The sequence below is a fragment of the Calonectris borealis genome, chromosome 1, assembly GCF_964195595.1.
Source record: "Calonectris borealis chromosome 1, bCalBor7.hap1.2, whole genome shotgun sequence".
Classification (NCBI taxonomy): Eukaryota; Metazoa; Chordata; class Aves; order Procellariiformes; family Procellariidae; genus Calonectris; species Calonectris borealis.
Genome location: NC_134312.1, coordinates 65,264,803 through 65,408,981, shown reverse-complemented (window position 1 = coordinate 65,408,981; position 144,179 = coordinate 65,264,803). Strand labels below are relative to the sequence as shown.

The 144,179-nt window shown below is 42.1% G+C and overlaps 1 protein-coding gene across 1 annotated transcript; it reads right to left on the bottom strand.

Moving 5' to 3' along the window:
- Positions 1 to 53,744: 53,744 nt before the first annotated feature.
- Positions 53,745 to 136,290, bottom strand: PTN (pleiotrophin). Its single transcript, XM_075158221.1, has 5 exons — positions 135,910 to 136,290; positions 78,652 to 78,761; positions 76,969 to 77,142; positions 75,698 to 75,859; positions 53,745 to 60,721 (listed from the first exon to the last, which is right to left on the bottom strand). The coding sequence occupies exons 2-5, from the start codon at positions 78,758 to 78,760 to the stop codon at positions 60,669 to 60,671; spliced, it is 498 nt and encodes a 165-aa protein (XP_075014322.1). The 5' UTR covers position 78,761; positions 135,910 to 136,290; the 3' UTR covers positions 53,745 to 60,668.
- Between the last annotated feature and the right edge of the window lie 7,889 nt (positions 136,291 to 144,179).

Sequence of the window (144,179 nt, the reverse complement as noted above, 5' to 3'; positions counted from 1 at the left end):
GCAGTCAGGGAGCCATTTACTAGCGAAAATATCTCTCAGGCATGTGCTTGCAACAGATCTGTCTCCACATTGATCTCAAGTCCTGTCCAAACCTTGTTCTCCCACATTGCTGGCTTGTCTGAGGGTGGCCAAGCACAGAGTGTCGGGGATGGCTACACGGGGCAATGCACTGGAATCGGTCCTGCTTGGGCAACACCTGAAGAAACTGCACATAACAGAGCTACAAATACCTATTGGTGACAAAGCCAGCTGAGCACTGCTACTCAAACACCTCGTTGTAAATTTGCAGAGGGCAGGGAGAAGCTGGGATTTATGCACAGCCTTGAGCAGAGGACATCAAAGAGGTGCACCATACTAAAACAAACATAAGCAGATTTCCATAGCACTTCACACAGGACAGAAATAACTGTATTTTTTGTTCTGGGCATGCTTGTGTCATACTCCAAAGCAGACAATCAGCATGATTATGTTTTTTATGAACACTTAGGTAAGTGTTACTCTAATACCTTGGACCCTACAAATGGGAACTATTTATAAAAGGGAGGAATATATATTTTAAAAGATAAATGCTAAAATATGTGTTAATCCCTGGGCAGACACAGTTCAGAGTGGAAAGGGTTGAAACATGAAAGTCAGTGGTGTTTGCGAAGAACTATGAAGCCACAGCAAGAAATGAAGATGAGGCATGTCACGCTTCATCTCTCAAAAGTAGGGCATCATCCCAGGGGCAATGTAGGAACACAATTTTCTCTAGAACGGGATCCTTATTTAAATGGGTTGAAGGCCTCTTTGGATACAGTTGTTTCTGCCTATACTGATGATAGGGAGAGCCAGGGGGACTAGCTCAGAAGACCTTCTTTTGAACAGCTACAGTCAAATGAGATTCTTCCCAGCCCAGGTGTGCACAGCCCCAGGGTTTCAGTCTTTGTTAGATTTTATAGATGCAGCTGTAACAATAATTATAGTAGCTGGTATTATGCTGGGGAAAAAATTACTGCGTAATGATTAATTAGTTGGTTGTGCTCACAGTCAGAGTCACAATCTCAGATGTACTCCTTCTGACATGGGTTGTGCAAGGGATGAGATAAAAGGTAGAGATGGGAGGAAAGGAGACAAATCTATTATACAAAGTTGCAAACACGAAAACAAAATTAATTGGTTCTTGTGCCTTTGCTCTGCATCCAGGAGTGTCTTTAGTCTACATCCCTCTGGGAGAACATTTGGTTCTTATAACAGCTACTGCTGATGCTGTCATGTCCAGTTTTGCGTGTCCTTGAATGCAGCAGAGCCACCTTTGAGGTAAGTTTCCCAAGGGTGTAGGAGAACACTCTTCTTCACCTGCTCTGATTGCAGTGGTCATGGCTGGCATGGAGCTGCCCTCCTCATCTCCCACAAAGGCTCTTCATGTGAAGTGAGCAAAGAAATATGCTCCGGTCCTTGGTGCTCCAGCTTGGTGCAACACAAGCTGGAAAGGGCAGAGCAGCACTGCTCTGCTAACACTGTCTGGCATCCCCATCACGTTAGCTCTTCTCCGTCACTCCATATTAACATGCATCTTACCGAACGTGCTAGGAAAGTCACTTTGCAATAACATTACTGTACATGAATGCTAACCTGAAATGAGAGGAGCCTTACAAAGGAAACTGCTAATCTGATTGCAAAGGCCTAATGTGACAAAGCCCCAAAGGGCAAGGAAGGGACAGGCAGTAGTTTCCATGCACTTTTTCCATTTCCATCCTCCCCTCCCTCTCCTACTTTGCATTTTGTCCAGAAGGGACAAAAAAAATAATAGATTTGGATTCAATTCCATACAAGCCACTGCTCTTCCTGTTTTGCTAGACGCTTAGGTTGTGACGGTGATGGATAAGCAATGAATATAATGAATAAAAAAAAAATCCACCCTTTGTTGTTCATTTGCCAGGAGAAGCCCTGAGATTCTGGTTTAAAGTAATTTCAGCTGCACAGCCTATCTCCTGCTGTATTACCTTTTGCTTACTGTTCAAAGTTACCTCCTCCAAGGGGCTTATTCTCCATTAAGTTATGGGTCTAATCATGAAACAGTAATTCCTCAGGGGCCCAGATAGTGCTGATTATCTTCTAATGAGATAAAGTATTTCTCATCTCTAGGTCACTGCCTTGAAATCATCTCTAGCTCCTCAGTAGCTAAAAGTGATCACAATCTGTTGATGACAAAATATGTTAATGGTAGTGGTGGCTACTACTTCCCCAAAGCAAAGCACTTGAAGGAAGAACCTAGATGAAAACGTAGAACTTAGGTAGGGAGGGCTATAATTTTTATCTTTAATTTCTACTGTTTTTCATCAGGTCAGCAGCTCATCTGAAACCAATTCAAAACTAACCTTCAACTCAGAGCAAATATGAGCCCTTATATTTGTCAGGAAATTATATTAGACTGAAAATTATTTTTTTTGCACTACCATACCTGTAGCGACATAAGCATGAGAAAAGCAATTTAAAACTAGAAATGAAAAATTCAGTAAAAATGAAAAATTCCTTTAATACAATTCCATCATTTATTCATTGCTTTTTGTATATATTTCTATATGGTGTTACAATAAATCAGTGGAAGTCATGCACCATATAACATATGATTTTGAAAACAGATTTTTTTCACAATTTCTCATTTCATAGGAAGTTGTAGAAACAAGTTTTTGTTCCAAGCCTAAACAAATCAAAACAGAATAATAATTTCCTAATTTTCCATTAATTGGAAAACTATATTTCAATGTCTCTAATATTTGCATGTCTTCTTCATATACATATACACAGACGTATGTACCGCTGAAAATATTTTTCAGTCTCATTGAAAAAGCTGAAGACCAGGATGTTGACATGCTGGACATTATAAAAAAGCAGGCACAGAAGCTGAAGTATAAATAACTACCGTCTCCTTAGCACAAATATTTATTTCAAGATTTCTATTATAATTTGTATTCAATGTAATTGTTCAGTAACTATGGTTTGAGCAGACCAAGAAAGAAATCTGCTATTTTAAACCTTAGGAAAACACTAAAAAACAATACTTTTTTCCCAGTCTAGAGCACGGATGTTTGCTGTCCCATTTTTGTTTTGTTTCTCAATGGGGAGAAGGTGGCTCAGCACCAACACACAGCCCATTCTTTATGCCTGGTGCAAACGTGCCTCTCCAGACACCTGGGACCGATGGAGCCCTGTAAGGATTTATGCCAGCTGAGCAAGGGCAAGAAGGACCCTTGTAAGGCAAGAAGGGAGCTCTCCTCTCTCTGCACAGCCTGGGTGCCAAATTCCCTGCACCCCTCTATTTCAGGAGCGCAGCTCTGTGTATTGATCAGCACAATACAGCTGTCCACCCACGTGGTTATTAATGGATAATAAACAGCTCAAGCATCCACAAACAGCATTTTTCTTAGCAAGCACCAGCCTGGAATCAATTAGATAACAAAAAGGGCTCTAAGAAGTGCCATCAATTGCAAAAGTTATTACACTCTCAGGATGTTTCACTGAAAACTCCCACACAAAGCAATTAGATGTCAGCTGCTGCTGTGTCTTAATCAGGAGGTTTCAGCATGGCCACAGAACCCCTCGCGGGCACTGTCTTGTGCGGAGCAGCAGTCCTGCGCGGAGCCATTGGCTCCCCAGGTCCCTCCTTGTGTAGCAACCTGCTTTGACTACTGTGTGGTCTTCAAGAGTGAGAGAGAACAGCCTGAAAGGAGCATGGAGAACAAAGCACAGAAAAAAATGATCTACAGCTGGCTTCCAGTAAGGAGCGAACTCTGCTTGCTGGCCAGAAAGCCCCAAATTGTTGTGGACCTTCCAAGGGAGGTATGAGGAAACATGTGGTATCCCATTTTCATTGCTTCATTTAACAGCTTACTGTTGGTGTATGTGAAAAAGGCAAGGGTACTGAAACACAGAGCAAATTCACCTGATTTTAAGGCCAGTGCAAAAGAGAGCTAGATAGATATAACATTTATGTTCAGGAAAAAGCAAGACAAGGTTTCTTTTCCTGGTTGTTTTCCTTAGTAATAAACAAGTCATTTTAAGTAGTCTCAGCTATGTTCTATAGTGTAAAGCAACTTCCATTCTGGCTTTATCACATTTCTCATACTGAGACTGTAATGGGCAAAGCAGAAAGGAAAGGTGATTGACTTCAGGTCACTAATCCACAGCAAGGGGGAAAAAGTGAGCAAGCATCTTCAGCAGAAGTCAGCAACACTGAACGGGTCTCATTTCCCCTGTGCCCACACTTCTGACATAAGAAACAAATAATCCAGAAGTTTCAGCAAGAATTATAATATAGGAAGACAACAAAACATACCCAACATACCCATACCTTTTGCCATAAGAACAGAGAAGCAGCCATACAAAATGACAGAGAAAAATATTCTACTTAAAGGAGCTAAGAAGAACTTACATGGTAGCTGAGCAAGGACTTCGAGTACGCAAGTATTGGGCACGGGCTCCCTGCACTGTAATAGGACGGCAGGGAGAGGGCTAAGTAGAGGACTGGTAAAACATCCCTAGTGCCTAAATACTTGCAGCTGCATTGCCAGAGCTGCCTCTGCCTGCTGAGTGCTGACCAGAGAGGCTCTCGGTTCATCCCCAAGCTCTGCTGGGATTCAAAAACTCATAAACAAATATTCCTCTGCCTGTCTGGCCTGAGGTAATACACATTCTCGGAGCAAACCTGCCAGCTGGGCTCTGCTGCCCACACTGCCAACAGGGCAGCACAACCCACCTTTAGCAGTCCTCCCCCACGGCCACGGCACTTGGGCAGAACATGCCAGCCTGGGCTCCCATGTCCCTGGAGTGATCCAGGACAGTGTCTCCCAGCCACGCTCCACACTGGCAGGGAGACCTGGCTGTCAGCAGTGTCTCCTCATATCTCCTGGCTGAACTTTTCCTACTTTTCAAGAACTACTTAAGTTAGTCTGGAGCAAAAGAATGACTTCTTACCCACTGGATACTTGGTGTTAGGATACTCAGCTGGGGCAGCAGATACCTGTGGATGCCTAGATATCAGCTGGGCCAACTACCAACGCTGACTTTTCCCCTTTTTTTGTCAGTGCTCCAACCACAATGTTAGGTGGTCACTCTGTTTAGCCCAATAAGCAGAAGAGTTTTAGCTGGATCAGTTGCTTTTACAGATTCAAATGGAAGATGGATGCTTGAATCTTCTTGGACGTGACAGGCAGGGATGTGAACCAAGGTTTTCTAGAGCTAGGCAAGCATTCCTGGGCCACTAAAGTACTGCTTCAAGTCTGAGAAACAGGCAGCAAGCTGGGGAAAAGTTGCATCTAGGAATACAAAATAGAAGAAAGTGTTCAATTTTATCAAGCCCTCTTTTTTTCCTTACTGCCTCCGGTTAACAGAAAAAAAAGCAGCTCCTTCCCAGCAAGCCAGCTTTCAGGCCTTCCTCTCCAAGGCACCCAGCTCCTTGCAAAGGGAGCTTTTCAGGGCCCTGTCATTGAAGGGAAGCATACCAAAAGGTCTGGCATTACAGTGCCCAGCTCCTTATGTGGCTCTGAGTTTATTAATGGGGTAGATGGATGTTTTGAAGGTCTGCATCTGAACACATCCCAGAAGGTCCATTCCTATCCGTGACATATATTGGGAGCAATTCAAACCCAACAGAATAACTACAGCAGTAGCCTAGAAAAAAGTGACGTTTTCTTTCAGTGCTCTGAGAAGGCAATATATTCCTCATGACACATTCATCATTACAAATGTGTCTGCAGCTGAAGATGATTGTTGCCTGCTGTTTAATCAGAGGGAAATGCATTGCAATGATAAATCATTCCCGTGGAGGAGTTTCACAGGCGTCTCTCCCAGCTGGGGACCCCAGGCTGCCACCCAGGATGCTCCGCCACCTGTCTGATGCTTCAGGCTCTTCAAATCAGGATCCAAAGGGGTTTCTTCTCTCCAGCCCTAGAAGAGGGATGTTTCATATGCAGCTCTGTAATCTGATTTGCCAGTCGGCCACAAACACAAAGTAGGCTAATAAGAATTACACACAGAAACAGGCCTGGTAGCTGGGATGACGAATCAACTCAGGTTTCATCGCTCGGCATTATTTTTTGAATTAAAATTAAGCTCTTGATCTCATCCAACCCTCCCCAGCCCTGCCACCCTTCCTCTTTCCTCTCTTCCCATCCCTCAGCTTTCATCTCAAGGAAAGACCTAGTGGCAACTCTTTGCCTTGTGCTGAGGAGCACAGGCTTCTCGAGTTATGGAGATGTCAGTGGTGATGCTCTCACTGTGCAAGAGGCTGCATTTGAACATGAACTCGCTTCCTTGTAGGCAGCAATCTTCCTCGAATACTAAGTTTCAGGGGTTATGAGACCCCTGTTCATCTTTAGAACTATCTGAAATGGGATGCCAAAACAAATGGAGGTGGATTCTGAACCCTTTTTCTCTTCTGAAGTCACAGCATGCAAATTTTTGAAAATAATGAGATTAGGTGATTACTACAGTCTTCCAGCTGAGATGTTTTTTAGATGGCACTATTTATTTTAGAAATAAAACAACAGTTCAGGCAGAGACTCAGATAATCCAAAGCATGTACTGAACCTTCCTTGAAACTTAATCCATTTGCAAGCTTCTCATTTTACACTAAGTGAGGGAACGTTCAAAAGAAATGTATTTTTAACAGTGCTTTAAATTCACCACACAGTAAGAAAGCATGAGGGATGCCATTCCAGAATGCCATCTCTCTGTTTTTAGGTACACCCCCTCTCCATATTCCTGGGACCTTTACTCATCTATGGCATGCTTAGTAGAAAATGGAGAAAATGTCGTTTTGAAAACAAATCATCATACATTTATGGTTAAAATCTTCTCATAATCTTTCTCTTTCGTCTCTGGGGAAAGTTGCATGGGTACATCTCTGCGTATCCTTTGGAACTCTCCTATAAAATCTCAGTGAAAAAGGAATGAAATTGGGCAGAATAATCTATTTCTTGTGCAGAAATCATCACTGATACTGATGAGATTTGGCATTAGTGTTCTCTTGTAGCCAGCTATAACCCTATCCAGCAGTGAGGTGATCTGATACTAATTTGCCTCCGTCAGCTATTTATCCGTCTTTATCACAGCAGTTTGCTACTTTTTATTAAGCATAACTAGTGAACATCCATATAAACAAGAATCTACAATTTTTTTCTATCATCTGTCTACAACTAAGACTGCTAGCAAATCTTCAAGGGAGAAAGCTGGCATGTAAGCCCAGGGCCTGCGTGCCCTTCAGTACGGGGAAAAGTACTAGAGAGCAAGTTCAGATTCTTTTCTCAAAATCCTGCCATTTGAGGTCAGATGACAAGGTACAGACTCTTTCAGTGCTGGAATGAAAAATACATATTTGAGTCAAGCAAAGCTATTTGTCTAAAGTTTCTCAAAAATTATACCTGGGAAAGAAGAAAGCCAAAGCTTTAGAATGAATAATTGAAATATTTTCATGAAAATGTCAAAAGAAAGCAATATTTTTGAAAAAACACCTAAATTGTATTATATTAAGTGGAAAATTTAAGGAAAGGAATGGAAAAACAAGCTTTGTTTAATTTAAATAGATTTTGACAGGTTGTCTAGTGAGAAATCATTTTGTTTGACCTAATATTTTTTATTATTATCATTCACAGTAACTTATGAGACAGAAAAAATAATTGCAAAACTTTATCTAGAAAAGATCAATATGATCACCTAGTCTGACCTTCTGCATAAGACAGACCATGGGATACCATCAAGTGATTCCTACAGCAAGTTCAGAAATTCCATTTGAATTAAAACTTATTTTATAGAAAAACTTTCTGCTGAACCTTGAGACAGTTTTAAAATAATCTTGGTTTAATGACAGCAGTTGCTGGCAGATATAATCCATTTCTCTAAAAGGTGCTTCAGTGATTGATTATTTTTATCTTAAACATTTACCATTGATTTCTGTTCTGAATTTGAGTAGCTTTAACTTCCAGCCATGAGAGACTTTTTGCAGGTTTTTTTGCCTTCAGAAGGTTAAAATGTTGTCTCCTAGTAAATCTGTTCCTCTTATAGGTACTTACCTACTGTGAATAGGCACCATTTACTTTTAAAGATAAACTAAAAAGACTGAATGTCATGAGTTTTTGTAGTAAAGAAGATTTTCCAGGACTCCAGTATTTCTCGAGCTCTTTTCTAGACATTTCAGTTTGCCAATATGCTTTTTAAAATATGAAATGGAGCTGATTGCGAATACTTTTTTATTTGAAACACCTTTTCTCACTGAAAGCCAAAGCTTTCCATGGAAACATAATGATTTACAGGAGATTTCTGAACTGCCTCAGAATTAGACCAACAATGAAAATATTTTCCAGGGATATGGCTGACACACGTTCAAGTCATCCCAGTTCAAAGCAGGGATCTTGAATCTTTAACTCCTGTAATCCGAGGGATTGACCTAATCACTAAAACAGCAGTGCTCTACATTGATTTTCTCCGGTTGGAGTTATTGCAGTTTTTGTAACTCACTGAAGCTCAGTGGACCCAAACTGAGAAAACAGTAGTTCATAATGTGCTGTAAAAGACCTCTCCCGGCACCACTCCTGGCACGAAAATCTCAGGTTCAGATCCTTGATCCAAAGCCAGCAAAGCAGAAAACCGTAAAGCTTGAGCCGTGACCCAGTAGGAAGCACCACCATGCTGGGTGTCCCTTTGAGAGGTTGTCCAAAAGCGTAAACCTGCCCAAGCCCTGCTGCAGCACTCCCGCGGGATGTGAGCTCTGCAGTGGCAGGGAAAGGAGCCTGCTGCGGCTTGGGACTGTCAAGGAGGCTCAAATGTACCAGGTGCCAAGATGTACCCAGGCTCCAAGGCACCCTGTGGGGGACTCAGTCCAGCCTCTTGAATTTAAGTCCATAGTGTCCCAGGGGAGTGGTACCACAGGCTAGCTTGACTTTCTTTGTGCTCTCTAGCTTTCACACAACAAAAGTCGAACAATTTCGGTTTGCAGATCTAAAAATAATGACTATGTCTTGAAACACCCTGCAAAATGGAATTCCTGCTTTCCAGATAATCTTGGTTTAAATACAAAAGTGTACGGTCTTGCTGCATATGGTGGTAACAGCATCTCTGCTTCTGATTGATCTTTATTTAGACAATCAAGGACTGCATAGGCTCTTGTCTTGCTACTACATCATCCTTAGAGCTCATGTTGCAATGATTTTCCACTCTGATCCTTCAGTCCGTTATCTCAGTCATGCTTTTTAAAAGACAACCTTCATCATATAAATATGCCCTATAATTCTCATTCCTAGATGAATAACCTTGCATTCAGCTGTATTAAAAAAAGATGTTTGTTGTTCAGCTGAGCCCCCTATGCTGTCATCAACATACAGCTTTGGAAAGTTTCCATACATCTCATCCTTCCAGCGGGAGACAAGATTTCCACAGCAGATGTGACTGAGGAACTGAGCAAAGGGAAAGGGATCAGAACAAAGAGAATGAAAACAGGAAAGCTAGGGAGATTTGCCCTTACTTGCATAAAGAAAGGCTACTCCGAAAACTGCAGTGATAAGGTTTCTAGTCCTTAATCACCCACTAGCTATCTTTCCCATCCAGGAAAATCAGGCCTCTGAGAAATGTGGAGCATCCCACACCTTCTAGAATCCTCTCTGACCCTGGAAATTGGCATTAATAACGTTCATCCCTCCTGCTGCTTCGGTCCCTCATACAGGCAATCAGTTTTGAAAGCTAGTCATGCCCTTCTCCCTCTCTCCGTGACAAGAAATAAAAAGCAGTCCAGATGGGAGATTTTGTATGTCTGTGTGGGGGTCTGTCTGTGTTTTCCCAAAATACCGATATAATTACTGGGCCTCAGGCAAAGAGAAAGAGAGACAGAGAAAGAATGTGTGCTTAAAGGCACCCAGCTTCACAACTCAACTAGGTGCTGCACAACTCTTCCAGGTAAAGGCACTATTCGGTTCTGAATTGTTGCATGCCCAAAACCACATGGGAGCCAGGCTCTTATTTTTTTGAAGCACAGGGTGGCATTTAATGTTTGGGGGGGGGCGGTTAATAGCTATCCAACTTGTGCTGTGTATTTTAGTACTTGTTCCAGCCTCCTAATACAGAGCAGCTTTCCCAGAAGAATGGTAGGAGCTAGTGAAGTGACTGTCTCTGTCCCAGGCAAAACGGGTGTGCAAAGGAGTCTTTTCTGTTTGGCCTGTGCTTTATGAAACTCTATTCCCAACTCCCTCTACGGAAAGCGAGGCTTTTCAAAGATGTGCACGAGCACTCTTGTAGGGCTGTGCTTTGTATGTGCGAGTTTGCCAGCGGAGTTTGTCTTTTCAATATACTCACATATCGTTGATTATTTGTAATTCATCAACTTGAACGAACTTGTCTCATAGGTGTCTGTTTTTCCTTTTTATCTCAGGATGAACACAAGGGATTTATTCACCCCAGCTTTTTTCCCAAGACAACTAACTCCATCTTCTCAAGAGAGTGATCCCTGAAGCCTTTAGTGTGCTGTTGAGGCTCCCAAATTATCCCTCTATTTCCAAAGACAATAACTTTCTGTCTTTTTTTGATTTGTAGACACCAAAAAAGTTTTTCTTGGAAATGCAGCCTCCTGCAAAGCTCATTTTTGCCAACTAGCAATAAGCTTTCTTTTCTCCTCTACCTTTCATTCAACTCCCCAAAGCCAATGGACTTCCAGAGCCCACAGAGCACAACCTGAAGGAGCAGGGTGTATCCCTGCATGGAAAAGCATAGTGTGGGTAAACAAGACAATGTGTTCAATATATGCAAGTGTTGTGACTACAAGTTAATCCAGGCTCTTCCAGTCTCTGTTGGTAAAACTGTTCCATTGAAAACATTGAAACACGTTCCTGGTTAGTTATACAGTCCAAATTTCAAAATTATGATCTCTGGGAAAATTTTTTTAAATCCCACAATTAAAAAATTTCTATCCAAAACTTCCCAACACTCTCACTTTTTAACTATAATGAAAGCCCAGTCTGTTGGTTTTTAAGGTTTCTAAATACAAGCCAATAAAATTTCCAGGGAAAACAGACAGCTTTTATGACAGCAATGTTTGAGGAAGAGAGCTAACATACCCATAAAATTATATTTCAACAGGAAGATTCTTATTAACTGTAATTGCATGTTTTAAAAAGTATAATATGTTCTTGGTCCACAAACCACTGTATGTGTAAAAGGAAAACACAGAGAGCTGCATCAAAGAGCTGAGGCAGTGGTCAAAGGGAGGGCCTTTAATACAATGCCTGTAAAAGACACCTAGACAGCTCGTGTGAAACAAGATTAGCTCCCTATCACCCATTTCCCAAACCCTCCTCTGAACTTCCAGGCCCAGCAGCGAGGTGGCACAGGCTGCGGCTGTTGTCGCACAGCCACACAGGCACAACGTTATTTCACACTAGGAAAACAATGAGTGTCACAGTAGATTAACATAAACCCTTTTTCTTTTCCAGAGTGGGGAATTTCTTGATTACCATAAGCTGCAACCTCATTAAAATATCACAAGGAAAAACGTATTTCTGACATTTCCAGTGCTTTCGTTTTTTAATTCACTCATCCTCACCAGGAGCAGTTATCGAGAGTGTGGGAGGACAACTCCTGTTAACCAGAATCAGCCTTCAAGGGCAAACAGCTCTGATCCAGGTTCTTGAGGAAGGGGGAGAGACAATCCCCAAATGAAGTAAATCTTCAAAGGGTAGCATGAAGACTATACTGGGCGAAAGCAAAATGTGTCCCCCCCTCAAGTTTAACATCCCTTTTTTCCTCGGTTTTCAGCTTCTAAACAAGGTAAGAATATAAAATGAGTTCTTTTTCTTTTTTACCGAGGTATTACTTTTGGATTCCATTGGGCCACACTTCACAAACAAACCCCAAAATTGGTATTGACAATGCTGCAGAAAACGAACAGTGTTAGGGTGAATACCAAATATGGGTAAAATACTGGTAACCCTGTGAAAGGTGAGATAGCAACAGAACAGTGGAAACAGTCACATAGAGCTACTAGCTTACCAGTTTGCAGTTGTTATGATTCCTGTGGAGAACGGCACTGGAAGAGCATCTGATTCATCTCCAGCTGAGGTGAACCAAAGAACTCCCGTTCACTTCAAACTGCTTGTTTCAAGCTTTCACAGAAAACAGAGGGTGGCTTAGGGAGAAATGAGATGGATTTTTAGTAGGAATATGAGTACAGGTCTCCCTCCATTTAAAGCAACTCTTGGCTGCTGTTTCTAAGCATTATATAAATTATTGGGCAGACTGAGCTAAGGAGGGGGGTGGAATCCAGCCTAGCAGTAGTTCATTTCCTCCAGCAATGCTCTCCTGCTCACTAGAATATGTGGGACTAGATTAATATCAAACAGGAATTGCCTTTTGAGAAAATACCTGAAGCTTTACCACTATTTTCCTTCTGCACTGGATTGAAAGCCAGACCTCTTTGAGATATTCGGTAAAATCAGAGAGATTGTGCTCAAAGCTCAGAGCAGGATGGAGAGTGCCCAAGTTCAGGTCCCTGCTGCTCTGGAATTTGCTTCGTCCCAAGCACAAGCCCCCCACAGCAAGCTATAACATCAGTCCCCATGGGGTTATCCACTTGCCAATGCTGTACATTCCTTGCACATGCAACAAATAAGTTTTGATTACAAGAGAACATGAACCAGACAGGTTCTGTTGCTCTCACATGTTGACATTAGCTGAGAATCAAGAGAGTTCAAGCAACCCACTCCAAGCAACAGTAGGGATTAAAAGAATTTTTTGTTTGAAACTGCAATGCAATGACTAAATAAGTAAATAGTATTTCATACATATCCTGTCACACAGAGATATAAAGGATATGCAGCCAACAATTACACTTGTAAAGGAAAATGAAAAGTGCATAAGATATGAAGGACTATACAAATCAAATGTAGGGTCATTTCAAAAGAAATTACCTTACTAAGGCAGGAAATCTTACCCAAATTACCTAAATTCATTAGCTAAACTCACAGAGGTATTTTTAAAGTATCAATAGATAAGAACTTTTACATGAGCACAGGCTTAATAGAAGGAGAGCATCTTCTCCATGATGGTCTTTCTTTCAGTTTAGACATTGACATAACATCATCTCATTATATACCTTATATACGGTGGTCAAATATTACAATACTGCTTTATCTTAATCTAAATAAGTTATAAATTAAGTTTATCAGCTGCTTTGTGATCAGACCAACCTCTTCTGACCTGTGTCTCTAAAGTTTCCCAGTTATCTGACTTCCTAATATACTAACTTAAACTGGCATGAGCTGCCTCTATTGTTACTTATTTATGCAAAATTACTATCCCCATTTTTATCTTGTTCCATCCCTAATGGTTTCAATATACTATTTCCTACACTGCCTTATGCAAAATCTTACACTTAGACCTACCAAAAGACTTAGGATTGAATGATAGCTCAGCTAAAGCACATGTGCACTTGGACCAGAAGTCCATTCAGCCTGGTGTGCCATCTTGGCAAATCTGCAGTATCCTACAAAAAAAAAAAAAAGTTATTTCTGTTATGGAAGGAATATCTTGAGTAACATTTATTCCTAGAAATTTGCAAATTATTAAAATAATGTTCTCTATTCTGCTCTAATGAGGCTTTGAATTTTTAAGCAAAAGAAAAACAGAAAGAAATAGCACAAACTTTTTAAAACTAATTACTAACTTAATGAATGCTTCGAATCCAGCAGCTAGGACATTTCACTTTGAATTAGTTAGCACAAATGATCCAAGACATGTCCCCTCTAGGATCCCTTGGGGCTTTTATTGTCCTAACTACACAATCAAAGAACAAAACCGGGTGCCTCCAAGTCATCTAAAAATCATTTCAGGGACAACGTGTGATTTTGCTCTTCATGCAGAGTGCACCGCTGCATTAATTGTGAATGGAAATTTATGCGTATTCGAATCCCAAATAGCCGACAGGCTTTGGCTGGCTTTTCTTTGGTCCCTTCCATTAAGCAATCATGAAAATTTCAGCAGCTCAGTTTTGCGTAAGAAGTCAGCTCTTTATTGATTAATGAACTGATAGTGAATCACCAAGGTACTTGTTACCCCTCTGAAGAGAACATGCCCGTACATCATCATGGGCTAGATCTCAGTTAATTCAGTGCAAGGGCAGAGAAGGGTCCAAGTTCCAGTTTTCTTTAGCACACAGAACAAGGACTCATTTCCTTGAAAAAAAGGAGTTGCTCACCTCTGTTTTGCACTCAACTTGCACTTAAGTCTGAATTAGGTAGATGTAATTACTGCCATGTCTAAACACGGTCCTTTTTGTGTCCCTTTTGAACTGCTGTAAACAAATGATGCTTCAAGACAAAACATTAAGCCCAAAGAGATTTTACTGGCATGGGAGCATGGGACTATTAATCCCAGGGTCGTCAGTCGTGCCCTACATTGGGCACCAAAAAGGACTGTTGTGTGTTAACCCCGGCTGGCAGCTCAACCCCACACAGCCGCTCACTCAATCCCCCAGTGGGATGGGGGAGAAAATCAGAAGGGTAAAAGTGAGAAAACTTGTGGGTTGAGATAAAGACAGTTTAATAGGTAAAGCAAAAGTTGCACACACAAGCAGACCAAAATAAAGAATTCATTCACTATTTCCCATCGGCAGGCAGATGTTTAGTTATTTCCAGGAAAGCAGGGCTCCATCACACATACCAGTTATTTGGGAAGACAAACACCATAACTTCGAATGTCTCCCTTCCTTCTTCTTCCCCCAGCTTTTATTGCAGAGCACAACATCATATGTTATGGAATATCCCTTTGGTCAGTTGGGGTCACCTGTCCCAGCTGTGTCCCCTCCCAACTTCTTCTGCACCCCCATTCTGCTCACTGGCCGGGCAGCATGAGAAGCAGAAAAGGCCTTGATGCTGTCCCTATGTTCTCAATACTGTTTTCATCACAAATCCAAAATTTAGCATGGTACAAGCTATTATGAAGAAAATTAACTATCTCTATATTTTTTCAAGCCAACTAACTTAACTGGAACATAGAGGAATAGAAACTCAGATTCAAAGGTTTAATTTTATGTTCTGGATCCCAGGCATGGTGTTTGATTCTGCCTCACCTTGCATTTTCTCTTTACACCTGTGAGATGGAGATTGAGAAACTGAGATTATAAACATGAACTATTTTCCATTGGAAACACAGGCATGTCTTAGGAAAGCATTGTGAGCAGATGGCTTTCTGAAGCCAAGCACCGTGTGGGTGTGAGCTGCGCAAATTACCTTCCACAATTCCTTCATATCAGCCCTCTCCATTTTCAGCTGCCCCACTACAAGCCAGAAACCGACGGAGGGGCTGGGCTGGCTGGTCACGCTTCAACTCATCTACTCTGTCAACACTGAGGCTGATGTAATTGATAATTCCTTTGCAGATTTTAACGAGGAAGATTAAAACCACCACCACCACCTCCTCCCTACCTTTCTTTTTTCCTTGACTGGTGGTATCAGGGAGAAATTGAATATTGTTCTTTACATGTGGAGAGTCCTAGGCAACAGAGGAGAGCAAAATAAAGTCTAGCAAAATAAATGCACTTATACTCATGGGTCTTAAAGAATTGATCATAGCTTATTACAGGATCGAGCAAAATCTAATGAAACTTCAAGAGGATTTTAGAAAACAATCACCATGCTGTTACTTTGTGGATAGTCTCAAAAATATGGGGTTAGCAGAGAAGGCACTTGAAAAGAAAATAAAAGATCTCTTTTAAATTGAGGGCATTACATGTCATGAAGCTAGTAGGAGTATTTTACTCCCACCAAGTGCAGGAAGAACGGGAAACAGATTTTCCCTGATAAACAACCCTGGTCCTCAAGCAAGTGAGATAATTACAGCTGCACTTGTCTTGGGGATGGCATGTGCCACAGGGGAAAACAAAGAGATCCAAAAGTCCCAGCTCATTTCCACCTCTCTTCTACATTCCTGGAGATCATAAATTACAGGAACTTACTGGGAAAGGGCTTGCTAAACTCTTCCTCACTTTCCCTCTCTCTTTAGGGAATTGCCGAGTCCATATAATGCAATAACTCCCCTTTTAATCGCTGTCAAGGTTGATAAGTTGCCCCTAATACTGACATGATAAATGTATGAGGCTAACGCTTTGCTAATTGTTCTTCCCTGTGTGGATATTAAGTTCTGAAGGTGAGAAAGTAATAAGCTTTTGTACATTTATGCTTACAGTAGAACAGAAAAACCTTTGCTTCATCTTACATGCACTTGGGGGTATGTGCACATGTGCCAACATATATTGTGTACGTATGCATAGATGTGGACACAGGCTGATGCCTGTGTAAATGTGTGAGTGTGCAATCTCTTCTTGTGGCTTACTTTTCCAGCAGAATATCTGGTGGCATCTGATAGTTTATGTATGTTTATTTGTTGTGCACTAAAACTTTCAGTCATACATAGTCCTTCAAAGGCTCCCATGGCCCTGTCGGGGGTTTTTTTTGCAGGCAAACAATTGCTGCTCATAGGAATGCTGCAAGGGAAAGTGAGAGTTTGTTTCCAGTGTCAGTTTATCTGCAATAAAACCGCATTCACTGCCTCACCAGAGAAATAGATCAGGAACTTGTAGCTACTCTACAGGTTATTTGAAATAGGTCAGTGACATGTTGACAAATGAACTGTATTCATTCTTGCCTACTGCTAGAGCTGCAGGGAACTTCAACTTCCTTGAGAGATGCAGGAAATAACAAGGTGGAATTATTTGAGAATTATCAGGTAAAAACTTGCAATGTGCCCAAAATTCCTCTTTATCTTCACAGTCTCCTTGCATCACCTCTGAATTACGCCAATTCCCCACCAATTTAGAGAAGAATTTTCTTAGGCGGAAACTAGAGATCAGCAGGTACCACTCCATAAGGATACAACGAGGATGACATTTGAGAAGCATCTTTGACTGTTACAGTCTTTCCTCACCAGTGCTGCAATACAGCTCTTCCAGGAAGTAGATTTCCAAAGACAGAGACAGACAGACGTCTTTTAAGATGTTGTGACACATCCCTCAATAACTGTTAAGTGCACTTTCAGTGTAATGGTATGCCATGATGCCTTGTAAAAGATTGCAATCGGTGAGTGCAACAATTGTGCCAAGACTAATTAAGGGAATTTATGATATCAGAAATTTGAAGTCAATGCAGAGATTAATTTAAACTAGAAGAGTTCTAAAAAAAAGCTAGACTGATATAGATGATGGATAGCTAGTTTTTGCTCTCTTTCTCTCTTACAGTTTCTTGCTCTTTCTTTCTCCTTCTGTGCCTTAGTTAAACTCTAGTTCAAATCACTGAAAAATATGTTTATTCAATGGAATACTCAAAATATTCTCTTGAATTTCTTGGTAATTCAAATTCTTCACCTTTTGGGGGGGAGGAAAAAGTTGTAGGTGGGTGAGAAAAAAGAACGAATATATGTGGCCACTAATTTATTGATGCAGCACATCAGAGATGGAAATATTCACAGTGAATTTTTGCTTTTCTCCACAATATTGAAAATTTGAAAAACAAACAAAACACAAACCCAGCAATAATTTCTAGCAAAAGCAAATTTTCCACCTCCCTGAGAAAGGCCATCTGGGGAGGCAAAAATAATGTAATGTGAATATGTGTCCTGCTTTCTTTTCACTAAAGGAGACATTACATAAAACAGCATCATCATTGGTTTAGTCATAGCATTTTTCATTCTGAGATTTCAGAACATTGCCAGTATTTATTTTTCCACTGGGCTCATCCTCAAGCTCTTTCTGAATATGCATAAATAAATTCCTGCCATATATATTCACTTTTAACAGCAACAGTTTAATCGTTCTGGTCATAAGAGCCCATAAATTAACATTAACAAAGAAGTTACGCTTTCATTGTGATCGTTCCTCAAACAAAAATACTCCAAACATTCAAGAAAACTGGCTCAGGCAAAGCTTTGGGGTATAGGGAAGAACAGAGGGATTTCATGGATCCATCTGAGCTCTCAAACACAAAAAGCCAAATTTTAGACCATCCTGGATGCACTTTGCAGTAATTTAAAAGCAAGAAACTTCTCTGCAGTCCACAGAAGAATTCATGTATCAGCAAAGGGGTTGTGTGCCTCTTTGCTCACAGGCAGAACAGGGAAGAGCTGGTTGCAGGGTAATGGCTCTTATCCTTAAACTGCAGCAGGACCAACACTATGGATTTTGCACCATTTCAGTTTGTTGCTGGTGTCAGGAAGAGAATTTGAAGCTATTTAACACTGCACTTTCCTTCCTAGACCTTGCTCTGCTTGCAGCCTAGCCCTTACTTCCCTCAACAGTTGCTTTATCTAGAGAACAGAGGAACGAAGCACTTCCCCAAAGCTGAAACAGCAGCAGAAGTATTCCCTTATCCTTTAAATAAGATGTGTGTGCTGCTGTTGTCTGTGCCTGTGATTTGCTCAGATGGGAGCTGCCAAGGCTTCCAGCATGGTGAACATCAAGAGGCATCCATCACCCAATATACCTAACAGGGTGGGATAGCCCTTGCCTACGGCTTTCTGGCTCTCTCATCTACTCTTCTGGCTTGCAGCTAAACAGCTGCATGAGGAAATGAAGACAAACATTTTCCCACTTTTTCCCCACAAATCGGTAATTATAATTTCTTTTTAGTGCACAGTTACTGAGAAAAAAAATTGAGTTAAAACAAAGCCAGTAATCAATGAAAAAGTCTTGAACAAAAATAAGTGACTGATTCTTCAGTAAGCAGAGCCTCACAGATACACCTATAAATAATCCCAGGCTACCACTGTGGCAGTGTAGTCTGGCCAACAGCACAACACAGATCATGCGACTTTCAGGAGTGAATTATTTCTATTTGGACAAGTGTGTCCTCTATGGAAGAATGACCATTTTTAATGTCACAGTTTTCAAGAATGGAGAATCCATCACAACTCAGTCGAAATTCTTCCAGGCTTAACTACATCCATGGTTTAAAATGTGCTTCACATTTTAAGGAATTGTCTCTTGGGAATGTCATTTGAAATGTTCAGGTTTCTAGATGGCTTCAAGTTCAGAAAAAATCCAAATAAGCTTTCTGCAGGACAGAACATATTGCTTTCCTAGAATACTTTTTATTTATTATTTTCTTTTTTAAATGTTTGAAAAATATAATTCTCAAACTGACACATCTGCCTGACCTTCAGTCTATCTGTTTGAGGTGTCTTGTGGAAGCACATATAGTCCTTTAGTCTTTGCACCACTTGGCACTGATAACGACATATGTATGCTGGCTAACACTTCCCTGAAGCAACCTGGAGCCATGGGAATGTTTACCTCACTGGTCAGGCTTCCTGTAGAAGCTTATTCTTCTTGCAATAAGGCACCTACTCTTGTTTGACCCTGCATTTGATATCAAGATAATAGTTGCTATGGATGGCACAAGCTCAGCATAATTTTCCTTCACTAGAAGCTCAAATGCAGTCAAAGGAGGAGATGGGTTCAGAGAAGGCAAGATCCAATTTAATTGCAAATATCTACAAAATTAGTAAGAGATAAATTGGTTTATGATTTATGAATAAAAAAGAGCTAAGATTTCAATTTCTAGTGTGGCCCTTGATCCTACTGTCTGGCACAGACATACACTTTTGCACTCCTTATGTAGGTGATAAGTTAATGTAACACAAAGCCAGCCTTACCCATCTATTTCAGAAGGAACTAGCATATCTACATATTTTACATTCACATATGCTGTAACAAGTATACTAAATTTAATCAATGGTAATACTTCTGTTGAATTATCTATTCACTGAAAAATGTGAATCAACAACTACTACACTTTTTATGTATTTCAGATAAAATTTAAAAAAAAGACAATTATTATTTTCATATTTTACTTTCCAAACTAAGGAAAAAATCCCACATTTTTTCCATTGCAAGTTGTTTTTCTTCAGTTTAAGGCTTATGCCTTCAAAAATCCCTTTGATGGGAAGTTTTGGCATGTTTCTTCACCAAATACAAAGAAGTCTTTTTTTTTCAATATGAAAAAAATGTGGAAAATATAATTTTTTTGTAAATATCTTAAATACAAAAGAAATAGCTTCAGCTGTGGCAAGGCTGAATAGCCTTAGCTTTTGCAAGACAATTGCACTAATTAGACTTATCTTTCCCAACACCTTCTAATACTAAAAAATTGACCTATGCCAGTGATCCAAACCCCAGGGTATTGACACCATACAGCTCCAAAGAGATAAGAGAACCAACTGGTTGTTGCTGAGCTCTGGTTCAGCAGAGGATCTTGTGAAAAAGTGTCTCCAGCTCAAGTGTAGCTGAGTGCTGAGATTTTTGCCTGGGGAGGGTAGGAGACCAGTGTCATGCGGGATCCAGAGCAATTCACTTCCTTTGAGCAAAATGACAACTGATGCTTCTCTAAATCTTTGTCCCTGTCAGCCCAAGGCCTGGAGACAAGATGCAGTCACTGTACTCTTCTTTACAGAAGAGGAAAAATGGTTATCTCCGTGCAAAGTACTAGAAATTGTTTGGAAACCCTTCCAAATAGGAAATTTTTGCAAGTACAGCGAATTCAGTGCAAATCAAACTGATGCTTTTCCTCTGCCACCTCCCACTGTCATTGACAACGTTATTAATGACAATGAAATCATCCATCACAGATGCTGTATTGCTTTAAACCCTCAGAGCTAAAATGCTACACCATGTACTTACAACATTTTTACATCACCAACCTCGTTTACATCACTCTTAATGGCACAGCACAGGGCATTTCTCCACACACCCACAAGTCAGGCAGGAAGCTCACAGGGGTATTTGCCCACTGTCATCCTTTACATAAAGCGAGTGCAAAATGTTAGCAAATGGTAGAGTGGTGACTACAAATGACTACAAATAGCCAGTACTTATGCACTAGAAACTTATGCACTAGAAGGCTTCACCAGGGGTCATGTTAAAGGCATGATTCTAAGAGAAAATATAGCATACTCTTGAGACAGTTTCCAAATGGACCTAATTAACATCTTAAGATGTTAAGCGCGCCGAAGCCCAGTGTTGCCCAAATCATGCCTCATTTTCTGAACCGTCCTCTTATACTCTTCTATAGTCTTTAGGTAAACTGTCAAAGCTCCTTGTACAGTTGAATGTCATCACAAGATTACCCTTACATAAAGGAATCCTCCAAAGGATAAAATAGTCACAGTATAACTCAAGACTGGACTAAAGTTTTATTTCATCTCCTAAGAGACTGCTTCTTTCATTGTTTTTTTCTCAGTAAATATAATTGGCTCTTTTTCTTCCCTAAATGAGATATTTTCTTTGCATCGTGACTCTTGCAAGTGTGAAAGTTAATCTCTGTCCTTCTTTCCTGCCTTCATTCATTCATTTCTTCAAATCATAGGCCACCTTCAGTGTTGATTAAATCTAGAGGATTTTAGGACAATACAGAACAAGGATATGACTTTGAAAGTATGAAAGGTTTATCACTATAGTCTGTGTGCTATAAGATGCTAAAAGGGCACAAATGCCTAAGACTGTGACAGTTTACACATAAGACAATTCATAATAAATTATAGCCTGTTTCTAAGGATGAAGTCATTTAGCTCAGCTGGCTGTGAGTTTAAAAATAATTCTAAATAAAAAATAAACTAACATACTGTACAGCCAAAACAGAAATTGTGTAGGGAACAAAATAGGACCACATTGCCTGCAATTCCAGCAACTTTCTGAATTGCCTTGAGGTTACTTTTTTCTAAAGGACACCAATTCACTTTTTTTTTCTTTTTGGAAGTGAAATCAGTTCTCTTTGACTGAAGTTTCTTGTCTTCCCTCCTTACTTTTCCCTAGTCTTGCAACAGCATGGAAATGCATTGCTACTAGACAGCCATGCAAAAACTGTGCTGAAGAGCGTGTGCCAAGAGGCAGAGGAGGTATTTCCCTCTATTGGGAGTGCTGTGCCGGAGCCAGGTACGCAGGCATGAGGAGTCAGCACTGCTGACCGATGAGGTGAATGGGCAGAGCTGGGACACACAGACAGCACTTTTGGCAGCATGGGAATGTAGCTGGAAGATCTCTGATTCTCTGGCAAAAAACGTGGACCAGCCTATGGGCCTGCACCATTGCAAAGGATTTATCCCCCCTTCTAAACAGACTAAATCAAATCCTGAAAGAGAGAAATGATCTTAAAGAAAGTGAACCTCTGTTCCCTAAAAGCAAGACTTAGTAAAACCAACAAGACTTATAAAACCAAACCAAGCCTCTACACAAAATTCTGTAAGGTTGTATTAATAAATAATATTTGTATTGATTTAGCCAAAGTCTACATTAGTAGCTATAAATTGTCAAAAGCAGCTTCATAAATTTTCTGTTGACCTGGGTTTAGCAAGCTTGCCAATAGTTCTGATGCATTTGCTCTTTGTAGGTATAAGCATAAAGCATCTGTTATCTATAGGCGAAAATGACAGGGACCTTTGCTGCACTGGTGCTCTAATCAGCCCATGCAAGCCAGGTAGAAGAGCATACAGTTATTATTTGACCAGTGTTGGAGAGCAAAGGACTTCTTAGAATATTCTAGAATATTCTATTCTAATATGCCAGAGGGTTTTTCAGGGTCGCCACGCTTCTAGGAATGAAATGCACAGTGACAAATCAAATTACTCTGTGTCTGTTTTATCACTTCACTTGAACGACAAGAAGATATTTCTTTTGAAGCATGGCTGTAATAAAATGGAAATGTTAACAAATATGAAACAACAAAGTAAGCTATTGCAATGCTACTTTGCAATATATGTGCTTCTTCAGCATCTCGGTTAGCTTTCACCTTAGTTTCTCCTGTTCTCCTGTGCTAAACTAGAATATCTCCATCCGTCAAAATACAGTCTCTCTTGTTTTTGTGGTCTTTGCTGCCTCCTTCTCTCTTGCCCTTAGAACAAGGGGAGAGCACAGAGCTCCTTCTTCATTAATACCAAGTTCACAGTATTCCTGCTAGAGTCATTCCTCCTTTTCTTTCTGTTAGTATCACATAAAGGCTAACATCAAAAAGGTAAAATTGGGAAAGAGGAATCCAATCCACATCTATACTATTAATTTCTGAGTGGTTACTCTCCCAGGCACGATGATTTCCTAACATACAGTTCTTATATTTTCCTAAGCTTCCATTAATTGGACTTTCTTATTCTGGCGCACATGTAAAAATAGATTCTGACATCTTTACTGTGTAAGTAACTCCATTACTGACACTGGCTCAGAGTAAGTTAACTGTTAGTGTGAGTAAGAGTATCACAGGTGTAATTTATTGCTGGTAGAAATGCTAAAATATAGATCTTTGGATAAGAATTTTTTTGAATGAAGGTGGAGTGATAGAAAGACCACACTGGAAAGAGGGGAGAGAGCACTTTGTGCAGGCAAATGTTGGCTTAAGAAAGGTGTGCCATTACAGCACTTCTGCAAATAGCAGAGAGACACAAGGAGGGTGAGCCCACAGATTTCCCATCTGGAGGAGTATCTCCTTCCCTACTTTTGTCTTTGGACGTGGCGCTCCTCAGGCGAAGGTTGGTCTGGAATATTTCCTTGAACCTTCCAATTTGACCCTGCAAAGTCATGTCCAGGTGGGGATTATTACTTTCCTGTTACGACTGTATAAGACACCACAGTCATCAGACCAGCAATTCAGATTTCAGAGATTTCAGATCTCCATGAAGAAGAAGAACATAAACAAACCTCATTAAAGCCTTAGTGTCTCCTTCTGAAAGGCTGATACCTCAGGGATCAAGGACCCCACCAGGACATGGCCTCATGGTTCCAAAACAATAGGATTTCCAGTTTGGAAAGCCCCTATTTGTCCACATGGTACCTCAATGGATAACTGCATGTATTTATTCTGCCCCAGCGGTGACACAAGCGCGGTGACACAGCCTTTCTGTGTTTGCCAAACCTCTAATGTCAACGATGGCTTCCATTAGCTATGGAAAGGTTACTATCACTAATCCTACTAATAACAGCAACTTGCTAGGCCTCAGTTGCTTAATAGACTCACAAAATGCATACAGCTAGTGATTTCCTCCATTCGCTGTCAAAGCTGAGGTCAAAAATAATCTCAAGAGACCCCAAACTTGGCCTTTTCAAAATTTTATGCTTGTCAAATTTTAGTCCAGAAGATGAATTATCAATGCAAGCACTGGGAGAGCAACACTTTGACGTGTGCAATGCCTCAGACTGATTCAGATATGCAGACGTTTGTGTGTCAGCAGAATCAGAAGGATGATCTGTCAGTCATGCTCCCAACAGCCGCGTCTAGCTCCCATCCAAAACGGACCCATTACCATTAGCATATCCCTGAATTCATTCTTCACTTTCTATGAGTGAGAGCAATCAGGCAAACGGTAAAGTAATGCCATCCGTATTGCCTCCCACTCCCCTACAATTAGCTTTCCTTTTAAAAGCCTGCTACTGGCTATATTCACTGTGGGAAAGAACTGCGAATTGTGCAGGAAACCTATTTCCCCTCAGGGAAGGAGTGGGCCATAATTTTATTCCTTAACATTATAAATTATGCTTTTCTTTGCTTTAAAGGTTAGAAAATGCAGTGAAGATTAATAACATCACTGTTATTAATTATGACCCACCACAACACAAGTTTCCACAATAAGGAGGGAGTATTCTCAGTGGGAGACTGAGAATGCTGGTGAAGAGAAATGACTTAGGAAATGGCCATGCCTGAGTCAACTGACAGAAAGCAATTAGAGCTTCTCTCCAGCACTTAGAAAACTGGTAGTTTACTACTAGTATACTACAATAGTATAATTGTCTCATTGTACTTTTTGAAATAAACCAGTCAGACAATGCACAGAAAACGTAACTATGATACCTTGTGTCAAACTGGAGTCACAAATCCTGCAGTACAAAATGGTAGCAAAGAAATATAGCAAGACTGAGGGCAGCAAGAAGACCCTGACGTGAGTAGCAGATTAGATAGCTAGACTGGCAGACGACCTGTAAATAATGATGCAACCGTACTTAACATAGCATATGAAAATATTTCACTTTATGAACCTACCCTTGGGTGTTACATATTCTTTTTACTTTGTGCATGTACATGCATGAAGGAAGAGACAAAGATAATTTATGAACAGGCTGCACACACAGTCCATGTGATACAAGCAACACACCTGCAGTGGAGATAGAATATAATTTCCAAAAAGAGTTAGACGCTGGATCTGAAAAGAACTTTAGGTCCTAGAGCACTGAGTACTGAGCATCATAGATACCTACAGGGAGAGGCTGTTGGGTGCTGCAGATCCTTCTACAGTTCACAGACAATCTGGAACCCACAAGGCATATTTTGAGTGTATATTCACAGAGCTGGCCAAATAAGGAATGCAAATTAAGGGGTTATGCCATCAGGTTTTTTTGGCAGGTCAGTGGCATCTGCCCTGTAAAGTCAGAAGGTGAGTACAGGCTTTAACCTGGAAAAGGTGGTGGTCAAACCAAAATCCCTTTCCTTACTACAACCACTTTCTGTCCATGCTCAACCAGAAAGAAAGAAGAAAAAAAAGTAAAGGAAAAAAAATATTACTCAGTTTACAGCCACTGCAGTATCATCTCAGTGTATCCTTTGTGGTTTGTGGCATTTAATTATGTTTCTGGGGCTTTGAAGGTCATTTTTTTCAACAATAATGCAATTAAATTAAATTTTATAATTCTACTGACTGATCTGTGCTTCTTGTATTTTAGATTTTCTGCAAAGTTTTTGGGTCAAAATAAAAATGCATTTTTTGTCACGAGTTGAAATAAGTGACATTAAATACTATCTGGAACTGGAGACCAGTGATTTTCAAATAACATTAAATAGGAAACTGTTTAATATCAATTGTTATTAAATTGGCACATTAGCATTAAATTAATGCTAAATAGCATAGACAAACTTTTCCACTAAGCAAGCCAATATTAAGTGTATTCAATCCTTTACAGTATGCACTATTCAGTCTCAGGATTCCTCAGCTGAAAGATGCTTCTTGATAAATAGGCATTTATCCCATTTACGCCCCTTTAGCTATCAGCTCCATCTGATCTCCATTATAAATATTCACTGGATAAGACATTCCTGTAAATTTTGCTGTGCATTAATTCTATGGCTTCTGCCAACTCATTGTCCTTTTCTTTGAACCTTTTCTTTGAGCTTCATCTCACACGTACTGTTAACCATTTTTTGCTGTTCCACAGGATGAATTCATAATGTTTGATGTTTCTCCAATTTAAATGAGGGCCAGCTGCTGATATCAATAAAACAGTACTGCACAGGGAAGAAACAAATGCAGAAAAAGGCTTGATATTGTTAAAAAGACAACCAGTCCCGTAACATATGCCTCACTTATTGGAGCTGGCAGCTTCTGAGATTCAGGAATCATTTTTAAAAATGAGCACTGTGTGAAGTCATATCAGGATATTTGTTCACTGGAAAACCTTGCTACTGGCTGAATAATAAATAGATGTTGAGTTGCACGGGGGGGAGGGTCCATGCCATGAGTTCTACTCAAATGGAAAACCTAAGAGGACTATATGTGCTGGACCATATCTGAAACCTACATGTTCAGATCGTCTTGATGAGAGAGTACCAGATTCCTGTGTACTTCTGAGATTCTGAAGCTCCCCTGAAACCTTGTTTGTTTGGATACAGGTTGAAATCTGAATTATTCATAATCAAAGAAGCCTTGGGTTTTTTTAGTCACCAGATGGGCCTTATGCCATAGAGTGGACAAGACCCCTTGGATCTCTGAGTCCCATCTCCTGTTCTCACAGAAATCATGTTCTTAAACTTCTTGAACAAATTTATCAATCTAACTTAAAAGTTAGCATGGGAGTCTCTCAAAAGAAGCAGCTATGTCTGGCATCTTGAGTTTGGAATTGAAGTATCTTCCCAGAAGGGAACCAAAGACATAGGTAGTGTATTAATGAAATCACAGTATAAATATACTTTTATTTTAAAAGGAACTTTTCATTTTTCTCATCTAAAAATGGGGAGTTCAATAGTCTAAAATGTATTTTTCAGTGAGTTTGAAAGCCTCAGCCTGCATGTTCTCATATACATGAGCTGGTTTAGTCGGAATAAGAAGCAATTCTTGCAGTCTGCAAACATTTAGTCTTACTGAATTGTCTTCAGAGAGAAAACAAAATAGCATTATACAGGAATTTTGTGCAAAACAGCTTGTCCTTTGTTTGTGAAGTGGCAGCATGTTAGAAAACTGGTGCGACAGTTTGATGGGTTTCCATGGAAACTGCTAGACTTGAATGCATGGGTGCACAAGCAAGCTTGCCAGGTGCCCGTTATTGGTTTGGAGGAAGGAAAAATAACATTTCCATGACAGCTATAGATTAGCTGAGCAAGTCTCTTTCTAAAGTGATGTACTTGCAAAAATAGATAAGCACCGACCAGACTAAAATTTGTTTGCACTTTCTGCAGCACGCTGCGTAATTTGATCTCCCCTTGAAAATGTCCATATTGCAGTTTCTGCCCATTGACTGTTTTACCCAAGATACTATGGTCTGCTGCAAGGTAATTTTCTGGAAAAAAATCATAACACAGCAGGTAGGATGAAGAAACCAAAATTGGAATGGAAGAGTTATTCCCTCAAAGAGAACCACACAAGCATTTTGGACACTAGTGAGGTATGTAATAGAATGAACCACAAATAGGGCTTATTTGATAATTCTTTACATTCACTACATTTGTCTGCTGGGCTATTTTTAAAAATCTGAACATAACCAGGCCCTCAGCTAGTGTAAATCACTACACTTGTCTGCTGGACTATTTTTTAAAAATCCGAATATAACCAGGCCCTGAGCTAGTGTAAATCGCCATTCTTTGATGAAATCAGTGTAATACTGAAATTTTCTCTAAACTGGAGATTTAACACAGTATTCTTCAATGGGCAGATATCGATTAGGAACAAGGGACAGGCTGAATTGTACCTGATGCCTCATGTATGCTTTCTCAGTGTGAGTCTGTTGTCGTCTTCATTAACTCTTTGAGTACAACTGACATTTGAATAAGCAATGCAAATACCAGAACGTCACGGTCACACCAAGTGAGAAAGGAAGGGAAAGTTCAGGAGGTAATGAGGTTTAGACCTCTGAAAAACTGTATAGGAATATGATTAGGGTAACTGCTCCTGATTGCAGACTGATTTACTTTGGGATTCAACAGATAAGAAGTCTTTTCAGAGGCCACTTTAAAAATGCTAGGGGTATGTGAACAAAATCTCACAGAAGTCAATTCACCAGTTTCAGCTGACAAGGAATTCAGTTTTATGCACTGGGAAATACTCAGGGAGGAGAAAAATGGGCTGTACAGAAGACATGCATAGGAGGAATTACAGAGATCGTGAAGAACCTGGCCTAAGTGCAAGGGTAGAAACTCAGATGTTTCATTGTTTTGTCTAGGTCCATGAGTCTCTCGTACAGTTGGAAGTGAAAACTTTATCAGTGTGTAAGAATCTTCTAATACTCAGAGTTTCTGGGAAAACCAACTTTTAAACAGACTGCCTACAGGTATTTTGCTGTGGGAAACAGCAAACAACCAGTGAACCTTGTGTGTCCGCATCCGTGTAAGACGTAATTACATTCCAGGAGCTTGCTTCTCCGAAGGGAGTCTACGCCCAGGGCATTTACCAGACATGTCAAAGAAGAGAACACCGTAACTTACCCATACCAAAGAAACCTTATGAGTACTTAGATTTATTCCTATGCAAGCCAGTACAGCCTAGTAAGTCACCAAATATGAGAGGTCCATTAAGGACTCACTGAACAAAAGCTGAGGACTTTCATGAATGGACCCTCTGAGCCCTTCATTGCCCAGAAGGGCTACTCTTGCACAACTGTTAGCCCAGATGGTGAGCTCAGATTTTGGATCACTATAACTATTAATTAAAGCCTCACCTATAACAAATCCAACAGTTCAGGAACATTTTTTAATGGATCTTTAGGCATATATTTAAAATTGCTTTGTACTCCCCCTCAACTTCAGTGAAGACTATTCACTTAGATTATTCATTCCACTCAAATTCAGAAATCTGGAGGACTACCTGTATGTATTAACATGTGGTATGGATGTCTGAACTCCTAACATAGTCACTGGAGATCTAGGGCTCATTCATTTGCCCGTGTATAGGCCCATAGTGCAGTTTCAGTTATCATATGGTAACTTTCCCAACTTTCATTTGTGTGCAGAAGAGCACAAGGATTCCCTTGTGTCCTGTGTCCTGTGTCATATTTACCAGTGCAAAGATGATACTTCAGGTACCTTAAAGGAATTTCTGTTGGTTAGCTATTTACAAAAAGACAGCTAAATAAAACACTGATTCTCCTCTGATTAGAATGGGTACTTATGCACCCAACTCACATGGAGATATCTCTTTCAGATTCCTAATGTAGGTGTCTACAATATGGACCTGAATATCATCCTCACTTCCAGCCTCTCTTTCTAAACCATGGATACTTGCTTATGGGCCTTTATGCTTAGCCACACACCAAATGGTATCTCTAGTATCAAGTATTCATGTCAATAATAAGTGATTGTTTAAAAAAGCTGTATTTCACATAGCATTCTCCTAAATATATACGCACATGGCTTTATATTAATTCAGTGATACCCTTTTGAAAAGACCAGCAGCTCCACAGAGATTAACAGCAATACTCAATGGAAGCCTAAGCCCAAACATTTTTTTAAAATACTTACTTGCTGTTTCACAAATGATTCCTTTTCAAAACATATGTTGTGTCTCTCTTAAAGAGGTAGGTTACTGCATCTACTTTAAATGCTGAGCTAAACCTTTCCGAAGGGTCCAGCCATGAGTCCTTCTGAGGGGTAGCTACTGAGACACACAACTGTTGCAGATGTTGTTTCTTTCCATGCTACTTCTGTCACAGATGGGTCACTTGTGTTATAACAGTAGAGGAGGCGGCAATGAGCGTTATCACTGCACAGAGGGCAGCTGGCAGAGGTGCAAAACAGTCTCTGAGCCCCATACGTTGTCCAGTGGGCTGAAAACAGGACAATGTAACAGCTTTGGAAAAGGCACAAATTAGTGTTTTGTACACACGTCCATTATAGCATGTGGTACTTTTCCATTCTTTCGTTTGACTAAATCACAGCTTCAGGATAAAATGATGAGACAAAAAGAACCTTGTACAAATGTATTTAGTATAATGGCTGAATGAGCTGACTCTGGAGAATCTTGCATGTTCGAGCAATTTTTTCTTTCTAGTTTTTCTTGACACTAATTCTGTCTCTGGCTTCCTATAATACATAATTGATATGGAAATTAAAGCATGAGTGAAGATCAAACAAAAAGTCCCAGTACTTGAACTTTGTTATTCTTCCTTTCCTGGACGAAGTAATTTGTATTACAGTAACGCAAACTCAGTTACACTAAGCAAATATCAATGTCTGAAACCAAAGACACAATACTGGACAACAACATGCTGGCTGAAGGATTTGCAGGAGATTTTGGGGTTAATAAAACATTTAACTTTACATATTTCTGAAGCCAAAGATGAAATCAGGAAGCCTTTTAACCTCAAAGTACTATATTTTTGAAAGGAGACAAAAGACAAGAGCTGTCAGCAGGACCCCGTAACTTCCCTTCCTGTTACAGGCATGTAATGTTTATTACAGTTCTTATCTCTCTACTGATAAGAAGCCCTTATCAAATGGGAGAATCACTAACTTACCTGTTCTTAGCTGCAAATGACATCTTGCAACCCTTTCAAGCCTATCAGAAAGCATTGGTCACATAATGGGACTCGAATATAGCAAAGGGTTGTTCTACACTAGATACAACCACTATTTCCATGAAATAAGAGTACCAGAAAAGTAATGAAAAAAAATTATGAAAACAAGAAGAGAAACACAAAACTGTTCTGAAAAAGTACATTGAACTTCCCAGTGGGCATCTGAGTTTTAAGAGGTTTAAACTCACATAGCCATACACTCTTACAGATATATGTATCATCCAAATGCTGCAGTGAAATGAGAATGCCTCAACATATAATACCCGCCCCCCGCCAAGCTTTGTACAGGGTTCCTCAAAAAAGAGCTTTAGCAAAGGTTTCCACAGGGCTGAAACACGCTTTGAATTGAGGCTCTACAGTTTTCACTCATACTGACACAAGATACTGTGAAAAAATATCTTTGGCTGTGTGACAGCAAATTAATCAGTTCTATGAATAATGAATCGACGAGAGTGATAACATTCTTGTCTTTAGTGCAACAAGACAAGAATCTAATGAAGCCCTAAAGAATGTCATGTTCTTCTTGCAAGTTCTACTTTACTTTTAAAAATGCCCCACAGCTGTTTTTGGTGGATTTTGCAAGGGACAGCAAACACTCTTGCTGAAATAGTTATTGCTTCTGCAGATGTTGAAGGGGTTTCCTTCTGGGAAGGACTGCACTCATGAGGACATGGGAGCAGCTTGCGTTTTCATGGAAGTTTCACTTGGAAGACAGATATGTTATTTTGTGAACCGGTAACCTGAATATGGGACACAGATGTGCACAATGTAAAATGTATATTCAGTTTGTCTGTCTTAATTCTTCAGAGTTAGCCACAGCTGAGGTACCTCAGGAATAGCACAACCACCAGGAGCCAGCTAAGGACTTGCAAATGCTTTGATTCATCAAAGAATTATGCACATACTTTTGGACTTTAACCAAACAACAGATAGACGCAAAGGCTTAAAACAAAGCCCATACTTAAACGTTGGCATGTATTACAAGTCTTCCAGAACTGGGGCGCAAGCCAGTAAGAAAAGTTGCCCTATGTTAAACTCATCCGGGACTCATGTACTCTGCTGCAGCTTTATAACACATGAAGCACGATTTGGGAGAATAGTTTCCCCATTGTACTTGAAGATACAGTTCATTTCTCAGTAACACTTCATAACTACAGGCTGTTCAATTAAAGTTTGACTGCAACAGGATTCTTTTAGATTGGCTTACTGCATCCCTCAAATTCATTCAATAATTGGAGTGCTGGCTGGAAGGGATCTCTGGATGCCTCTGGTCCTGCCTCCCATAAGAAGCAGGGCTGTTGCCAACATTAGATCAGATCAGCTGTTGCTTTGCCTAGCTGAGTCCTGAGAACTTCCAAGGACAGAGAGTCCCTCACCTCTCTGGGTAACCTGTTCCAGTGCTGCACCACCCTCCCAGTGAAGAATTTTTTCCTAATGTCTAACCTGAACCTCCAAAGCTGCAACATGTGACTGTTGCTCCTTGTTATACCATCTGCCACTGTTGAGAAGAGCTTGTCTCAGGCACCTCTGTAGCTCCTGACCAAGTAGCTGCTGTTAGTTTGACCAATAGTTCTTCACCAAGCTAGGCTAGTCCAGCTCCCCAACCTCTCCTTCTAGGTCTGTGCTCCAGGCCCCTGATCATCCTATTAGTCCTCTACTCAACCCTCTCTAGTCTCTCCCCTTCCCTCTTGGGCTGCAGAGTCCGCAAACTGTTTGAAGTGCAGCTTCACCAGCGTCAGATTACCACCTCCCCTTGGACTGCTGACCACGCTGCTCTGACATTGCCTGCCATGCAGTTCGTGTTGTTTGCAATGAGAGTGCCCTGCTAACTCACAGCTCGGCATCCACTGGAACTCGCAGTTCAGCCAGTCTGTTCCCAGCCTGCTCTGATGCCTGGTGTTACTCCTCCCCAGGTGCAGAGCTCTGCGCTCCCCTTCCTGCACTTCATGAAGTTCGTGTTGGCCCAATACTCAAGTTTCTTTGGATTGTAACTCTGCTGTTCAGCATGTTAAGCATCCCCCCAATTTAGCATCATCTGCAAATTTGCTAAGGGTATGTTCCGTCCCCAAAGTTGAGTAATTAATGTTAATACAAGCTACAGGAATTAGTACTGATTAGATGTTATTCTGTCGTGCTCCCAAAGCTCATGTGAGAAAAATGAAATATCCCAGTCAGGATTCCTAGTTGTCAAGAAACAACCAAGTATGGAATGCCAGAGTCCGCAAAGCAGAAACATCTGCTGAATAGTTCTCGCTTCTTGCAGCACAGTGTACTCAGGATGAGTGCAAAATGAAGAGAGAAAAAGAGATGCTCAAAAAGAATTAATGAGAGCAGAACAGATAAACTGGCTAATAAAATGAGATCGAAAACAGGCAGGGTGGAGAGTATTTGCCGTTTTTATTTTGTCTACAGCATTTGTGTTCTAGCTGAGTTCTTCACTTTGAATTTATCCTCCCCAATGAACAACATACCTTTGAGGTACCTCAGAAGTAGAAACTGAAAACAAAACTTTGCAGTCTCTACTGTTTTAGCCATAGGATCCTCCATACATGTAAGGAATCAGTTTTTCTCTACCAGGAGAATATTTCCCCAGGTCAGTGAGAGCTGATGATATCATATGGGAGAAAGTGTAGTTTTCTAGGAGCCAGGCTCAATCCGCACACAGAAGAAAAAGAAAGCAAACCACCTCTTGTGCTGCACACTAATGTTTTCTTAGAGCAGCTTTCACTCTTCTTTTCTTCTCCAGAAAAGGTATCAAGCAGACTATTTTCACTTAGCACAAGGCATTGCATTTCATTAGGTTAGAAAAGATCTCCATTTTGCTTGACCCCGCCTTTCACATATCATCTTTCTTCAGGACAAGAAAGGTTCAGCGTTCAGTATCACATCATATCTGTGTTGCAGGTTGGTCATGGCAAGGAAAGGAACATTTGAGACCCACAGGAGGGCAGTTTCTTTTGATGAAATTGAGAACTTACATGTCTCCAAAAAAAAACTCATGCATTTTTTCTCCTTAAAGAGGGAAGAAAAACTTACAAAATAGGTCCCTCAAGCCTGAATGAGAACTAGGTGAGTGACCAGTTTTTCCAGGGAACATGCTCATCCTGACTCCATTCTAGACACAGCAAGCCTATTCTGTGCCAGAGTTACTCCATCAGAAGATACACTTGCATGGTTTTACCACCAAGAGGCTCCCATGCATCCCTTAACAACTCCTACAACTTAAAAATCAGTTTGCTTAACACTACATGTTAGCCTGTATCTCTGAGGGACCACTGAGGAAGGACTGTCTGTTCCTCTGGTGACATGACACTGCACCTTTTCCTACGTTTTACTGTTTGCATGGGGCCATCAACATCCACACTGCATTTGCATGCTCAAAGCAGTGGCATAGTCAGCCCTCCTTGCACTAATTAACAGTTAATCCACAAAAGTGGAACGACTACAGCCAGTTTTCTTGAGACTCTTTCTATTCAAATGATCTGGTGCATGCAGAAAAACAGTTCAATCTCTGCTCTCAGTCAAGCTGATTTAGACTCACACATACTAGTGTTATAAATCACCTGGCAATGATTTGAAGGGAAAAGCCCTTTTTTTCCTTAGAACTGTTTTTGATTGATTACCCACAACAAACCTGAGACACATTTTGTGAAACATCTCCACTCAGACCATGCTAAAAGGCCCAGCGAGCACCTGGAGAGACAAGAAGCATGAAGTGATCAAGACTGCTTTTCATTTGAAGCTTAGTGCAGACTGAGGCATGACAGTAACTTAGCTTTTTATGGTAAAATTTGGCCTTCAATACAAAGCATTGACTAGCCTAGAGCCTTACACATCCTCCATCAGAAAGAGAACTGCAAAAGCATTTTACTGAAAAGAGCAACCCCAGCAAGAAGTAGCTCTCCTCAAGGTGATGTTTTGTCCTGAAATGCTGAGTCAAGGAGAATCTGAGAAACTCTCCTTTGACCCCAGGAATACACTGCCACTTGCTTTCCCCCCATATGGTATGTCCCCGCATTTTTCTTCACCTCCTCCCTCAACCCGGTGCTAAATGGTTCAATCCTTCCTCGCAGTGAAGAACATTTACTCAGACGGGAATCACAGATGCAAGGGAGAACTCACTACCAAAAGCAGCTGTTGCAAAGGCTTGGCTCACATTTAGTTTGGATCTAGGCTCAGCTGGAAGAGCAGGGCACCTTGTGGACTCTGACTGAAGTGCATGGGGAAGTCACCTACTCCCTCTAGGCCTGTCCCTCACTAGCTGCTGTCATAGCAGGCTTCTTTCGTTTGGTTTGGCTTTTATCATCAATTTGTACAAATTATTCCTGAACTAAGTCTATACAATACATGAACTCACAGGTTCATTTCCTTGCAGGTGTGTGCTCAGCAGAGGTCGATCTACAGAAGCTGCCATCAGCTATTGTCAAATCAAAAATGAGAAATGTTATTAGTGAGAATTGTGATTCCTTTTTCCACTAGCTATGAATCAGTGCTCTACTGCTTGTTTATTGAGTTACAGAATATCGGCAAAATGATGCCATTATGCCCAAGGAACGTTCTTTCAAATTTTTTATAATGACACTGCACCCACTGTAATTGTGTAACTGCACTTCCTCTGGATTGAGACAACCTGCACTGTGGGACGTCTCACAATTTAAGAACTAAAGTGATGAGAGTGTCTCAATAGAAGACAATGGCCAGGCAGAAGGGAGCAAAAAAACATAAATTGCCTAGAGCTATTTGCTCTAGTGTGCTCTTCCTTGGTGTTCCCATCCTCATGGTACTGTATGCCTGGCCCCAAATGCCTCCTCAAAGCACCAGCTGCTCTCCCTGTCCCTGCAGTCGCTCCTGGCAGGCTCCTTTTAGCCACTGCTCCCACCGAGCCCCAGCCCCTTCCCTGAAGAGCAGCAGCCCTGGTCATCCAAGCTAAGCTCCCTCTGCCTCTGCTCAGTGCTCCCCCAGGTCGGCACCAGGAGCAGGGAGCCACTTTGCCGCAGCTCAGCACGAGGCAGCGGTTAGGGCAATCTTCCCTGAACAGAGCCTTACATTTCTCCAGACCTATGAGGTTAACACAGGAGGTTATGATTATGATCTTGAATAAAGATTAACGAGGACTATATGAAATGCAGGGCTAGCACTGAATATACTATAGACACAATATATTCAATCCCTTGAAAGACAAACCAGTGTCTAGACTGGAAGAGACCGACTTTTCCTCACCTAATTGCAACTGTCCACAACATGGACATCTAGAGATGAGCTAGGTACGTCAGGCTCACTCTGCAGCCAATGGAGAAAGCACAGGCACTTCCAGACTAGCAGTCCTCTGAACCTTTTGTGCCTCCTTTTGGATGAGGTACAGTGTACTCAAAGCCTCCCACTGCTCCTCACAGTTTGCAAAGGGGGTCCGGGGTGATGCTGCTGCGGGTCGCTATATGACATGTTATTCTTTCAGCTCAGAGCTCTGTTATTCAAAGGTGAATGGTTCAAATGGAAAGAGAGGAAAGGCTTTCTGAAGAGCCTGAACCTGTGACCTTTCTGGCATAGTCAGCTTGCAGGAGCTGGATGGCTGCCAGAAGAAACGTCCCTTGCTCTGGGAAGCTGATGGAAGAAGTGTTTCTTCCACAAGTCCTGCCCTGCCACCAGCAGCTCCAGAAGCTCTGAGCTCCTGGCAAATGCAAACCAGAGCTCAGGACCTGGGGACAAGCATACTGAATGTAAAAGAAAGGGAAAGTGATATTCATCTGGGAAGCTAAACCTGGATGAGAAGAGTTGTAACCAATGCCCCTGATGGCTGCTCATCCGGTGACATAAAGGTTGGGTAGATGTTTGTCAGAAAACTGCAAAGGATCTCTGGACCAAGATGGTTCCTGAGTTAATTCCTGCTTCCTGAAAGACAGGGTGTCTGGTATAACTTAGGAGAAAAGGAGTTCCTACAGCAGCATCTGATTAAGAAATAGGGCTTGACGACTCCTAAAGAGAAACTTGGCTCCTATCTGCCGTCTGGAAAGGTAACAACTGAGAAAAAAGACAAGGAGAGAGATATTTCTCCAGCTGTAAACTCAATTGCTGTTCCAGGTGGTGGCAGAAGAAAGTCACAATATAATCACAGAGTATTTGCATCCTTGTGTATTATGGTTATTAAATGCTACTTACAACTTGCTTCCTTCTGCAAAAACAAAAGGTGTCACAATCAAAGAGGCAAATAAGCTGAAGATTGCTTTCTGCAGATCTCACTTTTCATCATGTCTCTGCTCCCCACCTTGCTCGTGTAACCCATAAAATTTTATCTTTCTTCCTAAATACGCCAACAGTTATAATTGCACCTGGCAGGGAACTGGAGACCTGCACAAGAAAGTAACAAATCAGGAATGCCTTTCCAAATCTCTTCACTAAGAATTGTCTAAATTATATGAAAGGGTAAAGTAAGAAGAAGGCACTGTCCTGGTCTAGTGCCGTCATCATGCAGTGAATATCAGAATGACACCACTGGTGTAAAGAGGTCCAGATCTGCCGCTGAACACTGACCTACCAAACTTTCCTGCTACCAGGGTTTTGCAAATTGCGTGGCAGAAGAGAGAAGTTCCCTTCATTTCACTGACTCTGCAATGCGAGTTTTTAGACTCAAAACAATATTTTTGTCTTAGGAATATAGCAGTATCTTCTGCTGCCTCTTTTCCAAGCAGATCCAGGCAAACGATGCAGAGGAGCAGGTCAGCTGGACCCATGGCATTAACAGCTGTGAAGAAAAGAACATTATCATGTCTAATACAGTTATGGACAGATGGCCTGCTTGTAGCACAGTAATCCTTCAGTCTGTAAAATAAGCCTTAAAATAAAACATAACAAATAATGACTCAGGACCCTCTGCCTCCTTTCCGGGGCAAGTCTCATTACAGAAATAAGTTTCCACTTTTCCTGGCTGGTTAAATCAGCAGCTTTTGTTACGTTGAAACAGAAGATTTATCATCATATTTTTCTGTTCCTACATCCATTGCTTTTCTGTTGAATATGACTCCCTCCGCTCCATTTTAGCTGCCCTCCTTCAATCCCAAGGTGTCTGCGAGAGCCCCTGCAAGGCACAGTAGCTTGCAGCAAAGCCCTTACAGGAACAATTCCCCCATTCCCTCCCACCACCATTCCCCCAGCGTCTGTGAAATCTCAGCAGTTAGGACTTGTCAGGCTGCACTAGAGCTTTGCATGGCTCAGTTTGAAAGAAGCCAGACAAGGTGAAAAGGAGAGGAATTTTTTCCAGCTCCTCTCATTTTTGACAAGTTGATGGTTTTATATGGGAAAAGATAAGAACACGATGATTTAAAAAAAAAGAAGTAATAATTAGAGAGGATGAATGAGAGGGGGGTTAATCACGTGGTAGCTGAGAGGCAGTGAATCACTGCTGGCCTGTGTCATGACAGCATCTTTGGACCGTGCTAAAACGTCTTGCATTAAAACGCCCTGTGTACCCCCCCGCCCCAGCTGCTGGGTGATGTGCTGGGCACACTGGCCATTCTGAGGCAGGGCTGAGGGCAGTTTTTAGATTGCCTTTAGATCTCATTGGCTTCCCAGCAAGTGCATGCATCCGCTAGAGTTTTAAATACGACCTTCGAAGGGCAAAGCGTAAGGCACACTATGGCAGGGTGCTCTCCTAGACTGTCACAGATCCAAGTTCCTCCATGCACTCAAATCTAACAAGTCAGATCCTGAATTCCCTGTCTTCCCTGCTCCGTCTCTACGATGATTAATAATAGCACAAGCTTCTGTGTTGTCTTCTCTATCCTCACTCCTACAGTCTTTTATTTAGATTGTTGCTAATAGCTGTGGCCGCTGTTTCTCCAGCATCTTAGAAATCTTTGCAGTATCCAAAACTCACATTGTCCTTCCTATTCCTACTGTCAAATCCCTTTATTACTGCTTTTGTTGGCTGATACTGCACTGTGATTCAGTCATCTACCATTTAGTACACTCCTACACTGGTGTGGACTATAACATATCTCAGATGACCTCTAAACCATCTAGCCCAGGTACTGGCAGCAGTCTAGCTATTATAAACTGAGACACACAGTAAATTAAACCATGCAGGAGTGCAGCTGAAAAACTGCATGATTCTGTGGCCAGTCTATGAGATACCATGACTAAAAATGTCTCAGATATCCATATGATATTTGCAAAGTGCAAAGTGAATATAACCATACTTTACTGAGGAACACCACACACACACATATTTGCTCCTTCCTATGCACCTTACGTTGAAATAAAACAAAAATTCAGTACGATATTAGAGATTAAGAGCTAAAAGCATTAAATCAGAAACAGAAGATACTCATCCCTCAGCAAGTTTCGTTCGTCTGTAAAGCAAAACATGGATTTTGTGCCATGACAAATATATGGGACTAAACTCTGTGCTGAAGCGACTCTCATTTTCCTCTTCCCGTGACTTCCTGCCATGTTTTGAATTTGTGGCTTACTTCACACTAGTGTGGGGATTGTAATTTCAATGTCTTAATTTTGTGACTTCCACTCATTTAAACCCTCATCTGTGAAGTTGCATGCAACTGCACCACGAAAAGGTCCTCAAGTTGAAAATGCGGCTCTTGCACACTGCCACTCAAAGCAGCCAAGCAGCAGAATGATGGCGGCTTGAATGAAAAGCAATAGCAAAACAATAAGGATCAGCCTAGCCCTGTCAAACTGCCATGCTCAGCCAGGCTGCTGTTACCAGGGCTCTGAAAGGGCTAGCTGGAGCTGTGACTAGAAGGCAGTCCTGTCTCCCGATAAAGAAAGTGGACGTGCTGCATTTCCTTGTAATCTGTGATGCTGGATTTCCCATCTTTCATGATTCAATCCATTTTTTGTTGTAGAGAATAGAGGGTGGAGAACAGGAGGGAAAAGCACGGATAAAAAACTCTTTCATTCTTCCCTTCTTTGGACAGTCTGGTTTGGTTTATTTTATCTTGACTGTAGGAAAGGATAAAATAGCCTGCCTTAGGACTCGTGTAAACATTATTAGCAGAAAAGGTTTTGTTTGCTCTTCCCTTCATGATTGAAAGCTACAAGCTATTAACATCAGCTGTCATTTTTTAAAAGGCACAGTATCAACTAATCTCTTGACCGTGCATTTTAGATACAGCTGTACCTAACGGTTGTCACTGTTCAAAAAGCCAGACACCAACATCAGCCTGGCAAAAGAAGTGTATAAGAGTAACATTAAGCAACAAATAAAATATTGCTGAGATAACAGGACCCACACCACCCTCTTTCTTCTCTCCTCTCAGTCCGTGGAATTCATAGCATTGCTGTCAAAACACAGACTTCCTAGTTTCGTTACTTCTAAAGTATTTTCAAAATTCACTCCTTAATGACACACAGCTTTACAATAGAAAAGTCCTACAGTACTTGCTGACCCAAATATGCTCAGCTCCTGCAAGCCTGCTCAGTTCTCTTGATTCTCATGTGATGCCAGCATAAGCCACCACAAAACTGGCCCACACTGCAGCTTCCACAGCTCTGCTCTCCTCCTCACCCTCAACACGGCTCAGTGAGCAAGCTCTGACGGCGTTGGAGCTGCACGCTCTGCTGGTCCTGCACACGGAGCTCCTCCTCAAACCAAGTTCATTCACATACCTGAGGCACCGTGCGGCCTTCAGAGCTCATCTGCTGTGGGATGAGCCACCACCCCTTCTGCTCTGTTTGTCCCAGCTGGACCCAGGCTCATTTCTGTTCTCTCCCTGGTGGCACTGAGTATCCATTCCTCCCTAACGGATTCCCAATTACTCTCCCTGCTAGGACCTCTGAGCTTCACTTTTAATTGCCGCTGTGTGCTCTTTTCCAGCAAGTGGGACACAGATCTGCTTGATGCCGCTCATGATCGCTTGGCTATGAATGTTGTAAGCTCTGTTTCTGCCCCCATGTAAAAATTATATGAACCGAGCTGGAAACAGAGATACAGCATTAGAATTATTCCAGAATAATTCCACTGATAGAATATTTCTGGAGCATCACTTTGATCCCAGAATATTTTCTGTTTGACCAAAGCAGATTCTTCTGGAGCCAGTTTATGCAGATGTAAACCTCTCCTCTATTCTGGAATAGCTGTTGCACAAATGCTTTTTGCTCAATAGCTATTCTTTCAATCACCCCACGCTACCATGAGATAGAAGAAAGAGAATGAAATTCACAGCATGAGGGAATGTGGTCAGACCATTCCCAAGGGAAGCTGGATTAATGAAGAAGGCCTGCTCCAGTTTATTTTTAATTTGCTACCCTTCAGAGAAAACTTCCAAATCAGAAAGTGTTTGCTGGATGGCTTTCATTGCCTTGCTGCCAGGCTAGTAACTGATTCTACCACCTCATTAGCTAATCCACTCCAAATTAAATATGGACTGGATTCAACAGGTACATACACAGGAAGGGGTAAAGTAGATGAGTGTAATGGAAGTGTAATTGGTTTTGATATCATGTAATATCAGTAAATGCTCTGCATTAATTAGCGTTCCAGGGCAATCTGTCTGGTCTCCTACGTAACTGCCCATAGAGGATGTTAGCTTATGGAGACATATATACAGAGAAAGCTTTTTGATTATTCCCCTGGCATAAATGTCAGAATCAAATGACATTGGGATGGCAAAAGGACGTTGAACAAAACAAAATGCCTAGGATGGTAGTGTGCTTTCTTTACTTAGACTGTAAGGTAAATTTGCCCTCACTTACCTAAGGTTTTACAAGCACAATACAGTGACTTGCAGTCATATTTTTCACCTAACAGTGTCTCAGTCCTCACTGAGTATTTCAGTAAGGATGGCAGGGGACAAGACTGTATCAGAAGCAAAAATGGATTGGGAGGAACCACGTTACCTGATGGCAAGTCCCAAGCAAGAGCTTGGCCACAAATGCTGCCAGATCAGGGAGCACTGGAAGGGACAAAAGCAAGCATGAAGGTGTCCCAGCCAGAGATTGCATTGAGCAGTGACCCTGCAAAGCATTGCACCATGTACCAGAGCCCCTTTGGAAAAAAAAATACACGTCTTGTGCCTGCACAACAAGCACAGCCTGGCTGGCACCAAAATATCTTCTCTAGTCCACCTAGCAGATGATATTTTTTTAGTCTATTCCTTGTGGGGAGGAGATGATGGTTTTGCTGAGAGAGCTGGTCAGCCCTTGGGCTCCCTGCTGGAAGCCTGGGAAATCACAGCAGATTGACTTGGTGTCAGTGTGTTTGCAGAAGGAGGCCATCTCAAACGGCAGAGACAGCTAACTGCTGAAAATGTGTTTTCACAGCTATGATAGTGAGAGGGGATAAATTGATGGAGTGCACTCTGCCTTGAAAATTACATGACAATGTAAAGAATGGGAGTAATGAAAAAAAAATCAGTAATGATGTATTCAAGGCAGAAATAGGTGGAGACCGAATCATTTCACTATAAGCTAACGATGTGTATTTCAGGCAAATTCACTTGCATGATAGGCCAGCTATATTTTTTTAGCAATGACTGAAGAGAAATGCTTCAAGTTATTACTAGTCCCACTGAGCCACCTGGATTTTTCCACTTTCCCGGAAAGCTCATGTTCTCTTCAGCAATATATGGACACAGTAGTAAAATTTTATTGTTTGCTCATGGGGTCACAGTACATGCCAGCCCCTGTCAGCAATGGCTGGTTTGCATTCAGAGTATACGCCATCACTTTATAAAATCAGCACAAGTTCAAATTGTAAGTACACTACAGGAAGAAAAAAAATAGAAAAGCACATTCCCTAGGCAGAAAGACAACCTTCCAGTTTATATTTCAGAGTAGGCAAAATAACTAACTATACAGGGGTGTTCACCTGTTGCTGAAACTTCCCAGCTTACTAGAACTGAAATAAAGCATTTCATAACTGATGAAAATGAGGGCATGATGGTTCAATTCTTCTGATTGTCAGGCTCCCATGTAGCTCAGTGGAAATTTAGCCAAAAGCAAAAAGTCAGGGAGCCTCAGATAAAACCAAAAACTCTCAGTAAATCAAGTGTAAAATGTCTTCCACTAATACTAATTCAGATTATAAATGGGTTCACTCTGAATGCACAGATGCCCTTTTTCTCTTTGCTTTCTGGAAAGAATCCAGCAGTGTGGTTTGCTGGCAAAAAATAGCTCATTTACGTCAATTTGTGAATCTGAAAATGTTATAATTCCTGCCAGTGAGGCAATTCTAATAGTTTTGCAGACTCACTTAGGGACAGAGATGCAGCCCATGCCATACTGTGTGTGTCCAGCTAAAAAACAACCAACGCAGCACAAGATTTCACACAGCAAATCCCTGCAGGAAGATGCTTGCAATTAACTTCCAATAATGAATCCCTCCCATGTAGAACAGCATGTAGGAGCTGTTCAAGGACAACAGAGGTATAGAAGAGTGGAACCAAAAGAAAAAATTAAGTGAGAATTATTTGCTTATTTAAAAAATATTAGTGAACGTGGGATAAAGACAACAGCTTAAGAACACTAACACAGGGCTGATATGTGACATCTTAGGCTTTACCCAAGCCTGTGGCAAGGCTCTCCCTCATGCCCATAGGAGAGGAGGGCAGAAGACATGAAAGGGTGGCAGCAGCCCTCACCTTCGTGCTCTGCGGCAGCAGGACACACTGCCAGGCTCCCCAGGCACGTCTCTGGGCACAGGTCCCTCTGGGCTATCTGCTGTCTTTGCTCTCCTTGAGCTCCGTTTCACTCTGCTCACTGACAGCAGGCTGCTGTGGCAGAGAAACAGGAGGAAAGCTTGTTTAATAAAGGTTGCAATAAGGGACTCAATGGGCTTATAGTTAAACATTGGAAACATTACAGAAAACGTGAGGACAGACAACCAGGTAAGAGCTGAAGTCCAACTAGCTCTATGTGCTGCCTTCACATGGCCAAAATGCTTTGTGCCCTCTTCCCTTTCTCTTCTTTTGCTCCTCGACACCTTTGGTTTATCTGCTATTTTTTGCTTTTTTTTTGCCTGGTGGGGATGGTACTGCAAAGTACTTTTAGAGGTCAAGCCTCAGCCCAGCCCTAAGAATTGTCAATACAGGCAGTGGCCAGTGGTACTGGGGGATAGAATAAGGTCAGGGCAGGTAAGACAATCTCTCAACTCCTAATTCATGGCTACTGCCAACTCAACAGCTGCATCTTGGAGACTTCCTAAATTACAGGTGGCAACTTTGCATTTAGCAGGCTTGAATGGATTTTTTTTTCCTATTAATTTGTCCAATCACCTTTTGAACCTGTTTAAATTTTTAGCTATCATAACAACCTGCCAGAAACAGTTCCACAACTTAATCACACACTAAGTTTTCAAGAGAGAACCCACAAAATGCACATATAGGCTATGTAAAAATATATTTAGATATAGGCTATATATCAAAAGCTATATACGTATATATGCCTTCTATATATACATATTTATATGTTTATACATATACATACATAACCAAGTTGGTCTTAGACCATTTCAGTATGTCTCATACAGTGCAAGTCTTAGCATGTTGGCCAGCTTGTAGGACAGAAGACTCAGGTGTTCTAGGGTACTCCTACTACTCAGACATTAACCTCTGTCCTGGGTAAACCTGCTTCTCTCTGTTCCCCTTCTCACCTAGGTTTTTGTCTCCTGTTTCTATGTACACGAAAGCAGCGCCAATGATTCATGTTCCATTCCTCCACTGTGTTTTAGGTTTTTCCCCCACGCGTACCCAACAGCTTCCTTGGCTGGGGCTACTAGGGTGTGTTTCCAGCTGGCCTCCTGGTCTAGGTGGCAGCTGTATGTACTGGGCATTTTTGGAAACTAATAATAGTATTCTGTTCTAATAGTATTTTGTACATTATAAAAAAAAATAAGGCCTGCATAAACATTACATAAAACAGTTGTCTCCAGTGCATTCTCCACCTGTGCCAGATAGCAAACGGACCCTGCAGGACATCATTAACATAAACAGTTGGTAAAGAAATAAAGCAGGCTGAAAACATCAGTTGTATTTCTCTTCACCATGCCACTTCATTTCTTTACAGCCCACTCTTGGAGAGAAATGGAGAGAAAAGCTGTGCCAAATGATGCTTGTAAACACGATGCCCCTTGCAAAGTGTCCTGCCTCTGGGATGCTGCAGTTGGGTAAAGGAATGTCCAGGATCAGACCAAACTCAGGCATTTCCTAGACAGACAAGAATCATTATGAGGGAAGTTATCTGAAGTAGTGCTCAGGGCTCTTCCAGACCAGCTTTTTGGAAAAGCAACTGGTGTTAGCTCTTCATTCAGGGGCCATGTTTTCTTTCAGTTGCATGGAAAAAAATCCAGATTTCCTTCTAAAATTTTTCAACATGCAAGCAGTTAAAAGGGAGTACGGAAGGTTTTAATTTAAAGAAGTCACACAGAGAAAGCCAGTGAGTAGAGAAAAGCCTTTAGCTCCATCCCGTGACTATTCAGTATGTTTCATGGAGCAGTCTCTTCTGACGAGGTGAAGACTAGAAAGCAAATAGCTTGAAGAGGCATAACATGCTACGAGAGAGAGCAGAGTATCTGAGCAGAGATATTTCACCAAAGAACGCCGAGTTAAACTCCCTAAGCTGTTGCTATGGTATGAGCCTGGCATGCTCAAGTCTTGCTGGATGTTTACAGGGACAAATGATGCTAAGGAAGCAGAGTTTGTTTCAGTTTTTCATTCCAAGCCAAAAGGTACCTGTAATCCATTCTCTTCCCCATTAAAATCTCTTGATGCAGAGCTGTTAACTGTTTTCAACAGTAGTCTGTCTAACTTTATGAGTGGTGTTTTGCAAGCCTACCTGGCAGACTATGAAAACAAATTTCTCAGGAAAAGACGCTTTCTCTGGCAGGAGGCCAGGGTGTGCACTGCAAGCACGAGATACGTGTAGGAAGAAAACGTATCCTGTCATCTCTACAACTTGCCAGGTGAAACCTCCTCGAAACTGCGGGCCAAGCTTGCAAGTTTAGTTTTCTTTTGGCTCATTTTCTTTGTGCACTTCACTGTGAATCTGTCACCTTTCTCATCCAGTGTTTATTCAGAATTTCTCATTTTGTCCTTTCCTCACATAATTCAAGCTGACTTTCTGGGGTAGATAGCGGTTATCCCTTCTGTCACTGGGGTAGAATGACTGCAATGACCAAGCACATCTACAAATTGCTCAACTCTGTTACCACAACATGGCTGCGGTTCAATGCCTTTTTTTGCAGATAGAAAGCTGTGACTTCTAGGAATGTCAGTTTAGTACTTCCAGAATTACATCGTTGTCACTATAAAAATTCAGATTCTTACACACATTCTTTTTCCTTGTATACGTATAAAGTGTGTCTTCAGGTTTAAAGGCAGTGTTATCTTCTTCTGTACCCATTTCTGCTGGGAATTTGTGTGTGTTGTCTTTTTCCTGTCCCTTTTTCCACCTCCCACCTCCCTGAAAATCTGGACCGTCTGGTCCTGTCAAGAGATCTGCGGGACCTGTTGATTTCATAGGTCAGAGGCCAGGCCAGTTTTGCACAGCTGAGAAGGAGAAGGCTCAAATTCAGATATCTCACAGGAATGTAAGCCAAAGCCAAAATGGATGACTTTTTCTTGCACTGTGTACAAAAATATTAGCACCAAAACTACTGTGGCTGGAATACAAGAGATTGCAGGAATGATATATAGGGTATAAAGTATACATATATATATGGTGTGCTAGTCATCAGGCCTGTAACCTGAGGAAAGAAGCTCTGAAAGCCAGTGACCATGTTACTATGGTGCTCCAGGTGCATTCTCTACACTTTGGATTGTGATGACAAAATTGCATGAATAAATCTGTGAATGTAATTTGGTTTCCACTTTCCTGCTCATATGTGCACAAAGTAAGCTCTATGCCTACCACTCCTGCTATTGCCTTTAAGGATACAGCATGTTCCTCTTGTTTTCCTCAGTTCTTTCCCATCACAGTTTGAAGGCTTCAGTTGTGCTCACTGAAAAACTTCTTCCATCACTGATTGAGCCAGACCATATGCTGAAAATCAGGTGCTTTTTCCAAAACACATTACTGTGATGGAAGACGTGTTTGCTTTGTGATTTCCCATTTCCGTTTGGCTTAACCTCTCCGTCTCACCTCTCATGTTTTATATTTTAATGTGGCATTTGCTTGCAGAATGTCCACTTCACAGTTTCTGGAAAGTCTCATCTGATTTCACTCAGAAAATCTCTCCACAGGTGAAAGTGCTGTGTCAGAAAATCAAAAGCTGCACCAGCAGAGATTATAGGAGTGCATGAGAATTAGTGATAGCAGGACTAGTAATTCACACCAGAGAACCGAAACCTTTTTACCTTAGCCCATTCAAAAGTGAGCAGCCTTTAAAGACACAAAGGAAGACAAATGAAGGGCATGCTATCAGAAGGTTTGCCAAATACACAGACCTGCCCATTTCTCCCAGTAGGTCACATCCTTTGCAAACTACTGCCTGAGGTGACCTGCTCTTGCCCCAGTCAGCCCTGATCTTTACATCAAATACCGTATCACACTCAATCGACTGACTACAGAGCTTTAAATTATTGCTATTGAACAGATAATCTCTGTTCAGCTTCTTGACCACCACATCTCAGAAGTTTCAAGCACTTTTTGCACTAGTTGACAATGATCCTGGCAGCCAAATGGTCTGATTCTCTCTAGCTCAGTTCTCAGATATCTGAAAAGCAAAATGCTGGAGAAGTAAGTTTCTTTAACTTACAGAAGGGAGAGTTTTGTATCTTCAGGGGCATCTGATCCATAAAAAAACACAAGTCTGTTCTGATTTCCAGGTTTTGGCTTAGATCCTCAAAGGTATTTTTAGGGATCTAATTAAAGTCTTGCAATGTTTCAGCAGGTGATTCAGGAAAAAAATAAATACAGTGACTACAATCCTCACATCTTCAGCAGAAGAAGTTAGATCTAGGAAACAATAAACCCAGAAGTTTATCTGAGCTTCTCCCCACTCTGATGGTGCAGGCTGCTCAGGACTTTGTATTAAGGGTCCAGCTCATCTGGGCTAGTTTCTTCTTGAGGTCCAAACCCAGTATTCCTATTGGTTTGCTCTACACCTCCAGAAGAGCCCAGCCAATAGGGAATACTGATCTCGGGGACACAGGGAGAGTTAAGGCTGTCTGGACATAGTCCTGTGCTTCCACACACCTGGGGGATGGGTCCCTTAAAGCACCACAGGCTTTAGCTCCAACGGCTGGAGGCTGGAGTCCCTAGAGGCAGTAATCATCACGGCCCAGCCTACTGTATCTGCTACAGAAAAGAATAGAGGGTTGCGTTTTTATTTGCCTAGATTGCTAAAACCATCCTCAAAAACTTAAATTTCAAAGCAAGTTCAGCCTTTCCTGTCAGAGATGACATGATTTGGCCTTGGGGCAAAACCAGCACCAACTTGAAATGTGTCAGGCAGTGTGTGGTGAATTCAGCACCCCAACCCATCAGCTCTAACTCATGTGCTTAATTCGGTTTTTCTGAAGCTCCCTGACAGTAGCTGGCCCCCTGGATCAACAGCACAGCATGCCAGCCACAGCCTCAGGCCTCCTTTCTTGGACGTTCACATCTCCCACCTGGCACTGAAAGCACAGATCTAAATATGTGGGTTTGTCCTGGCAGAGGCTCCCGCGTGCCAGTCATTTGGCTTAGAGCTCTTGTCATTGCAGCCGCTGATACGGATGCAGGGGGAAGAGCGTCGGGCTGGCGAGAACTCGCCTGTGCCAAACAGAGAGCAAGCGAGGAACCGGGGTGTGAATGAGAGGGGCCTGTGGGTACTATGATAATTTTTTTTAAGTTTATGTAGCCCCTTTCAACTGAAGAATTTGGAGAGATTTTTTGGCCAGATCAGCTTTTCACAGAGAAAAGTAGTTAAGAACCCAGTTTTAGGTCTCTCAGGAGATGCTGAACGCCTTGTGGGATGAAGCCCTAAATCTGTCAACAGGCAATGCTAGATAAGGAGTGGTCCTGCAGAGCTATTCCCAAACCATCCTCATTCTCGCACCGCGGCCCCTTCCTGCGCTCGCTTGTTTCCAGGAATTACTGGCCCGCTGTTGAGAAATGCGGCTTCGCTCTGGTTCCCAGCGCGGCCATGAAAGAAGCGGGGGCATCCGCATCCACATGCGCATTCACCCGGGGACAGGAGCTTCCCCTCACACCTGCTGTGTGGTACAAAGGACCCGGAGCCCGGCGGGGGGCACGGCCCCTCGCCCGCCCGGCCTCCCTCCCTCCCTAGGCCGAGGCAAACAAGCGAACAAAAGCGGGGACTTTCTCTCCCCTCTGCCTCAGTACTCATGTCAGGGCCAAGGAGGAGGCAGCAAGCTCTCCTCTTTCACCTCTCTCCCGCTCTCCGGTCCCGCTCGGGACATGCTATGTGGGCAGCCCTCCCTCCCCTCTGACAAGAAAGATTTGCACTGGGACTTCAGATCCCATCACTCGCTGCCACAATCCACGGCCTTAGCCCGCTTGCCTTTTACATTTTTTGGCCCCTGCCATCAGAGCTGTTAAGACTGCTTACTTTTAAAATTCCTAAATACCTCTGAAGTGCTGGCCTTCAGTGTTGCAGCTTGCTGTCTTAATGGGAGGGCAAACTACCAGGCAAATCTCAGGTCAGCCTCATACACTGCATTTCCCTAAGCTCCCTCCACAGCTAGCAGGAGAGAGGCCCTTCATGACATCTTTCAGATTTGCTGAATTAGCCCTCTGCTCTGAATCGCCTTCCGAATAGACTCGCCATGCTCCATTGACTACAGAGGGAGCCTAAGGACAACCTCCGAGATTAACCTTCCACCTCGCACACTGGGGTGGTGGGCGCTTAGCACTGACAAACCGCATAAAAGTTTTTGAATCAAAGGTGTTAACTGAGAGTGTATTACTAAACTACAGTACGAAGCACAGTAAGGGCTGTTAAATTGTTGTTGTCATTGCTACTAATAACAACAGCAAATAAACTATATTTCTGGGTTTAAGACTAGAGTGTTTTTCATCTCCTTTGATGAAATTCATCTACTCCAGGGACCCGTAGCACAGATGCTGCAAAGTAGGAAGGTGGCTGCCTTTTCCATTGTTTTTTCTTCCTCTAAGAGCTTGTCGTTCTGCCTTTATTGTACCACTTTATTGTGACCCTTACGTTAAGGTTGCAGAGCACTTACTTTTTTGGGTACACACTGCACTGAAAGAAAATTTACTGGTCTTTTTATTCCCATGCTGGTAGATAGAGCAGTGGCTTATTTAGGGAGCTTTCCTGATAAGACAGCAAGTAGCAGTGATGATACACAGACCCGGTTCAAATTCAACTACTTACAAAACAGCCTTTATCACAGGGAGCGTATGTTTTGTCTTTGCGACACTCAGTTGTGCAGGCGGCTTGATGGACCCCTGTCATCAAAGGAGGACAACTGCAAAGAGAACAAATGTTGTACTTCACTCCCAGCTAAGGATAAATGGAGACCTGGTCCCGCACCCCTTGGGTTTTTGCACTGGGAGGTGTCCTGTCGAATCAGTAGGACTATCTGCAGCGCATAAAGCACAGCACTCGTGCAAATTGTTACAGGACTGGGATGTTATATATTTCAGGATTTTTATACATTATATCATGAGTCTCAAGACATTTCTTCAGGTTGAAAATGGGCCACTTCACATTCAGAATATATCCAAAATCAGGTCCTGAATTCAACATAAATCTTTTTTAGTATATCTTCAGAAGAGAAGAGGAGAAGTCTCTGGCTTTCCTTGCAGCCAGTTCCATCAACTGCTCAAGTAATCCTATTTTTAGGACTGGACTCTTCAGCACCTCAGTCTGGGTCTTTTTTTGTGTCTCTCTCGACACATGTACCTAGTTTTTTGTTGTGTTGATCTTTACATCAGGGATTCTATTCCCACCTTCCAAAATCACCTCTCCTTCTCAACATTTCTTCCCAAAACTCCCAGTCTCACAGAAGTTTGGAAACTATTTACAACAGTGACTCCACTCAATTGCAGACATCAAGGATACGTCCCTTCCCAGGTAATCACTTATTCCTCGAGCTCTGGGTCAGCAGTATGTGGCCTAAGCCCAAGCAGAGAGTGGAAGAAAGCAAGAAGGAAAGCAAGCAAGGAAGAAAGAAAAAGAAAGAGAGGGAGAAAGGGCAATAGGGATAATATTGCCCTGTGTTACGTCCCTTGGACCACTACCTCCACCATAAATGCTTTGAGGAGAAAGTGGAAGTCAGTCCATTCTTGCAGCTGGAGATTCCCTTTGCATCAAGCACATCCCCAGGCAGCCACTTCGTCAGACTGAGGCCCACTGTGCACCCCGGAGCAACACCAACTGCACTTGACTGAGGTTGAGTATCTAGATCCCATGGGCATCTGTAGTGCTATGTAACGAATAATAGAAATACAAGAATTAATGTAATAAGCTAAATTTTTTCAGACATTTTTCAGACATTCAGACATTCACCGATTACTTGGGTGCAGAACTCTTTTATTATGATCAGTAGGTTTTTGAAGTTGTATATCAGGTAAAAACCAAAACAAAATAACAGCCCGAATGTCAAAATGCAATAGTATGCAAGTTAATTATCATTGTTACCTCCAGAAACAAACATTTAGCAACTGCTAAATAGCTACCAATTAACTGAAAACATTTATCATTTTATATATATATAATTTTTCTTTTATTATTTTTTTTTTTGAAGAGGGATTCTTTCTTGTGTTCTGGTCTTGAGAGGCTTTATCTGCTGAACAGGACAAAAAATAGTTACTGACCTTTTCAGATCCAAGCTCTCATCTTTTGCTCCTGGGTAGAAATGGAAGGAAGCAGCAAATTAAAAGGACTACAGTGTAACTAAGAAAGCCGAGACTGAATAAATAGATAAAAAATATTCTTTGCCAATGGAGACAATAGTTTCAACAGTGATTGTGTAGCAATGGAGCCTTCTACAACTCAGGGTATCCAGAAGGGATGGAGATATTTTTTCTGTAAAAGACACTCTGTGTGTGTGTGTGTGTACACACGTTTGTGTGTGTGTGCATGTGTATTTATATTTAATGTCAAATCTCATTTGACCACAAGTCAAGCGTAATGATCTTTCTTACGAAATGCCCTCAGTAAACAGTGAAGATTTTATAAGAGACTTGTGTTTTACTAGAAGATTACAGGTTTTTTTCTTGCATTTGGGTTTCTCTAGAGACGATTAGCACAGGCTAAGTAAGATAAACCAAGAGAAGATCTCCGTATAGGTGACTTCCCACATCATCGTAAAAGATGACAATGGACAACGAATTGTATTATTACTTTGTGGGAATGCTTCACTTTGAATATAAAACAGTTGATTGTGCAAATTCTCTGTTCTCAGTGAAAATCAGGTGTTGTTCTCTCACCTACAAGGCAAGGGATGAAGCAAGTGTGCCTCTGTGTGCGTGCATGTGCGACTATCATGCATTTGAATATTAATTACAATTCTACCCTGTGCAAGGCCAAGAGGGATGATGAAGTACAAACAGGTTTTTAACTTCAACTGTAGTAGTGCATAGGTTGAGCTCTGGGGTCTTACAGTTCTCAAAGTGGCCTTCGCACTGCTAGTGGTTACTTTTGCACGGACATCCCACTCACCACTGGTGGTCCTCCTTGCATTCACAGACCCACTTAATGAACCGTCACTCCCAGAAGTTTGGAGCACAGAGTGATAGCAGAACTTGGGTCTCTTCTGCACCAAGTCCCCTCCATTCATATACTCCATATAGAACAAAAAGAGGCTACGTAAAGACAGAGATGGCCTTCTAAGACCCTATTCCATGAAGGCAACCCACCAGAAAAGAGCTGATCGAAAAGCTCTTTGCCAGAACTGTTTATAGCTTAGTCAGCATTTGGGGACAGAGGTGGGAAGGACAGGAGAAATCAGACCTGTGTGCCCTGCATGATGGAGTTTTGGGAAGCTAAGCATGACTTGAGACAATCCTTAAGCAACTTAGGCTTACTGACGAGATCAGGTATCTCCCATGGAAGAACAAGAGCATCTTAAAACTCTCTCATTATTCAGTAACCTAAATATGTAACTAACTGCTAAGTAGCATATTAAAAAGGAATTAAAATTTTTCTTTTGTAATTAAACAAGAGTGAGTACTTGGTCTCCTTTCAAATGATAGGATTTAGGTTGCTGAGTCCATTAGTGGTTTGAAGAGTGCACTGTCAGTTTTTCATACCTTGTAATATTTCACTTTCTTCCAAACAATTTCAGAAGCCTGTATAAATCTCCTAGTCTTGCAAACAGTGTGAAGCATCTCCCTCTTTTGGCAGTGAGTGATGGAATGGCTTGCATGGAGTAATTAATTATTCTAACATTTTAACTAATAGTTGGACACAGAAACAAAACCAGCCAAGTATTTGGAAAAGAAAGTAGATCTAGGAAAAAAGGATAATGAAAGAACAAAAAGGCAGGAGAGGAAATTAATATACAATGAGCATTACCTCAATTTCTGCATAATTCTATTTAGTCCATTAATGTAATTTAACTTCTTTGCTCTACTCTTGAGGCTTAATCATCTCTCACTGAAGACACACACTCATTAAAGTCACTGTTAAAGTAAAACAGCTGAGCATGACAGGGCTGGGAATAAGTTTTTCCCACTGCTTAGCTGATAGAGTAATTTAAAAAAAAAAAAAATCAAACTTCTCATCTATAACCCATCATTGTGTCAATATTATACAGGTTGAAATAACTGTAATATACTGAAACAAGCTGCTTTACAGAACTGATAAGTGTTAGGAATTTGGGGCAGACAGACTTCAGTATGCACAAACCAAAGAGCTGTTTTCTGCTAGAATCATTTTCTGGCAGATTTCTTTCTACAGACTAAAACTTTTTCTGAATTTACAAAGAAAAGTGTTTCTGTGACAAGCAACACCTATAGCTGATGGGAAATTAGTACAATAAAGAAAGACCACTAAGAATACTTGGAATTAATTTAAGAAACTTCAGAAGTCCCTTACAGTTTCCACAACCAAATGAGAACACCACGCTTCTGTGTATTAGTTTATTTAATTCTTTATCGCCACTAAGAGCAAGTAAATTATGTTGATACAATTGGTAAACATATACATTCGCTAGAGCCTCCCACAATCCCACAGAGCTAAGGGAAACATTAAGGGATGTTACAGGATTAATGCTTTCGTTCTACAATATGGATATATGGCTTTCATACAAGTTTAAAAAAATCGAAAAGGTAACACACTGCTAGCTTACAAAATCAATATACAAACTGAAAAAAAAAGGAAAAGGAACAGGAAAAAGAGAGTAACCCATGAGAAGATATCATATAGCACTGGTTTAATAGATATATACAGAATTAGAAATCCATTGAACACGATATTCAGGCTTCAATTTGTTATTTTGACTTTCATTCCTTCTTTCTGTTTAACACCGAAACTACAAGTACCAAGATGATTTCTGTTTTGTTTTTTCCACTTTCTTCCCGTTTTCCTCACTGAAGCTTTGAACGAAACCCTTCCATGTACTTGGTGTGACAGAAGAGAACACCACTCTGATACCAAGTCCTATCTGCCATTTCATTGGCGTGTGTTTTGCATTTTCCTTGGACACAGCTATCCTTACACTGATCTGCTGGGGAGTGGAAAGAAGCCTACCTCTTCATCCTATATAGTACTCTTGTATCATCATGTAAATAACAACACAGGACAAAAAGCTCTTTCACTTCTACTTTAGCTTGAAAGCATGGCAGCACTAGTTGTGAGACACATTTTGAGTTATGGATGCACTTTTTCATAGAGTTTTGCTTCCCCATATAGGGATATATATGCAGTATGTGTGCATGTATATTTAGAGAGCTGCTATGTCTGATGCTGACATCCTCATTAGGTGGTTTCTAGCTCCAAGCTGCAGCAGTATTGGCCTGCCTCTGCTTCAGGTCCCCCCAGCAACCACAACACACTCTGGATTATCAGAGCCGTTTCCTTCAGCTGTAAAAATCTAGATGAGCTACATAATTATAATATGGGAAGTGTAATGAATGACCTAATGAGAAAAGTTAAATAATGTCTTGTTGCCAGGTAGATTAGGGTGAGGGAATTCAAACAGTGTAATTAATTGAATGAAATTGGGTATGGGTAAGACAGCCCTGCAGAGGCTATCCATTTTCCTAACTTTACATCACAGAATTCAGGGCTAAAGCTTTTGTACAGTTTTAAACTTTGAATGACCTTCTGAAATGGGAATACTTGGGAGCCTCTGTTTTATCTCATCAGTAAATTCGTACATTGGACACATGCTTTCAGTTTTGTTGTGGGTTTTGTTTGCTATTGTGTTTTTTTAACGAAAGGAATAAGAACTGTAGGTTCAGTTTTTTCATAGGTACAATTTTTTCATAAGGAACTCACTCAAAGCCAAGCAATTTAAAGGGCAGGAGATACCTTCTGAGTTTTCAGCCATCTGGGACCCCAAGACATTCCACATTTAAATGGCAAACTGCAGAAAGGGCAAAAGGATTGCACAGCCCCACCAATGAGATAATGATAGTTGAATATAGTTGAATTTCCATGTTTTCCTTGAAATATCTCATTTCTGCTCAGGTCAGAGTGATGAGGCCACAAGGCAGGCTGCCGTTTTTGAAGAGTAGCAGAAAGGGAACATTAGGAGAATGATTAGATTTCAGCATCGTTTAGTTTTGGTCCAAAAGCACACAAGGTCTGCTGCTGCTATGAACAAGACTACCCAGACCTTCTCCAAATGCAGACACCCACGGGATGGAAGAGGCTCTCTCCATGCTCTACTTTGCTCAGGCAAGTCTTCCACTATCCCTGAAGCTCTATGCACCATGTCTCTTCCCTTTAATTTGATGGTAAAAGAGAACACAGTGGGAAAGGATGAAGCTTCTTGCCACTGTTTATCTAGCTAAGGTGTTTTTCTATTTGAGGGCAGACACACTTTCATCATTGTCTCTAATTTTCGATCAAATGTGATGCATTCCTGTCCCCTAGGAAGCCTTGCCCAAGTTGAGCTATGACAAAAGTTTTACCAGCAAGCCACCCTCCCAATGAATCCAGGGAATCTCTTTGCTCATTCTGATATTTCTTGTTCATTGTCATCTTCTGATTAACAAGTTGCTACTGTGTCTTTTAATCTTAGAAGGACACAATGAGAGGTACCTGATAGTTGGGGCTTGCTGGGGCTGTTTTGCAACAATCCAGCAAGAAATGGAGAATACAGCCTCAAGCACGAGGAAGGATCATCAATATCCACAGAAGTTTGGCTGACAGGTAGAGTGCCTTAGCAGAATTGCCAGAAAACATGCAAATACTATCAAAATTAGGGATAAGTGGAGGAAGGCAGACAACAGGTATAATCTGTCCCCACAAAGGAGAGAACACAGTCAGAGGTTCACAGAAGATGCTGTCCTAGAGAGTTTAAAAAGATTGAATATGAGATACCTACCCCCATTGACATACTGCTTCCCCTTCCTATAAAAATTTGGGAGATGTGAAAGACTACTGTGTCATGTCAAAATGGTGTACCTCACCAATATTTTGCTTTAGAAAAGTGGCAGGTTTACACTGTTAATGTTGTTACAGTTCCTAGACTAAGGGAAAGTCAGGTTGGTTTTTGTCCCACCCTCATCACTGACATTAGACTAAGGAAACTCAGATAAAGTTCCTCATATATTAAGGGATGTCATTAAACAAATGGGAATGCTACACATGGTTATCTTCAGACACTCCCTGCTAGCAGCATGGTTTGTTTCAGGGGTTTTATAGGCCTGTTTCCATAAACAGTCTCCATAAGTATTCACTTCCCCTTAGTTCATCCTAATGCTCCATTGTTTTACTCGAATTGTCCATTGCCACATGCCAAGTGGTGAAGGATATACACCAAAGTTAAAGAAATATGTTACGTTTTCTCCTATCAACATCATCATAACTTGCACTCCTAAACCAGAAAAGACAGACTCCTTTTGACATTGCCTCCTGTTGGACACGTTCTTTTGTGGTTGGAGTGCGACCCTACTTCTCTGTAACATTCTACATTTGATTAGTTTTCATTAAGGCACAAATCAAGCAAAGCATAAAAACAAATGTGCCAGCCAGTAATCCTACCTTCCCTACTCAAGGGGCATGCAAAAGAAGTTTGTATAAAACACTACTGACTTCATACCTGTTTCTTCTTGACAAAGTCTCCAATACTGTCTGTTGATATGTTTTATAATTATTAATCTTTCATTTCTTCTAATTTTTCTCCTTTGAAAAACAGTGCAGTCCGGAATGTCATTATGGAATTAGAAGATGAGAATCAGTAAGTTACAATTTAGTATCTACCTGCATGCATAACAAATGTTTTCCCTTCGTGGAGCCTTGCCCTATAGTTTTGCTGCACTTAATAATCTGTTAAATATGCCAGGCTGACAAGCAATGATTCTCTTTCAATATGGGCACTTCTGTCAGGAGACATGTCAAAGTCAGAAAATGCCCCGATCCTCAAATATTGTTTTGAATCAAGATACAGACAGGTCTAATTGCTTAGAAGCATGGCTCAGCCTACTCAGAGGAAGGGAAGGGAGCTATACCCGAATTTCCCTAAGTTTAAACTTGCTAGAATCCAGAGTCTGGATGCAGATTCATCCTTAGCTGATGTTCAGCAACCCACCTCTCTCTTTTCAAAGAGATTTGAGTGCTCAGAAAAAGGCTGTCATTTGGGGGATTTCTGTCATCTTCCCATACCCTATTATAGCTGTAGCAAATGAAGATGGAAACCACTTCTCGAGAGGGACATTTGTGAAACAAGCTTCTGCCGATTAATCTAGATAAGCAACACATTTAAGCTAAGTCATTTTCCATTGTAATAGGATAGCACCAAGAGGGTAGAACACGTAGCCACCTGAAGTAGCCACCCCCACAGCACTGTCAGACAAGCTTGCCCTCCCAAAGGAGGGAGGGTAGAAGATTAGAAAGCAAATAAGGAGAAATTTCAGAATGACTCAAGTGGAAACTGAGCAAGATAGGGTGGGAAGAGGTTTTGTTCAGATACTTGCCTCTTGCTTTCTTGATAATGTCACTAGTGAAGCAACTGCTCCTGTCAGGTACCATGTACCTCCTTTCAGAGCTGACCTGACTGACCTATTCTATTCAATCTTCCTCTGTGTTCTGCCATGAATTACTTTTATCATCTCCTTCATAGCCAGAGTTTCCACAGAATGTTTTTTGCTGGTTTCTTGGGAATTTTCTTCATTGTTTATAAACTATGACAGATACCACTCCAATTACTGTCAACAATAAGATGCCAATATAGATCCAAGCATATGTGGCTGAGTAGTACAGAGGAAGTGTCCTCTTATTTCACACCCTTTGCTACCAGGACTGCTGCGCTTTCTTCTGGTCCTAACATGGTATTTCTTTGTTTGTTTCTTTGTCTTCTGTAAACTCTCTCTATGGAGGCCCTACACCACCATAGGAACTTGACTGGCCTCCTTCAAAAACTATTAGGAATGCTCCTTTAACAAGCCAGACGGGCAGTTAATTGTAAGGGCCATAAGGTGTCAGAGGAAACACAGAGGAATTTATTTTCTTCTTACTCACAGAGGTGGAAATCAGAAGTCACATCTAAGGTTTGCTAAAGGATAGTCAAACTGTTGGTCTCAGCATCATTCCCAACCCCTGACAGCTCCCTATGAAACATGGACTAGATTAACCAGTGTAAGACAATGGTGCAACAGTGTTTGCACTCAAAGCTGAACCACCTTAAGTGCACTGATGCAGCATTTAGACAGACAAACCTTTGGTGAGTGAAAAAGCTTCTTTCTCTCTTTGCTTTCAATCAGACCTACCAATCCATTAGTTTAAGTCTGAGGCACAAGCACAGGTAGACCTGATTAGACCATGAACAAACCAAATAGCACCCAGAACCACCCAAATATCAGCCTTTATGATTTTGGATTTGGTCATTGCACATCCACCACATGTTGGGGACATTTTGAACTATACCACTGGCTCAGGTATGTCTAACAGCGTAGTCAAAATAACAAGGACATCAACACAGACTGCAAAACACACCCAAGGAGTCTGGGAAATAATTGTGTGGCTAGTCTACCTTGAGCTATGTGCAGCCTTGGCTAGCTGGCTTCAAAAGGGTGTGGGAACGTCTACAGAAGGACTTGCCTCACTGTGAGTTCAGATCAGCCATACCCTCCATGTTGAGAAAAAAGAGGGCAAGCTCTGCAATCGTTATAAATTTTTTGCATAGAAAGGAGGAGTGATGTTAGTCTGGAAAAAGACTCTCTGCTTGTCTACAAGCTAATCCCAAGAGAGCAATGACGTGATTTACTCAGATGAACACACCCTGCTGCAGCTTTGCTGAAGTCAGTGGGTACCCGCAGCAGTACAAGGGAGACTATTCCTCTTGATCAGCAGGCAAGCCTGCAGCCTACACGAACGGCAAAGCTTATTTCTTGCTGTCGAATTTTAAGATTTAGAATTTAAAAGCAATGATTTTGAAATTAATTTGGGCACTGAAATCCCTTATGTTTCATCTAAAAAGTCTGGTCTGCTGGTTGTTTAGTTTGTTAAACAACCCTTTACCTGGGGACAGACCAGCCCTTTGTCAGATCTTTTTTCTACTTTGTGACTTTTCTCAGGACTTATTATCATTTAAAATAGGTAAAATTGAAAAAACAGAAAACCTGGTTGTAATTTTTCCTTTTTTTTCCCCCTGGAGACCATTTAAAAAAAATTAAAAATCACAGAACTATTTTTATTTTGACTGAGCTTTTCCAAGGTCTTTTAACTTAGATAGAAACGGAAGAAAGTAAAAGGTACTGGTTTTATATTTCCCTTCTACTTTACTAACAATGAAACAAAAATTAATTTCATTCTGATTGGTTTCAAGTCCAACAAATTGTCCCTTTTTGGTCAAAAATATAAACCATCTCGGGCAGTTTTCAAACAGATTTCTTCTGTTACTTCCCACCAGACATACTATTTTTCAACCAGCTATAATTAAAATCAACAGGAAGATTCCCACTGATATAAAAGGGAGTTGGGTCAGGCAGAATCGCAACAATTTCAACTAGATTTTTGAGAAATGGATCTTCTCCCTTCTGGCAAAATAAACAAGAAAAAGAAAGCATTTTTCAGCTTTTATAGGCAAAACAGAGGACACTACTATCCACCAGTACTGATAGGCTAAAAAATGGAAAGTTTTGCTATCATTCCACTTGGAAAAATCATTGCTAGAAAATCTTAAAAAATTAGGAGTCTTCTATGTCCAACTGTTGAAAGTTTTCAGAATTTTTACTGCCAACATCCAAAATACGGCCAAGGATAGCAATGCTACTGGTTTTTACCTGGAGATGGTGGCATTTTGGAATGAACATTCACCACACATCCAAAAAAATTCTATACCTGTAAATACTCAACAAAATGCCCCCATCCTTTCCTTAAACAAATAATTTCATACAGTTATCCAGATGTAATAAGAACTTAAGAAACAAGTCTAGGTTTTTTCAGATATAAGGTCCCAATCTTAAATATAATTGCATCCAGCCAGACTCCTATGTTCACACAGGGCACCACTGGCTCCAGCGGAGCTCCACACAGGTTCAGCTTCTGCTTGCATGGAGCAATTACCAGATTGAGACCTATGGCAAGACTTGAAAGAAAAATATTTTTAAAACCTCTACATTGTTCAATATACAATAGACATAATTTTCTAAATGAGTTTGGAGACCTTTATTACAGGCCTCTAAAAATTGTTGTTAGGGTTATACATTAAAAAGTACTAAAGTAATAAAAAAGGATTTTTTTTTTCTGTGTTTGCTTGTTTCCTTCTATGGTACCATTAAGCTATAAATAATTTTAGGATAAAATGCCTAGGTATAAATGAAACTGTTAACTGATCTTGTTTGCTGATGTCCCTTTCTCACATTGCCCAAGTTGGCTCCATTAATCCAGCATCTTCTCTTGTTTCTTGCCTTCCTTTTTCTTCTTCTTGGATTCTGTCAAGATAACAATAACCATAAAAAATTAGCATCTAGCAGTCACTCCAATAAATTTCATCCGATAGCCCTGAAAGTTCCCCTTGTTTCCTCATAAGAACTAATTTTGCTTCCTCGTTCAGAACAAGGAAAGGGAAAAGGAAAAGAAGGAAAAAAAGGAACAAGGCACTGGGGAAGATGGAAAGGGGGGGTGCATGTCCAGTTCGGAACCCTTCCTATCTGAGTGGCTGACCCTGTTTGGCATGCAAAGCATTGTCTCAGGAACTTGCTCCGAAAATAAGAAAACAGCAGGCAGCTCCTGGAGAAACCGGGTCATGGCTCAGTGGAGAGCTGGAAGAAAGCTTTGCACACACTACCCGCACACATACCCCTCCCTTGCTTCCTTTCTATTTCATTGTTAGTCTTTGGCTTTCTCTGAATATGAGAGCAACTCCAGAGCATGGTGAGAAAGCTCACTTGTTTCTTGAGCTTCTCCATTGCCAACCCTTCCCCCTTTGTCTGGGACAAACACCTACGTGCACTTGAGAGGCAACTGAAGTTTGGCCTGGAGTCACTAGAGCACGGTCTGTCCAGCCAGCTGGTACTGATAGCACAGGGAGCATCTGCTTCTCTGATTAATTTGGGGTAAATGAGGGAAAGAAGTGCAGGTACAAGTGAAAGTTTATACATTATACTACCATCTGCGCTAACTCTCGCTGTGCTATAGGGTAGTGTGGTGTTCTAGAGGGGGAATTCACTTAGGGGCCTAAAAAATGAATACGAATTAAGAGGATTAGGTACTCTTGTATCACATCACCTTGTAATGGGGGAAATAACAACTCTCACTTGGAACGTGAATAAATCCTTGTGGATACTATCACAAAACACAGCACAACAGGCACTACAGAGAGATGAGAACTGAGTTTCTGTGTTCCTGGAACCAAAACAGCAAGCAAGCAGACCCACATTTGCCTTAACCCAGATATCACTTTCCTCCTTTAAGTCCTGCCTTTGTTTCCTCCTTCTCAAAAAACACACCCCAAAAAAAAACAAACAAAAAAACCAAAACCAAACAAACCAACAAAAACCATCTCAGGTTAAATAACAAATATCACCATGAATGAGAAGACAAGCACTTGGCCCTTAAGGTGGTACCCTTCTTCGTGAATATGATTCTTCTCTCTCTGACCAGTTTGGGTAACACAGTCAGTCATCATCAGCTCTGGTAAAACCCGCTTACTTGCATTAAAGCCAAGGGAGCTACACGGACATCTTTCAGCTATGGACAGAGCCAGGGTACCTCCAGCAGAAGGCAGACTTAGGTTATCACATTTCTCTGATGGTTGTTTTTCCTGTTTGTTAGTTTCAAAACAACATTTTTTTCTTCATCATTTTCAACAAGACAAAAATCGCTTCCAATAATCCTTTAGTCAAAGCAAAATAAAATACCTAATTCATGTTTAGTCACAAAATCTACTCTAAAAATCTCCTTCCCTTAAAAACTTTGCTTAACATTTAAAGGCATCATAATTTAAAACAAGAAGTAATTTGTTTTAGTCTGAAAATGTGAACAGGAGGTTTTTTTACTATTATTCTACTTTTTCTTCCCCACCTTTGTATGTGTGTCTGTGTTTGTTTGTGTGTGCATGCATGTGTGTTTGCATGCTTGCAGTCCAGAGCCATTCACTATTTTACAAAATGTCATTCCAAAATGTCATTTTTCATTAAGTTAATAGCAAATTTGCTTTCAGCTAAAGCTTTTTTCCCCCTACAAATTCCCCCTACTGTCTCCCCTCCTATCCTCTTTTACCCATGTCCCCCTCTTGCTCTAATTTTCCCTCTTTATCACTGACCCTCCTGGATTCTGTATTGATTGCACTCTCTCTCACACTCTCTCTTCCCCCCCAACACTGCTTTCTCTGAAAGAAACACCAGCATTTTGTCAATCAGACCAGCACTGGAATCTCTAAAATCTATTTAGACCCAGCACAAGCAGAAAGGCACTCTGCAGACTTCAACTAAATTTACTAAAAGCAAAGGAGACATATGAATGTGGGCAGACCACCAACAGGACTCTACTGAAGAGTATGTGCAGTTGACGGTAGAGGTGAAGTCACCATGAGGAGGAGGTTTTGGTCGGAAGTCGTGTGATCGCATCAAGTCCCCATCCTCGCTTGACTTGAGGTACCAGGCAACCCCCTATTTATTCATTTGCACTTGGCCGCTGTGGGCCTATATCAGCTCCTGTTAGCTCAATCCTCCCTGCTGTCTACCTTGTGGTAATCTGCATATCACCCAAACTGCCGTCTACCTTCAGAGACAAGTGATTCTGCTTCGTGCCTCAGCAGAGTAAAACCCTCATGTGTGGGATGTAATTCCTCTCACATTAAAGGTACTCACACCACCACAGCTTAATCTTTCAGACAGGTAGGCTCCATGAAATGACATGCACGCCCAGAGTTGTGGCAATATAAAAAAAGAAATAAAGAAAACTGCTCAACTATTTCCCAGTCCTTAGTCTCTTTTAAAAATCCTACCACAGACACCAATACCCAGGTACTAAGCCATGAAAATGTTGCTGTTCATACTCTCATGCACAAGTCTGTTCACAGCTACCCTCCACCTCTTTTGACTATGATCAGGCTCCAGACTATAGTATATCCATGGCTAACAAAGTATAAAGTTGCTTTAAGATGTACTTTGTTCATGTTTTTTCATTGTGATCATTCAGACCTACTGTGTCATTCAGACCTACTCTTTGCATCTGTGTCTTTCATTGTCCTCATCTCTGTTCACCCTACACTACTATTTCAACATCTATAACATGCTATCTAGTCAGCTCACACAGCCACACAGGGATCCATGTCAGCCTGATCACTTGGTCTGCTGACGCTTCCCTTCCCAGGGTACCCAGGCTTGCCTGAACGGGTCACCATGCCAGCAGGGCCAGCACTGACTATGCTCAAAAGCCCTGACCAGCTGAGAGTACAATGCCAGTTTCCTGAAAGCTCAGCAGTCCCATGCCCCAGCAGCAGCTGTAGGCATCTACCAGTTAAGTGAGGGAAAGATCCCCTGGATGCACTGTCTCCAATAATCCCATTCAGATTCCTATTCCATAAGGAAAATTATCGAAATTCAATTCAGCTTGGATGCAAGACCTTCAGTTCAGCCATTTCCTAGCAGGCCTCCTGATGTGGTCCCAGCCTGCCATCAGAAATTATAGTAACCCATCAAGCAGTGCCCACTGAAACAGCCTTTATGGTGGGGAAGCCACTAGGTTGCTCTCCACATCTCACTGGCGCTGCAAAGCACCTTGCTCTCAACGACACTCACCACTGAGCCAGAAGGCAGCAAGAAAAGCAACACGGTGAACAGGGACTGCCCTGAGCCATCTGCAAGCACCCTGGGTCAACAGCAGCCTCCCTCACTTCACCTACCTGATTAATGCAATATTTGCAAGACAGAGCCGTGGATCTGTGCATCACCTGTGCATTGGCTACAGGGAATGTGTTTGCTGCAGGCAAGTGCTACCCATAATATCAAGAGCCAGATGACCTGACCAGATGAAATCCAAGTTCACACCAGCCCACGCAGAATTTTAATCTGAATCTATGCACTGCACCATTTGCTTTAAAGCTAGGTGGTCCAGTCTTTTGGTGCTGAGCCAGACACCAGTCAGAGACATCTTTATGAGCTACCTATAGTGGAGTTCAGGGTCCAGAGGGGAAGGAACAAAGCAAAAAGCAGGATGAGAACCCTGGATTTCAGGAGAGCAGACTTTGGCCAGTTCAGGGACCTGCTCAGCCAGGCTAAGTGCCTAACTGCGACAGAATTATCCTGCAGGCCACATCTGGCTCGCGGGCCACCAACTGGAACATCTCAATATATAACTTTATGAAAGGTATGTAAATACATTTGATATTTACAGTTAAATACATTAATTTTAATCCATTATGTGCCGTATCAAAGATATTTATCCTACCAAACCAGGGTCAGCACTGAGGTGGGAGTGGGTGCTATCTCTCGCTGTCTCTCAACACTTGAGGCGAGCAGGCTGTGCAGTGGAGGGAACGGACGAGGACAGCTGTTTCCTACTGCTCCAAGTGCACTGTGTGTTAGTGCCCCAGCCACACTGTCCTTCCACCTCCGGCGTGGCTCAGCACACAGCCACACTGAGGAAAGCAGCTGCAGGACCAGGCTTCCTTCTGGACCTGGACCAGGCTTCCTTCACTTCGAGGAAATACTTAGCTTTATCATCCCTGTGCATCATAGAATCATAGAATCATTAAGGTTGGAAAGACATCTAAGATCATCGTGTCCAACCGTCAACCCAACACCACCATGCCCACTACACCATGTCCCTAAGCACCTCATCTACACATCTTTTAAATACTTCCAGGGATGATGACTCAACCACTTCCCTGGGCAGCCTGTTCCAAGGCCTGACCACTCTTTCAGTAAAGAAATTTCTCCTAATGTCCAGTCTAAACCTCCCCTGGAGCAACTTGAGGCCATTACCTCTCGTCCCATCACTTGTTACTTGGGAGAAGAGACCAACACCCACCTCGCTACAACCTCCTTTCAGGTAGTTGTAGAGCGCGATGAGGTCTCCCCTCAGCCTCCTCTTCTCCAGGCTAAACAACCCCAGTTCCCTCAGCCGCTCCTCATAAGACTTGTGCTCCAGGCCCTTCACCAGCTTCGTTGCCCTTCTCTGGACACGCTCCAGCACCTCCATGTCCTTCTTGTAGTGAGGCGCCCAAAACTGAACACAGTATGCGAGGTGCGGCCTCACCAGTGCCGAGTACAGGGGCACGATCACCTCCCTGCTCCTGCTGGCCACACTATTTCTGATACAGGCCAGGATGCCATTGGCCTTCTTGGCCACCTGGGCACACTGCTGGCTCATGTTCAGCCAGCTGTCAATCAGCACCCCCAGGTCCTTTTCCTCTGGGCAGCTTTCCAGCCACTCTTCCCCAAGTTGTGCATCCTTGCAGCACAACGGAAGTACCAGAAGAGTGAGCTACTTATGCTCCAGAATATTAATGAGGATGAGAAAACAGTCCTCAATTTTTGTGTCTGTTTTACAGCACACACCTTCCTCCTTCCCTCTTCTCCCACAGCGAGAGGCTGCCTAGCAGTGCTCTTGCTCAGATGGAGGCCAGGGCACACGCAAAGAGCAAATTCAGAATACCTGGCAGTCCCTGCAGGGCGCAGCAATCAAGCGCTGCACAGCCATGCCGCTCCTCCCTGGAACCCAGAGCACTTCCAACGAGATAAAAAACACCCACATAGCGTTGTACAAACAGCCCTGCAAGAGCGAATTGCGTCGATGCACACACACTGGATTATCTAATCATTCATCACCTGAATAACCCTATGAATAGTTGTATGCCTAAGAATTATTCACAGGATTAAAAGCTGTGTGGTCATGGATTAGCACTGGACCCACAGAAGTGGGTCCATGATGACCGGAATTCCAGTGAGGATCTCTCCGAGTAAACAAATTAATTCAATATGCAAAACCTTCTCTTTGCAATTTGGAACGGCAGCAGCCCTCCTTAAATAGTCTTCTTTATTCTGGAGCCTCATTCTTACTATGCAAGCAGCAAAGGAAAGTAATTATGTCGAACAGGAGCCACATACCATTTGAAGTCACTCTTAATGTATAAGGCACAAAAGGGAGGTAATTACATTTTAATGGAAGCCAAGCTTTGTAAGCCAAGATTTGCAGGTATTTATTTTCATTTGTTGAGAAGAAGGTAACAATTCACTTCTGGCACTGCTGAACTCCTATATATAAAAGTCAAGCAGTGTCCTCAAAAGCAATATAAATCATTCTAAATAGCAAAAGCTGTGCTGATGGAAAGTTAGAGCTAAGAATTTTAACACCAGGTGTTCAGGACACAGTTTTACCAGGAACTAGCACTCAGTCCCACGGAGTACAGAGGAAGGCAGTTGTTTTAAAAGGCTCTCTACCTCTCATTGGGGCAATTTTTCCAAAGAACCTGTTTGCTATGGTGGTGCAGGGTAATGATGCCATTGGGTGCAGGGCACTTCTGAATTTTGGGGATGAAATGCCAACCCATGTGGAAGGGAGCAGTCTTGACTTTGACGAAGCCAAGGATTTTATCCCTCGGTGAAAAAATTCTCACCCTAAAGGGCTTCACCCTCCTCTCTAGGAACAGAAACGGTACTATCTTGGGATTTCCATGATTATAGAAAGAAATCCCTTGATTTCTGAAATACCCTTTAAATACGGTATTTCTTCCGCTTCTAGAGATAAATAACCTTTCATGACCACCTAATTCCTTTTCCTCCTATTTTCCTGCCTTATATAAAGCATTTATGTATTCCAAATGAGTTTAAGAAAGAAAAACTATATTACGATAGCAATTTTGTTGCAAAATGAATTCTTCTGAAAAGCCTCTTTGAGCAACACACAGTTGTATTGGATGGAAAAAAAAGCAATATTCCACTAGCTGAACAGCAGTAGAAGGCAACTTTCCAATGAATCAATGACCTTGATGTGACTTTTACTTCATTAATATATTACAATTGATTATATCCCCTATACTTTAGCTCTGTGCTGTTTAGTGACTTTTTCTAGTTGTCTGTAAGTGTTTCTCAATTTCTCCACTCTTCCAGTCACCCCTCTCCAGCAGGTTTCGTTCTGCTACTCACTTTGCTAAATTTCCATTTTGGATAGACTTGGATTTGTTCCCAGTTGAACACAAGATGGACCCAATTCAAACCTAAAGGGTGGAGCTGCACCGTATAAGCCAGGAAGGCACGCTGCAATGTGTGTTATGAATGGGGAACAGGTAGATTTATGCCTGTAACAAACACTAACGTATCTGACAAAGAAATGGACCAAAGAGGCACTCATGGAAAATTTCACTCATTTTCTTTCTCATTGGAATTGCAAAAAATAAATGCAGGGAAAAATTAATCCAATTTATTCTAAAACCATCCACAAAGCTCTGAAACGATTTTAGATAGTCAGAAGCCATTGCTTGAACCTGACATTTGGATGTAAGACCTAAAACCGTTCACTTTTAACATCCTTACATAAAACTCATCAGGAATTACAGGAAGCTTTTTTTTAGGAGGTAATTTGTTGAAGCGAAAGATTTTCATCAGAAAGGTTTAATTTTGGTGATTTCTTTCATTCAAAAATTTAGGAGAAAAAGTTTCAAAATTGCCTACACAGAGACACACGCATTTTCTGATTTTGCTAGATGGCCTAATTGCCCCAAGACAAAGATCAGGGAAGTTTCATCTCATTTTCTTTAAGTCTGGGTCACATGCATCTAAGATGTTAGAGCCTTAAGAGTAAATATGCGGAAGATTGCAATGGATAAACTTTTCAAGTGAAGCTTGTTTTGCAGTTGTAGACTGCTGAAGGTGTCTGGCTAACTGGAAAGTCATTTCCAGAAGCAGCTCACTTTGCTCTTCTATTTGCTGCTGCTTCTCATCTGCCTCTGGTACATTTGTACTGCTGCTTCTGCAGGGTATGGACTTTCTTACTGTTCTTTGTCATGTTCAACGCTCAGCACAAGAGGGACCCAGTCCCAGCTGGCTCTTCAGCCCTCTGTCTATGCTGTACACAAGATGCCTCTTAATGCCAGCGAGACTGTGCAGGCACAGACTGACACATTCAGAGTTTACTCTCTGCATTCACATGTCTGCAGGAGACTGCTGAAAACAAAAAGTATTAATAATGCATTTGGAGTTTGGCATTTACTTGTATCCACAGAGAAGCAAATAGATCACACATTGAGGCAGTTTATATGTCAAACTGAGACCAGCAAATAGTTATTTAGCAGAAAGTTATTTGTGATTTACTGTGAATAGAGACCCCATTTTATTTAGTTAATTTTTTGAAAACCAGGCACACGCGTTTCTCCGTTGTATTTTCTGCATCTGCCCCAGATGGGATCTACACTCAGGGCAAAGGACACGGGCTTTGCTTTGATCCGTGCTCCACCCTCTGAAAAGTTGCCTGCAAAACTTTCACAGTAAGCAGAGATAGAAGAAAAGATAGAGAGATGGCGACATGGAAAATGAGATGGAGGGATAAAAAAGGGAGAAAAAAGCTTGAAAGGAAAGGAAGTGAAGAAGTAGAAAAGGAAAGGGCAGAAAGGAAGGAACAGAGCTTTCTCTCTCTTTCACTGCTGGGAACAGTAATGAGTGTAAACATTTGCTGATGGCATATCTTTTATCACAGCAAGTCCCACAGCTTCAGGCATTTTCACGGCTCAAGGGCACTGACTAATGCCAAGGAGGCTGGACTGCTCTTGCAAGCCAGGAAAGTGAGACAATGAGCATGTAACAGAATTGGCACACACAAGGCTATTTAAACTTTCACCCACAAAGGTCTGTATTAAACCCTAAAAGAAACTCCTGCAGGCACAAGAGGGTTAAACAAGAACATTTGTCACATCCAGTTTTTCATCTTTTGGAGCAGCACAGAAAAAAAAATCTGTAACACAAACCAGGGGGTGAGAAAACATGGAGGTCTAGGTTTCCCATGAAAATTCCCAACCTTTTCTTTTCAAAAACACCTGTAAAAGCTGCCGAACAATTGAAAAATACTTCTTTTTAAAAACAGTATTTCTCCTTCTCCCTCTCCTACAAGCATTTCCTGCTCCCTGGAATCAGGGCTGTGTCAATCAGATTGACATTATGTTATGATGTGACAATGCACTCAAATTATTTATCCAATCAGCACAATTTTTCAAAGGTACAAAAGCAGTCTCACGGGACACTACAGTGCAAAGCCTCCAAGAAACATAATGAAATGGAAGCAGAAAAAACAGAATTAAAACACATCCAAACTTTATTAGTTATGGGCTGCACTGCCAGCTTACTAGCTGCCTGCGGCTGGTCCATACTGTAACCATCATTGTGTTTATTTTTCTTATATGGCTTACCCTTGTTCCCACTTAAATTGAGAAAAATCTTATTTCCTCGAGTTATGGCAGCAGGAGCCAAATCACAGAGATGTGTCTCAGAGCCTAAAGCTGCCAGTGAGTTTTACTTCATCTTGAAATAACAAGCCTTGTCCTCAGACTAGCAAGGGGCACAGGGAAACACAACCAAGCACTTAGTACCCAGTCTCACCCCTCCGGACCACTGTTTCTTCTCTTGGTTTTCACATTTCTCAGCTCCATAAGGCACAAATTATTCACAGCAAAACTGCCTCTCACAGTGTTTATGCAGTGCTTAGTACAATGGCACCCTTTTTCAGCTGGGGCCTCTGGGCACTCATGCAATGCAAATAATCATGATGATAGCAACAATAATAACAGCCAGCTATGCTGTTCCCACTGGGCACCCACTGCCAGTGTCTGCCCCGCAGAGCCCAGATCGCTGTATTTCACTGCAGGCTCCTCGTCAGTGCCAGAGGCCATTCTTCAGTAAACCTGCCTCATCCTCTAGAGCAGGAGAAAAAACTCCCTATTTTGCCTTTCGGGTTTTTGTTTAACTATCACAGCTGTTTCCTAATATGAGAAAATCCCTCATTTTTATATCTAATTAGTTTGAGCAGATCCTATTATTCTGCCTCCTGTAATACTAATTATTACGCTAGCTGCATGCCTGCACGACTAATGAGTTACATTGAAGATGGGGAATTCTGAAACCTACAGAGGGAGATACAGCACGAGTGTGATGCCAACAGAGGAGACACCAGCATCTTTCAAACAAAAGAAAATCACAGTTCTAACAAGTCATTTCTTCTCCCCCTGCGTCCCCTCCAGTTACTCTTTAGAAGCAGACATTTTGTTGCTGCACAAAGGCAAAGTTGAAGGAGGGCACCCCAGAAAAAGCAGACTGCCAACATGCGAAATGGAGCGGGCCACAGGTGGTCATTTTCGTCAGTACAGCACCCAGTTTGTCTGAGCAATGAATAGCTGCTTATCAGACGTCACTGTCAGCTCCTTGCAACAGCCAGCAGCCAAGTTACCCTGCCAAAGCGCAGTCAGTCTGCCCTGGCAGTGCACTGTGAGTAAGATGTCCTCTCTGCAGGTAGAAATCAAGGCTGCCACTGTAGCGCTCAGAAAACACATGTTGTTTTCTGCTCCTGGCACCAAAGTAAGGACGGGGATATACCTGCTTATTAACAGAAGTCCAGCTCTATGTTTGGACACCAATCTCCCTAAGAAGACACAAGGTAAATCAGTGTCAAACACTGTCTTGAGTCCACTGAGATTACTAATGTCAAAACCAAAGACCCTAGATAAAGACTGTAGTTCAGACACTCACCTTGAATTAAATCGTCACATTCTGATAATTGTAATTGCAGACTAGGAAAAAAGGCGCAGCAGCTACTAGTCAGAGCATGGAGCCAAGAGTCAACAGCTCCGAGCTGAGTGCCTGGACCTGACACTGATACTGTGTAAACCTGGAAAACCATTTAGTCTTTCTGACTTTCAATTACTACTTTTCTTTAAATTGTAATTCATCAGCTCCACTGAGCGATAGGAGGATTAGCTAATTGCTACCTGTAAAGATTGCTAGATAAAAGAAACGATGTAGTACGGATTATTTATATTGCACTGAACTCTTAAGTAAAGCTTTTCAAAGGATATGAAATTATTAAAAACACAAGGAGCGTAGTTTTTCCTCCACTGCAGTAGCACGCACACCGTGCCAAACACAGGGAACTGCACCGACACCTTGCTAGACCCTCAAATGCTACACCTGATCTGCATTACAGGAAAGAGATTACAGCCATTAACAAGTCTGGTAGGTCTTGCCTTCATGTGAGAAACCTTTCCAAACACTGCGTGTTGGAGGATGGGATCTTTGGACGCCACCCGAATTATTAAAGACAACAGTAGTGTAAGCCAGTGTTAATGTTTGCCAACCTCAGTTGGAATTGTTTTCCTATGCGGCAAGGACTGAGCTGAGCCACAATAAAGTAACTCATAGATCAGATATACTGTAAATTGATACAAAGTTGGGAAGGGAGATTTATTAAAAAGAACTAAATACAGCTGGGTGAAAAAGTTATCAGAGAAAAAAGGAGCATAATTCAAAAAATGAAGGGTACATTGCAGAAAGAGCAGGCAGACTGCTTATTCTATTTAATTTTATCTTAATCAGGAGAATAAATAGCTAAAAGTACAAGAGATATGGGGAGAGAGAGAGGAAGAATGAGAGTGACGGAAAGAGTGAAAAAGAAATAAAGCTTATCAGGCAACCCAGCTCAATAAAAATAAATTCCTCCTCTCTCAGCGGTTAAAGCAAAATGTTTCCTGAATCCTGACAATACCCCATTCTTTTACTTTCTGGCGGGCTGGAACCGGAACAACCATCAATCAAGCTTGGGTGGCCGTGAAGTAGGCCAGATGGAGTATGTCGGAAGCGTTTTCTGCTCTCCAGTGCAAGTTGGCCATTAGAGCAGCCACTCGACAGAAGTGCCTGAGTCTTTCACATCTGTCAAGATAGTTTAGAGAGACCTTGAACATCCCTGGCCTTGCAGACACTGATTAGAATATGCAATTGTGTGTGCTAGAGGAGAGGTGGCTGCCTCCGCTGGGATTTTGTGATAAAAATTATCCTTTCATCCTTTCCACCCTTTGTGACAGGCTTTCTCATGACCTCATTTGTGTACTAAATACACAAACCATGGTGTCTGGGATATCACTGTCACGTTGCTGACAATCTCTCTGTCCAAATGTACAATTCAAGAACAGACGACAGTTTTCATCCTCGGTTAACTATACTTTAGCACAGCAGCCCAAGACCAAGCTATTGTCTTCCAATCTGAGAACACCTCAGCAAAGCTATGGAGAAAAGAGCTCGTCAGAAATCCAGAAAAAATTCAAATTCCTGATTCATCATCTGTTCTCCCCCTTAAATTCAATATACAGCAGAGTTTCTCTAATAATTCTCCTCTTGCAAGCAGTGAGCTCCAAAATGCCCAAGCGTCGCAGACTACAATCCATACTTAGAGTCAACTGCTCAGAAGAAAAAATACTGAGACAGAGTAATGGCTGATAAGGAAAAAATATCAGGTTTTTTTCTTTGGTTTCCAAACTAATGAGAGTGCTTCAAAAAGATTTCAAGGCTTTTCCATGAATGCTGACTAGTGATAAAACAAATCCATAAGAACACTTAGATCACCAGTTTATGAGGCAGGCATTGATTCCCAAGGTTAACGAGTATCTCCTGGTTTAATTTAGCAGAAGTTTTGCCACAGCTCATAGAAGTTGCTGGAAAACCAAAATATACTTTTTATCAGCAAATGTGCAAAATACCAGTATTTTTCAGTGCAATATTCTTGGTCAGTTTGTATCTGCTTTTGGTACTCCCAACCTATTGCTGTCAGAGATGTATTCAGTGATGCAGCTCTTGAAGCACACACCAGTCAGAAAGGTAACCGTTTAGGGGTAGAACAGACTCCTGTAATCAATAAGCCCCTCACTTACTATTCTGCTGCCAGAGCTCCCAAATGCCAAAGAGCCACTGCCCTGCCACTCCAGGCAATCACAGTAGGAATGTACGGCACTTGATCAGCATTTACAGGTCTAGCTGCACATCAATGCAGACCTTATGCAACACTATGCCTCAGAAAAAGATTGCTGCTTCCAAATAACGTATCATATGCTTTTTCTCTTGCAGTCTTAAGCCACTGATGCGAACCTATGGGTGAAAAGGGAGCCTAATAGGTACCTGCAGTCCATTCCAAGTGCTCAGACAATAATCTACATCTTACTTCTCATCTCCAAAGAATTAAATCGGGTTCCATTCTAACTACAGATTGGATACAGTTTAATTTTTCCTTTATCTAGATGTGGGTGGGGACTTACCTCCAACCTGTAATTTCCTTCACCTCGGGAAGAAAACAAATACTCTTATTTCAGCCTACATGTCAGCACTCAGATTTTTAATTCAGAAATAAAGTTCAGTAGGGCACAACATTTCACACAGTACTAATCTGCTTGACCTGATTTCTTACTCTAGTTCCTTCTACTGCTGCCAATATACTGTCCGGCGTAGCTCCTATGTAGTTACGCCCACAGATCTGCAATATGGATTTCTTATCTTTAGCTCAGGGCCCAGGCAGGCTGCAAGTGTGTGAATTCCATGCGAGCTGCTCCTACTAACACCAACAGCAGATGAACGAGCAGGTGGCATGCAGGAAGATGCCATGAGATTTCTAACACAAATCAGGAGAGCAGAATTTCTGCCCACAGTTATTATGATCACAAACCTACGTTTGTACCTATTTCTCCTTTTGCATTCCTTCAAATCAAATGAAGTCAGGTTTCCTAATTAAGTCAAACCACGTAACTATGTTTGCTGCAGTCAGTCCCAGTCCGAGTTTCAGTCTCAGCTATAACTCACTCAAACCTAGAATCATTTGAAGTTAACTCCAATCCAGTAATTTCACAAGCACTGCCTTTAAAACTGTAACTTGAAAACGACCCTGTACCACCCAACAGCACTGCTGTCACAAAACGATGCTGCACCAACGCTCCGCTTTGTCTCCCTCTCCGCTCTTCTGACAGCTATTGACAGACTATACTGACTCAGCGGGAGCAGAACAAGGCAGAGGGCTACTAGTGGCTCGAGCAGCAGAGGCATTCTGGCAGCACAATAGGAAGCTTCATTCAATAAACTCCCAAATGCCACTTAGGCATGGAAACTTAAAAAAAAACCCAAACAAAAAAAAATCCTTCCCCCCAAACTAATAAACAATAAAATCACACAGCTCAAAGCCCTTCCCGCATTCCCACCCAGTCACTTCCATCCCCAAATGAAGATGTTTATTGCTGCCAACTCAACAAAGTCAGCTGGTCTCTCAAAATCTAGTTGTATCCTTTCTACTTCACAGCTTGTCATTATCTACACAGGTTCTAGACTCAGTGCTTATCTGGTAACTCTGTGGATGGTGTGCGAGGAAGACCAGTTACAGCTGTACTGACTGCAAAGCAGATGGATTGCATGCACACACACAGAAAGCGCCTGCAGCCTCATCAGACATGTCTGGTTGCACAAGCGGTGCAGGCCACCTGCAGGTACCCCTCAGATCAATGGTGCACCACTATCCACAATGTGAAAACTGCTGGTCCAAGTTGCACCTGTCACTCCTAACCACATTTATTTTTATACTTATACAAGTATTCAAAGCCTGGAATGTGTTAAACCTAGCTGGTTTTAAGCAAACAAATGCCAGGGTAGCATAGCTTGTATAATCCACTTAAAACACATTACTTCTGTATCTCAAACAAGATCTCACAGTTTTAGCTCCCACTATAAATCATCCTACACACATAACAGCTGCTACTCCAACAAAGGAGTACATTAAAAGGCTTTAATGATTAGAAAGAAAATAAGTTTGTCTAAGGGACACCTGGAAACACAAATGCAGGGCATGTGCCTTTCTGTGTACTAGGAATTACACTCTCACTGGCATTTAAATGAGACATATACATTCCATATTCTCCTTCCTGCTATCTTTGAGTGAAGAATAAACAACCCCAAGAGCGCAAAACATCCACATACCCTCTTTTCACCATGCAGTGAGCAGAACATCCCTTGAATACTACCCGTCCAGAAGGAAAGCAGTCCCTTTTTCAACTAGTCATTATTCAATACAAAACAAACCTTATACAAAAGGCGTCTTTATTGAGAGATGTTTTTGCACGCTATTATTGGTCTGTTCCTGTCAACAGGTGAGTTATGAAAGGCAGCCGTACCCTGGAGGTCTACCGAGCATAAGCAAACTGGTAACAGTACGGGTGGTCTAAGGTTAAAATTGAAGCTCTGATCTTCAGCTCACTTCTTGTGTGTGAGCCTGCCTTGACTACACAACTCAGGAATATTGTCTGCCTGACTGCTGGGAGGTAGGAGCAGTGCAGAACTGAGGAAAGGCCATGAAAGTAGAATCTCCTGTACTATTTAGTTCCCATTGAAGCATGTAGGACATCACAAATCCAGTGATTTAAATGAACTAGTGTGCAGTTCTCAGCAGATGGAATTTACCTTGAGGTTTGGGTTTGGTAAGTTTCCCACAGGGCTTTGAGATTGTGACAGTCTTCTGGCAGTCAGCATTATGAAGGGCTCTCTTTAGGTTCCCGGTTCGAGTCTTCAAGGCAGTATTCAAGTCACATTCTCCCCAGGCCTGGAACTGGTATTTGCACTCCGCTGCAACGAGTAAATAAAAAGCAATTTAAAAACAGAATGACTGAGTGTGAAAACAAAAATGCTATGAGTCTAATAGGATATCACAGACAGCCAGTGCTTGTAGACAAAAGGATCATGCAACTGAAGAAAGGAATCCCAAGAAAAATTTAAAGATGATTTGCAGTGATAATTGCAGTGTCTCCCCACAAATGCTTTAAAATGGAATCCTCTTGCTTTTGTGTGGATATTGCATTATTGTCATATAAAGGAAAATGGATTTAACTACGAAGATACACAAGAAAAAGAAAGAAAGAAAGAAAGAAAGAAAGAAAAAGAAAGAAAGAAAGAAAGAAAAAGAAAGAAAGAGAAAGAAAGACAGACAGACAAAACAGCAGTGGGAAATGTCATTCACATTCTATATGGCTGTTCCTCCATTTGTGTGATGCCAAAGGTTACCAAATAAGGATTGAATAGTTTCAAGGACGTATGTGCAACTATGAACTTGTCAAGTCTGTAACTGCTGCACTGATTGCCTTGGTAAGGTCACAATTATGTCAAAGCCATACAAGCTGTTTACTATAAAAAAAACAAGTTTGCAAGAGTAAGCCCTGGACAGACATCTTGTCCAGGACAGATCTGATGGATCTTTCTGAACTGTTATAGATGAATCTTCTGAATGGAATAATATAGATGAAATACACTGGTCTTCATTCACTCCTTTCAATGCACACACTGGTAGTCACCCATGCTCCATGCTGCAAATCACATGTCACAAGGTCACGTAAAGCCTGTGGTAACCACCGCAGAGATTCACAGCTGGGAGAGAACATGAGACACTTACATTGCTGCCTTATATAGGGTTTTACACCACAGGAGAGCAAATTTAAACATGCTGCTGGAAGACTGAGTTTACATTAAGTAGGTTATATGGACTCTCTGCAGAGGAAGCTGCTTTACTCTGAAGAAGCTGCCTTCTGATGTCTTACGTGTTCCAGCTGTGATGAACTGGAAATAGAGAAGCAGCCCCTTCACCAAGGGGCTAAGCAGAAAACACTTCTGCTTCCAAGAAGACTTCCTGCCCCATACTTGAGTAAAAACCAAAGCAAATCCCCTGAGAGAGTGGTGCCTACCTCCGAATTGCTTCTTCCAGTTGCAGGGAATCTTACACTTCTGAGTCTTGGTGGTTTGTTTGCACTCAGCTCCAGTGCGAGTGCCCTCGCGCGTCCCCAGGCCACAGTCACCACTGGTGGGCACACAGACGCTCCACTGCCATTCCCCGCAGTCAGACTTCTTCGCCTTTTTCTCTGGACAAAGACAAGGAACCAAACCCAAGCAAGAGAAGCGGTCAGCACCCAGAGCCTACGGAGAAGTTCCCTAACCATCACGAAACAGTCTCAGCACCTGAAAGGGTGAATAAGGAAGACATTCGTAAAACAATTGCTCCAAAAGCAAAAGGTCTGGCATCCTTTTCACAGTTCTGCAGAGACAGGTCAGCCTCTGACTCCAAAGCAGGGTGGATCATTCAATTTCAGTCCCACTACCATGTCTACTAGTCCACTTAGATATTCTGGAGTGGATTCTCATCTTCAGAATGGGGAATCATCTAGAAACCTTCAGGGATCACTGGCCAAAACATGCAGGAGGGCTCACTCAGAAAGGACACTCCTCCAGTAGCTGATAGCATGCAAATATTTTCAGTTCCAAGTGAAGCACTACACACTATACAAATTAGAAATGTATGTGTTGACGTCGTGTATCAGAGGATTTGAGCACCTCCAGGGAACAGCTGTGAGATACAAACTTTTCACTTGGTATACCATGTCACATTTTATGTCAGAATATGACAAAACTCCAAAGGCAAAGAAAAAACTACATGGAGAGCTCTACTCGAAATTCTGTTAATACAGGTGGGTTTGTTGCTCAGGGGCAAAAGTAAGGATCATGATTTCATTTAAATCGTTAAACCCAAGTCTGATGAGAAAGACAGCAATGTTATCAAACCCAAGAGTTCACAAAAATAATTAGCTAGGGCCTCAAAACATCACAAGTAATTTTAAATAACCTTATATAAAATTATTTTCCTTCTATCTCTTGTATATTTACGTTCACATTTTTTCATATTTCCATACAGCCACAATGGTTAGAAACACCTTTTTTTTCAATGGGAACACTAATTCTCATAGACTCACAGGTCATATAAACTGGTGTGTAAGTAGCCTGTAAATACTAAGACCTTAAGAAAAACACCAAAAGATGTGTTCCTTAAAAAAAAGTCAAAACTGGGTTTGATAGATGTGAATTTTCCACCCCAGGCCTGTCTCTCCTATAATGAGGTCTGAGTTCATCACTGACAGAAAGCAACTACCGCTGGATGTCTGGCTGTCTCTCTGCAGCAGCGAGTTAGTTCAATTCTTTGTCGGAGGTTTTCCACATCACACAGCATTGGCGTAGCATTGTCATATACAACACTGAACGAGCGACATGATAACTGCTCCTTCATCACTCCTGTTTGCTTCTCCCTAAGGCAAGCATGAACCTATTCCCAGAGCAAATTTTAAGCTGCCTTGCAACACCCACCCTGTGATAAACTGAGGACCCCGGTCTCTGGGGCTGTCAAGCTGCCAGCTTTCATGGAAAGTACTTTCTGTTTTCCTACTTAACACAGAACAACACGTCACAGGCACAAATCCCTCCCCTGTATGTCAAAAGGTTAACAAATGACCTGAATTTCATGACAAAACCAGAAGCATTTGACATTCTCCCATGTATGCAATCTATCTCGGGGATTAACTCTAAATTACACTGGACCTTACCTGGTTTCTCTTTTTTGCCGGCCTCGGTGGTACTCACAGCTGCCAGAATGAAAACAAGTGCCAGGAGGGCAGCTGTGAACATTCGACGTTGCTGTTGTTGCTGTTGCATTCTGGGGATTAACAAGAGAGGAAAAAAAGGTTGGTTAGACTGTAAAAAGTGGGACCCTATCTAAAGTGTTGCTACAGCGTTTTCGGGAAACTCTGCTTCAGGGCCACAAGACACAAGCAGGTCAAACATAATTAGCCATTGGCAGAATGGGCAATTATCTTCATTCCAGAGAGAATACAAAGATTTTTAACAATTATTTTCCAGCCTGTGTCCCAAATCCCTGATCTACATTGCTGATGTTATGGATGAGTTTTGCCACAGGAAGTTCAGTAATTATTGCTCACCTTCTGGAAACCTGTCAGAGAATCAAGGCTCCTGATGGGCCTGGAACGTCTCTCTTCTTTCCTGACCTCTGGCTGTGATTTATTGTGTAAAACTAAACATAACATATACTTCGTGTTTCATCTTATCCGTTCATATGAAGTAGGGAATGCTACACTGTCCACCTTGCAAGGGTTAAAGTTCTTATTAGGCTTACTTGACATCTGAAAAGAGCTTCTTTCATGAAAACTTATATAGGTAATATGTCATATATTATCTTAATTGTCATTGGCATGTTGGTACTTACCTTTTCTTTCCCCTCCAATTAGTGTCTCTTCCTAATATAAACTAAGCTAATTGCCTGAAATGCAAAATAGGCACAGAGATAGGACTTGCACACACAACTAAAAGCTATCCATAGCATGCTAATGAACCCAAAATCTTGATTGGGGAAGTAAATATTCAAATATAAAAAGGTATTAAAAACATTTGCTTGGTGGTGAAGCATCAGTTACTAGCCAATCACTGAAAGTCATTCAGAGCTGGCTGACTTCCATGGCTTACACACATATTTCCCTTTCACTTTGCTATAATTTGCATTGTCTCATTTTGGCATTGTTTATCAGAAAGCAGGGCCATAACAAATACCTATGTGAAAAATACGCAACTTCCCAATTTCCCAGAGACACCTCTCTAGCAGGCGGCCAGGTACCAAGACAGTGAACTAGAGATTGCTCAGATGGAAGGTTTCTCCAGCCTTTTTCAAACCAGGGCCCATGACATTCATGTTACACCAGCCCTCCGAGGAGGTGTCAACAGTGCTAGCCACTAAGCTGGCATTAAAAACTCAAATAAACTGATACTACAGAGAGTTTACAGGCAACCTGAGCACATCTTTCTGAGCACAGCAACCTTAGGGAAAAAATAATTCTCACCATGAACAAAGAACAAAATGTATTTGAAATTTAATTTGGCACTCCTCAGTATTCCCTGCTGGCAATCTCTTGTTCAAAAGCAACATAATTGTAATTGACATGGAAAACAGGAGAAGAATCCCAAATACACAGACTTTTAAGTATTCATCTTTAATATCGTGCTAGAAGCCAGATGAGAAAATTTAATAGTTTTGTTGAAATAAAGTTCATGTGAAGATTGCAAGAGACCTGGCATTCAGACCTGGTCTGAAAGAGCTGTCATTAGCACCAGTTTGGTTTACTTCAAAGGAAAGTACCATTTCCCATCATGAAGAAAGGACCACCAGCATTTCCAGTGAACTCAAACAGCCTGGAGCTAGAGTGCACATGAGTCCTGTGTGAGCTTGGGTTTGTTTTTCCCTTTCTTCTGCTACATGTTTCCACTTAGAGCCTCTCACACTTTACAAAAAATGAAATAAATAAATAAATTAAGCAATAAAAAAAAAAAATACGCAACCTGCCTTTTTATTCAGCTTACCTCAAACAGTTGCAACGCTGTTAAGACACCAAACTTCCCCCCCCAGCCCCTTTCCCTTGCAGAAACGTCACCACCAGTAGCACTGCACCTCACCTCACATCCCATTTTCACAACCATTTATCTTCTCACTTCCTCTCTTCTCAACAACTCACCAGACTCCCTCATTGAAGGAGTATTAAGTGCTTGTGTAGAAACATATGGAAAGAGACAGATACTTCCACAAGCTCAAGACACCGTCCCAGCACGCTGTCTGGGGATCTCAGGAGCATCCTGACACCCCCATTGTCGGAACCAAGGCAGCACCAGTGGGTTTGTTGCGCAGGATGTTGCCACACGCAAGAGATGCCCGCTGTGGGCTTGGGGCTCCCTCCTGCATCCCTGCGGCCCACCCCAGGGACCTGGGATGCGGTCACACGCACCCCCACGGGCTGAGGGCAGTCACCGGGAGCCATGGATATCTGTCTTTAGGGAAGCTGCCTTATATTAAGTTGACAAAGACTCAAATTCAAATCTGATCGACATTATTTTCAGCAAAACAGGCAGGGAAAATAGCTGGGTTTTGGAGTCTGAAATGTTCCAGAAGCCCTATAAACAAAACCACATGGAGTCTTAATATAGCATGTTTCCTTAAGACTCCAAGTCTCTCTACAGCCAAAATACTTGCCAAGTTGGCTACGGCAAACACTAAACCTGCATATATATATCTATCTCTCTCCCTCTGGTAGAGAGAGAGCCAGGCTGCTTCCTGAAGTGCCTTTGCTATTAATTATCAGCAAGTGAAAAGCCATGTTGTACAGAAGGAGGCCTTGCCTCTCACCCCTCCAACACCTCGAATTTGATGTAACCGGTGCGATTACAGAAAATTGCATAATAGTTTTGCACATGATAGATCAGCAAAGGCAGGTGCTCCCACAAAATTTCAAACATCATCTACGGCCTATATACAGTACCCATTATATATTAGATATTTTTTCAGAAGGCCAGAAAATCCCACCTACCAGTAATCATTTGAGTTCAATCTTCAGTTTTCCTTGCAAATATTTCAGCTGGCCATTAAAAAGATGGATGAGGAGAAAAAGTTGTCAAACTGGATTTGTTTTTGAAAACAATATATTCCACTGGAAAAAAAAAACTTTGTCTTTTTTTTTTCCCCAAAAAAATTTGAAGGTGACCATTTTTCCTTTTCATTAGGTTCTGTGATAACATTTCCAGTTCAACCTTTGGTTTAAAGAACTGCCAAAAATGTTAATAGCAATGAAAAAACAAGTGTTTCACGACAGGCAAAATGGACTCCTCCTTGACTTTTTTTTTGTAATGAGCCTTCTATCTACACCAATGGTAACAAGTAAATCGTGTGTCATGAAGGGCAAGTGTTTCTAAAATCCTGTATGACAGCCCCTAAACAGAGCAAGGCAGCAGCATTTAAACAAATGGCAGTGACATTTACAACCAACAGGAAGACAAAAATAAAAGAGAAGGAAAGAAAAGAGACATTTGGCATGGGGGGAGCTCCAGGAAACTTCAGAAGAGAGAAAAGGTAAAGAGAAAGAAAGAGAGTTTAGAACAGTTTAAACGGTAAGCTGGAACAAGATCAGAGAAAGAGAGTGAATAATCACGAAAAGAGCACCAAAACAGGAGGGAGAGAAGACAGAAGTAGCTAATGATGGTTAAACACTAAAATAGAGAGTGTTAGGAAAACACGAAGTGTGTAAGGAGGTGAAAAGTGAAGCCCAGCTGAGATGCACCGTAGCAAGTGGCTTCTCCCAAAAAAAATTAGGCACAGGAATTATTCAGTTTTACAGTTGATTTCACAGTCAATCTCTGCTTGGGAGTGAAAAATGAAAGGAAAACTAAAAAATGGGAGGCAATCAGAAAATTAAGGAGTTCCTCCATGGGTTCAATTGCATGTTGAGCACCAGAAAGAGAACCAAGAAGCCACAGTACAGCTGCAGTTTAAAGGACCTTCTGAGCAGAGCTTGAGCGTCCCACTCCAAATCCCACACTACCCCCAACCTGATTTTACAATCGCACTCATCTCTCCTGAACCAGATTCATTAAATCATCTGTTTGCTGTGATGAGTACAGTCCACAAGTGTACCAACTGTTTTAGGAAATACCTATCCTATGGACCGCAGCTCACAAATCCCAGCTCTACCAGAGACCCAAACCAGTATCAATACAGCATAGCACATGCAGACACTTCCATTTGGGTCCAGAAGCACTACAGACGCTTTCATGCAGTGCCAGGCTTTGTCAGGCTCAAGAGAAAAATTTTACTCCCTCCAATCCAAGATGCTGCAAATGCAGCTTGCTTCCTTCATACCCAAGCTGGCAGCCCAAGGTGGCCCAGGTGTTTTCGTGCTGTGCTCTGTAGACCTTTGGATCTCTGTTAGTGCAAGGCAAGCTTGCCGGAGCAACTCTGTCTGCACTCACGCAACTAACTCAAACACAGGTTCTCCACTTCTCACGGCTGAACAAGTCTTTCCTGAACACAAGCATCCAACAAACCAATTTCAGATGAAGCTGCATCGATGAGCAAGTGTTTATTTTTCATAGCCTTACTGAAACTAGCATATGCAGCACATCCTAGCATCACATATGCCTTTTGCAGGTGGCTTTTTTGCTGTTAATAACTATTACTCACAAGCCCTTCTCTTCATCTGTTCCTTCCAAAGCAGCTGGCAAGGTCCCAGACTATAGAAGCAAGTATTTTATTATTAGTCCATACGAGTGTAATCTCCCACTCTGAACTATCAGGTTTTCTCACATGATTTAACCCGTCCGTATCCTCCAGCTCTGCCAGTATAATATGCCAAACATCAGGTGTGTTGATAATGCTGTTACTCCGCAACCCTGCACGTATTGCAATACTGTATGTATTGCCACCGCTAGTGACAGGCCATGGACTTTGTAGTGAGTTTGCAAGGCCTCAGGACTGAGGCTTGTCGAGGCTTGCTCTGCCTGAGCTTTCCTTGGCCTGTCCGCAGCTTTGTCACATTTAGTTTAGCTACAACAGCAATTTTTCTAATTGACCAGCTGGCTATGGCTAATTGATTTACTTTTCTTTGTCACTGTAGGGAGCCACCCAGGTTTTATGACTCTATTATAATAACGTACTATAGAGAAATACAGGATTGGTATCTTAGCGAAGGCCTGGAGAAGTGGAGACACGGGATGCAGTGTAGAGGAGTACAGGTATGGGAGATACGAGATGGGGCACAGGCTTGACAATGGAGACCCCCCAGCTATAAACAACTCACCCATGGTCAGATAAAGAAATGCAGACCTGAAGCTCAAAACTGGATATAAAAGTAAGAAAGAGAACACAGAAATAGTTTCCAACATACCTAAAAGGCGCCATATATAGTAAGTTTGGACCTAACATGAAGCTGCAGACCAATGAAAAAAGAAAAAGCTATAAAAGCATGAGAGCAAACATACAAGACCAACCCCAAGATGATCCTAAAGTGAGGAAGAAGAAACCATCAACATGAACATGATATTCCTCCTGGCAAAGAACTCAAGATGCCGATAAGTCACCATAACCATCCCTACCACCAACACTATAACAAAACTACCAACCTTAGGGCTAAGAGGAGCTGGGGAAGGGTCAGCGTAACATTAGGAAAAGCAATTGAATCTAAGTATATGTATAACAATTTTAATTGTGGTGGTGGTGGCGGTGTTATTGTTATTATTGACATAGAATCATAGAATCATAGAATCATTAAGATTGGAAAAGAGCTCTAAGATCATCAAGTCCAACCATCAACCCAACACCACCATACCCACTACACCATGTCCCTAAGCACCTCATCTACACGTCTTTTAAATACTTCCAGGGATGGTGACTCAACCACGTCCCTGGGCAGCCTGTTCCAAGGCTTGACCACTCTTCAGTAAAGAAATTTTTCCTAATATCCAATTTAAACCTCCCTTGTGCAACTTGAGGCCATTTCCTCTCGTCCTATCGCTTGTTACTTGGCAGAAGAGACCAACACCCACCTCGCTACAACCTCCTTTCAGGTAGTTGTAGAGCACGATGAGGTCTCCCCTCAGCCTCCTCTTCTCCAGACTAAACAACCCCAGTTCCCTCAGCCGCTCCTCCTAAGGCTTGTGCTCCAGGCCCTTCACCAGCTTCGTTGCCCTTCTCTGGACACGCTCCAGCACCTCAGTGTCCTTCTTGTAGTGAGGGGCCCAAAACTGAACACAGGATTCGAGGTGCGGCCTCACCAGTGCCGAGTACAGGGGCACGATCACCTCCCTGCTCCTGCTGGCCACGCTATTTCTGATACAGGCCAGGATGCTGCATAGACATTCCTTCCCTGTAATAATTACATCGATATTAATAATGATTCTTGGATTAGACTCTTAACATTTCAATTACACTAACAATAAATTTTTGACTTTATATAAATATATATAAAATGTATGGTTCCTCTTTGCCCATAAACAATATTTTGAGCATAACTAGGACTCCCAGCTTCGTCTTTTAGTACACTATCATTTTCATCCTATGATTATGAATAAATAAAATGCATCCCAAAAGCAGACTTGAATTCCTACAGCCCATTCTTTCTCTTCACAACACTGCTCATATTGAATCCTCTTTAAGCTCCTTACCCATGTTAGAACTACCTTTTGCATTAATCCCTTTTTTCCCCCTGCTTGAATGAATAATTTCTCATCAGGTCCCACAACAAATACTTTAATAAATTACAGTTTGATTAGTCCCAGATTAGTCACGTCTACAAAATCAGTTTTTAAGTGAGCTAGTTTGGGAGATCAGTCTCCTTTCAGTAAACACATGCTGTGTTTAATGAAACTTAACATTTACCTCCGCTTCTTAAATTATTCTCTTATTCAAAATGTGCTCTATTTTGCAGTCCATCAAGGGCAGATGAACATGTCTGCAGTTACCTGGATCTGTTTGTTTCCCCCTTCTTAAATAAAAATATTATATTTGCTATGCTCCAGTTGTACAACAGCAGGAAGTATTTGATGCATGTTTTAACAGTCTTAATGAATCTGAAATGTCAAGTGCCATTTTTGCAGTAGTCCAAGAGGGAAACACACAGTTTCCTCCATAAAAGAGAAGTTGAGAGCATTCGGCTCTTGGGAGTTTAACCTCTGTAACAGCTGCAGAAACTTCTGCTTCTCCAGGTCTCTTTCTCATTCACCATCTGGTGCATGCCTCTATGTCCTACCTGATCTCCCATACTGAAAACCGAGGCAAATGCTCCACACTTTTGGAGCCAGACCTTTGTGAACAGTAATCTTCCAACTGTAAAATGTTCCCCCTCCCCTCGCACACATACACATTTCCTTTATTGTCTTTATTTGCGGGACTAGGAAAAAAAGGTAATCTAGATTTGCTTTTCATTTCCCTTGCAAGATTTAAGTCAGCTTGGTTTTTGGTGAGTCTCAGCAATCTGCCATTTCTGGACTTCCAAGACACTACTTTCTTGGATGATCTGTACCATTTTCTTAAATTCTCGCAAGCTCCCGACAGCACTTTAGTGGGCTGCTCCCCAATTAGATTTAGAATTCCTCTCTACAGGCTTTTTTCCCCCCCTCTTTTTTCTTGAGGAAACAAATTTCAATATTTTTTTTTTTACTTTGATACAAAGAGATTTGAAAGAATCCATTATTAAAAATCTTGCATTGGTCCAACACAGTTTACTTAAATTCTTAAAAATCAACTTTTAAAATTGAAAACTTTAATTAGATTTATGTTCACGAACCTATGTAATATAAACTAAATCAGCTTGTTAACACTTGATACAAGTGGTTATTTTTAAGGATGAGCTGTAAGATCATACTGAATTAAATTCTAAAATAGCACCAACTTTTTATAGTCCTATGGTAGGTAGTGAAGAAATCACATCCACAAATAATTAGCCCCTATTATTATTATTAGCACCGACATTTACCTTCTAATCTAAATTTGCAAAGATAAACCCTTCTATAATGAGAGATGTCCTTATTATATTTTCCTTATGCATAACACTACAAGGACTTCTAACTAAATTCACATCCAACTTTGGGTCGACACAGTAGATGTTTTTCCATTTTTCTCCAAAGTCGTTTTGAGTCATATGAATCCTATCTTATGCATACCAGTAGTTATTTGTTTACACAAAGTATCATTAATTTCCATTACAGCTCTATCACTTTTACTCTGGTTTCTATCTTTTCTGGACCTTTTCTGGACCTTCAAGTCCTGTCTACCAGTCTACCATTTCAGAGTGTGTGTGGGCTAACCCAAAAATATCCATTTGCAGGTACTATACCTCTGTCCAACTTCTCCAATTCATTGCCCAGGCCACCTGTACCTGATGTTTCTCCCTGATCTCACCCAAATGTCTTCCAGGTACCAGCTTTTCATTAAGTCTCTTTCCAGTTTTCAACAGCAGTAATTTATTTCTTTGTCTTGGCTACCCTGCCACTGTAATGTTGCTTCTTTATCTAATGCTAAATCTTTATTCACCTTATTTTTTCTTCCTAAAAGTAGACATGGAAATCACATATATTTCTCTGTATGCTTCCTTATCGGTAAAGATCCCCAAACTCTCCTCACAGCATAAGGCCTTGAGCCAACTTGCTGATCTTCACCATTTAGTTGCACCTTCATGGACTGAAGAAATGCTGTGTTCATTTCAAACAGAACTTCTGCTATAGCCTTAGTAGTCTAAGCCTAAAAATGAGACAAGGTTTAAGGAAAGAAAGAACCTTTAATTATAACAAGTGATTGCTGAAGCAAATGATACTATCTTTGGCTAAAAGACCATGCCTTAATCTCATTTCTAACAATGGTTATGTTTCAGAACGATTTTATTAAAGAAAACCTACTAGAATAATGATGAAACACCAAGTTTTCTTCTTTGGTCAAATGAAGTAATGAAATTATATTTTATTCTCGGGGGGATTAGGGGGTGGGAGGTTTGGTCAGCGTACCAACACCCCCCCATATTAATTCAGAGACTGCAGCCGCTGCAATGCTGCCCAAAGCAAAATCTGTGTGCTCATTTCCCTTACTCCTTTTACTTCCCTGACTGGGATGGGAATTCTCTTGTGGTACAGTCATGAAGTTTTGGGAGCTGCGTCAGAACAGTGGACGCCAGTGGTCTGAGTCTCTGTGCTAACAAGTTAGTTCAAAGCGGTGTAGGGAACCCCAAACCCCACTGAAAAAAGCTCCCTGCATTTCAGCCGCAGGAGGACGGCTGGGTAGCGGGCCCGGCGTCTCAGCGCCCAGCCTCCAGGTCCCCGTTCCAACAGGCAGACACCGTGCAGCCGGCAGGTTGCTCTGTCTGGCAAAATGATAGAGAATCGGGGAGTTGTGACTAACAGGCGCTTCTCAGCTTTTCTTTTTTCTATTCCCTCCTTCGCTTCCACGTGGGGGGGGAGAGAAGGGCCACCCCACAGGGAGGCAGGTCCAGCGATGCTCTGCCCTCCCTGCAGGAGAGGGGAAGCTGGCAAGCGGCAGCTGGTAGGGAAGAGGCAATTGCTTCCAAGGTGAGCCGGTACTGGAAGGAGTTGGGTAAGCAGCAATTTATTCAGTAGTATAGTGGCAAATTTAAAAAAGAATAAAATTGAGTATAACTGTCTGTTTGTTGCTGCAGATCAGCCAGGGAGAAGTGAGAAAACTCTAGAAGGCTGAAATGGTATTTGGCAAACTTTTTTTTTTTAAAAAAAAAACCAGCATTTACGCTCAGCTACAGCACAGGGTACCCATAATAACAAGCCGGAATCAAACAGTTAGCTAAAAAGGAAAAAAATCACAGCATGACCCTTCTGATAAGCCCAAGTTAAACACTTCACATCGAAAATCGCCGTGTACAGCTCGGGGACTACATTTTTCAATATGTAATCAACTTCATGTTCTCTTCTCAACATGGCCATCATCAAGGGCCAGAAAAATGAGCATTGAGGCCAGCGAGTTATGCCAATGCCATAAAAATAAGCAGGGAACCAAGAGTTTCATGACTGAAGAAAATTATTAAAATGTAAACAACAAAAAGTCAAAACCAATGATCGATTAACATGCCCCATCTAGCTTTGTTCAAGTTAATAAGCTGAAGTAATTAGTTAAGTTGTGGATAACAGTTCCCCTAGCCTTTGATATTTGCATAGTTGATTGCATGTTTGTCTCTCACATCAGGCTAAGGCAAACACACATGCTGTGGATATTTTATATTTCTAGCTCCCCAGACATAAATTAATAGTTCGAGTTGATAACAGATACCCCTGGGTACATGAATCCTGCCTTTTAGCGCTGAGCATAATTTAGACTGACTCGAGACTCAAGAAAAGAGCTGGTCCAAACAAATACAGACAGAACATTTCTTCCATTTTCCAAAATGTTTTGCCAAAATTAAAATGTTTTATGGGAGAACATAAATTTCAACAAGATGGCAAGTTTTTGAAAGCATTTTTATAAATTAAAATAATTTTCTTTGTCTTCGTTTCCACTAATATTAAACTGTATTCCCTTCCATTAAAAATATAATTTTACACAAGCTATACAAAGGATCGTACTGTTTCTTGTGGGCAGAATCTCCAGATACTTCTGCAACATAACATCAGACCTAGAAATCTGAACCTCCATTTGGAGTTCTCGTTAGCCAGCTCTGTCTCTGAGGGAGCACCAAGAGCTGTGCAATTCCTTCCTTGCAAGTTTTAAGCAAAATTTTACCAACCTAGGACATTATAAGCCTGTATCTGATCACAGAAGAAGGAATCAATTATAAAAGATGTCATTTTTTTTGTGAAAGTTTAGCATTCACGCAGCAGTGTTGCAAACAAAAAATATAATGGTAACAAATAGTTTCTTCCTGAGAGGAGAAGCGTAATAAGTGGAAACACAGAGCTAAACAAACACAGGCAGTACGGATGGTTAAAAGGCCAGGGAACTAAAAATCTAATAGAGATGGCCAAAACCCTCCAAAGGGGATTAAAAATTTTATGCTTCTCTCTTTCCAAATTTCCAACACGATATTTTACAGAAGTGATTTTATTTTCAGAAAGCCTAGGGAACACACCTAATATTTTTAAAATGTCATAATTGCAAAAAAAACCATTCAGTATCATAAGCTGATGTTAAGAAATTAACCACGTCAATAAGAGGGTGAAAAAACATGCTGTCCTTTCAAGAGAGGCATTACACTTATTAAACGTAAAAGGGGCGGTTGCTATTTTCTCTGTTGGTCCCCAGCCAGTGTATACAGATCGTTTTCTTAGCCCTGGCCTTCAAAATTTCTCTTAGAAACTACATCGTTGAAATGAACATCACTGTTGAAATCAGTTTTCTCTCCTTCTCCTCTCCCCGAGCTCTTATTTGGCTCTCATCCACAACGCACACATTTTCTTCCTCTCTTTTGCTCACGGTGGGTCTGAGCGAGTCAGGGCTCTCGAGCGATAACTACCACTGACTTCTGCAACTGCCTCTTCTATTAACCTTCCCCTCCCACTGCTCTAGCTGAGAGGCTGAAGAAAACAAAACAAAAAACCCAAACCAAGGCTGGTATTTCAGTTGGTTCTGCTGTATTTCCAGATCCTAACTGAAAAAGACATTTTAAGCCACTTCTGTTACCATGATTTTTTTCCCTCCCTGTTCGTCCCGCAATGATCGCAGCTGCTGTGTCACTATCTAGGAAGTCACACTGGGGTTCTTTCCACCTTCATTTCTCCAAGACTAAAGATGAGATTAAACAGTCCTGAATTTGACCAGCCAACAACCCACCAGGAAGACCACAGGAGACTCGCCTCCATTCTCTCCAATTACTTTCCTTTCAGTGAGAGGGAGGCCAAGCTGCTGACTCAACTCTCCTGTGCATCGTCCGCATCAATGTGTCTCTCCTGGAGACCCCACGTCTTGTGGTCATGAGTTTCCCCTGCCACAACTACTGGTAAATCCTCTCTCTCTATTCTCTTTTGACTCCATCTTCACTGCTCCCCCAATGTGCAAAAGATAAAATTACTCGACACGGGCAGAGGGACAAAGCATGCCTATCTGGGAGAAAACAAGTTCTTGCTACAGTTCTTCTTTTTGCTTCCTTTCCCACCCCAAACTGGCTAGTGTCTTTGCTCTACTTAATGTTCTTGTTGCCTGAGATTATTAAGACACAAAGTATTTTTTCACGGTTTTGCAATACCTCTGACAAATGTCCAGATCCCTACTACTTGGGTACCAGAAAACACTGGTAGGACCAGAAAAGGTTCAGCAAATAAACACCATAATACAGAACCTTCTGGTATGAGGAGTACAGCTGATGTCTGTTTGGCTAGCTAATGTGTTTTGATCTACCAGAGATGAATTTGGATACCTTCTGAAAATGTTAAGAGTAAGGAGTGGCATATTCCCATCCGCTTGCTAAACAGAGGGCAGAAAAGAGTCTCTCATAGTCCCTGTCTGGCCAAGAGAAAGTTTTCTTCACTATTATAAATTCATTTATTGAAACAGAATAAATTTATGAAGCCTCATTTTCTTGACTGCAGCAGTTGTAACAATGTCCTATGGGTATCACTGTCAGAAAAAACAGGAGCGATCAATGAATATAACTATTTTTGTAATTAGGTCCACAGCCAAAGATTATTATTACTACTACTGTGAGAAAAAAAAACTATGTGCAGATATACACTGATGTCACCACAGCCCCAGTGGTCATACCATTATTGTGAATGCATCATGATTTGAGAGCTGTTTAAGCTGTGACATGATTTTCATAATGAACAGCTGTACCATACAAGCCAGGCAGATGCCTCCATGTATTCTCATTTTCTTTTTCTCCCTCTGCCCCAATGAGGACATTTTCAGCTCAATGGCAATAGGCAAATCACAGCATCTGTCACTGTCCTCACTTCTCCATCTATGAAATAGGGATAATAGCACTTGCCTCCTTCAAAAAAACACTGAGAAACCCATAATAAAAATGATTATGTGAAGGAGGGATAATATTATTATCCAGCATCAGCTGCAGCTTGCTCTACTTTCCTGGATCTTGTGCCTCCACGGTGCCACGCTTTGAGCACGGTGGCCAGACTCCCCCAAGCAGAGCAGAGCAGCAGCGACACTGTGCAGCTCCCAATGGCTCGGCATGTTGTTGAGGGAAAGCTGCAAGACACAGCAGAACCCCTTTATCTTTGATAACTACCTTTCCTTGAAAGTAATCAAATTTTGTCAAATACTTAAGTTTTGATTTGCCTGAGCTGACTGTCAGGTTGGAGACTTTTTTTCCCCTCCAGTCAGACTCTGGGAAATACCCTATACTCCCAAAGAAAATGGTCCATTTTATTTCCTTTACTCATTATGACTCTCTGTCTCCTTTGCTGTCTGTCTATTCAGATGGCACTCCAAAATACGTAATGCAGTCAGAAACCTATTTAAGCTGAAAGCATATGGCCTCTCACCTATGCCCTCTATTAATCTTTTCGAGGGACTGCTTTTTTTTTTTCCCCAGAGAAATTATTTCCTTGCTTCAAGTGACAAATCTCAGGCCATTGGGACAGCTATACAAAAATGAATGAGGAAGAAATTAATTCAACCAAAACAAATGCGATGTGCAAATGAAATTTGTGTTTCAGCCACGTTGTAACACAGGGCTAGAATATGTTTTTTAATCATTCTCCTCCAAAAGCAGTTAGTGAGCAGAGGGCAGCAGTTGTGTAGCGTATTATCTCCTTTTTGCCGGTCAGAAAGTAAATGGCATCTCCGAGGCACATATGTCCTTCAGTATGATACCAGACAGGACAGAAAGAGCCCAGACCTCTTCTGCAACTGATATTCATAGAATCATAGAACCATTTAGGCTGGAAAAGACCTTTAAGATCATCGAGTCCAACCGTTAACCTAACACTGCCAAGTCCACCACTAAACCATGCCCCTAAGCGCCACATCTACACGTCTTTTAAATACCTCCAGGGATGGTGACTCAACCACTTCCCTGGGCAGCCTGTTCCAAGGCTTGATAAGCCTTTCAGTGAAGAAATTTTTCCTAATATCCAATCTAAACCTCCCCTGGTGCAACTTGAGGCCATTTCCTCTTGTCCTGTCACTTGTCACTTGGGAGAAGAGACCGACACCCACCTCGCTACAACCTCCTTGCAGGTACTTCACAGCCCTTCCTACTTAGCTAGGGCTTTAAGAACTGCCTCTCTTACTCCAGTGCAATTTAACAACCACTCAGGATGGACCCTACCTTGAATTCACAAAAGGACATTCACCGTGGCATTTAATGGTAGCAAAAAATGAGTTGGGATGCAGTGCCATTCGCTTTTCAGGTATGGGAGCCTGGCCAATGTTCACCACAACCCTATTAGTGCTAGTAACGAGCAACACCTTTTGACAGCTGCAGTGAAGCACTGTCAGGCACTGATGGTGAATAGCTGCATTCTGTGACAGCACCTCAAAGTGGTGCCTCCATCCATGGGAGAATGTCCTAGAAACAAGCAAGCCAGGGGAAGAGAGGAAAGTGCAATCACTTTCACTTGGCAGGACAGAAACTGAGGTTTAGAGACACAAACCAACTGCGTGACAGAGAGAGAACTTTGTTCAGAAAATGTTAGTCTTGCACCTTAACCAGAAAAACATCCTAGACAGAAAATCCTACTTTCAAATATGGCCAGGAAGACAGAGTTGCCCCTGCTCCAGTTACTTACCTTATTTGCAGTAAGTTTCATATTTCTATCCAAGGTAAAAAATGTCTAAGGATATTGTAGCTATATCATTTGATGCAGACAGCAGAGGATGAAGTTGTACAGTATGCAATACATAAGAGGTGAGACTTCAGAGCAGCCTTTTTAGACTGTTGAGCTCTTTTGCTATATTCCATAAAATCTTTCCATTTTGGAAGTCATACTTGCATACCAAAATTTGGTAGCTACAGAATAAGCCTGCATGCTGCTGTAGGAGTACTATTCAAAGGACACTGTGCCGCAGCTACCTTCCAGCCATGCAACAGGTCAAAATACATTCAATTTTTTAAATGCCTGTTTTCATCTACCCAGGGAGGGTAGGAATGTGTTTTCATGACTGATTAGTCTTCTCTGTTATCACCCTCATCTGCTGGAAGGTATTGGAAAAATGAAGAAACTCCATTCAAATTAAAAATTCTTGTTATTTGACATCTTGGCTGTAATTTGATGGTCACCATTTCACCCTGTTCTTTCAATTACACTTCCAAGTCTCATCTTCTTTAATCCCAGATGACATCTCCCCTCTTCTTCGTTCCTTTATGCTTGTACACACATTTTTAAAGAGAATCTCCTCATGAGTCATTCTGCACTTTATGGCTGCTTCAGGTCACAAAGTTCTCTTAAGACCACTAAAACAACTCTTTTTAAACAAAAAATAAACAAAGTCCTCTCCCCAAACTGGAAGATATCATTCATCAAACCACTGGAAGGTGAGAGTGCCTAAGGGAAGCCACGTCCTTCCAAAACCAGACACATATCCTATCCCATCAATGTTTCTGTAACAAAGAGTAACTTCTAGCATTGGGAGAACATTAAGCAAGAACACAAGGAAAAAAAATAAAAAGCAGGAGTTATTTATACTATTAAATATTTAACAGACTCATTGGATGGGAAGATCATACACACCAATAATAAGAGAACTGAAAATTCACTGAGTAACGGTAATGCAAAATTTGCAATGCAAAACTGAAACTCTTCTTAAAATGTGGGCAGGCAAACACGTATTTCACACTGTTCCCATAGTCTTCATTTTGCATCCGCCAGAGATCTCTGTATTCACTGTGCAAGCAGGAGACAGAAATTCTCAGGGAGACAACTGCAGATTTTGGCGGCTAACTGAGGGAGAACTGGACCCATTGTTATCCTGGGGGTCCAAAAAGGTAACTGGATACTCAAAGAGAAAAAAAAAGTATTAAACATGTTGGAATTTAAGACCACCATCTTGGTGTAGAGCGTTAATAGCCAGCTGAGAATAACAAAATGATCCAAGGACTATTTTTCAGTTTACTCAAGATTCAGATAAATGAAAATGCAACAGGTCACACATGAAAAGCTTTCCTCAGAGTTGTCTTTCCAAACCACAATGGCTAAAGAGCTTTTTTTTTTCTTTTTATTTCTTTTTTTTTTAATGAAGTCCAGATTCTGCAGCGACTTGTGTGACAAGAGTCATACTTATGACATACAGTATCATCACAGTATCACAGAATAAGCCAGTAGATGCCAGAAAGATAAGATTGCATAAGGTGGCATTTTTAACCTCCAAAGGGAGGCTACAACCCTGGAGGAAGTTGAACTACTGCTGGAAGGCAGGTTTTATTCAAATTGAGTTCTTATTAACATATAAATAAGGTAATTTTTAAAACCTATATCTATGCCACGTATCCAAATGTAATAATAACTAGAAGTAAAAAGAAAAAAATGCAGGCTGAGAACAGCTCAGATTTGTGGTTGACCCACCGGGTGATTGTTTCCAGACAATATCCTTTCCCACTTCTCTCCAAACTAGACTGTTTTTCAGCTTTGGACCGTATATCACAGCAACCACGCTGTTGCTGAAGCTCTTTGAGAACCACCCTTTTGGGACTTTGAACAATCAGTTAGTCACACAAACTTAGTGCTAATTCACCAGCAGAAATTAAAGAGCAAAATTATTTATGGTTATGCTTGTTCTTGTTGAATTTTGTATTGATTTCAAAACAAAAATTTAAAGCTTGGAAGATCTGTCTTCAGATCCTGTCTGTGATTGATATCTGAGGTTTTGATTGCTGTTTCCTACTCCTCAAGCGAGCCCTAGCTACATCTCAAAGATTTCTCAGGCAGGCATCTCAATCACCCCTATAGAGAATTTGTCTCATGCTATAGATATTTCTAATGGCCTCAACGGCGTTTTCCTGGAAGGTAGGATTATTATGCCCTAGTGAATATTTAAGTATTTTATACCACATGATTAGCTTCCACAGGAGATGTGGAGAGACTACCATTACAAAGTGCCTTGTAGGACAGTATTTACAGCATTCAGATATCTGAGGTTTTGGCTGAAAACTTTTCCAATCCAACAGAGAGGGGATGTGAATCAGGACTCCCTCACTAAATATCCTATCCAGAAGACTACTAAATAAGGGCAAGGCAGTATGATACAGAGTAGCCTCACTGCTCTCTTCTCCCTCGCACAGGTAGCAGTTACTCCATAAACTTTTTAACTTAACCTGCAGTTATGTATAGCTACATCTCATAACTGCATTTCTCAGTGAATAAAATATTTGCCAAGTGTGATTCAACAGAATTTGCTTGAGAACGTGTCTCTCAGCAGAGTTGCAAGACAGTCCTCTTTTTTCACGTGTGAAAGAAACTGCTCGTAAGCACTTCAACCATCATAAAGGTAGGATTTTTAGAACAAAGTTCCAAATTTTTCTGTTCCCTGCATGCTGCACTCAGGGATACTTAGCGATTCAAGTGAGAGAACTCCATAGCCAAAACCATGTTTTTCAGACCATATTCCTAAAGTTTAAACCCAGGCGGTCTCTTTAGAGCTTGCTGATGAGCTCTAGGGATCACATTGTTTACACCATTTGGGATGTACATTTTTTTCCCTTCCTCATGCAAACTGCATCTTCTCCTCCCATTCTTCTGCACTGCTATTACGTGCAGAAATTCAGTACTGTATTTCCCCATATGAAGAAACTGGCAAGGAAAGACAGCGTGCTCTTGGCAGAAGTTTATCCTGGGATTATGCCAATAAACAATCATTTTCTGGTTGCCACAAGCATTCCATTATTTCAGTTTGGCCATTCAGTCCACTCCAGTTCAGCTCCGTTAGTGCTTCCTTAATAAACCCTTATTATCAGGGGCTTAAGCCTCAGTCATTTGAATTCATGCTTAGCTGGCACTTGGTATTCAGGGACCCAGTCCGAATGTCCTTAAAAAAATATAGTTAAAACACTTACTTCGCCACACAGCAGAGACAATGGAATTTCGTTGGCTGCAAGTTATATTTGTGCTCTTGAAGACTTAAGAAAAGCTGGATTTTGAGGCTTGTTTTATAAACAACACTTGGAGGCTTTGGTTCTCGCTAGAGGAGAAATGTGACAGCAGTCTTTTGCCTTCTTCATGCTTCTTTGCATGTATATGCCTGTTGTTTACAGCACAAATAGACTTCATTTTCTCATCCATTTTTTATCACCTACTTTTGGGGCTAGATTTTGGGGGGAGGGGGGAGAACCCAAAACCCAAAAGCACCTTGAAGCTCCCACTGGGGTAGGTACCGAGCGGTGACAGCACCTGAGACAGCTCCTCCTCCCATGGCACAACTCACAGCTGCTCCACTGACTTGGTGCCTACTGAGGAGGCAGCTCAAGCCGCTTATCTGTACAGCATGGGCTTTACAGCTTTTATCCAGGCACCTCAGTTCTCCTAGAAAACAGCAGGCAGTCTGTATCACTAAGGGCACCACATGCACACACTGAATTAGCACGGTGACCGGCTCCAGACATTGAATTTTAAGCCACTGAAGTTCATTGCTGCACAGATCAATTAAGAAAAACAGTTTGCCCAGAGATTAGTTCTAAATCTCAGACTGTTGGGTTTGCCACTGAATGACTTTATGCGGTGCCTGTGCAGAGCAGGAGTAGTGGCATGTATACCCCAGACACATCAAAGACCGCATCTGTCTGCTCTCGTGCAGCGAGTTCTCTTTGTACAGGTTGGATTCTACTGTAGTTACAGTGGCAGTCTCTAGAAACCAACATTTAAATGCAAAAAGGTGTATCACCCATGGATCAAATTAGTAGAGCTTTACACTATATTTATGTTCCTTCTCTTCCAATATATCATCCATCAAGATCATACCATCCTTACTGTCCTAGAAACAAGCACCAGTGAAACACATTCTCATCCACTCCACCCTCTCCTCTCCTTTGCTCTCTGCAATTATAATCAGATACGCAAACCACAGAAAATGGAATCTCTGCCCTGCATCCTAATAAGGGTGGCTGGTCCCCTAGAACAAACTGGCTTGCAAGATGTGGAAGTCACTGTTGACTTGTTTTGGAAGTAGGAACAGGAGAAAACCAAAAAAGTGTGATAAAACCACATATGTATTTTGGACTTCTAAAGTGAAGTCCATCTCCATTTGCTACTGCTAGTCACTCTGCAGGTTGCTACAGAGAGTGGTCCAACCTGGGAGGACAGGGAAAGTACAGAAGGTTTCTCAAAGAGGTGCTTCTACTCCAGACAGAATCCCTTGGGAACACTTTTTGTCTCTGTTCCCATAAACCCAACTGAAACCCTTTGCTGTTATTGCTGGTTGTTTGGAGAACAGCATGGTAAAAACAGCTTTCCAGGGACTGCACGACTACTGTGAGCTGCCATAGGGGTAACAAAGGGGAGCTGGTGTGTGGCTGAAAGACCAGTTTCACAGGCTCCTCTCTGGGCCCAGGGGCCCTCGTCAGAGTGAAGAGCTCCTGAAGGCTCTGGATTCTTCAGCTACACCAGAATTACACACAGATGAGTCCTGAGACAACAAGAGTGCAATCGACCTCAGATGAAATCAGAGTCATATAAACCGGTGAGATAGCAGCTGTCTAAAAATCAAACTAGAGCACCAGACCTTGCAAGATCTCCACTGCTTTTTACACTCTTCATGAGGGAGCAGAGAGCTGAATATATTTGTAACTCTAAATGGTACTTCCTATTAGTCCTTTGTTTTGAATTTCTTCCTAGATGTTTAATGGACAGAAGAGTATCGTGGTATGCATGGTTGTTTCAATTTCTGTAAAACAGGAATTCAGTTTCAATGAGTCTCCCAAGAACATGGTCAATTTTAACTACTGAGTTTTCTCATTTCTCATTTTTGTGAATTTGCAAGAAACACTGATGGGGGAAAAAAGCCTTAATAAAACTGCAATAGCTGAAGAAATTAATAGGCCAGTACTGGGGAGGGATGGGGGAAGGCAAGAAGGAAAGGTGGGGGATGTTAACTCTTGACAGTTTTGGTGAAAGTTTTGACAAGTCATGATTGTTTTACTTCTGTGCAGCTCAAACATGTAATGCAATCAGTCCATTCTTGTATCAGCAACACACCTACCACCAATAGGAGTGATTTCCCCAGAAGCACTCCAGGACTTTTTTGCAAAACCCCAACCACAAGGTTAGTATAATCTATCGTGAATTAAATGCATGATTTCTCATTAGGGAAGATAATTCAAAGGTCCTGGAGGTAGACTCATTTGCGATATCTGTATAGGTGCAATACAGCATTGCCCTCTGCTGGATTTTAAGCTGCCTACTCGTGCAAAAGTTGCCTCTGGCTGAGCTATAAAGGATGATTTTTAAACAAGCACTGTACTAATTATCATAAGGGAATATCTTGCCACCAAATAAGGAATGAAACAGTGAATTAATGCTTATTCCTAAGCCTTTCTTCTTCCACAGGACTAGCACTGCTTCAGACAGGGCCAGCGTTGACTCATTCAGCCCTTGCCTGGTCCAGCAACAGTCACAGACCATTATGCATTCCCCAGAGTCCAAACACTGAACAGAATCAGTGCACAATCAGATCCACAACATCTAAATAGGCAGAGGCTGAATTTTAGGTGAACTTTGGCTAAACCCAAGCCACGGTTCTGGTACCTACAAGCGTGGTCCATCTTCCATGACTGTCACATCCAACTGGGTGTTTCCCGGCACACAGCATTCCTGCTAGACAAAAGCCTGCTGCCACCAACTCCTTTCTGGGCATCTCCTGATGAAAAGTCAAGTGCTATTTCCAGTCTCTTCATAGGTATGAATACGGAGACTACCTCAATGTGGACTGATGTGTGATGAGTATGACAAGAACAAGGAAAGGCAAACTGGATGCAGCACTACAATGTAAGGCAAATCTTTTTGTCTGTTCTTGCTGTTCAGCATCTATCATTTGATTACTCTTCCCTGGCTTAGTGACATATGGTGTGACTAACCAAATGCACACACATATACAGGTATATAGGGATACCTACATGTGTAAACACATATTTGAACATAGCTGCCTGTGATGGATTAATTATAACCATATGATCTAGATAAAGACAACAAATCCCATTTCTGTACTTCTTCAGCTATTATTCTTGCTGATCATGTAAAAGGCACAGCAGGGCCGTTTGCATCCTGTAGCTTGATGCTGTGCAAAATGGGACCACATCCAGAGAATCAGGACATCTGCTAATTCAGACTAATATATGGGAAACTGAGAGTTAGCAAAACACTCTTTCAGAAAAAAAGAAAGTGCAAAAAGAAAGCTCTTTTCCAACCCATAGTCTACCCTTGCACTTAAATGGTCCTTTATTGGGTTTCTTTTAACTTTGCGTTTCCCACCACTCTCTCTCTTTCAGTCCCTACCTTATTCTCTCATTCCAGTCTCATTTTAACATTTTGTTCATTTTCCCTCTTCCACCAAAAATACATGCTGTATAATCTCTTCAGAATAATTAGCCTGCAAAACCAGCTGCTTATACCCCTAGTTTTCTTAGGATTCCAACACTGTTATGCATCTGTTCTGCACCAGTTGCTGTGGGAGCAACTCACTCTTCTCCATGGGTGGTGGTGGTGTTAATAATAATAACAACAACAATAATAATAAACAATTCAATTTCTAAAGATACTTTCTTGCTTTGTTGCTTGATGTGAGTATCTGTACTCTAAAAAGCTCTCTCTAGTCTGCCTCTGCCCCTGCAAGGTATTCTGCAGTTCTCTGTGGGAGGCTTCTTCCTAAAAATAAATGTCATGATTTGTTTTCTCTTATGTTACAGCTAATTAAATTTTGCCACCATAACATTTCACCATTTCATTATGCTGCATTTCCAAAGTACCAAACAGCACTTTGCCCTTTTCCTGCTTCTTTTTTCTCCCTGTACTGTCAAGCCGAGAGCAATGGCTGGGTTTTAATATGAAAATTATCAACCCCAGCCACGTGCAATGAAAATAAAAAACAAACGCCACATTGTTTGATCTCTTGAAAGAAATTAGCACCAGGAGCCAAGAAGCATAATGTAGCAACTTCGGCTTACAAACTGTGGAAAGTAGAAAACTTAAATGTAATAAAAGGTCTGTGTCACCACATGTGAAAGCACTCAGACATGAAAATGTGAAGAACGTACTAAAAGGCTGACAGATAGAAGATAAGAACTATACACTTAGTAAAAAACATGGTGATAAGGTTCATATTATCCAGAACTCAATTCTTAAATACAAAGTTTACCTAGATGCCAAAATAGAGTTTTATGGACCAGGCAGGCATTAAAGAACACAATTTACAGCATGAGCCAAATTTTTCACTGCCTTGTGCTTTATTTAATTACGTATACTTGTGCAAATGAGTGAGCAAAATGATCCGTTAACATTTTATACTCACCTTGAACCAGTGACTGAACAACATGCAAAGCCATAAAATGGATCTTGTAATGATGGCAGAAACTTAAACGTGCCGTAATTCCAAAATAGTACCAATTATCAATTGTTTTGGAATTATCAGCAGTTACCACGGCCAGTGCTGCAGATGATCTCTTCAGTTTAAGACCAAGGGAATAAGTCACAATGCAAATGGTTCAGCAAAGCAGTCAGAGATGCAAGGGAATATATAAAATTCTCAACATGTCACACTCAGGTGCATTCCCTACTTTACATTTTAAAGCACAGCCAATCAAATGAAAAAAACACTGCTATTTTAAGTTGCAAAGACAAACTTTACTTAAGACTACGTTCTTGAACTTCGGACACATTGTACATCATGACTGATTATGTTATAGTGCATATCTTCTACAACGTTAGCTGTTTGTGTTTTAAATTGGAAAATGCTTGGTGATTATGATATGGGACCACTGTCCTGTCTTCAACCTATCTGCAAGTAAAAATCCACAGGGAAAAAAGAAAAAAAAAGACTTTGCAAGGCTATAGATGACCACAAATAGAACAGTGGCAATATATCCCTGATGCTTCTTAATAGCAATGTCAGAAAGCCAATGAAGAAAGCTACCAAACTGCTGATCCTTCTTTTCTCTCCCAGGGTGTGGGTGTCCCAAAGGTCTTGGCTCATTCCAAAGCAGTTTGCAGAGACCCTGGAGGCCAGGACTGGAGTGGGAGGACTCTGGCAACATGCAGCCTCCTTTCAAGTTAAATGTTGCCAATGGGGAAGGGGAAAAAAATAGTTTGTTCTCTTTATAGCCGTACCATATAACTGAATTTGGAAATTACTGCCAACAAGCAGGTAGAAAAAGTCTTAATGTGGATTTCAAAATATCTTTCCAGAAAGAGGCAGTGGTATTTAAACTTTCCTGAGACTTTCTTTTAGTCCCTATCAGAGGAAATACCTATAAGAACAAGCGCAAGTTTCAACTGCAGTAAGGTGTGAGTAAGGTAGTACAGTCCAAGCTCAAACAGAAAAACCCTTTGACTAACTTACACCCACTCAGATCTCTTGGCACCATGACCCTTAAGGAAATTTGCAAACTGGAACAGCGACGCTGATAAAAGGGCAAGGAATGACCTTCCACTCTCGAAACTTTCTGAAAATTATGCTACTTGTTATTACACCCCGAGAAAAAACAGAGCTGAAAGGTGCTTTGTTTACAAACAAAGCCTGAAGTACTGGACAATTTCATGCACACATATTCCCTTCCCACCTCAACTTCTGCAAAAATAAATAATTAAAAAAAAAAACCAACCTCCCCCCCCCAAAAAACCCAAAAAACACTCAACGGACCCGAAGCTGGATCTTCTCCCCCATACACAACTACAGGTTCATGTGTTCATTTCTGTAAGGCTGCATGCTTTAGAAAGTAAAAACCCACATTAAGTGAACTTGCTGCCTTTAATGAATGAGGGTGGGGATCCCTGTTTTTTTCTGGTAACCTGCTGTGCTGATAGGGTAAACCAGGCAAGTGCTTGGATATAAAGTCCCGAGGGACTTAGGACCTTACCAGCATGTGAGATAGCTAGATTCACAAAATGTGGATCTTTTGTACCTCTGCTCAATATCCAGCTAGTGCTGATAATGTCTCAGATGGCAGTGCAGTTTAAATATAGCTAAATATAAATGTAGCTCAGCTTTATCCTGAATAGCTAGAATATTGGAAATCGCTGGCTTCACAGGGTTCATTATAGGCTAACTTACCTCATGACCTTTTTGTGTTACTGTAGCCACACAATCTTCAGCACCCAAGCTACCACTCAGTCAGCAGGCCTTTATGGATTTCAGTCACACGCTTTTAATTCTCCCCGTACATCAATCTTAATGATTCGTGATTCCACTCCTAAACAATTAGCTCAACAAGGCTGAACGCACCTTCTGCGATGTGTACCGGCACAGGAGACAAAGGATCAAACCCCGAACACAGCCTAGTCATGTTAGTTTTTTCCTTCTGGATAGTTTGTGATCCACAGGGTATACTGCAACCTCTTGGCTCTTTTCTATTTTTACTTTTTGCTAAGAAAAAAGAAGTTCAGCTTTTGGGTAAGACTGCCTCCCTGTCCGATAAAGAGCGGCTGGCACGCGTGCATGCAGGAAGGCAGGGTTAAATTCAGACTTGCTTGAAGTTCCAGACCATTTCAATTAACTTCCTTCTCTACCACCCCCTCCTTAGGTCCCTGCATCACATTTACTTACAAGGAAATAAACGCGCTGTATATCTGTTTGCAAGTTACTTTCACTCTTTTCTTCATCAACAGTAAAAAGTGCTGGCACAGAGCATACCTGTATCTGTTTGCATAATGGATGTATGTGTATGGGATTGCTTCTCATAATATTTCTGCCATTCTTTGTTCTAGCAATAAGAGAAACAAAACCACACAAAGCAGAACACAGAAAGAAGAAAAGTTGAGGAAAGAGGATATTTGATCCTGAAGCATTCCCCTGTCTCCATTTCATTAATATTCATATCTTCTCCTATGATGGAAAGAAGGAAGAACAGCTTATCTTGCCAAGGATCATAACACCAGCTTTCTCATGTGTGGATTCAGGGAGGCAAGAGGGAGCATTCCTGCAGGTAATTAGCCTTGACTGCTAATCACATCAGCCAAAAGTGATGAGCAAATTAGAGCTTCAGTAGAGCAGCTAGTCTGATGCTCTTCCTAGATCCCTAGAGCAGCATTGCTGGTTACTGTGACATTCCGATGCACAGAGACCTGCAATACATCCTCACTACCACACCAAGGCTGGCCTTCTCAGCAGTCTGCCCTTGGAATGGATGGGAATAAAGACAGCATGTCTTCCATCAGCATCTCACTCCACCCCAAGGACCATGTTTCCTTACGGGTCAGGGCAGATATTTGACTTCTGATTCACTCCATTGATCTGCCTTTATGCTGCAACAGTACAAACCAAAGAAGAGCAGAGATGATGCACTTGATGTGCAACGCTACAGGCTTGGGCAAGAGTGGCTGGAAAGCTGCCCAGAGGAAAAGGACCTGGGGGTGCTGGTTGACAGCCAGCTGAACATGAGCCGGCAGTGTGCCCAGGTGGCCAAGAAGGCCAGCGGCATCCTCGCCTGTATCAGAAATAGCGTGGCCAGCAGGAGCAGGGAGGTGATCGTGCCCCTGTACTCGGCACTGGTGAGGCCGCACATCGAATCCTGTGTTCAGTTTTGGGCCCCTCGCTACAAGAAGGACACTGAGGTGCTGGAGCGTGTCCAGAGAAGGACAACGAAGCTGGTGAAGGGCCTGGAGCACGAGTCTTAGGAGGAGCGGCTGAGGGAACTGGGGTTGTTTAGTCTGGAGAAGAGGAGGCTGAGGGGAGACCTCATCACGCCCTACAACTACCTGAAAGGAGGTTGTAGCGAGGTGGGTGTTGGTCTCTTCTGCCAAGTAACTAGCAATGGGACGAGAGGAAATGGCCTCAAGTTGCGCTAAGGGAGGTTTAGACTGGACATTAGGAGAAATTTCTTTACTGTAAGAGTGGTCAGACCTTGGAACAGGCTGCCCAGGGACGTGGTTGAGTCACCATCCCTGGAAGTATTTAAAAGACGTGTAGATGAGGCGCTTAGGGACATGGTGTAGTGGGCATGGTGGTGTTGGGTTGATAGTTGGACTTGATGATCTTAGATGTCTTTTCCAACCTTAATGATTCTATGATTCTATCTTCTCAGAGTCAGCATTTGCCTGGTTTGCAGTTTTCCAGAAAAAGAGAAAAGTCATGATCCACAACGAACACAGTGGGAAGTGGACAGGGATTTGGATTCAAACTTGTCTGTATCCCTTGAATACTACTGATCCTTTTAAATTAAAAAAAAAAAAAAGCAAATATACTATAGCACTGCATTTCTACATGACCTGTCACTTGAGGTCTTACTCATTCCTGAAGATAGAAGGTAAAATCTCACGTGCAAAAAAGGCACTTCTATTCAAAAGTTATAAATAGGAAAAAAAGCAAGCACGTAGACAGCATGGCACCGTTTACACCTACACTGTCTATAACTGGGACCTGAAAGAAGTGAGCATGCAGCAGCCTGTTTTTACAGACCTCTCCCAAGTGTCATACATGAAGCATGAGATTCAAGAGTTGATTCGCTCCAAAAGCCCTCCCAGAGCCAGGGCTGGACCTCGGCTGTGAAGCTTTTTAACCTTCCTCCCACTCCTTGAGCCCCCAGACCTGGACCCATTTCCCAGTGAATGCTGCCTTGCTGACTGACTGCACCCGGGCGCAAAGAAAGGCTCAGTTCAGCTGGGCGTCAGACCGATCCTTCTCTCCCAGGGATACAATTCCAAGATGCAGCCTAGTGCCATGTCCCTTTCTTCATCTTATGCCCCTTTGCATCACTGCAGACATCTGCAGCAGAGGAAGAGCAATATGGCCCTTGCTTCAGTGGCATGCAGGGTCTATGCTACAGCCACCCCAAGGGAGTAAGCCAGCCCAAACGGTGCAGAGAATGCAGAACGGTGACTCTCTACTATAGCTAAGAGGTTCCCAAGGCGGGGGGGGAAATAAGGCTCTACTTTTACAGATGTTGCATATACATGTTATGTAGGCATGTTATGAGAAACAGTCTCCAAAAGCTGACAGGGATGGGAGAAAAGCGTATGTTAGATACACTGAACAGAGAAACAATCAGTCCCAGCTCTGTCACTCAAGGAAAAGACTCTGAAACCTTTCAAGGTAGAGGACTGTTTCACAGATGGCAAAGGCCTAAAACAGACGGGATGAAAAAGGACTTGGAAGAGGATGACGATCAGGAATGGAATAGACCAGGAGACACAGCAACAAGCGGGCTGTGCATTGAGGAGGAAGGCTGATGCAGAAAGTATCTGAATATGAAGCTCAGCCCAGCCAACCATGCTGAAGACACAGGCAGTTGCTCAAACATCCTGACTAGTTTCTGTGTCCTGACATTTTTAGAAATTCAGCAAAGGAAATGGAGAAAATTAAATCCTTCTGAAGATTCTCTTCTCAATCCAAGATGATGATAGCTTAATTATGCTGGAACTTATTAAGGGCTAGACTTTAAAGAAAAGCACCCTGCAAGATTTCAAAGGATGAAAACATAGAATTTAATAGATATTACTACTAAACCCTACAGAATTTAACTGAAAACAGTTACAGGTAGATGTCAAATTTCCAACCGCTAGAAGATCAGAGTAATTTGATTCACCCTCGTATAAACATTTACGTAAGTCAGAGGCTGCCGAGGGATTTAAAGATGCGAGTTCTGCGTCAGAAGAGTGGGATTTCCAGCACCTATTTCCAGATCTGTGATCCAGGCTACCCCACCCCATTTCCTCCCCCCACCCCGCCACAGGATAGGCTTCTTGTAAGCAGCTTTCTGCCAGAAGAAAGTTGGATGATTAAGCTAACTACCTCACAAGGCTCACGGATTATATCTTCCTCTTTATTGACCCAGAAATAACCTGAGAAAGAAAAAGCAGAGCTCTTAGTGACAAAGGCTGGAGACTGGCGGCAGGAAGGAGCGAATCCATCCGAGGAGTTCAAGCCATTCCAGTGCCCAGCTGACAGCAGCCTGTTCCCAGGACGCTCCTACCAGTTTTTCTAGCTACAATTCATCCTCATGGGTTTCAGGAAAGCCATACTGAAACACATCATGCGATCTGGACCTCTGCACACCACCCAGACTGCACAAAACATCCGAACATGCCTCTGCATGTATTGGAGGTTTGGCCTTTCCTCCAAAGCAAACACAGTTCTGATTTAGACAGCTTCTCACCAAAGCTAGCCCCTGGCTACTTTGGCTTCCCTGCTTTGTGGCCAAAAACAACAAGCAGGATGCCTAGAAAGCGTTCCAGTCTTAAGTGCTGTATCAGCATAAACCACAACACAGGACTAATTTCACTGCAGCTCCAGGCTGTCTTACTCTGCAATAAAGTCTCTTTGAAGGAGTAAGAACATTGCCCCTTCAGACACAACTCTTTATCGGGATGTCAGTCTGTGCATGTGGCTGGAACAGTAGCTGAAACGGCAATTTCTACTAGTAGTTGCTCCAAGTAAAAAGCTAGTTTAATATCATTCGTCCCCTTCTCTTTTAACAACACAGTGCATGTCCCTCTCCTCACCTTTACTAGCATACACTGCTATTCTGTAGCAGTACAAATTGACCAACAGAAGGACAGAGATGGGCTACAAGCCTGAACAAGACAACTGCTGAAGAGTCACAGAATTAGCCAGTATAGGAATCACAGAACAGTTGAGGTTGGAAGGCACACCTTGCCCAAGCCCTCTGCTCAAGCAAGGCCACCGAGAGCCAGCTGCCCAGGACCAGACTCCACCACCACTCTCCAGGCAACCTGCGCCAGCGCTCGGTCAGGAAGAGACCCACAGTCTCCCTTATACCTGACACCACAAGCAGGCCTGGTTTTATACAAGGCTGGACACTCACAGACCTGATCGAATTCACTTAGCATGGTGTGGGGTTTTGCTCCTCCCGACCCTGGAGCATCCACACCCCTGTGCAAGTTTTACAGTCAAGACCCTACCGGCTAGGGAGGCAAAAGTCCTGTGATTTAATGTTTTGTCATGTCTCCTCTTCAGCAAAATAGGCCTTTAAATGGAAGGCATAGTTGTTACAGCTTACGCAGTGCTGTATTTCTGCATTTTAATTCTCAAAATGGCTGGACAGGAGAAGGGGAACTGCGTGTGCTTTACCCAATCAATCCTATTACAGCCTCTGCAAGGCAGAGTACTCCCACTCCTCAGATAACACATAGATTAACGAGGTCAGCTTTGTGATTACTCCTGGTACTGGCTTTTTTAAACAGAGTCAACATGAACAGGTGGGTCTGCTACAGAGAGGAAAAGAACGTATTACAAGCAGGTATGAAAATACAAAGAAATGTAGGAAGACTAAGCAAGGCAACACTCCTGAGGGTGAAACTACAGGACTGTCTCATGAAGGAAAGTCTTTGTGGAAAAGCAGAATCAAGCATAGCAGGACAGGTAAATCCACATTAAATCAAATCTCTATGCTTCCTCCCCATTGTCTTCATTTCTTGTTTATTCTGTTTCAGGTGAAAGGAATAGAGGACTAACAGAACTGAAAGTCCTGCTGGAGCAGATTCTTTCAAACAAGCATCTCACCAGCAAAAGCAGATTAAAAAAGGAGCCAAAACTCTTAAGGGGGAAAAGAGAATGGCCCTAATTCACCGGCCAGTACACTTGGTACAAGTGCTGCTCTTGGGGCAGTCCACAGCGCCCTTGCATTGAGAATATGCTGCAATGAACATCACCATCCTGCAGATACAGAGAGATTGCCGATCAAATGCCATAATTACAAATATGACAGTGGCTCCCCTCCTATTTGGATACCAGCAGACAGAGTCTGAGTCTACTAAAGTAGGCCAGTATCTTCCTTATTAACAAAGAAATTCTCCACCCTCAGTCCCTGCACTGCTTCTTTCTACCTCTCATGTAAAAAGACCTACAATGCTTTTATTCTCCATTCGCTTTGTTTCTGCCCTATTTCTGAGGTCCCTTCGGCCCGAGTTTGCATACCTCTGAACCAGTGGTTGCTGTTACAGTTTTGATCCTTTCCCTGGCTGGTTTGGTTGCCTTTATTAGCTGCAGCACGTCTCCAAAGTTAGAGCTGTTTCTGTCAGCAGTCTCTCCTTCAGCATGGAATAATACATATTGCAGCTGATCCTCTCCCTAATTAGAGGACTTTTAACATCTCTAGAGTTACATATGACTGATAGAGCCCTCATTCATTCAGTAATGTAAGCATCTATTCCTCCTTTGCTTCTCAGTTTAGGGTATTTCTGGCACCTCAAACTATTCCTTCCCTATCTTCTCTATCCTGAAAAACCAAAACAAACAAACAAACAAAAAAACCATGCACACAAATGTCAAACTTTTCTAATAACTTTCCTAATTCCTCATTTTTATCTCCTGTGGTCACTAGAATCATAGAATCATTAGGGTTGGAAAAGACCTCTAAGATCATCAAGTCCAACCATCAACCCAACACCACCATGCCCACTACACCATGTCCCTAAGCGCCTCATCTACACGTCTTTTAAATACTTCCAGGGATGGTGACTCCACCACTTCCCTGGGCAGCCTGTTCCAAGGTCTGACCACTCTTACAGTAAAGAAATTTCTCCTAATGTCCAGTCTAAACCTCCCTTAGCGCAACTTGAGGCCATTTCCTCTCATCCCATTGCTAGTTACTTGGCAGAAGAGACCAACACCCACCTCGCTACAGCCTCCTTTCAGGTAGTTGTAGGGTGTGATGAGGTCTCCCCTCAGCCTCCTCTTCTCCAGACTAAACAACCCCAGTTCCCTCAGCCGCTCCTCATAAAACTTGTGCTCCAGGCCCTTCACCAGCTTCGTTGCCCTCCTCTGGACACGCTCCAGCACCTCAGTGTCCTTCTTGTAGTGAGGGGCCCAAAACTGAACACAGGATTCGAGGTGCGGCCTCACCAGTGCCGAGTACGGGGGCACGATCACCTCCCTGCTCCTGCTGGCCACACTATTTCTGATACAGGCCAGGATGCCGTTGGCCTTCTTGGCCACCTGGGCACACTGCCGGCTCATGTTCAGCCGGCTGTCAACCAGCACCCCCAGGTCCTTTTCCTCTGGGCAGCTTTCCAGCCACTCTTTCCCAAGCCTGTAGCGTTGCAAATATATATAGCGTTGCATTATATACAGCTCCAGTTCTTACTTTTACTGCATCACAAAGATGCAGGATTTGTGCAAATTGGTCTGAAAAATCCAGTGTTCCTTTTGCTTTGAGTCCTTGCTGGTTGCTTTTTAAACAAGTGAAGAAATGCCAAAGAGAAAAAACTAATACATTATCTTACTAAACCAATTACTGGCTACCACTGTCTCATATACCACACATTGGGGGAAAAACACCATGAAAATATTGACTTGGAAAATAAAAAAGAATCTTTAAGATTGTTATTTTACAAGACTCTGGAAACATTTTTTATATGACATAATAAATAATAATAAAAAACAAAACAACAAAACACAGGCAAGAGTCTGTCACAGTTTACTTTCCACAAAGAACCCTAACAGCCTCCAGCAATAAAAGCCGTGATTTTCTAGCCGAAGAAAAAACCCAGAATCCTCCTCCACCTCGAACATGTTAAGCCATTTGTTACAGTGCCACAAGGAAGCTCAGGAGTGCTAGTGAATGGTAAAATAGGCAGAGGAACCATAATGATGAGAAAGACCTAGCTAAGAAGTGTCAAGTACCCTGAGAGAGACGGAACTGCGTGTTTCCAGACATCCCAACCTGGATGCTGAAGGCTTCATATCAAGTGTGATTCAGAGTACAGACAGACTTTTATAAATCTTGGTTGCTGAGCCACAGCACAGATTTTGAGAGCGGCATACTCAGGACTGGCAGGAACAGTATTGTCCAGTTTGGGATCCAGACAGATTTAGCAAGCTGAGAAATATAATGCTGGGGGGAGGTTTCAAAGTGAGTTCCACAAGGAGTTTAGCACCAAACTTTTGCATTTTCATTTAATACAGAAAACATATGAGACCAAGGACGCCACAAGTGACGAGTGGCATTCCTCAGGGGTCAGCATTGGGACCGGCGCTGTTTAACAACTTTGTCAGCGACACAGACAGTGGGATTGACTGCACCCTCAGCAAGTTTGCCGACAACACCAAGCTGTGTGGTGCGGTCGACACGCTGGAGGGAAGGGATGCCATCCAGAGGGACCTTGACAGGTTTGAGAGGTGGGCTGGTGAGAACCTCATGAAGTCCAACAAGGCCAAGTGCAAGGTCCTGCACGGGGGTCGGGGCAATCCCAAGCACAAATACAGACTGGGCAGAGAATGGATTGAGAGCAGCCTGGAGGAGAAGGACTTCGGGGTATACTGGTGGATAAAAAGCTCAACATGACCCTGCAACATGCGCTTGCAGCCCAGAAAGCCAACCGTACCCTGGGCTGCACCAAAAGAAGCGTGGCCAGCAAGTCGAGGGAAGTGATTCTCCCCCTCTACTCTGCTCTGGTGAGATCCCACCTGGAGTACTGCATCCAGCTCTGGGGCCCCCAACATAAGAAGGACATGGACCTGTTGGAGCGAGTCCAGAGCAGGGCCACAAAGATGATCAGAGGGCTGGAGCACCTCTCCTATGAAGACAGGCTGAGAGAGTTGGGGTTGTTCAGGCTGGAAAAGAGAAGACTCCGGGGAGACCTTATAGCAGCCTTCCAGTACCTGAAGGGGGCCTACAAGAAAGCTGGAAAGGGACTTTCTACAAAGGCCTGTAGTGATAGGACAAGGGGTAATGGCTTTAAACTGAAAGAAGGTAGATTTAGACTAGACATAAGGAAGGAATTCTTCACTATGAGGGTGGTGAGGCACTGGAACAGGTTGCCCAGAGAAGCTGTGGATGCCCCATCCCTGGAAGTGTTCAAGGACAGGTTGGATGGGGCTTTGAGCAACCTGGTCTAGTGGAAGGTGTCCCTGTCCATGGCAGGGGGGGTGGAACTAGATGATCTTTAAGATCCCTTCCAACCCAAACCATTCTATGATTCTATGAATTTTTACATATTATTAAACTAGCAGGCTTTCCCGCTAGTACACATTAGGATCAGGTCATGATAAAAGAACAACTGGATAACCTCGGGGATGGAGGGATAACAAGTTCTGAAACTCAATAGTACCAGAAGCAAGATCACGCGCTTGGGAACTAGCAGCAAATTCTGCTTTAAACCACTGGCTCATCAGGTGGCACAAGTGAGAAAGGAGAGTTTTAACACAGACCGTGATTACCACCATGATGAGACCATCCAAAGAGGGGATGTGAATTCAGAATATAACATGCACACACGGCATGAGGTCCTGGTGCCTCCTTCCGATTCCTCCCTGCTGTAATCAACCTTCAGAGAAGAAACATCTGCAAATGACAAAATTCAGCAGGTTTTCTTTTGGTTTTGTTTTTTTTAATACAGGGATTGGCAAATTTCCAAATTTAATGTTTTTAAAACACCTAAATTTTGGATGTTTGGAAACAGCTTGATACACTTTGCTCTACTTCACATGCTGTCTTCTGGGACACAGACTTTCTCTCAGTGACTATTTGTATGGTGCCAAGAAAACATCCCTCATCTTTCTCGGCTGAGTCCTCCTGGCACCTCTATGAAAGAAATGAAAAAATAACCTAATGAAATCCCAAAGTGGCCGGGATACTTATCTATACTCAGTTCCCCCCCTCCCATTTCTCAGAGGGGAAGGGTTGTTTACTTAATCAGAAGATTACATTTGTTGATCAAAGGATGAGGGGAATCCTGTCTACCTCACACGCCCCATCCGCATGCAGATTTCGGAGCACGGCCTCACAGTGTATGGCAACACAAATGAACTACCCCTATATTAAGTCACCAGATGTAATCCTGACAGCAACTCCAAGCTCTTGGGTTCCTCCTCCTCTGATCTCTCTCTTTCTCCCGCCTCCCTCTCCCTTTGCTTTGATGACTTTGACAGCCAAGTTCTTGGAGAGTTACTCCAGGTTACAACGTGTCACCTTTAATGGAATTCAAAGCTTTAATTCAGAAAGTGGCCACTCTTGACCTCTGGCCCCACTGCCACCCACTCTGCCGCCCCCCTCCTTTCTCCATCGCCATGGAAATGAATAGCCCAGCGAAAAAATGGGAGCAGGCAAAGTCTAAAGCTTTTCACAGAGCCCCCAAAAGAAAGATGAATGAAACTCATTCATCACCGAGCAAGGGACCCAGAGAGCAACCGCTGACTGAAAAGCAAGCCAGAGGGAGAGCAAGCAAGGGAGAGAGACAGACCGAGATAGAAAAGGTTACCTCATGCAGGAAGTTATGTGATTTGAAAAAGAAAAGCACAGGAGGTGTGAGGGAACATAGTTCACTCGCAAAAACTGCAGATTCCACCAAGAAAGATGCTGTTATTTGGGGAGGAGGGGTTATTTCCTCCGCCTCTTCCCCAGATAGAATTTCTCGTCAGATTACCACGAAAGGATGGAAATTTGAAGGGAGAAGGAAGAAATGCCTGAAAAGAAATTGTAGTGAAAGCCTAAAGGATGGGCAACTCATTGCAAGGAAAAAATATAATTAGAAACAAAGCTGTGTTCGTAGTGTTTAAATTCCCTTCATCAAATCTCCTACTTTAGAGATGTTTTGCCCCCAATGCATACACTTGCCTTTCCTCCCCATCACCTCTGCATCACATAGCTTGATTTGTCTTGATATGTGGTATCAATCAAATATCAAGGCCATTTTTAGCACTGGAGAGCAAATGCACTTAAGAAGCAATAGCTTATCCACTCAGACATAGCACCGGTTTTCTGATGTGTTCCTCTATTTTCCCCATTTCTCGCAACCTCACTACAATTGCATTGGCAAAGAGTTCCTTCTTTCAGGGCATCTGAAACAGATGCACAGTAAAATAAATTAAAAAAAAAATTAAATGACACCATGTATCCCAACGTCAGATGAAGGAAAATGTGCTACTGCATGCTGTCCTACAGAGCTGAGGGAGCTTGCCGATGCCAGTGACAGAAAGAAAGGGAGAGGGAGAGAAAGGAAAGTCTGAGATGCAGCAGCTCCAAAGAGCTTATTTGCCAGGACCACTTGAGAAAGAGATAAGCAGGACAGAAGGAAGGCAAGAAGCAGTGGCAAATGATTCCCTAAACACAGAATCTTTTGCAAAGGTATTAGATAAAAGTGTCATAGATTATAGCAGGATACTTATATCATTAATGACTTCCCAGAATAACCAGTCAAAATTCCCCTCAAGCATACCAAAAATGAGGCAGAAGCCAGCAGGGCACTTTGGGATGGTTATGGGAGAAAAGCTGTAAAGGGCAGATCTCAGTGAGAGGAAAATTCTTACCTAAGACTGCCTTCCTGCCTTATCCTGACAGAGAAATGATAATGCAGTTCTCCTTTCCACCAAAGGCCAGTCCAAAGCTTACCCATTAAGTATGACACAGAAGAGAGCCTACCTAGAGATTAAGCGATAACTCCAGGATATAGTTGCCCCTTGCAGAGCGATTACCATTCTGAACCATGAGATTCTTTTTCCTCCTTCCAAAAGCTAATCAGGCATGATTCTCTTTCATTCTCCCAATCCCTTTGCCACAATTTAATTCCTTTTTTAGTGTTCTAGTGAAAAGGTATCACCTGAGACACAGGAATCATTAAACTTTATTCATTGTTAATTCAGTGAACAAGATGCGAAGCCAAGCTTCCTGGGAGTGGCGTTAGCACCTCTGCTGGCCAGTGAGCTCAGACCCAGAGCTCATACTTCAGCTTCAGCTTTTTGATAATCTGTATTACCCCTGGTGATGGCTCATTCTCTAGCTCTAGCCTGAGCCACCCTGGGCAATCCCCAGGAGGGGGGGTTCAGGCACACAAGCAGAAAGGCTCACCTCAGCTGTGCCTCCACCGCCAGTACAGGCACGACCTCCTGGAGCCACTCGGCTCAATGGACAGATCGCTGCTACTGAAGGTAGTACATACAGCCTGTGAGTCACAGCGAGAGGGACCCAGCATATTCACAAAGCCTTTTGAAAAAAAGAAAAATAGAAGTGACAACTTGTATACAAATGAACTGAAACTAAAGCTGGCATTCTCCGTTGCTCCCAAGTCTCGCTTCCACAGCTGACAGAACGTGTCTATCAAAAATGGAAGCAGGCACAGATAAAGCTCCTTTTCACCTGCTGAATGCCTACTACTGGGGTGGGGTTTTTACCTTGTTGCTTGTTTCCTGTTATTGGGGAATCACTTCCTCCAAATACCCAAGGGCTCACTAAGACTGCGGGTATCACCGGTTAAAGCTAGTGAAACATATTTCACCAGAGAAGGATGCCAGCACTGAAGGCACGATGCAGAATCACTGCTACCTCTCCACGCTTCTCCTTCATGAGAAGCAGCTCTGCAGATGTAGACGAGCCAGAAGCAATGCTACAGGCTCACAGACTGAGGACAGAAGGGAGAGCACTGCAACACGGCAGAGGGGGAGAAGAAAGAGCCTAAGCAACCTTACAGTGCTGCTCCTCCAACTTTGCCTCATCCTCCCCACTCCTCTGGCCTGCAGACCTCTTCCTCTCTCCCCACCCCCATGGACCTGTAGCTTTGCCTCTTCAAAAGCTGGCTTGCAAACAGAAAGAAAGAGATCACTTAGGAAAGGTTTTACTAGTTATCAAAAATGACTATTTATTCAAGGCGTGGCAATAGTTAATAGGATGATGCTATTCTACACAGGCAGAGCAACCATACAGCTCTAAAACAACTTGTTTTATGCTAAGAACAGGTAACAGTAATATCTTAGTGAGGAATTACCCTCTAAATGGTTCTTCTCTTTGGTGGCCTCAGGTTAAGGCTTTGAATTGTCTTGAATGAAGGTGTCTCTGGTTGATCCCTGCTTAATTCCCACTGTAGGGAAGTTCAGGTCAGCTCTGTGCTGCACATCTGTTTATGTTAAATGGATAGATTTTGGTAGCAGTAAATTGTGCCACAAATGGCTCCACAGAGGTGGGAAGCCTCATTTGGTCTTCAAAGTAACCAACTTCCTACAGTAAATTTAAAAACTTCAGTGCTCCAAACCATGAAGGACACCTGCATGTCATTAAGTACTTAATGCTGAGCATACAGCTTTCTGGGTCACCATCTGTTCAGCAAGAGCACCAGCTCCTGGCTGCTGTTCCCCAGTTCAGTGTGCTCCAGGGTTTGAACTCTCAGCCTTGGCAGCTCACAATTACCCAAAAGGTAGCATGGATGGATCTTATGTGTCAGCAATACAAATGGAAAAACAGTGTCCCAAGAGAGAAAAATTCAGCCAGGCAGAGTTCAATGAAGTCTGTTTAAGGATTAGCAGCTTATCATAATAGCTCATAATGTATATGCCTCTGTTTGTTGTATCTACTGCTGCCCTTCTAATCTCTTCAAGATGCCTGCTTACCTGCAGTTACCTGGCTCTGGTAATACTTATTGTCTGTGTTGTTTAATCAAAGTTCTCTCTTGTGCTAGAAGATAGGCAACCACTCACAGAATAAAGTTGAAAATTAACATGCCCTCACCTAAACAACAACACGTGTTGAAAACACTTTTTGTAGCAATAGAAGGAGCTACCTGTGTAAAGCTAGAGGAGAAATATCACATCAGCTCTAGAAATCCAGAATGACTTTTCCTCTGCTCCACAGGAGCCAGGTTGGCCCAATGCTGGCAGTTCTATCCAAAGTTTTCAGCTTAGAGCTTCAGCCTTTTGAAGTTGAATCACCAGATGGTTCCACTATGTCAACATCATCATTAAATTAGGCAACATTAATCACAGAGATAAAACAAAAGGTAATGGGTCTTAATGGTCACTGGGGAAGCATGACTTTTGCATAAAACAGAGCAGGAGAAAGAGAGGACAGAGGCTGCTCTCAGATCTGGGAAACTGATGTAGGCTATAACCACTTTCCACGTCACAGGCTTACAAATTCTGCTTTTTGCCCCCTGTCCTCCCCATCCAAGTTGTATTACACTGGAAAACCCCATTTAAGGAAATGTACTTTGTGGAACAGTTCCATATTCTCAGAGAGAGGAACAAACAAGTTTTTCCCATTTGGGAAAATCCTATTTGGGATTTGATCTTTCAGAATTTTCTTAAATAAAGCCAGCAATTTGTTATAACTATAGCCAGTACTCAAACTGACGTAGAGTTCAAAGCTGCTAAGCTCCTTCATTCTTCTCAATGAGAGAAAAATCAGCATTTCTCTTGATGCTGGAACTATCTTATCCACATGACTAGAAAAGCATACATAAAGGTCCCTCAATCCCATGAGCACAGGAAGCAAATAAAGCTGACAACCTCCCTCCTCTCTAATGCCTCTATTTCCTCAGTCTCGCAAAATCCAGAAGATCTCCTTATCCCTGCATAGCTTGCACATTCCCCAACTAAAAGTGGGCAAGAAATAGCACGTAGTGATGTGGATACTCTTCTTTAAACTGGCAACACCTTAGTTTGATCTAGTTTATTTCACTCTAAAGAGAATTGTTTACATTAAAAAATCAACACAGTCTACCTATCTCACAAACGCATGTTTTTTTTTCATTTAGATTCACTTTTCCAAGAGGCTTTATACAGGCAAGACCTAAAGACAGTAAGACAACGCTTGGATGGAGACCTTTTGTGCTAAAGGACCAGGGTTTCAGGCTGTGGCCTGCCTGTCTGCTATCAAGAAAATCACTCTTGATTGGGAAGGAAAGTATACACTTAGCTACCATTCTACTAAGACAAGGTAAGCAGAGAAAAATAAATAAAGAAAGAAATTAAAAACCCCCACACTTAGAAAGGAAGGAGTAAGTGACTGTATACTTTTATAGTAAATGCCCTCCCAGCATGGTCGTTTTAGTTTCTCTAATGCATGTTTCCCTGTTCACTCTGTTTTCCACGTGATGTTTGGCTCTATTCTACTCGGTTTAAGCAGTTGAGTTACAAGTTGATATGATAAAGGGCAACACAAGAAGTGTGACTTGCAACATGTTACAGCCTTTGTAGGAAGCAAATTGGCACCTAAATTACAGTATTTGTGTATAACAGTCAAAAAGAGAACTCCATTACTTGTTAAAGCAGGACACATTTGCCATCTTTTAAAACACAGACAACTTCTTTGCTGACCTGCCCACATTTCACCTCTGAGCAGCTGAGAAAAACTCTTCTGTCAAGACAAAATGGATGTCCTTATGCAAAAGCCCCAAGTTACTTCCTTGTACCAATCTTCTGGAATCCACAACTCCACATTTGCCATTTACACTTCGTAAGATGAGGATCCACTGCTTTCTATGAAAGCTTTTGTGAAATTATCATCCTGCCTCCCACCATCGACACTATAATATAGTAAATTAGTTTGTAATTGAATTTTTCTTATCATGGCTTTCCCCAGTAACTTACAGAGGCCTTCAGTACTTGTTATTTTCCTTCCTTAAAAGACATTTATAATGTGGTTATCTGTTCTTCTTGAGTCTGTCAGGCGGACTGAACTCCTTAAGCTGCAGAGCAAACTTTCTCCAGCCGTTAGTTTGTTGGAGAGTTTTTCCTTCCCTTTCTTCTTCTTTTTTGCACCTTCGGAAAATGTTGACACCAACACAGAATACCTTATCCTGGTACCTCTCACATCAGCACCATCGCCCTAGTCTGGCCCTCTCATGTATATGCCCAAGGATCGGTTTTAGACATTTCTCCACAGCACTACATTCAGAGCTCACGTGCCAATGCCTACCTCCTATGACCCCCAAAATCCTTTTTAGTCACTGCTTTCCAGATATTTCCCACTACGTAAGTTTCATTCATATGAAAGCTATGGAGCTAGAAAGGACTAAAACATGCTGTGCTAAGACACCTGCAGCTTTACTTTGCAGCCCTGAAAACACAACAGGGAAAATGTCACCCATCGCTGAGACGCAGACATAGGCAGGGGAAGGAACAGGTGGAAAGAGGCTCCCTGCTTTTTCCTGGCACGTTTCCCCATTTCCAAAAAGGTAGAAAGAGGTCCTCAGCAGCCTCAGGCTGTTAATAATGATGCCAATGCTTTGTAATGAGTTTTGCAGTATTTAGTATTTTCCTTGAAGCCTGAAGTCTAATTCTTCATTAATTTTTAAAAGAAAAAATAAAAATGGATTTTCAGTCTTCAGCTTAAAAGGAAATACTTGAAAGTGTGACCAATGCGTTACATTAAAATAATAAAAACCTATGTAGAAGGCCAGAACAAAGAATCCCACCGTTGTTTTGGATTTTCTTCATCTAGTGATTTTTAGGCCAATATCCTGACAGGAAAGGGGGAGGAGTGGGGCTGTCAGTACTGTATTCAATGAGTATAATTACACTGAATTAGCGCTAAGGGGTTTAGAGAGAGGGGAAAAAATACTATTCCACAGAGTTAATATAAAGTGGGCTTTCATGTACATACAAACCCACAAGGAGCAAGCTACTGCCTGCTGAGACCTATTTGAGAGCCAAGGGATTGATCGGACTCGGCCAGCCCTTGCTTAAGAAAAAAGCTGCAGTTGTGAATTACTGTAAAGCAGTATTCACATGATTGATGGGTTTACCCCCACCACCACATTTGTTTCAAAGATCCATTCTGTCTTCTGTGGCGATGGTGTGAATTAACCCCTCTCACAACGGCTGGCTTGATTTTGCAAGACCAGTCCAAGGTCTAGGAGCTCGATGAAGCTTTTATCTTATGCAGCCCTATGACCGGGAAAAAGGGGAAGAGATGCTATTTAACATCCAGGCTTCTGAGGAGCACCGTAACACCAACCTCCTCAAATAGTCTGCAAATCTTCTGCCGTCAGACCAGCCAGCTCCTCACCTGCCTGGAGAATCATCTTTGAAGGAGCTCTGCCTCTGATCTCCCTTGCAGTCTGATACTCCACTCACTTGTCCTTACGTGCAAGGGAGCATAAGGTATATTTATTTCACCTTTTGCCTTTTTAACCCAATTTGCTGTCAGCAACAGATTTTTTTTTTTCTTCTTTTTCCCCATGGACAGCAAGAGAAAGCCTGAACTCTGTATGCAGTAAAGAATCCAGATACTCCAGGTTTGTGACAGGATTTCTCCTCAAGCCTCAGGTGCTGTAAATTAACAGAAGTAGTTAATGGGAAGGGAATGGGGGAGAACAACCAGAAACGGGCCCAGATCATGACTAGCTTTTAAAAAGCTCCTGAAATCTTTTGAATTCACAGTATGACACAGAAAGCCAGATTTCCATGGAAGCCCGATCACACGCCTGCTTAGGAACAGGCCCACAGCATCTCAGGAACAGCTTATTCAGCCAGGAATAAATCTGTTTGTGTCAACTGCAAACTGCCCTGTGCTCTTCCTAGTTCCCAGGAAGGTACTACATACATGAATAAGATTTCTTTTTCCCTTATGAGGTAAATACATTGCTTAAAAGGGGGGAAAAAACCCAAACAAACAAACAAACAAACAACAGAGCATTAAATACTATTAGCTACACCAAGCTGGCTGCAGGCAAGTGAAACGTAGCCTTCCCACGCACAACCCTGCAAATGCGTTTCACACTGTGTCTGCACCATTTCATTTCTCCTGCCCTGGACTTCCACAAAACCATGTGTCTTATCCTACAGCACCTCCTCTGTATTCACAGTCCTGTTCTAGCCGCAAGGAGAAAAACAACGATGCATTGCCACCCCAGTCATCTGTGTCACTGTACTCCCTACCACCGCACTGCCAGCATTTCTTAATCACTACCTGCAGCATCCACTGTCCCCACGATGTGAAAGCCCTTTATCCCAGCCACTCCACCTGCCATCCCATGCCTGGCCCTGGGAAAGGGGCGTAAGAGCACGGCAGCTTAGCTGGTTTTACAATGAACGTTAGGCGGGAGAACTTCTTGGTGTGTCCTGGCTTGATTTGTCATGGCACATCGTAAAAGTTCTCCGTCCTCAGGTTTCGAGTACCTTGTAATCTCTTCAGTCCTTGTTTGGACACCACCTTCATCTTTCCTGATAGTCATGAACCACCTTCTTCTGTCTTGATAGTTAGAACCCAAATGCTGTGAGAGATCTCCGCCTAAAAAACCCAGCCTCCAAAGGGGCAGGTGCTGAAGTAGCATCAAACGTGGTCACAACGCACAAACACGTTCCAGCCGCTACACTCAATTCTCCCTTGGAGATACAAATTCTCAGGCCAAAATGTGTCATGACTGAAAGCATCCAGTAGCTAGGTTAGTCCCTGTGCATCAAAGTTATTGGCGACCCATACAAACCACGACTAGAGCTCAGCTGTCCTGGAGTGACTGGGTTAGCAGATGAACACTCAGCATCCTCTGCAGCGTACAGAAACTGCTGTCAGACCTTCTCCTGCTATCCTACAACCATGTTTCCACATTTTATGTGGGCCTATTTGATTGACCCCGAAGGACAGCATGTTTCACGTCTCTGTGAAAAACTCTCTCAATTGCAGAGAAACTGTCCAATTTGTCAGGATCATTTCGACTTTTACTGTGCTGGTGAGCTCTATTGCTGTGATTTGCAAGTTCTACATGTGTGCTTTCCGTCCACCGTGCAAACAGGGAAAGAGGAGGACGGGATCAATGGCAGGCTGTGCTGCGATCTTGCAGAGCTGCCTGCCGCCTGCAAACCACACGTACGGGAAAGCACACCATAAGACAATGCCATGAATCCTGCGTGAGCCGGCGGGGGGAACACGAGAGCAGCAGAGGACAGCAGCATTATCGGCAGGCTAATATGACACTGCTGTGTTAACAGAGCCATCAAATCTCATAGACTCCAGTCCCAGGAGGCCAGCGGTCTTTGTTTCGACCGGTTGTATGACAAAAACATTTCCACTGAGCTCTGATCAGTACGCTAACTGTGTGGTTCCGTCCAGCAGCAATAGCAGCTGGATGTGACACACAGGTGTGCTATTAAGAAAGGTCAAGTTATTTCATTTCCAAAGCCTATACGCAGTGGAGTACCATTAAAAACAGACACGTTTTTCTTCTTGTTCTACCTAAACAGTGATTTACTTTAAACAAAAGCTACTTGTTGTCACCCCTTCATTTGCCACGCCCAGAGGCATCGTAGGCAAGTGACCTAAAAGCAGCGTCGTTGGAAGCAGGAGGTTAACTGCAATCTCGGCTGGCTTCTGTTACTGCTGAGGCTGCGTGTGTCACGGCAAAAGCTGTTAACGCGTTTAGCGACTCACATGACGACAAGCCCTTGTGCCCATTCACAGCACTCTACATAAAAGCCACCTGAGCTCATCAAGAATAGGAACGAGCTCTTTCTTAAGTCCAGCCCAATCCAGTTAACAGGCTTACATGGCAATGCTGAGAGACAGGGCTTACAAGTGGCAATGCACCTAACTTGCACGCAAGACTAGTTTGCTAAAAATTAAGGCAGAACGATTGTATGCCTGGCTGAGGCTCATAACGGCCTCTTTCCTCTCTATATATTCCTTTACAGATGCTTTTCTCTACAGATATGAATTTTAACAAGGGCTCGAGTGACCTTTGTGATTAGTAATCGTTACTAGAAATCTCGTTCCACCAGCACAAAAAAAACAAACCTGTTAATACAGAAGCCCATTTCTGTCTTCCTGATCAATTAGCCTTCCCTTCCTGCTCTTGGCACATGTTTGTGTAAGTTGATTTGCTTCTGCTAAAGAGATGCCAGCTTGCATCAAAACAGAAAAAAAGATGCACAGAGGCTTTGAGATTGTTTGTTGTGACATCAGTTGGTGATAACACACTACTGTCCCCTGTCCCTCTCACTCCACTGTGCACAGAGATGCTGCCTGGAGAAGGGGTTGCTCCTGACCTTCTGCTGAGGAGCAAGCACATAAGCGAGTGCTCAAACCTTGTCCTTCCCACCACCACCGAGTATGCGGGATAGCTCCGAAATGAAGGATGCAACAAAAGATTCTTCCCATTCAAAAAACCAAAGATTTGCTTTGGGATTCATTACTTAAAAGGTAATAAAGTACTTGTAACCTCAACTTGCTAAGTCTTGATTTTCCATCACAGAAATCGGGGGGGAGGGGAGGAAGGCATCAATTTTGCCCAGAATATGAATAATTCTTGGAGTTAAATGGAAGACATTTTAGAAGTACAAGTGTTACTACGAGAAGTTAATATTAAAAATATTCTCTGTGAGATGCAGGGAGACTAAGTCAGCATCAGATTAATTGATCACAGCCAGACTTAAGGGAAAATGGGTAGTTTTCACAAGATATTCCAGCTCTGACAACATACTTGTTTTCAAATAGTTGTCCGTTTACCACAGCTGGAAAGCATCAGGGCATCAAATTAGAGGTACATGAGTGCAATCAGCTTGCATTTCTGGTATCACAAACAGCTTCCTGGAGCACAGTTTGCTCAAGTGTTAATTAAAAAAAAAAGGCAGTAAGACAAAAAGTGTTAATGACAAATTATACAGCCTATCTAAATCTCAATAAACCTATGTATTTATATATGTATTTAGTTGCTTCGGTGGACTTTAGGTCAGGCCTTTAGCTAAAATGCTTAGAGGGAATTCTTCTAAGGGGAAAACATACAATCTTGAGCTATAATTGCACACACACCAAGTAAGAAAGAGGAAGAAGTCAGAAGTACAAATCTGATTTTTCAGGCTCTCTTCAATGAGCATTTCCTCGCAGGGAAGTACTTTAGGGGAGTGTTTCCAACTACAAATTCTGAGCTACAGTCTCGAGGATGGTAGAATACAAGCCTCCAATTCAGACCAGAGATGATCGATGTAAATGTGGTGAAATGATGACAACATTATCATTTTCTAGAAATCTGAAAATGCAATAATTTTTATAAATGTTTTCTTGTCAGCATAACCAATTCATATGGCGACAGCTGGTTTGAAGCTTGCAGAAGGAAAGGCTACAATTAGTTACTCCCAAACAATAGAAAAGAATTGATTTAGGAATTAGGGCTACGTTTCCAGACTAATTTCCAAAGGGAAAATTGGCACAGTTCGGATACATTTCCATGGGATGTAAATATAGAATTATCTCACAATCCTTTGAAATCTTCACCCCAAAGTTATTACATGATTATGGTGGGTGCTACGACTGGGAGGTCGTCACCAGTCCTGAGAAACAGGCTTCAAGAAGCACAGTATTTGGGAGTCACTTCTTTCTGTTTCCTGCGAGCCTTCCTTTAATAAAGCATGCAAGGAATGAGCACAGATATTCTGAAAGGATGCCAAAGTGCAATCACCGATGATACTCCTGGCTACTCAGAAAAAAAGAAAAAAAAAAAAAAAAAGACTTCTCAAATGTAGTTTAAGAATTTATTCACTCACAGAATATCCTTAAGAGAAAGAAAATGGAAATCCAGCCCAAGTGAAACTAATAGGAGAGAACAACTTTGGCAGGTGAGATGCAAAATGGAGATTAAGAGGTCCAAGAGCAAGGTTGAGGAACAAGGAGGCAAATACATAGTGACAAGTAACAAGGCATTCCTTAAGGACACGGGAAACTGGAACTCCAGAAGAGCCGGTGGGTCCTGTAGACTATACTGCAGACTACCCTGACGCAAAGAAGTCAATGAGGGCAGAAAAAGAGATTGCACAGAAGTTAAATAGCTCCTCTGCTTCAGTTTTCACTTCAAAGTAGGCAGGAGAGATGCATGCCCTAGGGTGATACAAGTAAAGAACTTGAGGCAGAACTGCCAGACAGAGTTAGGGGAAATAAAGTAAAGTAAATAAAAAAAAAAAACCACCCTTGAGAAATTCAATTGCACTAAACTGCATTTCCAGAGCTGATAAAAATCAGTTAAAGGCAAGTGTAAACCAGCTAGCCTGAAATACAAGCCCCACAAACTAGAAAAGTTTGAAAAAGTACATTTTTCACAATGATAAGTCATGCCTCGCTAATCTACAAAAAGCCTTAAAAACTTATCCTGGCTATTTTTCACTAGATGTAAATTGTTTGGATTTTTCAAAGACTTTGAAACAAGCTATTAGGAGAGCTTGGTAATCTTGGGATAAGAGGTAAGGTCCTGTCACTCTTTAAATATTAGCCAAGCAACTGAGAATCCCAGGGTAAGAGCAATAACCAGTTCTTCCTACAGAAGGGGGGTTGTAGCACGCAAAGGATCAGCCTAGGATCAGTGTTGTCGAGTGCATTTATGAAGTATCTGAAAGAAAAAATGAAAAACAAGGTAGCAAAATGTGCTGCTCATAGTATTAGTCAACAATATGGAGGTCCTTGTCCTCGCAACTACCCAGGCAACCAGACAAGACAAATATCAGATAAAATTCACCACAGACACATTGAAGTCTAATAAAACAAATATATAGATATGCTTACATACCACTATACACCAATGATTACTGTATTAACTTCTAGACACCAAAAAAGTCCTGGAGACAAATGATGTCATATCCCTGTGCTTAGCAGAAGAGTCTTTTCAGACTACACGAAGATTTGTAACAGAGCTTCTAAAATTTTAAACTGTAATATGAAAAAAGTTTGACTGTGGAAATTACAATGCAAGTATAGAATGCCAGGTTAAATTTCAGCTAAATGTGCTCACTAAAATAAGGGCATGAATTGTGAGCACACTTAGAAATAAACAAGCTGAAATATTTTGCTGATTTAGAACTAGGCGCGGGGCTGTAAAAGGCCACTGAAAATGAGACACATGAGAGTGTGTAATATTTATGAAGGGTGACCTACTGCACTATTTAAATAGAGGAGAGGTTAAAGCAAAGAGAAGTTTGGGTTATGAAAATAAGGACATTAGAGACACAGGAATTCAGAATTAAGATTAAGGAAACCTCAGCTATTCAGAGTTATGGAAATACATCTTCAAAACCAAAGCAGCTTTGGTGTGGTTTATCTGTTCGGGGAAAAATCCATTTCAGATCTATGCACATTTAAAGCTAAGGAAGATGAAGGCTACTTGCAAAGAGTTTTAAGCAGTCCACATAACCCTGGTTTTACAGAACTCAACCCATGCTCTTCCATCCACTTTCGTATCTTGTACAATTGGACTGCTACTCACAGGGCCTGATCCATGTCTAAGAAAAATCCAGACCTACTTCACAGCCTGATACAGCTTCTGCTATAGACGCAGTAGCAGCATTCAGTGGTTTAGCTTTGCAAGGCCGCAAAACTGGGACCGGACAGGAACCTGAGCAAGGAAACTAGAGAAGTAGGCGAGGCTGTGCAATGCGGGCAGGTCACCTGGGATCAGCTGCCGCAGCTTGGAAGTTCTGCTACTCCAAAAAGTTTTTAGGCCTAGAGTATTTTTTTAAACCTGGAGGAATAGAAGAAAATGAGATTAAAAAAATATCCCTTTCATTTCACACAAATCACACACTGCATCAGGCAGTGAAAACTATACTTATTCTAGGCTAGGGGTCTACTAAACACTGAACAAAAGCCAAAATGTCTTTTGCAACAGAAGCTATGATTATATAGGGAGGCAAAAAAAAAAAAGAAAGGAAAAAAATCCCAAACAACATGTCCTGTGGAGCAACTGAAAATAACATGCATAAGTCTTTGGGAAAAAATGGAATCAAAACTCCATTTTTATTCAATTCTATAATTATAGTAGTAGTAACAATTGTAAATAACAATTATAAATTATTACAATTGTTTACAATTATTTTGTAAAGAAATAATTTTGTAATACAAGTAATTTTGTAATAATTTACAATTATTACAACTGTTTACAATTATTACAATTATACATAAAATTAAAATTGTAGATATAAATTATATTCTAATTTTCAAAGGTATGCTTTGAAAAAAAATTTAAACTGATCAGGAAAGGATAAATTTGAGAAAATGCTCCTCATTCCCCACTGCTGTATACTATAGCACTCCTTTCGTGAGACATTGTGATCATAAAAATGCCATCATGAACAGCAACAGCTGGACATCATGGAGCATCGTGAAGAGCTTCCTGTAGCTGATGTATCTACCTCACATGTAGGCTCAAGTTCTTGTTTCCATTCCCTCAATACCCATAAAGTGCTGCAAGTGTTCAGATACACACTAGAATTTCACTGTCCTGGAACAGAAAACTTGGATTCAGTAACTCAAAAATTTCCATTTCGATAAGCCTTATGTGAAATATTTCGACCTCAATTTTTCTTGACTTAAATAATTTACACTTCACAGACTTCTCCTGCTTTGGGTTTTTTGTTTGTTTCAGAATTTCCTATTTAAATAAGACAAGAAATTCCCACCTACAACTACTTGAGAAATCTCAGTTGGTAAAATCCCAACTAGAATTAGAGCCTTATTGCACATGCTGAAAGTGTCAATACAGAAAGATGTGAACTTGTCATTTATAGTACGTGTTGTGCAATTGGAAAGTCTAAAGTTAGATAACACGTTTTTGCTACATATCCCTACAGTTTGGAAAAGTTTCTCCAAACAGAGACTCGCTTTTGACGTGTGTGTGTAACGCACAACGTTGGGGCAAAGTGTCTACACATGTCATTTTTTTTCTCTATAAAAACGCACAGTTTCCATATCCACTCAACCTACAGTTGTGGTTAGCACAAGAAAGAGGGGTTCTTATTTAAAGGACTACTTCCTTGTAGGTATAGTCATAAATAATTCAAACTAAACTACAGTACATAGCAATTAAATGAACAAAGTACGTGCTGTAATATACCACCTTTGTTTTTTAGTCCTTTCCTTGTACGGCAGTATTCAATCTCCAGCCATTCTCAAGAGCTTTCGCCCTTTGTGAAAATTAGCACAGAGATGCTGTATTTGGGCACAGAGAAGCAGCCAAAGAAAGGCCAGGACCACGTAGCACACTGTGCTCTGAACAAGAAGAGGTGTTTGTAAATATTATCTCAGTTGCAAAATACAAAAAGGATCTATAAATGTTTTTGAAAGCAACCTCAGAATAACTTTTCTCGATCAAAGTTACCTGTAAGAGCAGGGAGTTCACCCACTTTTCCTCCCATTCCCACCCTTTTGAACTTCAGATTTTTTCATCATGAAAACATGACCAATTTTGCAGGTATTTAGGAAGAGAAAATGTTCCCCACTTTCCTACATTTCTGATTCCAGACAGCTTTACAAAGCCATTTCAGATGTTAAGCCCAGAATTCTTCTCCCTTCAGAGATAAAACCAAGGGCTGATCCCAGTGGGAAGACGGCAGCCTCCACCTCTCATCAGGATACAGTCAGAACCTTCACAGCACAGACAGTCGTACAGGGACAAATTTTGGCAGGGGGTTATGCCTGGCCCACACCGTGCCTCGGAAAGGTACAGTTATTAACATGGACCAACAGAAGAAGTTTACATCGGAAAGTGGAGGAGAAAACCAGCTCGCCAATAGTTTGACCAAAAAAAAATACAAGAGCATCTCGTGCTCAAACAGATGTCCAGAAAAATATCAAGTGAAGCTGCCAAAGGCCCCACGGTAAATGTATCGCTATGAAACTTAGCACAAGAGATTTCACCCCCACCCACTCATAAAGGGCATGCACCTGAACACATTCTGTATCATCAGAGGTTTTTATTTCCACTGTGTTAAACTTACAAATCAAGGCACTGATCAAGCAAAGGTTTCACATGTACTTTCACATTTACATTGCCTAAGTCAATCCCACTGTTCTCAGTGAGGTAACTCATAGCCCATAAAGCTGTTCCAATGCACGAGATGTGCAAAGACTATAGCTCAAATTACAAGCGACTGAGAGAAGAGACTGACGCCTCTTAAAACACATACACCTATAATCCCAGTGGCCACTCAATATTAACGAGTCCAAAACACAAACTTAACTCCACGTCCCATTTAAAGACAGGTTCTTGAGGTAACAAACACGAAGGGAGTGGAGCCTGCTTTTTCTTTTTTATCACCCCATAAACATGGCTCCCACGCTATTTTGCAAGCACGGGGAAATTCCTGAAAACTAGGTTCAATGTAGATACCCCTATTTAGGCAGCCCATAATCCCTGCAGCTCTTGATGAATCCTATGCTGGTGGATGATCTATTTATGATTAGTAATAGAAGGAAAACAAGAGCAGCCTTTAGGCTCCTCTGAGCTCTGTAGGTCTTTGGTCAAACTGGCCAGAGGATCACCATACCGTAACTAGCTCCCCCATGGCTTTCTGTTGGGTTTTTTTTTTGTCTCCCCACTGCATAAGTAAGCCTAGAAGAGGAGGAGACCTGCAGCACAGAGCAAGTATGCTAATGCCATATCATACTAACTGCCATGCCAACGGCAATGACACACACGCCCGCTCACACGCTTCTGCCAAATAATCACTTAAGCAAACATCAACTACAGAGATTAGCAAAAGCATCTGACAACGCGCAAATCAGACAAGAAACATGGGCTGAAGGGACAGCTTAGGAAAGTGAGGATTTAATAAGTGAAATGACAGGAAGTTCCTGAATCAAAGCTTCCAGTGCTTTTGGAAGATTGCTGAAAACCCTATCTGTTGGCCTCAGAGAGAAAGTAGATTTTTTCCATCCCTTGGTCCCTACTGCATATCAGCTGCACCCAGGCAGGCTTCTAATAAAAGCAAGTGACTCTTGCGCAAACAAAAACATCTTTGTGACCTCTGGGAAGGCAGCAATCCAAGCAAACAACCAGGCAGTCAGGTGGCACAAGCTATTGGGAAGCAATCAGAGCATCTCAGGGGCCTTTCGTCAGCACCAGAAGGAAAGCTACACCACTACCATAGGAGACTGGGCTTCCAGGAGAAACCACCCTAGGTAGAACAAGAAGTTCAAACTATTTCTGTGTAATATGGTGGGGGGGGGGGGGTGGGGAGGAGGCTACTTTTGAACACGTAATTTTTATTGTTCAAACTAAAGGTACAAAGAGTTTTCTTACCAGAATTAAGGCAGAATACCAGAACCATCTCTGGATTTATCTTTGATTTACTAAAAGGTGCTTCACCCCAAAGGCACTTTCTAATGAGATTCTGCTGCAAGTGCAAAAAGAGTCACAACTGTTTACCAGCATTATAACTCGTTTGTGTCTTATTTTGAAGAATTTGTCACCAAAACAAAGGGGTGGACACCCTTCCTAAATCTCAGGCTGAATTATATAGTCCTTATTCTGATGAAGCTCGTGCTGAAGCATCAACTTTGCCTGAATAATGGTTGGAGGATGTGTGCCTGGTTTCGTATTAATCTCTGCTTGACAGGAAGAATATGATTCTTAGTGAGCTGAAAAAGATCTCAATACCGAAACGGAAGAAGTTCAGTTGTCCAAAAGCAAACTGTGACCTTGTAGTGCCATAACGCTGCAGAGCCAGCATCATATTAGAGGCGCCATCTTTCTACCAAGGCTATTTCTAAGTCCCTTCCTATATCACTTTCAAAGACAGTAGACCTTTCTTAAGAGATCCATCCATTACTGTCTAACAAAGTACCTAAAAGAGCATCACAGAAATGTTAAAATGGGCATTTTGAGCCAATGTCAGTCTTCCCACTGCTGCTTGCATGCTGTAAACCTGTAAAAAAAGACAAGACACCTGTAAAATAGTTATTTTTAAATACAAAGTTTTTGATATGAGAACTACCTACACAGTATTAAGCACATTTTGCATGTTCCTGTCACGGAGGCAAAGATGCTCCAGACTGTGAGCCTTCTGTTGCTGGCTACAGATGGGCGCATATATTTGCACTGCACTACTAAGGCTCTTTTGCACTTTGAGATACACGATGTGTGAGAAGTATAGCTAAAAAAATAAATAAATACATAAATAAATCTGTTGTACTAGTGATCCAGTCGAAACAAGGAAGCCTTAAATGCAACAGTCAGATCATCCTTAGTTAGTTATGAAACTAATGCCATTGTTTGCATGGTTCTGAGAAAAAAAAACGAAGAACAAAACAGGTTTTGTGCCTGATATCCAATAGAACTGAATTTGAGAAGCCAGTTCAGTCATTTTTGTGGCTTGCAATCAGACAGGGACACTCTGACTTCCACAGATATCTATATATTTACTGCTTGTGTCAATATACAGGGAATTCCTCCTTTCCTATACACCCACAGAGCACAATTATCTGGTTTTTACCTTTCTAATCCTTAGAGACAGCCTAAGGCAACAGGCAGATGCAGGTAGCAAAGTCAGATGGTGAAGATGACAGCAGAGTGGTCTATCCTCCTACATGAGCTCGGAAGAGCAAGACCAACTTTGCACTCAAGCCTGAGAAACAGGCTACCTCCACCTCGCTGCCAGCATCACCAGTGCTGTGCCTGTCTTCACTGCCAGCTGGACCAGCCCCACTAAGACAACAGAGCATCAGCCCAGGTGCGTAGAGAGAGGCTTGATGAAGGAAAGCCTCCGCTTCCCTCCCAGTTGTTCTGTCTGGTCTTACTCCTGGGAGGAGAACTTGTACAGATAATGAGTTGCTCCAAAAACATTGTTTGAAGATGGCAAAAACTCTATTTCATTTACGCTGTTAGCTAGCTGTGGACCAGTGTCAAAACAAGCATTTGGACTGAGGTATCAGAGAATTTCTCCTCTTTCTCTTCCCTCCCCACAGGCGATGGTATCATCTGCAGCTAAATAGGGGATGTTTACAAGGTCCAAGCTACACTGGAACGCTGTAGAAGCTAATGAGGAAGGAAGATTTTTATAACACTCTCGTGAAACATTTAATGAGCTCTGAAATAGTGCTGGCAGGCCTCAGAGGAGAAAGGTCCAGTTTAAAATTGAACTTTGCAGTTTACTAAACGGCAGCAGACTGGAGCCCCAAGCACTATTTATTTTCAGAGACTATTTTATCAGAAAATCCCCAACTCCTGTAATGGTCTTCTGCTCTAAAAGCCTTTACCCCTCTGTTGCAGCTGCCATGCAATCTATGGCACTTGCCAAGCAACGTGCTCCTAGGGCCCAAATTAACATATTAATACATTTTTCTTAATGTAACGAAACTGGATTTTGCCTCAGACATACTCAGCTCTACTCCACACCTCCAGAGGTTATCCACACTGAAACCAGAACCTGCTATTCTGGGAAGGCAAGGAAGGACAGAGGCTTTTTGGAGTAGAGGGATGGAAGTGGTGGAAATCACCTGGCTGCATCAGTAATAAATATATGTAGTTCTTTATTATATTCACATTCCCTTTTCTCATCTCCCATGAAACTGCCTACAGCTGTGTTCTCTCAACCTTCGGTCTGAAAGACATTAAAAAGCAGTCTGCAAGATGACTACAGTTTTTAAAAAGTCACTCCCACATATGTAAGCAAGGAAGGAAATGAGAAAAGTTTAAAAAAAAAAAAAATCATCATGGTGCCACTGCAGGAGGTAGAGCCAGATATTTTAAACAGTTCAGCGATTCTATTCCTTAGAATAAAATAAGGTGAGACATATTGGCCAAGAGAGTGTCTAGTTTGGTAAAGTCCCACTGATCCTTTCTACCATGATAGGTAAGCCATTGCTGAAAACTTAACAGACTGAACTACTTTAATACCACTACGTCAAACACCACCTGCAACAAGGCCTTTTAAGTCTTAAAGGTCTTTACTTTTCACTAGTGAAAAGGCTGTAGGAGCCTGAAGAAGGTCTGAAAAGTATTAATGAACTTGGCATCACAAAATCAGTTCTTCTGGCAACTCGGAGCAAACAAAATTTTAAGCAGCAAATTCCATACTGACTGCCAACTCTTATTTCATGGGCTGGATCAAGCTCATGTTAAAGGTAGTGGGATTAAAGAGTTTCTCCAGCTGATGACCGCCTCTGATACAAGATCAAGGGTTTGCAAAGCATGTTTAAATTTAAAAAAAAAACCTACTGGTCTTTATTTAGTGTCTATTACTGTTGGCACAAATAACAGGTATCAGTCCCTTGGAAGTTAATGACACACAGAAGATACATCTTTTCTCATCTTGTTTAGTTGCTGCTGTGGCAGCCCACAGAGACACCGCCACATCGTTTCTCACGCAACTACAGTGCTCTGTGGGTAACTGTAGTAAAACACAAACATCCACATTACAGAAGTCATCGCTCGCGCCTTTAATTTCATTTTTCCACAGTGCTTCTGCTGAAGAAATTGATGTGAGACAACTGACTCAAATTTCCCCCAACTCTCCTCAAATGCACATTGAACACTTGACAATGCCCACTTTTCTATTTTCCTCTCCGCAGCTCCATCGGAGAGGACCCTCTATGCATTCAGAGCAACACAATGGAGAATGATTTCCAAAGCATTAACTTGGAGCCATTGAGACTTGGATGTTTTCAAAATGACTCTATTGTGCTCAAAATATTCTAGACTACCCAGCTACTCTAGAAGAGAGTCTTTTTCCCTTTCTCAAAACATCCATCCCTTGAGCCATCCCTGCAGTGCATTGTTGGGGCTGATTCCTTAGTGCAGCGAGTTCCATCAGTCAAAGCTCAACAGATACAAATAATATCAGGATATGGATATAAATTAGTGCGACAGATCCTAAATAGTTTTGACAGGTTTAGTAAGTATATATAGCGACACAGAATGCTATTCCTGCTGTCAGACATCAATATGTAGACAGAAGATTGGGGGCACCATGGAAACTCAGCGACATAAGAGTGGTATTGATTGGATAGAAAATGAGGCTGCAATTTAAGCTTAAGGCTGCCAGAGATGCCAAGAATGGAGAATGACCTCCAGCAGTGAATTTTCAGCATAAGCTCCCTGTGAACAAGCCAGTCCAAGAAGGATAAATCAGGGACAAGCTCACCAGGGATATGGGTCGACCGAATGCAGGCTACCCTAAGCAGATGAGAATCACTCTGTGTGCGCGCGCGTTACAGTGACCTAGTTCGTTCAAAGACAGCATTTTGAATGGTTTATTATAGAGGCTTGAAACAAAGAGATTTCCTCAATTAAAGTCCTGAAATGAATCCTCTAAATGAAAATGCTTTTGATACACTGATCAGCAAGAGGTTGTAAATATCGAAGCAAAGCGTATATTGTTAAAGACCAGTTCCCACAGAAAACACCACGGTTGGGCGTGTAGGTAAGGAGGGGGCCTGAACAGAGCAGGAGCTTTCGTGAGCAATGCCAGCTCCATCCCCAATGCCCTAGTGCTACACAAAAACACTTGTTACACTATAACACTTGATAAATTATATCTTCCCTGCCACAAAAACACACTAAAATAAAATAGAGTACGAGTTAAATGACTGCATTTTCAGAGCTTCTGTAAAGGATTGTTTTTAATTGTTATCTGAGGACTCGGGAACAACCATTCCCAGAACGATCGAGAAGAAACATAGGACATGTCAGTGAAGTACCTTGCTGGAGCCGTGACTGCTGGAAGTCAGCTAAGTAATAATACTCACATTAGCGACAGGAAGATGAATCTACACAAAACATCCATCAGTAGAGCTGTGTCAGGAATAAGATAAGCCTCCAAAGTGTCCTCAGTGTCAGTATGGGCGTAGAGGAATACAGGCATACGGTGCTGGGGTAGAAGCACTACATAGTAAGTATAGTAAGACCAACCTTCTGCTGGCAAGGATGCATCAGCCACAGACTGCATCTCAAATAACTGTGATAGACATCTGGATAATTGCAAAAAGTCTGGTTTTCTTAGGCCACTTCTACACTATAAACAAAGACTTACCATTTGTAAAGGAAAGATTTGTTGCTGGCTTCTCTTTTTTCCACCCGAGAACTTGCTCCAGAGCACGCTAAAGTCAGCAAGTTTCTGTCCTTCAATTTCATCCAAAGCTTCATAAGTAATAAGTCACCAAAGAGTTTAGCTTAGCCTGGAGACAGGAGTATATTAAACCTCTGCTTTCCTTCTCTTCTTTAGGAAGAGTCACTAAATTATGCAGCACGTTTTTTGTTGCTGCTTTTTTTTTTTGTTCGTCCTCTCCAATGAAGTACCCTCTCCATTGATTTCCAAATTTTCATTACTATAGCAAATTAACAAATTTTGTCATAAATATGCAGGTTCCTTCTTCCCTTCAGACCGTTTCTCTTGATCAAAAGTTCAGACTTTTTTTTCTTTTTTTTAAATTCTTATTTCTTTGCAGGGAAGAAACAGAAATACACAGAAAAAAAAACCATAAAATTTGCTTTGTAAATCAGTTCAAGTACACTGTGCAGAAACTGTAAAAGACAAGTATTTCTTTAGAACAACTTTTCCCATACCCTTCCCTTCTCTCTCTTTCGCTCCATTCCTTGTCCCTAATACAAGCAGTTACACACACAGTCTATTTCTTGTCCGGAAAGTTGAACTTTGCTAAAAGCTCAAAAAAATCAAGGCCCAAAGGGAAAACAAGGAAAGGGCAGAGAGTTCGAGAGTTGATGAGCCACTGGTAAAGCGTTCCTCCCCTGTAATACAAGTCATTTAGAGCAAACAGGATCTACTTAAAACACCTACCACTATCCATAGCTGCAGGGTTATCTCACAGAGTAAGATTTAATGCACGTCACAAACATTTCCACAATGCTCCCAAGAACCAACTAGTCTCTAGGGTTTACATCCTAGAACCCAGCTTCAGCACGTACCACTAAGCTAATGCCCAGCAGACGTTCACCGCCAAGGCACACCACTTGCAGTGTGGAATAGAGAGGTGTGCGACATCCCGCTGGAACATGTAAGGAGAGTAGATGAACTCCCAAAGAATTAAGACTACTTTTTCCCTTCCTCCCTTCCTTAAAGAATTAAGCTCTACTTTTTAAAAGGAGAGGATGATGGGGGGTAAGGACTTAGAAGCATCAGTATTGGAGACCATAACACATTTGCAGAATAATCTGTATGCTCAACAGGAGGAAATTGTGTTTCACCGTTGGTAACTCAGATTTTCTCCCAACCGACCCCTCCAGAGAAAATGGAAGACACAAACTAACGATGGCAGTTTTAAATAGATCTATCAGCACTTTATAGATTCAGTTGTTCCACCAGAAGTAAACTAGGAATAAGAAGGCAAAGTCCCAAGAAAAATGCCAGCTGAAGTGCTCGGTCTGAGGGTACAATTTAACCTCATTATCGCGAGTCTCGGCCGGGACATTCCTGGCACAGGGCAACTGGGACCCGCAGGGGGTTGCCGCTCTGGGGTCACTCCGCTGCCCTTTTGTCCTCTCGAAACGGACCAGCCCGAGGACTCCCGCCTCCCTTCCCCTGCCGCCACCTCGCTCCTTCGCACCCTGCCTCGGCTTTTTAACGCTCCCGCTTACCGACCCGCCGCCGCCACCCCGAGCGGGGCGGCCGTCCGGCGGCCCGGCGCGGCAGTGCTCCCCACCACGGCACAGCGCGGGGGGGGACGGCGGCGCCCCCGCCACCCCGACCCTGCTCCCGGGCACCTCAGAGCTCGCCCCTCGCCTGCCCCTCGGGCAGGTGTCTCCGGGGCCGCAGGTGCCCCCCGCCAACGCGCTGGGTCCGGGCTCCCACCCAACCCCACGGCCCCTCTCCCCGGCACCCGCCGGGCGGCGAGAGGAGGCGAGGACGGGCCGGGGCTGCCGAGCACCGCTGGGGCAAGTCCCCCGGAGCCGGGGCAGGGCGGAGGGAAGCGCTTCCCAGCCTCCCCCTGGGGAGCGAGCGAGGGGGGCACCATCCCTCGGGCGGACCCCAGGAGCCCCCGCCGCCCCCTCGGACTTACTTCGGGCGGCGAAAGGCTCTTCTCCCGCAGCTGAGAGGGGCGAGCCGCGGGCGTCCCCGGTGAGCAGCGGATGCTGCTGCTGCTGCTGCTGCTGCCGCCGCAGCGCGTCCCTTCGCTTCCCCACGGACGGGCTCGCCGGCCGCCGCCTCACGCCCCGCGCCCCGTCTCTCTCTCCCGCCGGAGATTTCTGGCCGAGATTTTTATACTGGAGGCAGGGAACCTGATCCGCGCTTTGACTCGCAGAGCCCGGGCTGCGGCGAGGCGGCGAGAGGAGGGAGGCAGGCGGGCGCCGGGGCAGAGCGAGCGGCCGCGCTGCCCCCTCATGTGATGCGGTGGGGGCGCGCCCGTCGGGCGGGTCACCCGCGGGGCAGCCTCGCCCCCGCCGCCGGGGGGGGGGGGGGCCGGGGGAGCGGGAGGGTGGGGAGGGGGCGGGACGGGGGCGCTCCGCCGGCGGACGGGGCTCGGCGGCAGCTCCCCGTGCGCCCGCCGCGGGGGGAGAGCCCGGCGGGGCGGCGCGGCCCCCGCTGCGGCGGGGCTGGCCCGCCGGCCGGTGACCGGCTTTTAAGCCCGGACAACTTCCCCTCGTTCTCCTCACGGCACCCCCGGCCGCTGAGGGCGGGGAGCCGGGGTCGGGGGGGGCATCTCACGGTAACCCCCCGGCCGGTGCGGGGGCTCGCCGGGGCTTCAGCTACCTTTCCAGGCACAAACATCTGCAGCTTTTGCCCGGGAAGCCTTTGGGCGTAGGGGTATGGGGAGCTTTAACTTTAGCCTTGCTGACTTCCACCTTGCCACTTGGACAGCAACAGTGTTGGACTGGAAATACTGCTGGGGAGAGGGGAAAAAAAAACAAACAAAAAAAATTAAAAAATCCCCCACCAAACCAAACAAAAAAACCCCTAGCTTTTAATTTCAACTTGGGCCGAAAGTGCTATGAGAACAACTTTTGCCATGGCGTTTCAACACTTCTGGTTGTAGTGGTTGCTGGGGTTATCGCAAGGCTTTCGTCTAGGAGCAGGCTTTTCCAACTTTTAGGTTCATTACATTGAACAAGAGCATTCCCCAATCCACAGCTTAATTTAAAACTAAGTGGACTTGTTCCAAACTCCAGGCAATTTCTGTGTAACTCCCGATCCCCAGAGCAAGTCTCTGCCTTGATATGAAAGACTGAGCCCATTGACTGCTTGGGTCTCAGCTGGGGTTGCAGCTTGCAGCTCCTGCTCCAGGTTTGCACAGAAATCCAGTTCAGATTCTTCTCCTGTTTCCAGAGGAATGAGCTAAAAAAGTAATTTGTCTGGCACCGTACACATTGCATCATCTAACACCTACCATCTGTGACAATGAAAAGCACTGTGCGGCTAGTCCCAGCGTGGGCAATTGCACCCACCTGGAGCCTTTCTTAGTAAAGTAAACTACTCCCTTCCATCCACACCTTGGCATCTTCTTTTCATCACACAGTTATGTGTTTAGTCCTGGCATGGCTGTTCAGGATTTGCACCACCGGCAGATTTAATGACAGTGATGTAATTTAAAACAACAACTTTGATTTGCAGTGTAAAGTGGTGGCTTGAGATGGAGAGAATATTCTTTCTAGCAGCTGGACGAGTGGAAATGAGCACTCAATAATAAACTTCGTCTTTGCGTTTCAGACTATGCAAAGTTGAACAGACCCTTGATAGCTAGCTCACACCTTCCTGAGGGCTTCTCAGTGAAATCCTGGCATCACGGTGCTAAGCACCATGAACATCTAGCGAAAGACACTTTCCATCAAAAACACCTGGTAGTGGTCGACACTTTAAGCCCTCAGACTTTCTCCACACAACCACAATAGCGCATTTCAGATGGTCAATCATGTCTGAGTAACAAAGAGAAAGTAGGGAAGAGGACAAAGGCTGATCTGTAAGTTCACCTTGATTGAAACCAAAACAGATTGCATCAAAGTGGGTCAAGAGAGGTCTTCCTTTCCTTACAGAAATCTGAGTCTTAGCTAAAACACTGAAAACTTAACATTTTCAGCTTTTCAGAAAAAAAGGGAAACTTTCTGGAGAAAGCAACTGCTTTTCACAAAGATGTGCATGACATTAGAAGCCTCATTTGTCCACTAAATTTTGGAAGCAATGTCAATAGACAATCTTTGACCAAATTTGCTCACAGCTTTTCTCCATACCTAGTTTTCCACAGCTCAGAAATTAATTTCCTGAAGCTGCGTTTACATGCACAGAAGCTAGTTTTGTGTGATACTGCTTGGGTTTTGATTCAGAAAGTTCAAATAAAACTGCAGATGAGGTTAACACAGCTGCTCAGAGGACAGATTATGGTCTGAAGCACCTATGACTGAAAAAAGAAAGTATCTCAGTTTTTGATTGACAAAAAGTAAATGTGTTTTAACGTTAATATTATTTCTGTCCCAATGGCACCTTGAGGTTTAACTGAGGTTTCCATTGCAATAAGCACTGTACAAATACAGAAAGATATTCTTTGCCCCAGATTGCCCGCTGTGTTTGATGCCTTTGATATTAACGGAGTATAACACTTGAATTTCTTGACTGAACCTTTGCTATTGAGATAGAACTTGTAAAGACATAGAAGGTGGTGAGACAATTGGTGAATACAGCAATCTTGGGAGGACCAGTGTAACTAACTTCTTTTGCCAAGAAGAAGTCTTGAACTCTATGGTAATCACAGCCCCAAAGGTGTGACCAGCCTATTGTGCTGGTTCCCAGTGGGAAAGAACAGGACAGCATGGAGAAAAGGGATTGATGGAAGATAAGCTATGACCATTTACTTGACACAAGGGTATTTTCCTTATTAAAAGAACTGTGAAGTTGGAGAGGCTTATTTCAAGAACTTCTCTGCTGTTTTGCCTCTCCTGACTTTGTTTTCCAGCCAATGCTTTATTTCCTACATGGTGTACTACAGCCTAATCTACGTTTCTTGTGACATATAGACAAATCCATACTGAAAAAATAGGTTTTGACTATTGCTTTTCTAGTCTGGACACACAGCTAACCTAGAAAGGAGAATTTGCTTGCGGATTGCCAGTGATACTTACCTTTAAAATCCTTGACGTTTGTTTACAGCTGCTGGTTCCACGCCGATCAAAAAACAGAGGTGAGGAATGGACTGGCAGCTGTATAAGTCCAATTTCTACTTTCATGTATCCTCTTTGCTACCCAAGCAACAATTGGCAACCTAATGAAAGAGAGAGAGGGGGCTGAATTTTCTTTTAAAAAGGAAAAGTGAGGGTTAGGGCTATAGGAAGTTATAAAAGGACTTCTGATTGATGCCACATGCAAATGCTCTCATAAACAATCCAAAAGTATTAGACCCCAGTTAGAATCCTAATTCAATCAGTAAATGTTCAAGGCAATTTTGGGGAAAGAAGCTCCCAGCATTAGAGGTGGTTTGTGCCAAAATGTAGAAAGCCGCCCATAATAAATTTCCTCTCACTGAGTTTTTCTCCTTTAAAAAGAACCAAATTTTCCCCTTGAAGCTGGGTTTTTCAGTACCTTTTCAGGTGGTCATTTCACGAGCCACCTGAAGGAGATAGTTACTTGGATCTCATCAGCTTCTAACAGCAGTTTGCACTTTTTTCCAGAGATGCCCTTGAAAAATTCTGACTCGAAACCTCAGACTACAGAGTCAGAGGACAAGGCTTTATACAATTTGCTCCCAAGAAGCGCTTCACTGTTTTCGGTCCCACTGCTGAGTAGAATGAGGCTGTACTTTTCAAAAAGCAGCCACCAGCCCTTGCGCACCAGTTAAAAGGTCAGCTGGAGCTGAGCTTGCCTTGTTTGGTTCAGATACGCTGTAAATATCAATTTCTTTCTCTCGCCCTCCCTAGCCATCAGCAACAGCAGCTCCAGGAAGATGTAATGTGATTCCAGGAAAGCAAAGAAGAGAACTCAACAATAGTTTAAAGATTTTTTCACCTTTTGCTCCATTGTTGTTCCTGAGCTATTGAGCTGCCAAACCCTGGCAACTGAATGCCCTGCATCCCCACTCCTGCGCTAAGATCAGATTTCCATTAGTGATACTGAATTATTTAGTGAATGCATCGAAGATTGAAATCAACTACTTCTGAGCTGTGTACCTTCTCACTCTGTCTTTCATTTCAAGTCCGCACAATGGTAGGCATATTGTCACAGAGACCATCAAACCTATAATTAGAGTAGAAAAAACCATGGAGTTCAAAAATAATAATTCATATCTCATTCTCTACTATTAAAGTAATCCGGTATATAAAAAAACAGATTTCACAGATGTATGCGGAAGACGGCAAACAGAGAGCACGAACCCAGAAGAGTTATTCTTTCATGCACATGTGCTAAAAACTTAAGATACTTGAAAACAAAGTCAGTGTCCCAGAACTTGGTCTTAAGCTTCAGTCACCAAACCGTGAATACATGTTGTAACTTTACACATTTGACTGATTCTATTTTCTACAAGGGGATTAAAGCTCTTGTGCTCAAAATTATTCATGTGCATACATCTGCATGTTGCAGTTTGAAATCCACAAATATAATGCGACACAGCAGGCCTTTCCAGATCCCTAGCATTTAAAAGACTGCTGTTCGTATGTTGGCTTCTCTCACTATTTTCTTCTTTTGTGCTGGCAATCCTGGGAATGGAAGTCCTACATATCCAGGATTTGAAGTCTCTTATATATAAAAAAAATCTTAGCTATGGTAAAAAAATTGCTGCTTTGAGTACACTATCACTTTTTTTTCCTATTTAAATAAACATGTTCATTTCACTCCAGTTTTACAGTTTGGGGTGAAGTATAAACCAAAACAAAATGACATTTTATTTTGAAGGGCTGCGTAAAAGCTACCATTTTTGTTCTATTTTCTATTTTTTTTGTCACTATGTATTTCTGGGTAAAAATCAAAGCAAAATGCAGAAACAGAATGTTCTTCCATTGAAACAGATCCAATAAAACTGACATTTTTATTGGGTTTCAAACTTCTGGCAGAAAATTACTGAACAAATAGAACGCAAATTTCCTTTTCAGTTTCTCTCAGGAAGAACTTGATTTGCTGATACTTATTTTTTCTCAGGGCACTATACCCACATCCCTAACTACTCTATGAATGGACTGGCTTTAGAAGTAGAGGAGGTAGTATTTATAATCCCACAGAATCAGTCCTTGATACTTCGTTAAGACAGTCAGCTAGTATCAGTCATAGTACTAAATAGCTTTCCCCTAGGCACTGAACTGAAATGGTGAATTTTATCCTCAGTGACAAGCCAGCGATAACAAATTTGAGGCGCTAACTACACAGCGGGCAAGTGATTGGAAAATGAAAAGCATTCTGATCATTTGCCTATGAGCTGAATCACAACACACAACCATTTTCCACTTAAAAGTAAAACTATGATAACCACATTTTGAAATACATAATCAGTACCTTTCATTCTAATGATGCTTATACAATTAAAGAAATATTTCTTATATATTCCTTTAAGAATGAATTACCACTATTGTGGGGAGCGACCATTAGGACACTCTTTGCACCCACAGCATGCTGCAACCAGCACAACTCTGAGCTGAATGTACGAACACAGAAGAAATTCCACTTATCAAAATGTTCTCTTACCTTTTAAAATGATTTGTTTGTCGATTTGTAAAGGGTTCACCTGTGTAATTATAACGATGATAAACTTCACATTTAAAGACAAATATAAGTGGTTTTGACAAGTTTTCCATATGCGCAATCAGATGATGAGATGATCTCCTTCAGTGCAAGTGCAGAACAGACAGCTAAATCCTTGATTATGAATTTTAGTGAAATCACAGCAAGAAAAGGAACACTGAGAATATAATATTGACAAGTAATTATCAACCATGTTCAGAAATACCATTACCAAGACTTCTTTATAGCTGGCTCTTCCAAGACTTCAGTGGCTTAGCCTCAGTCCACAGTTGAGCTCATCAGCTCGCTATTTCAATGGTTACAGCACAAGCTTGCATATACTAACAGAGGTCTTTTTCTTCATTTTAGCTAGTAGCACTCGCTGTAGTAAAGTCAAGCCTGCACTGAGACTGACAGTTGTTGAAGTAACAGCTACTCATCCATAAAGTAGGACATAATAAAATTCAGGCCCTAAAAATGGTCACTCCCGAGGATGATAGGGTTGCAAAGCTCTTCAGGTGATAGCTTGCTAGCTAGCTATTTTCACGAGAGAATAAGATAAAATTGAAATTTTATTAAAGTTAAGTAAAGTAGTACCCTTCCCCTGCTACCATTTTTAGAAATAAGTATGGCAAATGGGAAATTTAGGAGATCTATAATGTAAAGATATAGACACACACACACACACACAATGAGAAACCAACATAAAGGTCTGTTGTTAGAAACATAGGAACTGGAAGATGAACAGCTATAACCTGCGCATGTGCAATGCCTCATTAGTTAACATAATGGCCATGATTTTCCCCCCATAAGAACAAAATTAGGTACATCTGTTCTTAACTTACTGGCAATTTCTTGCTTGAGATTTGAGCCAGTTGCATGGCCCTCATAAAGCACAATACATCTTTGATGGAAACTCCTGTGGGATGCTGTTGGCTTCAACGTCAGCTTGATCTAGGTTTTCACGCTCAGGAGTTTAACAAAACATGGCATCATCGTTCACAGACCTAGACCTGGACTGGTTGTTATTAAAAAAAAAAAAAGAACACATTAAAACCTTTTAATATTCACATTAAAGATTTCATATTGATGTTGAAGTGTGGGGACTACTATGGGCAATGCTAGCACTTCTTGCTAAATGATACGAGTTTTTCCCCAAGACCTAGTTCCCAGCATTATGTGATTGCATTAGATACACAGTTTTCTATAGCAAAAAGCAAACAAGCAAACTATAGGGAGAAAGTCCTGATTCTTCCACTCCCACTTTTTTACGGGAAAAGTTCAGAATATAAATGTTAAAAGCCTGTTAAAAAAATCCAAAGTTAATAAAAACATTCAGAATATGTGTTAAAATCTATAACATAAACTTATATATTATAATATATAATGTTTAAATATTAATATAAATGTAATATGTATGTTTACATGTTTAAACGTTTAAAATGTTTAAAATTTGGAGCCTGTCTCATGAGGTCTATTTTTGACATTATTAACTCTTGGAACTGCCAATATAGTGAGAAAGAATTAAGAAAATTGCCATACTTGCATTACATGTCATTTTCTTTTGTTTTCTCCTCCAGCACATTCTTCATTTCAGTGATTCCTTCAGCACATCAGGAATTTGAAGGGGCTAGAACACAGGGGAAGGTATCTTCCCATGCAGAATAAATTCTGACGTCACTCAAACAATCCTAATTTTAGGCTCATTTTGACAAAACCACTATAGCTATTGCTGGTAATCATTTTTAGAGCGAAAATATGGAGATTTTAAAAGGAAGTGGGTCTGATCAAACATACTTGGTTCTATTCTGAGGAGCAGGAACAATCAGGGTAACTCTGTACAGTCTACAGATCTTTTGGTCTTCGGGCTTATTGTTTCTTCTGAGCAATGGATGGGAAGCAGGGTCTCATCCTCTGTCTTCTGAGATCCATCAGGAACTTCATGCCTTTTGAAGATCCCGTGATCTTTTAGTATTATATATGCAATGTTTTAAACAAAGGAACACAATCTTAGCTAAGGTCTGTAGTCCCTTTTGTCCTAATTTTAGTATTAATGCTAATTAGTGTACACGATTATTGATGAAATGATATTAACGGGCTTGCAGAACCTAAGAGGATAGATGAACTTGTACTTCAGTAGCAATATTCTTGTTTTTTCAATTTGCTTTTCAACACTACAAGAGATTGCATATACTTCTACTTAAAGCTCTTCAGAATTTTTTTTGCCTCCTCAGGCTATTCCTTTTCCAATTATTCAGGCTGAACACTAAGATATTGCAAAATAGACCTTTCCAAACAGTTAGATTGAGCTCCCTCTCCCTCTCTGCATCTCCACCCTCTTCAGCATTCTTCCCACCCTCTTTAAATAACCTGCATCCTTCTCTTTGTCTAAATGATGCTAATATAAGATCCTATTAGGACAGTGTAAATAATGCATATCTAGAAATTGAACCATCGTCAAGGAGTTGAAAGCAGCAACAACACAAGATTTGTGTTAGGAACCACTGTTAACTGCCTAAAGGCAGCATGATATTTAATGAAATGTTCGCAATATTTAACAAAATGCTCATGCTCCCAGTATAATTTGCCTATTTATGTTTCCTCCATCGTATTTTTTCAGGAGGTAGAAAACATGAG

Excerpts from the sequence above, each read along its gene's own strand:
- PTN (XM_075158221.1), bottom strand. The coding sequence starts at position 78,760 with ATGCAACAGCAACAACAGCAACGTCGAATGTTCACAGCTGCCCTCCTG. Across the intron at positions 77,143-78,651 it reads CGGCAAAAAAGAGAAACCAG|AGAAAAAGGCGAAGAAGTCT; the intron begins GTAAGGTCCAGT and ends GTCTTTGTCCAG. Across the intron at positions 60,722-75,697 it reads TACCAAACCCAAACCTCAAG|AATCCAAGAAGAAGAAAAAG; the intron begins GTAAATTCCATC and ends TTATCTTGACAG.